Source organism: Thermobia domestica, chromosome 7 (assembly GCF_964235325.1).
Source record: "Thermobia domestica chromosome 7, izTheDome1.hap1.1, whole genome shotgun sequence".
Taxonomy (NCBI): domain Eukaryota; kingdom Metazoa; phylum Arthropoda; class Insecta; order Zygentoma; family Lepismatidae; genus Thermobia; species Thermobia domestica.
Window position 1 is genome coordinate 278,889,474 of NC_137460.1, and position 144,179 is coordinate 279,033,652.

At 35.0% G+C, this 144,179-nt stretch overlaps 1 protein-coding gene across 3 annotated transcripts; it reads left to right on the top strand.

Annotated features, from left to right (window-relative positions):
• The first annotated feature begins 19,297 nt into the window (after window positions 1-19,297).
• LOC145690956 (uncharacterized) lies at window positions 19,298-86,181 on the top strand. 3 transcript variants are annotated; one of them, XM_081766425.1, is made up of 2 exons: window positions 19,298-19,788; window positions 82,475-86,181. In XM_081766425.1, the coding sequence occupies exons 1-2, from the start codon at window positions 19,427-19,429 to the stop codon at window positions 82,545-82,547; spliced, it is 435 nt and encodes a 144-aa protein (XP_081622551.1). In that variant the 5' UTR covers window positions 19,298-19,426; the 3' UTR covers window positions 82,548-86,181. The 3 variants fall into 3 exon arrangements, with proteins under 3 accessions (XP_081622551.1, XP_081622550.1, XP_081622549.1); XM_081766424.1 differs by lacking the exon at window positions 82,475-86,181 and adding an exon at window positions 51,811-54,855; XM_081766423.1 differs by lacking the exon at window positions 19,298-19,788 and adding an exon at window positions 56,776-61,330.
• Window positions 86,182-144,179: the final 57,998 nt, after the last annotated feature.

The following is a 144,179-nucleotide window of genomic DNA, read 5'->3' on the forward strand; positions in this document are numbered from 1 at the left end:
AAACTTTTTATCGAACTAGACTTTTAAAATTTTCGAACTAGAAATTGAAACAAGTTTTAGAAAAATCCTAAGAAATGTTTCTCCAGGAATCGAACTCAGGTCTTTCAAACCAAAGATGTGTATCCTAACCGCTTAGCTATGAATGAATTCGGTTTTAATCGTGCTTGGTGGGTTTCGAACCATGGTTCTTGAAAAGGATACACTTATACTTTAAGAAAATAAATCTGACAGTGTAACGCTTCCGTTCGTGGATTAAAATAAAATGCTGATAGACTTCTTTGTGTGACGACATAGAAGTACATATGATTGAAAAAATGCAAACGTCAGCGAATCGCATTACTTTAGTTTTACTACGAACGTGTCAGCATGATTCATGGAAAAAAAGCAAACATTGACATTCTCGTATGGAATATGAGGAAAATGAAATGTCGTCACAGTTACGACAAGTAGTGACATGATCCTGACAGAAAGCATTTGGGATCAGAACTGTGATACTAGATGTTGTAACTATTGAGAAACGTGAATGACGTCACGATCGATTGTTACACATCGTTTTGGTTCGTGATTCATGACAAAAGCAGCGAGCGTTTTGATTGGTTCGTTGTGATGTCATTTTATAAATTTCCTCGTTTCTGATTGGCTGACGGTGACATCGTTTTCACAACGACCTAAATAAAAATCTAAATTTCATTTTTCAAAGCCTACATCGCTCTCAACTGTGAAGTGAAGAAGATCTGCTTTTTTAGAAGTGTCTTCATTTAAGCTTTACTGCACCGACTTTTTGTTCATTGAATTTGAGGTAAGTTCAGTGAGATTTTATTTGTCACCCAAGATTCGAAAATCATTTTTATTTTATATTTGTGGGGGTGGATCACTCATACACTGTTTTACTTTTAGTACGAAATATTTAGACTATGAAGAAATTAGTGGAATGGGAAAGTGGGAGTACGAATCAGGATCCCCACACATTAGAAGTAAGCACGATAAATGATATGTTTAGCGACCCTTCAGTGAACTCCCGTCGGGAATTGAACCATGGTCAAAGATGTGTGCGCTTAGTTTTGAAAAGAATACATTACAAAATTTCGAAAACTATGCCTGAGAATAATATGGTTCGATACCCTTTGAAACCATTAGCGTCCCTTCAGCTTAACGTGATATTCGAGCAACCGCCCGGGATTGAACCAAGGCCAGAGGTGTGTACGTCAATCATTTAGCTTAGTTTTGAAAAGAATGTATGATAATGCGTGAGAATATTAAATTTCAAAAAAGGCTTGACAGCGATCCGATGTGGGAAAGCAAACCCCACCGAGGATTGAACCAGGACCTTCCACGTTAGAAGCATGTACGCTAACCGCTTAAATAAAAAAGAGTGCATGAATATTTGGTTAAAAGATTTACGCTATACAGATTTTGTTTTGACAATTACGTATGTATAACGTTAATGGTTGGTGAATCTCTTCAACTTGCAAACGTATCATTTAAAGGTCGTTGTGAGTAGAAAAAATGCTTACGCGTACTTTATCACATCTCAGTACTGTTGAAACATTCATTCATGCATTCTTTTTTTTATCACTATAGAATGGTAGGTCAGTTACATGCTGATGTAATGGTCTCGATTTTGACAGCAATAAAACACACATTTCAGTAACATAATTATTTTTTAAAAAACTTTGATTTCTAGTACATGTGCTTTCATAATGAGATTCTGAACGTCACCGCCAGGAATCAAACTCAGGACCTTTACATGAATTGCTTAGTTAATTATTTATCATGAATGTTATGATTTCCCGAACTAAGCGGTTAGCATACGTACCTTTGGCGTGGGAGACCAGGGTTCGATTCCCGGCGGGGAGCTCATGTGGTTCGGATTCCACGTTAATCAGTAGGTCCACGTCTCATATAGCCTCGCTGCTGAAAGGGACGCTAAACTAAAAAATCAAAAAATCAACTCAAATTCACGCTGCTCAATTCCTTTTTTCCCATTACATATTTGTTTTACCGTACCTGTTTGTTTGTTTTCATTTTTTAATCATGGTCCAATCGGGTTTTACTGTTCGCAATGAAATCACTCGTCATTATAGACGATTTATGTACGTTTATGTATTATGAGGTGTGCACGTCAACCATTTAGCTTAGTTTTGAAAAGAATGTATGATAACGCGTGAGAATATTAAATTACAGAAAAGGCTTGACATGCCCCGACGTGGAAAGCAAACCCACCGAGGCTTGAACCAGGACCTTCCACGTCCGAACCATGTACGCTAACCGCTTAGTCACAATAATAATAAAAAAAATACGCTATACAGATTTTGTTTCGACAATTACGTATGTGTATCGTTAATGTTTGATGAGTCTCTTCAACTTGCAAATGCATCATTTAAAGGTCGTTGTGAGTAGAAAAAATGCTTACGCGTGCTTTCTAACATCTCAGCACTGATGAAACATTCATTCATTTCATGCATTCTTTTTATCACTATAGAATGGTAGGTCAGTTACATGCTGATGTAATGCTCTCGAGTTTGACAGCAATAAAACACTCATTTCAGTAACATAATTATTTAAAAAAAAAAACTTTGATTTCTAGTACACGTGCTTTCATAATGAGATTCTGAACGTCACCGCCAGGGAATCAAACTCAGGACCTTTACATGAATTGCTTAGTTAAGAATTTATCATGAATGCTATGATTTTCTGTTTATCAGGTGATTAAGATTTTTCTTTCTTCTTTTCTTTTGTAGTAAATTCACGCTGCTCAATTCCTTTTTTCCCCACATTACATATTTGTTTTACCGTACCTGTTTGTTTGTTTTCTCCTTTTCTAACCATGGCCGAATCGGGTTTTATTGTTCACAATGAAATCACTCGTCATTATAGACGATTTAACATTGAGGGCAGAATGCTCGAAGTTCAATTCAACGCACCGCCCGTAGGAACCGATATCATACAGTATGTGCATAATAGTTTCCAAGCAATGCTAGACCATTTGTTAGCCAATGTCGACGATGAGGCGATGGTTGGTTTATCGGTAATATCACCACGGAATACCAATAAACCATTTTGGGTGAGTTTTCGCCAAGCACGAAAGTTGACACTGGAAACGATGTGGGCCTCCTTTGAAAGAGTGTTACAAAATAACAATGCATTTCTCCTGCACGAGCCATTCACGGTTCATTTCCATCGTGTGGATATTCCAAGAGGATACGGATATGGAGATCGTTTAGCACAAGGAGTACTTCAAAATGAAGAATTGTTACGTTGCAAGCGAGGGATTGTACGTGTAAAAAATCAAGATTCAAGGTGTTTGGCGTACGCCCTTGTTATTGCTATTGGCCTGAAAAAATACAAGAATGTAGATGTGAAACGACATAGACAATATCAAGATCAATCAAAATGTGTTGTGGACGATGAAGTGAATGCATTATGTGCAAATGCAGGAGTGAATTTGGATCATGGTGCCAGTGTAAATGAAATTCGACAATTCCAGGCATACCTCAAAGAATATAAAATTACAGTGTATACCAGTTTCACAGGCCGTGACATCATGTACGAGGGGCCCAACGACGAAAATCGCACTCCCATAAATTTGATTTGTTTGGCTGGCCATTTTGACATCATTCAATCCTTAACTACTTGTTTTGCAACCAAGTTCTACTGTGAAGCGTGTCATAAAAAATACAGTGAACGTAACAGACATGTGAAAAATTGTCCTGTAACATGCTCCAAATGTCTACAGAGACCTCTATGCGACAAGAACCAAACGCCTGTATTATGCAACGACTGCAATCGGCAATTTTATGGGGAACGATGTTTTAACAATCATCGTAATATTGTATATCATCGTGGGGAACCTGTATGCAAAATGGTGAAGCAATGTACTAAATGCTACAGAGTTTATTCTTTTGTGCATACTGGACAACGACTTCATGATTGTAATGAGATCTTTTGCAATGTTTGTAAGAAGATTGTTCCGGGATCCCATCAATGTTTTATGCTTCCTGATCGACAATGCTTGAAACCTGGTGTTCCTTCACTCATGCACGCAAAGAAAGCCTTGTTGATATTCTATGATATAGAATCTATGCAGGACACGAATATTGGTGATAATACGTATGTACACATTCCAAATTTATTGGTTGCACAACAAGTATGTTATGTATGTGTTGAAAACAATAATATCCAGCAGTCTTGCAGTACGTGTGGTCAGCGCCAGCATATTTTCCAAGGAGAGGATCCAGTTTATGATTTTCTCCAGTACTTGCGGGAACGTCGTCCCAATATAAATAGGATTTTCTGCCTCGCGCACAACGCTAAGGGATACGATGGACATTTTATCCTAAAGACCATGGTCGAACAATGCCAATGGAGACCTGACGTCATATTAAATGGGACCAAGATACTGAGTTTAACGTTGAATAATCTGACGTTCATTGACTCGTTGAACTTCCTACCTATGGCATTAAGTAAATTGTCAAAAGCGTTCAATTTACCCGCAACCAAAGGCTACTTCCCGCATTTCTTCAACACCAAGGAGAATCAATCGTATATTGGACCACTTCCAGAAACAAAGTATTATGGTGCAGATGAAATGGCCGTCGAAGACAGAAACAAGTTCATGCAGTGGTACAACGATCATCGTAATGACACGTTTGATTTCCAGAAAGAAATTCTCAAGTATTGTATTCAAGATGTCAATGTACTGCGACAAGCATGCGTTTCGTTTATGACGTCATTTGAAACAGAAACCAAAGTGAATCCCTTCTTGGAGACGATCACGATTGCCAGTGCTTCCAATTTAGTATTTCGCCGGAATTTCCTTAAACCCAACACCATTGGAATTCTACCGGCACATGGCTATCGATGGAGAAGTACCCAATCGATCGCTGCAATGCAATGGCTGGCCTACATTGAAAAAACCGAAGAAAAACAAATCTTACATGCGGCCCGACAAAAAGAAGTGTTTATTGCGGGATTCCATGTTGATGGTTACTACCAAGATCCTGAGACGTTAGAGGAGCACGTCTACGAGCATGCCGGCTGCTTTTACCACGGGTGTAAAGTATGTTTTACTACAGGCCGTAATCAGCCCATCTACAGCAATCCAGAAGACACCATGGAATTCCGTTATGAACGAACGCAAAGAAAAAATGCAAGACTGCGTGAATTGGGGTACATTGTACATGAAATGTGGGAGTGCGAATTTAATCAGTTCTTAAAACAAAATCCTGCAATGGCGACGTATCTGAAGAATCACCCGTACATGAACCGCAGACCATTAAATCCAAGAGATAGTTTTTTTGGAGGAAGGACCAATTGCGTGAAATTGTACCACCAAGTCGACGAAAAAGCGGGGGAAGTAATAAAATATTTCGATATTGTCTCGCTTTATCCTTACATCAATAAGTGTGCTAAATACCCTGTAGGCCATCCACGAATTTATCTACAGGGTGATGAAAATATACCACCAATAAATAAAGTCAATGGTCTAATCAAAATGTCGATATTACCAAGTCGCCATCTTTATCATGGTCTCCTGCCTTACCGATGTAACAAGAAACTACTCTTTCCACTGTGTGCTGCGTGTGCCGAAGAAATGAACCCAGACCCTACAGCAACGTGTACACACAACGATCAGGAGCGGTGCCTCACTGGAACATGGGTATCATATGAAATCCAGAAAGCAATAGAATTAGGATATCAACCAGTGGAAATTTTTGAAATTTGGGATTATGACATTGAACAATATGATCCCATCACGAAAACAGGTGGCTTGTTCACGGAATATATCAATACATTTTTAAAATCAAAAATGGAAGCGTCTGGCTGGCCTAGTTCCTGTGTCAGCGAAGAAGACAAATCAAAATTCATACAAACCGTCCTGGAGCGTGAAGGTATTGCATTGGATCCGTCCAAAATTGAAAATAATCCTGCACGAAGAAGTTTATCTAAGCTTTGTGTTAATGCTCTTTGGGGAAAACTTTCGCAAAGATCAAACTTTAGCCAGACCACAATTATTGATCGGCCGGAAGAATTTTATGAAAAACTCACTTCCCCCGACATTAAACTCCATCAAATTGTACCCATCAATGATACGATGTTGTATGCGTTCTGGGAGTACAATGAACATGTGCCTGTTCAAAACCGAAACACCAATGTCGTGTTAGGTGCATTTACAACATGTCAGGCACGTCTGGAACTGTACAAGTACCTGGAAATGTTGCAGGAACGTGTTTTATATTTCGACACGGATTCTGTAATATTTACGAAGCCCGGGGAGCCAACCATTGAACCTTCTACGTACTTGGGATGCTTATCGAATGAGATGGAGTCTTACGGACCACGAGCATACATCAAGACATTTGTCAGTGGAGGACCAAAAAATTACAGCCTAGAAATATACAATCCGGATACCAACGTCACCAGTTACATATGCAAAATTAGAGGATTTACATTAAATTACAATGCAGGACAGCAATTAAATTTCAACACGCTAAAAGAAATGATTACAAATCAATGCCGTGGACAAGTCACCATCACTATCCCCCATAAGATATGCAGGACCAAAGACCATACCATCGTCACACGCAAAGAAGAAAAAATGTACAGTATCCAGTACACAAAACGTCGATTTAAAGAATTCAATTGTTATGATACGGTTCCGTACGGGTACGTTAAAAAACAGAAGATGGAACTGGAAAAAGAAGATGAAGAAGAAAAAACTGTAAATACCGAATAAGGCCGCCATTTCTTTTTTCCTTTTCCTTTTTTTCTCCTTAACCACAAAGCAGCAACACCAAGAAGAAAATGAAGTACCCACAAGAGTTTATAAACCATCAACACAACCATCAGTGGAAGAAATGCAGTCATCTCGTACCCAAGGGGGAACCTTGACCATAAAGGTGCAACAGCTAGAAAAATGCAGTACCCAGAAAAAGTTCGTAAACATCCATCAGTGGATGAAATGGTGTTATCTCGTACCCGAGGAGGAAGATGAGCCTGAACAGATCCATCATTTACGAGTAAGTTTTATTTCTCTCTTATCAATATTGACTCATTTTTATTGTTTCAGAAAAAAAAAATTCTTAAATTAATCCGTCGTTTCTTCTTTTTCTTTACAGGATACGTCTACAACATTCGAAGATGATGACACGTCCAACATATTCATTAAACTAGATCCTGTATTTATTATGTTAATAAACTTGTATGAGAAGAGCACATACCTTTCGTTAAAATACAACAAGTTGAAAAAAAAATATGTTTTATTATTTCTTGAAACCCTGAACACTTGTTTTCAAATAAATGGTAATCTTGAAAATTTAAGGTGGAAAATATATCCAAGATTTGGTTTACATGATTTTGTTCGAAAAAATAATTAAAGAATTTTTTAGTGTCCAAAATTTGGTTTTTAATTTAGTTCGAAAAAAAATTTGGATTTGAAAACTTTCAAATGTGGTTTACAACTTTAGTACGAAACTTGTTTTAAAAATTGGTTCGAAATTTTTTGTTTAAATTTTTAGTTCGAAAAAATTTTGATTTGAAAATTTAGTTCGAAAGTTTTTAGTTTAAAATATTTTTCGAAAAATTTTAAATTTTTTTAGTTCGAATTTTTTTGGGTTCGAAAATTTTTTAAATTCCTTTTAGTTCGAAAATTTTTTGATTTGAAAATTTAGTTCGAAAGTTTTTAGTTTAAATTTTTTAGTTCGAATTTTTTTTGAAATTTTTGTTTCAAAATTTTTAGTTCGAAATTTTTTTTGTTTGAAAATTTTTGTTTAAAATTTTTTAGTTACAAATTTTTTTAGTTCGAAAAATTTTTAGTTTAAAATTTCTTGCACTCTGCGGAACCGTTTCGAAAAGAATCGGAGCAGTTTAGGTAAAAAAAAATCTGGCAACACTGTTTCCATTAATGAAGCGCTTACTGAGCAATAAATCGCTTAAACTCACAACAATGTGCTATAAGAAATCTACAAGCGACACCCCTCTTTCACCATTGTTACTTCCAGAGACATATGCAACTAATTCAAGGACAGGATCTCCATCAAGGTAAGAAAGCTGGTAATCATCTTATCTGCCAAAGAGAACGATAATATTTAATGTAAACTTCAGTACAATATCATGATACCAAAAAAGGGTTATTTAAGGAGGAGGTTGAACCCTTCATGTGAACTTTAAGGATAACCATAAAAGGGAACAAAATTCTAAAATACAGGTCTAGGGTGATCACCGACATATCGCTCTATATTTCACTCATGGGGTGTGTGGTGAGTCTAAGATCATATGACCTCTGTCGGCCAATCAGAATCGAGGTACCAAAACACTCATCTTACTCGTAAAAAGGGAACGAATTTCAAAAGTCACAGGGCTTAAGATCACGTGACCTCTATCAACCAATCAGCATTGGGGTACCAAAAGGATTCATCTTACCCGTAAAAGGGAACGAATTTCAAATATCGCAGGGTCTAAAATCACGTGACAGCTATCAACCAATCATAAACACTCATCTTACCCGTAAAAGGGAACAAATTTCAAAAATCCCGGTCATAAAAGAGAATGAGGGATTTCCCCACAGGGTGACTCATGACGTCATACCACGTGACCTAAAAAATTTGAATTTCCCGCGTGGGCGGGGCCTAACGTCACGTGACCTCTCTCAGCCAATCAGAATCGAGAAAATTTTTGCTGACTCGGCTCAATATAACGGGACCACTACTACTGATATTACTACCGCCACTTTATATCAAGTTAGGACTTATGAAAAACTTTGTCAAAGCCATGGACACATCTGGTGAAGGTTTCAAGTATTTGCGAGATAAGTTCCCTAACCTGAGTGATGCTAAGATTTCAGCGGGAGTGTGTATTGGTCCCCAAATTAGGAAATTAATGCTTGATGATAGCTTTAACAGCATGTTAAACAGTGCTGAGCTAGCTGCCTGGACAGCATTTAAGTGTGTTGTGCGCAACTTTCTGGGTAATAACAAAGCTGAGAGTTACACAGAAATCGTACAGGACATGATACAGAAATACAAAGAGTTGGGTTGTAGGATGTCTTTAAAAATCCACTTTTTGCACTCCCTCCTCAGCTTCTTTCCTGCTAACCTAGGTGCTCTCAGCGACGAACAGGGGAAAGATTCCACCAAGATATAATGGCAATGGAGAAAAGGTACCAGGGACGATGGGATCCTTCAATGATGGGGGACTATTGTTGGGGTCTTGTTAGAGAATGCAACATTTCTTACAAAAGAACTAAGTAGTGTACGTTTTTGTAACCCAATGGAAGTTTCATATATTGTGATAGTTTTGATTGTCTTTTCATGACCTTTTGGTACATTTGTATTATTGTTTATTGTAAATTGTCACACTTGTAAATTATATTGTATTATATTTTATATATGTGTTTGTGGTAATAAAGCAAAACGTTTTACCTCAACTTAAGAGATCTGAAAGCATTACTATAAGGTGCAATAAACAGTACACACAGTATACAACAAACATATTTATTTCTCTAGAAAGAATAAAGCGATTATTACGAAACTTGGAGGGTTTGTTAAATATGAATCAAAGTATACTTAGGTATAATTTCTATGTTAGTACATGCAAGGGGACAAGATCTTGGGGTGTAAAATAAACGAAAAGGGAAATTTTTGAGGGATTTTCCCGAAAATCCCTCTGTTACGGGAAAATCGTATGTGATGGAGAAAAACCGAGTGCATATTCGAATTCAGCGCAAAAAGTTCCTTTAAGAACAGGTATTTCCTTTTATGTAACAAAACCTTTGTTAACTAGTGTTATTGCAGCTTACATAGTACAACTGTGGGATATCCACTGACAGGTTTGTATCTTTTCTTGGTACATAAAACAGTAATTTCCACTAAAAATCCATTTGATGTAATACCACTCTTTTCAACTTCTCTATCTATTTCCGCTTCCATTCAGCTTCTGAACTAGGCATAGCTGAAAATGCAATAGAAAAGACAAGTGTTACATATCTGACATGTCCTAATTTCATAATCTTAAAGTAAACTTTGTTGTGACTTACATATTTTCGTTTGAGTAAGCATGTTTTCTACCAAGGAAGCGTGACAGAGTAGTAGCGTGCTAGATTTGGCTCGGTAGGTTGCGGGTTTAAAACATATAGCTGGCAATCCTGACGGAGGTGTTCCTCATTCACACCAGGCAAATGCCGAGATGATATACTTTCAATAGATCTGAACGAATCCTTTCCCACATGCCCACCTCCGTCCTATACCGGCCTGAGCTATAGATGCCTAAAGGCAATAAATACCAATTTACAAGCATGTTTCCAAAATAACGAAAGAGTACGAGAAAACCAATAATAATATTAAAAGTAGCTGAAGCTACAAACTTCCGAACCACATATGCCGGCATTGTTCCAGAGACAGTAGATACTTCCTGTCACGTTTTTAAAACTTCTTTCTAGATCACATTGATTCATATTGTTTAACTTTTCATTCATTTGTTACATTTATAGTCGTCAAGTACATTTTACACCCATACTTCATAATGTTGCTTTTATCCTCCTTATCTTTTATTCTCTTACACTAAACATGGCACTTAATACATTAATTGAGTTGTCAATTCACTATTTATTCGTCTTTCTGCAGTTAGCTACTATTGGCAATGTAGTAACATTGCAACAAAATGTGACTTACACGACAGGGAAAAAAATGTGACTTACACGACATATTATATTTTGTATTTGAAAGAGTTACACGTATTATTTCAGGACTTTCTGCATGGCTTTTTATTACCATCTGTCTAAATGACGAAAATTTAGAATAACAGCTTTTTTGTTTAATTATGTATATAAACACATAAACTTATTTATGTTTTCCTGTGACTTACACGACAGCTTACTTGAATAAATCAATTATTATAATTTTCTTGCTATTATTAAATTATGTGCAAAACAATGTCACTGATGTAAACACAAACATTACCTTAATAAATACCATACGCGATCTTCACTTACCTACAGGAATTAGCAGGAAAAAACTTTGTGATAAAAAATTCAAACGTAGGTACGATATTCTGCGACATGAAAGTGGCCATATTTTACCTCCTGCAGAGCCATCTACAAATCAATGTTGGTATCATTTTGTTCATGTATGAAAAATTCAGCATTCTTAAAAAAATATTTTAATACTTATGTAGACCAAGGTGAAACTTCAAATTTTTCCTTGGTAGTGTCACTTACCGCGGAATTGACCTAGAATGAAGGAAGGGGAAGGAAATGGAAGTACTCCGAGTAAACCTACACACACGTTTTCGTCCACCACAAAATCCACTTAATGCTAACTAGGATCGAAGAAGGGAGCCCACGTAACAGAGAGTTATTAGTATATTAGAAAACAATTTAAAATGGTAATTACCCTTCCTCCCCCTCCAAATAACGTCCCTGACTACCAAATTCATAAAATACTACTTTCATTTAGGTTCTTTCCTACTTTAAAAAGAGAAAGAACTTAGAAAGAACACGAAAGGAAAAGTGTGGCGACAAGAAACCTAACAATTATCCATTTCCCTTCTACGAATACGCCCCAACGCTGAGTTTGGGGACATAGTCCATCACCTATAGCAGATGCGGGAAAATTATCTTGTTCACATTTCTCTTAGTTATTGAACTATTAAGCTGCTTGTTTCGGAGATCTGGTGTTAGTGCCTTAGGAATTCAGTTTTCTTATTGTTGTTCCATTGCTGTATATTTTTGTGTGTGAATGGGCGTGTGGTACTCTCTATGTTAATGTTAAATTTAAGTGGAATTTTCTTATTGTTTTTGTTTTGTAAGTGTTATTTCTTATTGTTTTGAGTGCGTTCTATATAGAGCAAGTGTACATTTAAAAAATGCCTGGTTGCGCGGTCGCCGCTTGTGCTCCGTACAGTAGGAAAACAAAAGGTACAAATATAGTGTATCATTCATTTCCGAAAGACCCTCTTTTACAAAACAAAACAAAACAAAACAAAACAAAAAAAAACGTGGATTTTGAAGTGTGGAAGGAAGGACCATTTCAATGTTTTAACTTCCACTGTGTGCTCCCAACATTTCCAACCTAATGATTACGTTCGTGATCTGCGAGCAGAACTACTTAACCTTCCTCCTAAGAAAGTTCTGAAACCAGATGCTGTACCAAATGTAAATATACCAGGTGTTATGTCATCTAACCCTTTGGGGATCTTATGGTACATTTTGTACCATACGCGTTTTTCATAGTACATTGCGTTATTTCTCTTCTATTTGAGCTTTTTCGTCCGGTTTTTTTTTCAAGTCCAGAGACATTGTAGAAGACATTACGTATGGTCTCAGACCGTCCTGCGTCCCGACATGGTAGGTGATGACGTCATAATCTTAAAATCTATTTTTCCCTTTTTAAGCCTATGTTAATTATTTATTGGCGGGCTTATTTTTGAACGTAGAAGACTGAAATTTTGCACAAACATTCAGTCCGCCGAGTAGTATTTACCATATTTTTTGTTCCGATGTCAGTGTTAAAACAGGGAGGGACCAGAGGGGCAAAGGGGTAAAAAAGGGATATTTTTACCCCAAAAATCCCGTTTGTCGTCATTTTCCCGCCTCACATACATGATAGGACCCCGTGATCATACCGTCTGAAAAGCCGTTACATTCTGAAGAGAATGACTGTCGAATTATTATTCTAGGGTAATTAGGGATGTCTCAGGGATTTTTTGAAAAATATACTTCTATATAGGGAAAAATGGGGCATTGTCGGTATACATATTTTTTGGCGGGCTTATTTTTGAACATAGAAGATTGAAATTTTGCACAAACATTCAGTCCACCGAGTAGTATTTACCAGATTTTTTGTTCCGATGTCAGTGTTAAAACAGGGGGGTAACCAGAGGGGAAAAGGTTAAAAAAGGGATATTTTTACCCCAAAAATTCCAGTTTTTCGTCATTTTCCCGCCTCACGTACACGATAGCACCACGTGAGTCATACCGTCTGAAAGGCCGTTCCATTCTGAAGAGAACGACGGTCGAATTATTATTCTAGGGCAATTAGGGCCGTTTCAGTGAATTTTTATCCAAATATACTTCTGTATAGGGTAAAAGTGGGGCATGGTAGGGAAATTTTTTCTGGCGGGCCTATTTTTCCACGTAGAAGATTGAAACTTTGCACAAACATACAGTCCCCCGAGTAGTATTTACCAGAAGTTTTTTTCTGATTTCTGCGTAAAAACAGGGGGGGGGGTTCAGAGGGGGCAAAAGTTGAAAAAAGGGAATTTTTCCCAAAAATCCCTTTTTGCAGGAATTTCCCGCCTTAGATACATGATGGAGACATGTGAATGGTACCGCCTAAAAGACAGTTCTATTCTGAAAAGAATGATTGGCGGATTATAGTCCTAGGGTAATTAGGGATGTCTCAGGAATTTTTTTCCCTGAGATCATAGTGTTTTATGGTGATTTGGGGCATTGTGGGAATTTTTGATAAAAATTCTCCCGCCCTTACTATTCAAGATAGAAACTTGAAATTTGGCACACGCATTCAGTATACCAAGTACTATTTATCAGAGTTTTTTTAGATGGCTACGGTCACACAGGGGGGTCCAAGGGGGGGGGCAAAGTTCGAGAAAAAATTTTCCCTCTGAAATTTTCACTTTGACATTTTTTGCCGCTTCTGGTGTATGGTATGAGCATGCAAGTGGTACCATTTGAAAGCCAGCTTTATTCTGAAGAGAATGAAGTATGAACCATGATCCTAGGATAAATAGTGACGATGCAGTAGCTGCTTGACTGAAAGTCTCAAAAATAGCCCAAAAAGCCAAGAGCTCCTGAGGGCTAATACTACCAGTTCGGATTTACTTCAAATTCACACCGCAAATATCAGAAAGATAACAGACAGAACTGATAGGTCTCATGCCAGAGATGTTAGAAAGAGAGCAATTAAAACTCTAAATAATTTATCTCCCAAGAAGAGAAAAATATACCAGTGTACGTCTACAGAAAATGACTTCGTCTCTGAAGAAGTTAAAACTCTTACAAACCAAGTAAAACAATTGCAGGAGAAAAATCAAAGATTAAATGAACAGTTTTCAAATCTGAAACTAAAAACTAAGTGCCTTTCTAAGAAACTTACAGCCGTACAACAAAATCTTAATAAGCGTTCCCAAAATGCAAAAAAGAAAGTTGAATCTGAGGTACACCGAATTTTAGGGACTGTTTTCTCCGAAAATCAAATCAAATGCTTAGTGAATGGCAGGAAAAGAACTAAGTGGAGCACAGAAGATATATGTAGAGCGATTACGCTGCGTGCTATTAGCAAAAGGCGTTATTTATTCTTAAGGAGTAAGTTGGGGATTCCATTACCTGGAATTTCTACTTTAACCCGGGAAAGCCCATACTTACTACGAAGTGGGTATTGAATAATTTTCTTGTTTTTTGCACTCTTTATAGACACTAAATTGAGATTATCAAGAAAATAATTCCATACGTGTACCCAATGAGGAGAAATAAATGTGCCCCTGTAGGGGACACTTGGCATTAGAAATACAATGGGCATATATTGAAACGACTATTGACTTAAAAGATACAGGTTTTATTGTAAATAAAATATAAATGAATACAAATATCACTTATACAGAATAACTATACAAATGCAAAATATTAAATACGGATATTCTTGTTATAACATTTCAATACGCTGCCCAAAAGCAAGGTAAAACAATAGCATTACAGAACGCAAATTACAATAGGGACCATCAATGTTTATTTTTGACTGTGAAAGTCATAACAACGAACGTGTAACCCAATCTGACAGTTTTCACATATGATTCTTGTGTGTTTGTGGCACAAACCACACCTCTTTTGTGCGCACTTCTGTTGTATCCTACATGGTCCTTAGGGTCAGAGTTGAGGCGAACACCATTCGGAGCTCGTTGACACTAATGGTGCACTAGAAGTGACACTCTTCATAGGTGGTTTCCCATAAATACCGCAGTAAATTTGAACAATCGTTCTACGAAATTGACAATAAGTGAGTTTTTAACATTGGCCGCATTGTTTTAGCATTAGCCATGCATTATGAGAGTGGAATCCACACCAAAAGCGAAGAGAGGGAACCATCATTTCTTTCCTTGGAGAGCAATTCGCATTGAGTTTACATTTTCATCGAATCTGTCGACTCCCCCTATACATATTTATTGTATTTTTGAATAAGAGATGGGCTGTCCACAGAGATTTTTGTTCTCCTTCCGGCAACAACACCAATCTTATCTACTTTCTGAATCGGCAGTACACTATGACAGTTAGACACTACACTCACAATACTATTATCATGCCATTTCACTAAAACCATATCACTTTTTGCTGCGAAAGAGAACGAACCTCTCTTCTCCTTCTTCAGTGCCTCTGCCCCTTGCAACGGTTATTTATGGATACGGTTCTCTCGTACTATACCAGTCTATCTATTGCCATTCGCTGACAAAGTTTCAATAAGTGGCAATGTTGTGAAAAAGTTATCAAAATAAAAATTGTAAGCTCCAAGGCCTTGCGGTAACCAACACTCCATATCCAAAACAACACTTGGACCTAGACCAAGATCTCTTGATATGGTAGCTTGCTATACTGAGCTCCCTGATAGGGTTCAAAAGCAATCAAATGACCTGTTCGGGTGGCAGCAACCAGAGTTCATAGTCAAATTTCAGTGGATTTCTACAATTTCGTGAAACTTGAGGCTGAAAAGAAAATTAGCTTCACGTAAATTATCACACAAAGCACAACCTACTTACACATAAAATACGTAATCAAACAGATTGGGCTAGGGAGATTTCATTAGGTTTGATTTGGTTATGTAAACTTCAACAATACAATGCAATTTTTATAATTGTTGTTTAATCTTTTACTTTACTTACAACAATCATTATCATTGTTATGTAGTGGTTAGATAAATTCATCTTGAAAACCTTTCTGCAGACAAGAACCGTTCTCGAAAGCCTTTTTCGCCTTTGAGGAAAACTGGATTTAAATCAAACTTAGTATATAATAAGCAAAGTTTCATGTATCTATTTTGTATACAGTGTCAGAAATATACGCCATAATGTATTCAAACTATGTTATCAAAATCGGAAATTATACAAAGATACATATTAAGTACGTACAATGCCCAGTGTCCCCTACAGGGGACACCTTCTCCTTTTTGCAAAATTATAAGTACTTTTATTCATTTGTGATCAAACCTTACATTTTATATGTAAATATGAATATTTCAAGATAATAAATCAAGAGTTTAAAAGAATATAGTTACCTGTTTCCTTTCTTGGCAGCCATTTTCATACAGTGAAGCGTCCAAACAGCCACTCAGGCCAGGACTAGCTCGGGAGAGTAATGCTCCCGGAAGCAGAAACGAGAAACACAGTTCTGATTGGTTGGCGTTATTCACTTCTTGCCACGTTGCATTCAAATAGCAGACAACAAACGCTTGCTGTTGTCGGCCTCAGTGCAGCCTTCCCTGCTGGTCTAGTGGCTAGCACGTGCGCCTTTGGTGTACGGGGTCCCGGGTTCGATTCCCGGTGGGAGAGCCTTTGTGATTTTAACTGTCCTCGATATTTCTGTGTTCGTGTCCCTGTCGCTCTAATTGGAGAAAGCAAGTTGAAAATGAGTAAAATTAGTAATAAATAGGAAAAAAAGTGGGCTAGCGCTATATGCTAGTAATAAAATCCTCTTTTGGCGCAAGTTCAAACCCCGCCCGAGGAAAGATTTTTTATTTTATTTTATTTTCTTTTACATTTTTAGAACACTTATTAAATTAAAATAATATGAAAATAATACTTAAAAAAGTGATTTATTTATTTTTATGTAGATAAGTAGTTGTAGTACTTATGTCCTTGTACTCAATGATATAGAGTCGTTTTGTTCCCCTTGTACTTCATGATATAAATTTTGTGACCAACTTAAAACAACTGGCTAGGATAGCGCGTAAAACAGCTGTCTAGAGTAGCGCGCGGAAAAACGTACTTCCGGGAGTATTACTCTCCCGAGCGGGTCGTCTCAGGCCGCAGAATGCGTAATTTTGTACTTCCTATCTCCGCCGCTAGGTGGATCTGAAATCGCACAGTAGTGCCAGGTGATCTTCAGACTAGATACTTTCAAAAACTCCAAACATAACCGAAATATTTCTTTCACGTGAAAAATAGGAGACATTTAAACTGCTGTCCCCTGTAGGGGACACCGGGCTTTCCCGGGTTAAAGAAATTGATTTCCCGTTCATTTCGTTGTCTGGTACCAGCACAATGTCCGAAAAAAAAACATTGTAAAAAGACTAACCTCGAAAATAAGTGAAAAGTATCCTGATGTGAATGAACAGTTAATTAAGATATATGTAAGAACTAGGATGTTCATTCGCATAAAATACATAAATAAAAGAAATAAAATTCTAAAATCAACAAGTGCCCCAAAAATAAAATCTCGACAATGACATCCTTCAGCCACAGTGAGGCCTACAACAAACAACTAAGCAGAGAAAGGTACGTAGAATTATTGTTTAAAATTATTTATTATTGTTTATTTCCTGTGCAAACCTTGTCTTGCGTTGCTTCTGGCTGTGCGCTTCTCTTGTCTGCTCCTCGAGACTTTCTCGTCAGCCTAGCTACTCCTATAGTGACATCATGTCACCAGCCAATCAGTGTCCCGTTTCTGATATAACCCAACCTTATTCATTCCAGTAACCTTGCTTGCAGTGTGACCACTGTTAGTACTTTCGTACTAGATGTAGCACTTTACCTATATTTTAGTGTTCTAGTACGTTCACCAACAAATCTAGTACTTTTCTCCTCTTCTTTTCTCTTAAATACATTTGAGAGATAAAAACAAATATCATGAAAATTTGGCAATGTACAACTTCACTGTTTCTGTTAACATTTTCTGCATATCTTTTTCAACAGTGGTATTTACGAGAGCTGAAGCGTTGTCCAGTCGCCTCCTTAACTAATAAATGAAATGAATGAAATGAAATTTTTGAGTTTTACGTCCCACGGTCATGCCGGTTAGGCTAAAGGAGACGGTGTTTATGAGAAATGAATGAAATGGTGGAATCAAGAAAATGGCGGAGAACCCCGAGAAAACACACGTATACGGTGTTTGTCCACCACAAAGTTCACTAAACTAATAAATAATCACACAGTAAACAGTATTACATATTTGCTTATCCGTTTAAACAGTAGACTATTAATGAATTAAAATTCGATTTTCTCAGTAAGACCATTTTATGATTTTTGTTTTCTCTCGACATCCCCTATATTTGTCATACTTGCGTTACTATAGTGGTTTTACAGTGAGTTCTAGTACGACAATTAAGCAGGATTTCCACCAGGATTGTTAGTTTGGGGGTGTAAAATCAAAACTCGGAGTGTGTACGTGGTTTGCACGGTTTGTATCAAATTTTGACTAAAAACTAAGTTGGGGTTCTTGCAAGAATGTGGGGGGGAATTCTCCTACCCACAAGAAGCGTAAAGTGTCATAAATAGGGTGAAACGGGAGCAGATAAAATTTTAGCACTTTTCCCTGAGATCTAGTACTTTTTTCTGCATTGGTTAGTGCGAAATATTTTACTAGGTGGTCACACTGCTTGTTTGTTATGCTTACTACAAACAAACAAGCGTCGTGGCTAAGGAAATAAGCTAGTTGTCAGATGACAGGAAATTTCCCGCTAAATGGGAAATTCTTAGCATTGGCGGGTATTCGGAAAATTCTGGTTGAAAATAGGAAATTCTGTCAACTTTTCTTCCTTTTCAAGCGTTTTTGTAGGTAAACAGAACGAGAACAGGAAGAGAGGTTTATAAATTGAAGCAAATGGAACTGATAGTTAATAACGCCAATACCCGTTTTCTGCGGGAAGAAAGAAGGTTGGGAGGGTTTATGGCCCGTTGCTTACTATTTTGTTATGGCCAGTCATTCACGGAATTTTAGGGTGAAGTGAGGCTAAGGAGGGAAGAATATAATGCTTGGAAGTACCTAGCACACTCTACCACACACACACACACACACAAACGTATATTTATTTCTATAGGCTACCAAATAAACCACAGATAGGAAATAAAAGGATGGTAGTATAATAGATTTCTCGTCGCACAGGAAAATATGTACTTCTGATTGATTGTTCAGAGTTATTTGATTTTTATTTGAAGTTATTAATATAATGATTAATTAATTAAGATTAATTAATTAATTAATGACATTTTTCTTGCCGGGAAATTTTGCAAGCGATCGGGAAATTTGAGGGCTTTGAGCGGGAAATCTGTTCTTCTGAATCTGACAACACTGTAAAGCAACTGCAGAAGAAGATTGGAAATATGAAGTTGCTTTGTGAACGTTCTTATAAATCATTTCATTAACACTGGCAACATAAAATATAAGGGGAGTGTAAGAACAGTGTTGAATCTTATTATATTTCAATTCACAATGGCTGGTGAGGCGTCTGTTAAGTTGGAATTCATGTGCAAAGAAGAAATAGCTTATGACTTACCTCAGGAAGATCCATTCCAATGGGAAGGGTCGACATTCGAACTGATGACAGAGAACAAAGAGTTAATATTATCTACAACGGAAGGAGAGGAAACAATGGACAAGGATACAGCTATGTGTTCTTTGGATGTGAAACTAAACGTTGACAGGGTGAAATCAGAATTAGCAGTAGAAGATCCTGCATTTGAAAGTAATATAGAAACGCTAAGAAGAATAGTGGTTCAGAAGACTTGCGCGTCGTATTCTAAAGACTCCCAACAATTAACAACAAAAAGTTTAAATTCAGTTCGGCCAGAAAGGTAATGTTAAATTTTACATGTACTAATTGGCTTAGATTGATAATACAGTTACATGCGTTCGGAAACTTTGTTGGTTAAAAGCAATGCTTCACGAGAATTTTTTTTTTTTGGTATGGGAGATATCTCGAACGTAACTTAGTAGCCTACAATTTGGAAATAGCATGGCACACAAAGACTAGCTGTATACCAAATAAAAATAATAATAAGATCGATACCACTCATACAAATCTTATGTAGTTCATATCTTGATAAAATAATTTGTTTATTGTTGATTACAAATTTCTCACTAATTGTTGCACACATTTAAAATATGGTTGCTCGACGATATTGTTTTATTTATATACAGACTTATGTAAAATAACAAATCGTGAGAATGGTAATTATTTTATAATTTTCCAAATTTAAACGTGGAATGTATTATATTGGAACAAAAATTATGGACATTTGTGTTTTTACTTAGGATTTAGCTCGAATGGGTCTAGCCTTATTTTTCCGAAGGGCTTCGAAAGACTAAAGCAAAATACAAGATAAAGAATTTTTACTTTGACTCAAACATTGACTTCAACCGATTTATTTATTTATTTATTTATTTATTTCATTTTCCGCCGTAAGAACTTAGCGTTCATGGCTTCGTCAAGAGATACAGTTACTATTACAAGTTATAATAATAATAATTGCAAGAGATACGCTACAATTAGTATTACAATTATTAAAAAAATAATATATAATAATACAATATATAAAGTAATAATATAAAATATATACGTAACAATAAAACAAACTAAGTGTACTTTTAGAGAAAATCTGATCCGGTTCCCGGAGCAGTTTAGTAATCATTCCTAAACTGCTCCCGGAACCGGATCAGATGAATCGATTACAATTACTAACACAGTGAAAGTAATGTACGATGTTAAGAATTATACTATAAGTACAAGGGCCACAATGTTACTAAACATCAATTCAGGTGAAGCGGTGACTATGAATTTTGAGATCTAAATGGAGGGCTACCGCCCTCCAAACCACCCGCTCAAGTACCATAAAAACATCCAAAATAATAATAAATAATCACACCACTACTATAAAGCAAAGATAAGAAGGGAAAATTAAAAAAAAAACACTCGTCTCTAATCATAAATCAGTGCATGACAAAGAAAAAAAATTACATCTCAACAAGACAATGGGACAAGCAGCTGCAAACCAAATACTTTGCCTAATACTCAAATGCAAAACAAATCAAGAATAAAAGTAATATGAATTAAAAAAGAAAACATTCACCATTTCGCCATAGGAGAACACTCATGAATAATGAACTCATAACTACTGATTCCACACGCGAAAAAATAAGATACCAAGAACATATGCGCAATAATCAACATTACTGAAAAATGTTCCTTACCGCACACACGTCGTTTTATTAAACCGAGCACACTTGCTATTATTACAAACAAGAAAAACCAATAAAGGTCCACTTTTACCATACGTCGAAAATATCTTCAGCTTTAGACCACAACCATGATAGGTTTTCTCTAACTCAATTCAACCAATTCAATTACGCGTTTCCCGCATGCCGCAAAGAGCAGCACACACATACATGCACAAAGAACATGTGACATCACACTAACAAACTACCATATGACTACAGAGATACCTAGTGGGAAAAATATGAACTAAGACGTCACACCAAAAGCAGTAACAGTTCCAACAAGTGACTCACGCACAAACAGTTCCGGGAAGTCACTGAACCTATAAGAACCGATTAAAGTCACAGTTGGAGTCAAAGTAAAGACTTGCCAGAATATTTTAACCAACAGTGGATTTTCATTAATTGTAGAGGTCTGTACATCAATCCATTTCATAGCTGCACTCATTTCTTTCAAGGAAGTCGACTTTTTACATTCCCAGGAATCATTTCTGAAGTATGGACCTCCATTTCTCAATGTAGGGTCACTTTAGAGGCTTAGTGAACGTACATGATATATGAATTATTGTAAAAACAACGCTAACCAGCATGTGCTAGATGGCCGGTAAAAAGAAGTTTGCTATGCAGATTAGAGATAACGCAAAATTCTGTATTTAGGATAACTTATATGTCTTCATACTTAATTTCGCTTACAGTGGTTACTAGCTACCGTAACAAGGGGTTTCTTTGCACATGGAGCATTACTTCCCACAAGATATGAAAAGAGTTTCACAATCCTCTGTCGGTAAAACCATGAACTGTAAACACGAAGTTTCAACTACCCTGTACGATAGAGCATGTAACTGTATTTTGGCGTTTATGTTGGTGGTCAACATCAGTTCTAATTACCGGGAGGGTTTGTTGTCGTACTGGTATGGAAAGCAGTCACTGTAAAGACCGCCAAATTTTAAAATAATTTCTGTCAATGTTAAGTCAGTTTCGTAGAATACTAGTGTGCATAATGGGACTGTGATGTAATTGTTCAAATTGAAATGTGAAACGTTTCATAGGTGGGGTCTTTTGCACAACATAGAAAAAAGTATGTTGAATATACGTTCCTGTGCAACGTTTTTCCTTCAGTATTTAAACATTTTACTTTCTACAGAAAACTGCATGCATTTTATTAATATTGATATTAAAATGATGGTACCGGTATCAGTACTTACTTTGAATTATCGATATTTGTAAACAAAATTATGTATTTTCTGGTATCGATTCAGGAACCACATTCTAATAGTTTAGCATGTCCTACAAAAGTGCCAACTCACGAACAGAAAAATTGATCCTCGTGAACTGATTTGATTTGGTTATTCCTTTTGTCCAAGGTTATCATTCGAACCGTAATCACTGGAAGATTTACGGGGTTTGTAACTTTCACGCTGAAGCCCACCCAAAATAGCATGATTTTTTTTTAAGGCAAGTACTTAATTAGACTCAAACAGTGACTTTAATCGGTTCAGTCACTTCCTTGAACTGTTTCTGCCTGAGTGACTTGTTGGAACTGTTCGTGCCTTTTGTGTGACGTCCTTTTTGAAAAATTGGTGGTAGTTCATATTTTTCTCACTAGGTGTCTACAGTCATATGGTAGTTTTATTACTGTGACGTCACATGTTCTGTCTGATTGTATGTGTGGAATGGAGTGAGCGGGTAATTGAATTTTCGTTTCATGGCGACGATCGAGGTAGCAAGTGCGATTGAGAAACCGTAATGAATTTAATACAAGAATTGGAACTTGTCGTTTTTAAATAAGTTTGTATTAGATTCGGATTTTATATCATACCGCTTTTCAGCACAGTATGGTTTAAGTGAGTTAGAGAAAACCTGTCATGGTTGTGGTCGAAAACTGAAGATATTTCCGACGTATGGTAAAAGTGGGCGTTCATTGGTTAGTCTTGTTTGTAATAATAACAAGTGGACTCGCTTTAATAAATCGACTTATGTGCGGAAAGGAACATTTTTCGGTAATGTGAAGTTGAGTATTGCGCATGTGTTTTTGCTGTCTTATTGTTTCGTGAATCATCAATTATGGGTTCATTACTCATGAGTGTTCTGGTATGGCGAAACGGTGAGTGCTTTCCAATTTTAATGGATATTATTTTTATTCTTGATTTGCTTTGGATTTGGGTATTTGGCAAAATATTTGTTTTGCTGTTGGTGGTTCCATTATCTTGGTGAGATGTAATTTATTTTTCCTCGTCATGCTGCACTGATTTATAATTAGTGATGAGTATTTTTTTTAATTTTTTCCTTACGTTAGCTTTATAGTACTGGTTTGACTAAATATTGTTTTTTGGGATGTTTTTATGGTACTTGATTGCGGGCATGAGGGAGCAGTAGCCCCAATTTAGATACCAATAATGATAGTCACCGTTTCACTTGGATTGATTAGGTATAGTGTTTAGTAAAATTTTGGCCCTTGTACTTATAGCATAATTCTTAACATTCTACATTACTTTGACTCGGACCGTAACTGTAACTGATTCGTCTGATCCGGTTCCGGGAGCAGTTTAGGAATGATTCGTAAACTGCTCCGGTAACCGGATCAGATGAATCGGATGCAGTTACTGTTTGACTGAAAATAATGATTTGCCTAAAATTATATTGTTAGTGATTCCTACATGTATAAGCTGCAAGCCCACTTCCAAAGTCTAGTGATTTTTTTTAAAGAAACAGTCTTTTAGAATCACGACCCTGTCAAACTACTTTTATGGATACGCCACTTCTCATAATTTATTTTCTAACAAGAAATTCATTCCGGCGTGTAGGTAAATAAGAAATTTACCTAAATTTAAAACACACGAGGCTCCAGTGATAATAATTTCCTATTTAAGCGTCATTTTGGACCGTTGCAAAGTAGCCGCGAGTAGAGGCTGAAACGTCTTCTCCCAGTTTTACGTTTTTTATGATTTTAAAACGTTACACATTTCATTTTCAACGTTACACTACTGCCTCAAAGTCCCACTATACATGGTAGTATTCTACGAAACTAATTTAACTTTGATGCAAATTCTTATAGATGATATATTTCAAATTTTATCAGCGTTTAACGTGATTGCTTTCAATACCTCTACAAGAAAAGACTCTCCCGGTAATTGGAACTGCAGTTAACTGCCAACATTATACCCAAAATACAGTTACATGTAATATCTTACGGTGGCAGTTGAAACTTCCTCTTTACTACTCTTGGTATTCCCGACAGGAAAATGTGAAACTCTTGAAATTTTGTGCAAAGTAACACCGTCTATGTGTACTTCAAAGTAGTTTTATGCAAGACATCATAGTTTTAAATAGGCAGTAGGTTATTTGGTTAACCTTAACTGGGGAAGAGGAAGTGCTAAGAAGATGTTAATAATTTACTCTTTCTCTCTCTCCGTCATCACGTTAGGAGTATAAAGCTCGATTCGTATACTAATTTATAACAGCAAGTTAATATACACTTATAACTAACATTATGAAGAAGAGTACTATAGATGTGAAAGACCCCAAAATATTGGGAAGAGTAGAGATGAGAAAATGATCAAATAGGGCCGGTATCAGTATCGAATCCATACTCTTCGGGCGCAGAAGGTATTGTTCATTGGTATTTATTTTGCTTCATTTTTAAAATAATAGTTATTATTATAATTATGATAAGGAATTGCAAATGTACCTGGAATAGACATGAAAGGCGCAAGAATGTGTTTTTTTTTATTCATTCTCATCACTTTCTTATTTCAAAATTCTTTGTATATCCATTTTTTCCTGAAGCTAATGCTATTTCGCCTGGCATCTGGTAAAATAGACGTTTGTACAGTATTATAATAAGAATTTTCACCTAATACCGAGCAAAAATTGGTATTATGTATCATTTGTTTAATATACAAAAAATATAACCGAAAAATATACATTAATAATCATAATCTAATGAGTAATCGAGGACAATACATAATGATTCCAATGATGTATAAAAATATTTATAACGATCTTTAAAACATCACCACTCGAAATCGAAAATGGCATCAATAATCACTACAGTTTGGAAACACGTCACAAATAAATAAAAAAGTAAAAAATTGTTTGTGATTCATATCTAGGCCCATTCGTTCTGTAACATCCTCGAAAATTATAAGTCATTTCGGTTGTCTTTTAAATGGTGTTATTTCAAATTATAGCCCGTATGGTGAAAAGCTGAACGCTCGCCATTAATACATCCAAATTCAAAGCATGTTAAAACGATTGGGCATATTTCTATAGTTCTTACCTAGGATATTCTTATCCTTTCCTGGGTTGCAGAAAATAACTAACTATTTCACTCATCAGATAGCGATAACGTGATCTGAAGTGAAACTCTTTCACCTCAGTTCTTCAGAGGGCGTAAATGAAAGGTAAAATTTATACTAGGTAAAGAATAGGAGAAATGGATAATTTTAGTTTCTGTTATCTACGGACATACTTGTATCTTTTATATTGTATCATGTAGCAACAAATGCGTTTCCCTCAGTTATTACGGATAAGACAACTTAAAATTATATCTTTTGAGTTGAAAAGCGGAAAAACTGTTGTTACCTACCACAAGTTTGATAATATTTCAAGAACAAGGATTGGAAATATTTTCCTAACTTGTTTCGTATTTGTACACTTTACTTGCAACTATTCTCAAACAACTTTACAGAACAAATCATTTATTTCTTTTCATTTTTAGTAGTTAAGTTTAACAAATTAGGAGTTTGTGCTTTCTACAATTTAGAAATTTGTAAAAATATCCCTAGCTGGAAACTACAAAGAAAGTTTCAATTCGTTCTATTTCAAGGGCTTTCCAATTCAAATTTTTGTTTGCGCTGCTCTCAGCGTATCGTAGAAGTATATATTTGGCATCTTGCTATTCCTTGTAGAAGAGGCAACTAACCCTTGTTTATTTTCTTTTAATGAAGAAGGAAGTATTAATGTCTGTACTGGCAAACAATGAAGGAAATTTTGATCGTAGCATTAACCTTGTTTCAAACTTGGTGATCAGAACGGCTCCTACTCTGCGGATGGTATAATTTGAGATCATTTCATTTCTTTTAGGCGAGTGAAATGAATTGAAATCTTATTTGAGAATATAAAGGAATGTAAGAATATCCCAAGTACAAACCGTAAAAAAGTTTCCCGACCATTCTATTTGAAACAAGTTTCGAATTTAACAGCTATTGCCAGTTATTTTGGTTCTCACTGCAGAGATTGTAATTTGAGATCACGTCTTTCTTATTAGGTGAGCGAAATGAATTTTGTTACTCTGCTTTTAGATTTTAGACAGAAGTGAGAATGGCCATAGATACAAGTCCCGCAGGATTTTGTATTTTTTATTTAAAAAAACCTTTGGAATAGAAGATTAAGAATAAATTTATCAATACAAAATAACTATGCAAAGTATCTTTTTTTTACAAAATAGAATCTTAATATCTTAAAAAAAAATTGCGCCCGACGTCGGTTTCTTCTTCTTGGGTTTCCTTTAAAGGGGTATGGTCATTATAACTACAAATCGATTTCTAAGTAACGTTAGTTTCAATTTTTGTTATGGGGCAGTAGCATTTTGTCAGATAATTTTCTCGTTGTACCTTCGAAAACGGTATTTTATAAAGGATTTTCGTTCTTCTGTATAGAACTCCTGTGGGCTGACATCATCAATATTATTCAAAATTCATTTCAGAGCGACGTTCAGTCAAATTTCATTGTGGGTTAATGAGATTTACTCATAAAATGCCAATGGAGCGTTATTTATTTGTTTATAAATTAGCTCTGTACTGTCCAGATTAAGAATATTATCATAAATACGATATTATTAAGTACATCCCGCCTTTCGAACAAAATTTCTTAGTAGCATAGAAAACTACACCGTCTAAGCTCGATTTCATTCTTGAATGCAAGTTTCCATTAGGAAAGTATGACAATGGCTATGAATCCAAGGTTTTATGAGAGAAAGATATAAACTCCTTTAAGGAAAACTATTGTCCACTTTTATTATATTTTTTAGACGGGGGAATATATTATATGATCCAGTCGAAAGTGCAGGAACGTGAGAGTACAAGGAACCAAGACTGATGAGAAGGATATGGAGCTAATGTTTTATAGTTTACTTGTGTATCAGTTTTTTGATATATTTTGTGTTTCCGTATATTTCTTTTTTGTTTGTTTGTTTAATTTGCACCTTTTCTCAGTTTTAAATATTTTTTTCGCACTATTTTCAATTGAATTCCTCCAAGATATGAGTTTTGTATCATTTTGTCAGCACTTGTGTGTATTGATAGCTTTTCCCGTACTTCATACTGTCTTTTTGGACAGGTCCATATTTTTGCACTTGATGCTTCTAACGCTGAGCTATTCCATATAGAATCAGGAAGGTCGCGAGTTAAGCCTTAAAAATTAATTTTAGGTTTTATGTTTCAAATGAAATTGACGTTTGTTCGATTAGCAATTGCTGATTACTCAAAGCTCATAGGATACACGCTTGGGTATCGCTTTCAAGCTTATACATTACCCTTTACAAGAATTTCCATTATCAAACCTGGATTTCTTTAATTTGTGCTATTGTTTTCTTTTAAGGTTATAGCCTGCATTCTCCCTTTTTTTTTTCGACTATTTACAGTCTTATCTAGGGCACTTGCCTTTTGCCTTTTTCTTCCTTGTAATGTTCTATTTCAGTTGCCTCTCTTTTATGGATAGTTATAACTCAGTAGGTTACGATTATCCATTTTAAATGTTGCATCGTCTCGGAAGTTTAAACTCAATCCCTTTCTCCTTCGTTTCCTTCTATTCTTTAAAATAATTTCTATATTTAAAAATTACTGTAGTAGGGTATACCTTACAAAAATAAAAATCCTAAAAGAGCTGGGAGTGAATCAAAAAACTACTTTCTCTTCTTGTCTTCAGTTAAATATAATGTTACTATTTGGATGAATCCTTCGCGATTAATTCTCATTAGTATTTTCTTAAAATCGATACTATAAAGCGCGAGTAAAATTTAATTAAAACAAGGAGAAACTGCTGGCAATCAACAGGGATATCATCTGAAAGTTTGTTGTTCTTGGCTTTCTTTTCATTCTTCCGAATGTCATTTTGGTATGGTTTGTTTCTCTTTTCAATATGGTCTATTGCTGTAGAACATCTGGAATTACAAACATGTATTATAACGAACATTAACAAAGGGAAGTTATGATAGTTAACTTTGGTTTCAGACAGCTTAATTACAATTGATGCACTGCTACTATATATATATATATATATATATATATATATATATATATATATATATAATGTGGCAGTGCATCATATATATATAGCATTTAACTTTTATTACTTTGATCTGGTTACATGACAAGAAGCAAGGACATTTTTACCTTATATCAGAAATCTTTTCAATTCTGCATTATCATGACATAATTCATTAATTAAGACATCTTTATTCACTTTATTTGGTATACCTATTTCACACTGTATTAACTCAAACGATTCAAAGTTGTCTTGCCCGAGGTTCGCCCTTGATCTTTATTTAATAATATTGAGTTTCAAAAACGCTCGTTTACCATTTTTTTTTTACTTGTGTAAGAGGGATAGTAAGGAGGAACTTGTACATTTTAAAGATGTATGTGTAACATAAGGCATACATGTGATATTCATATATAATTTTTAATTCACACGTGAGGCAAGACTTGCAAGCTTACTTTGATTTCCTACATCCCTGGTACAATATCACCATGCTTCCTCTTCATACTCACTAATTATATATTCAATATCATATTCACTCACATCTTGCGATGACTTGGATTAAATATCTGCATAAAATTTTAGTTCTTCGATAGTTTTCCCATTGTCTATGCCACAGATTTTGTTCATTGCGTTTGAGGGTAGTTCGTCTTTTAAATCAGAAATCCGCCTTGGATCGAACCACACCAAGTCGTGGAAAAGTTTTTCGTGTTTCGAAACCCGGTTAGTCACACTTTGAATGATTTTGTTAAGGACATCTCTGAAATCACACAGTCTGAAACTTTTCTCTTCTGTATTCCCTGATTTCGTAACATGCCAATTCAGATCATGCAACGATATTATATATTTGTGAATTACTTCCATTTTCCTTGTAGCTATTTTGGGCAAAAGTGCACATCTGTTGTTAAGAACAAGAAAAAAAAATATATAGAATATATGTTAATTTTTGATAGATAATCTGTAATTGTGGTTACAGTATAACACAGAATTTTTGTTTCGGTTTGCTATGGCAACTGGTAATTATTAATGGAGATTACAGAATAAAAAGTAGTTGTGGTGAATGTGATGTGTCTAATTTGAAAGTTATGCAATCACTAGTTATTGCAAATATAAGTATAAATTAAAGGTGCCTGATAGTGGTGACTTATCTTAGTACTCGAGCTGGGCTAATGTGACGAAAAATACGTTAAATTTAATTATAACGTTACAATAGAACGATTACATTCAATGGAAAGAAAAGTTTTACACTATCTCAGGGAAAGGTAGGCACGTTTTATATGATATCATAGCAAAACGCATCCCCCTCCTGTTTTCCTAGGCACCTACCTCTACAACCTTCCGCTACGCGCGACACCCAATCTCTTACCTCCTTGTGGCTTACAACGACATTCTTTTTGCTATACCAGTGTTACCTTATTGTCAACACCTGGTGTGAGATGACCCATAAGGAAATTCTGCATGATCAACATTTCAGTTTCAAACTGGAGCGCATTATACAACAACGGATGCAACATACATATTTTCAATGTTGTATCCAAGCAGTGTGAGAATCGTCAAGGTAATTTAAATGAAATTTTTGTTACTTGTTTATGGTAATGAACAATTTGCTAAACAATTAATTTATATTTTAACTGAGTATGACGAGAAAAGTCACGAAATATCAAAACAGTATGCGAGGTGGCAATAATATCATGATATGGCAGAACATGATTCGGGTACTACTTTCCTAGTGTAATCATTAGCAAAACGAACTCACATCTGTGGAACTATTTCCAAACAAGCAAATGAAGTGAAATGAATAGTATATACCCAGTCAGGAATGTCCAGAGAACAGTAACTGTATTCGCATCAATAGTAATTGTATTTAAGCGCAGAACTCAACTTTAGCAAACTTGAAACCAGAAACTTAATGAAACGACATAATAATCTTACCTTTCTCCAGCCGCTATTATTTTTTGACCTTGAATTTACAATAAAACCATTGCCTTCACGAATATTAGAAACACACAAATCTTGAGAGATAAGGTTGGTAAATACTCTTTACATCTCTTATACAGTACAGCTTCTATACAGTATTCATACAGTATACGGTATAGCTTCTACACAGTATTCATCTTAGCTGCTTCTTCCAAAACAAAACGCAGCGAAATGATAGCTCTTCCATAATAAGTTACTAGGTTTGGAAACACATCTGCTCGAAAGACAGGTACCGTAGTGAGTCATCAAAATTGCCACAGGACCATTTTATAACTTTTACGTTTGTAAAGAAAAGTTTAATCGAATATTTCTGATTCAGGCCTACACATCCGGGATAACAATTTTACCAACTTGAAATGTGCAAAATATAGCTAGAGGAACAAATATTTAAACATGTACAAATTTTATCCTGAAATTAAATTGAAAAGTTGAATGTAATACAACTCAAAGATAGAGTAGTCACATAGATTGATTATTTTATCCATGGGGGTTCAAACTTCAGGAAAACGATCATATGGCATTTCACTATATTTGACCCAAAATCCGTTGCTTGTAGGAAGCGCAAACCGTTGACCGCTAGGTTAGTCCGACGTTGATTTCTTCCGGCGTTTGTTTTACCATGCAGTAACATGTTTAATCATATTCAGTATTTAATCTTCTAGTATAAGAATTACAGAAACCATGACCTGTAAACATTTCCTTCGTTTCTTTGTTTAATTCTCTTTTCCCTTTCCTTGTTTTAATTCCCGGTATATTTTATTCCAATTTGTTCTTTTATGGTTAAGTTTTACCATGATATGCATTTCTATTTGATGATTGCGTTTAGCTACATACTCGGAATTTTTTTCAATATGTCTTAACTGTTCACTTATTTCTCTTTAATCCAATTTTTTATTACTTGTTCTAGTCAGCTAACCACTAACATTTAAGAAGACTGGCGTTCTAAGAATTAGTAGCTCCTTCCTCAGTTGAATGGTTTCAGTTTATGTCTGATAGCTGGACACCGAACATGGCAACACGCATGCCTCGAGATATGACAGTAATTAATCTAATTGGAGCAAGAAAGAAGGAATATTTTGCCATCACTTAGAGACGCACTAGATAGATTTGGTAAATTGCATTCACGTTGACTTCTAAGAGATGAAATTTAATGCAAACAAAATGAATATAATAATATGCATCATGCTGAGACAGAGAAAGCATAGACAGAACAACAAAATTTTAACTCTTAAGCATAGAAAGTCTGCATTTCCCTCCTGTCCATCTTTCTGTTTTTGTTTTTTCTTTTTCTTTTAAGGAATAGACTGCTTTTAGTTTCAATAATGAACATAATTTACAATGCTCAATTCCCTGAAAAACAAACTGTAGTTTCATTCTGCGAATCGAACGGAGAATATTTAGAATGAGTCTAAGTACGTGCACAATCTAAGGCATATTTTCAAATCAGCTATAAAACTCCACACTGCCATATAGTTGCCCCCAGTTGCATTTCAATTTTTAATTTTATTTATGGCTTTTAGATATTTATGGGTTAACATCTGGCTTCAGAAAAAAAAAAAAAAAACATTGCATGTGTAGATCAAGGTAGGCAAAAGTTAATTCACAATCTTCAGAACTTACTGTTGCGTCTACATATATGTAGGATTAATTGAGGATTTCCATTGAGAAAAGCTAAAATATTCAAGCTAGAAGCACTTTGAACGTGGTATTGGCGTACAATGTTGTGTATATCATGGACCGAAAGAAAAAGAAATGAACAAGGACTAAGGGACGCTAATGAAGGACCACAGATCATGAAAATAATAGGAAAAAGAAGAAACACCGTGCTTTGCCATCTTATTCGGCACTCCAATTGGATCACCATGCTGATAGCGGGAAATCCAATACGAATACCAAGAAGAAGAAGACCAGGGACACAATATATAGGGAGTTACGAAGAAGAGACGTTATCAAGTTTTAAAACTGATCTCCCAAGGTAGAGGAGAGTTTCCAAATTTCCATGTTGCCCACCTACCTATGGTTGGGGTGAACAGGAAGGAATCGAGAATTTAAAGAGTTGTCGCGCCCACGAACGGTCTCAAGGGGCACTTGACCTTCGTGGTCGACTGGTAGGATTTTCAGTGTTAGGAAATTGTAAAAGCACCGCTTCTATCATTTGCATTCAAAGTACAACGAATAGTTTGTTCACGCTCCCAAGTAAGCTCTGGTAGAATTCAAAATATTGATTTTATATGCACGAGCGCTTAACTAATTTATGGGCGTACTAACAAGGTGTGAAGACACCGACAGAGAACGATAGCCAAGAGCAACAAGTATTTATATACCGCCAGATGATAAATATCGCACAAGAATAATTCACATCAGGGCCACCATCTATATTGGCCAGGGTTCGAATCTCATTGTAGCTACCAAATTATGTCTGTGACGCGGGGTATCGCATGTCACCGGCCGCCACCAATTATGTCTTGGTGGTGGGGGTTGTTATTAGCACAATAATAATAATTAAGAGCAAAAGGTAGCCTTGAAAAAGGCTGTTTATATTGGGACTTTATATTAGTCCGTACCAAAGGCGAGCTCTGCAGCTCGGATGGGAAATGATTTAATAGCATACAATTTCAATAACAACCGAGTCAGGGCGCAAAGGCGCGGATGTCCATCTCAAGCAAATAGGCTATCGAATGACCACTCGTCAAGGGCACAGCTTCAGGGTCCCACAGGAATACAGATAACAAAAGCATGGCGCTTTCGTCAGAATGAGGACGAGGGGTAGTCAGTACGCAAGAGACTTAATGATTACGAGTATTCACATATGTGAGTGAGTAGGCTTCAGCGAGTTGGAGTACCACTGCTATCAGCCAGTTTAGAATACTTAAAAAATTATAATATCAAAACATATTATATCGTTATAATTAAACACGAGATTACCGCTCGAATTAAAAGAGATCTTGGAAATCAAATGTAATTAACAATTTACCAAACGAGAGGAGCGATTAGGATTCGCTCTGTCAACATTCACACAAACGATATTAAAACAACTAAAAGGTTCGAAAGTAATTTTGTAACTACTTGGGAGGTGATCCCCTTTACAGTTAAGCGACTTGATGGAAAAGAAATGCAAATGACAGATACATGAAAATATTAAATAAACAGTGGTAATCCACCTGAGGTCCGTGGTCCTACCTCCAGGCACTCGAAGTCGAGATGGGAAGACTCTGGGGTTACCTCGACGTTGCTGTAGCCACTTCGTACACACCACGTAGCACAATCACTTAAAAACACTCAAGAACACTATTGCGATAATTTTACTCAATTGTACTTTGAGCAGCTGAAATACAAGAGCAGGATAGACGGAGGATGGTCAGGACTTCGTGTAAGCCGATGTCGTCACTGAGCTTCGTACAGGACTAGAAGTCTTCGGAAAATTGGAACTTCGCACAGGCTGGTCTTCTCCTGGATTTGTGATGGAATAAAGGTGAGTCGAATGGTAGAACGCAGTTCCCAATTAGAACTATGTCTCAGAGGATTTCATTCCACAGGTCATCTGCTTTCTCCAGTAGACTACAACATTGGCACGTCGATGTTAAGGCGTTAGTAGAATTCTTAAGAAAGATTATGAAACGTTCACCAAAAGGAAGTATTGAGAAAGTTTAAATGACGTAAACGACGCAAGTTCGAGTTATAAAGAGTTTTATTGGCTGGCTCGAGTAAGTCTGTGGACTTGATACAAGAGAAGTGACTTCTTACATGAGGTCTTCTAGGAATACGTAAATCAGCGTTAGCGTAGGTTAACTACTATTGCATTAGGAAGCGTTCAGGAGCACAAAAATTTAGAGCTAATGCGAGATCTTAGAGATCCGTGCAGAGCCAGTTCTCAGATTAGATAGACAGAAACTCACAATGAGACAAGTGGTACTGTCCACTTGAAGTGAACACTTAGGAATGGATTGGCGATAATACACACTGCTCGTCTCAGATAATGAATCTTAATGAAGCAACCGTAGCGAAAGAGTACCGTTCATACGCCGTATGATGGAACTAAAAGTCACTGCCGACATAACAAAGTAGCACAGGTCGGTGAAGGATGTAACAAAGTTTCTCCCGACCGAAAAACGGGTTAGAATAACAGTGTCTAGTGTTGTAAAAAACGGTTTTTTGTGTGAAGTTTTTTTTCAATAAAAAGCATCGTTCTTTTTCATGTTTTTTTTTAAATGTCTGTTTTTGTTCTGGCAACTACTACTTATTGATTTATGTTGCAGATTATTGAAATAATCAACAGAACCTGAGTCGAAGCCCTCGTAACTTACAAATCGTTTGTTTCTTTGTACTTATGCGAGCAAAATTGTGTGATTATTTCTTTCGGACCCAGGTCATTTTTGGCGTTTTCCTAAATTTTCAGTTTGTGATTTATTGCTCAAAAATCATTCATTCGATTGGCATGGTTAAGGCCTTATTTTTTAGAAAATGGATGTGCCTATTTTTTTTGGTGTAAGTTGCATTGCAGTGTTGCCAACAGGTGGGAAATTATTGAGGGAAACCTATTGGTGAAAATTTTAAAAAGTCCCTAATCGAATTTCAAAATTTTTTGTATCTAGCACCACTGCTGCTATATGGGTTCAGGTCACCTAAAAAAAGTCTTTGGTGTGTTGACAAGGTAGAGTGAAATCCTGAAGTCGCTGGCTTCCATTCAAAGAGAAAGAAAAATTCTCTGTCATCATAAGATGAAATTTTTACACTTTTTACGCCTCAGAAGCAAAAATCAAGAGATATGCCGGGGCTACAGCTTCTTTTATTATCCTATTGAAACTTTTTATGGCGCGTTGTGTAGGAAAAGAAGAAGCTTTCAGATAGTGGTTCGTTTGTTTCAATGTAGCCAGCAAGAGGGTAATAATAGAGGGGGAACGGGAAATTTTCCGAATTTTTCTCCTAATGTCGGGAATTAATTGTTTTGGCTAAAAACACTCCCATCAGACAGACAAAAACTATCTGAAAATAAACCTTACTACTCCAAGAATATATCCTACAAGTATCACTGCGATGTCTAACAAAGTAAGCATGAAATTAAATATATATATATATATATATCAATCTACCTCAGAAATTCACCATTTTCTTACCATTTCCAGAACATGGTTTATTGTAAACCTCAACTGTACTTCCCCTAATTATTCTAGTGAAACTTTTTATGGAACGCTGTGTAGGCTAAAAACGAGGCTTTTAGACACTGGTAGTTTTTTGAGTGTAGCCAACAAGAGGGAAATAATAGAAACAAAAAGGGATTTTTTTCCAAAATTTGCCCTAAAATCTGGAATTAAAATTTTCTGTAGCTGGCAACAATGTTATGAGATACACACACACACACAAACTATCTTAAAATAAGATTTGGTATTCCTCTAATATATCCTACAAGTATTGTGACGATATCTAATAAAGTAAGCATGTCAATAAAAAATCTCATTCTACCTTTAAAAAATCACAGTTATCTTTCAAATTAGAGAACAAGGTCTATTGTACTTCCCCTAATTATCCTATTGAAACTTTCTATAGTGCGTTGTGTAGGGCAAAGACGAGACTTCCAGATACTGGTACGTTTGTTCCGATGTAGCCAACAGGAGGGAAATAATAGAGAAAACAGATAATTTTCACAAAATTTTCCCCTAAAATCTGGAATTAAAATTTTCTGTAGCTGGTAACACTGCTACCAGATAGACGCAAGCTATCTTAAATTAAACATTGGTACACCACTAATATAACCTACAAGTATTATGGCGATATTTAAGGAACAAACCTTCTAATTATCAAAAATATATTACGGTAAACATAAAAGTAGGGAAAAACTAGAAAAGTCAAGGGTTAGAAGCTAAATACGGATTTTTCGTGCGCCCCTAATTACCCCATTGTAACGATCTGTACTTGCGTTTGTTAAGTTAGAATAAGTGTTCGATTGGCGTAAGTTGGCTTGCACTCAGACGTATAGGTACGGATCTATAAACAAAAATTTCGAATTTTTTGCCTAAATTCAGTACATTATATATTTCCTAATTGGCAACACTGTGCACAGGCCCATCCAATTGATGTCAGCAGTTAGGCATCCATCCGACGTGTCTACCTGGCAAGTCTACAAGGAGGTCTTTCTACAACGAAGGAAGCTACAAGGGAAAAAGAAGTAAAGGAAATTCGAAAATTCGCGAATTTTTGACTGGGCTGAAATTTGAAAAGAAAATTCGACCCCGAGAAGAAAAATAAATTAATATGATAAACTATGGTCCAACCATATTTGGCAAAAATAATATCTCGATATCTTAATTAGTGTCCACACAGAAGCGGATTAAAAAAGTGACACACCCGTATGTGTCACTTTGACCATCTGGTTCCAAAAAGGTTATTGTACATTTGATTACATTTTTCTTTACTAATAACTCGTTGTAGTAGTTATAGTCTCGACTAATAATAATATCGTTCTTGTAAACAAGCACTTTATAGGAAAATTTTCTTTTCTTTTTACATATTAGTTCCAATATTGTTGTTGAGAAATGCAGGGTGTTTCAAAATGAATATCGAGGTTTTAAGTCCTCGTAGTACTTATTACATTTTACATACAATTATAAGCAATGCATCAAGTAAAAGAGCACCTCAAACAGCATTTGCTACAAGTGTTCGATATGAGAGTCATTCGTCACACGGCATACATCTAGTCCAGCGTTTCCCAACCGGTGTGCCGGGAAGAAATCGAAACAAAATTATTAATTCTATAGCAATCAAGTTGCAAGACATAGAGAAAAAGGTATATTTGTATTTTACATTACTACTATGAATCTAAAATTTTAAGTTTCATACTGTTACTTTTCTGTATAACATTTTTAATTTTCTGTAGAACACTGTTCTGTACATTTCTAATTTTGAAAAAAAGTATTTGTTATCATTGTTATGACCATTATTGCTTCTTTATTGTTGCAGACTATTTCGTAACTTGAAATTTTAAAATATTATTCAATCCTTCCGGCAAAGTAAACATACATACGAATTACCTACATTTGTGTTTTAAAAGTAAAAGAGATTTGTTTGTTCGTTCGCTATTTAGTGATCCTACTTATTAATGAAAGGTTGGATACAGTTTTCGAAAAAGAAAGTGTATTTTTAACAACTTGAGTCCTATATCTGATTGCAATTGTTTTCTATTTTTAAATTAAAATGAAAAATAAACATGATGTTTTACTACGGGGAAACACCAGTGATCGAGCTTTCTTCTCCGTGAGAAGGATGTCAGTAATCAGAAAAAATACTACAGTATTTTATATTTTCAAATAATAATAACAATAATAATAATATGTGTGCCGAGAGAACTCAAGCTACCCTGAAGTGTGCCGGAAGTGAAAAAGGTTGGGAAACGCTGATCTAGTCGATAGGCGAGAAAGGCCCATAAACTTTCTGCCATATGGCACAAAACACATTCAATTTAAGGGAGTCCCGTTTCAACTACCATCTCCTGAGGATTTGCTGACGGCCAGATGCAATCATTATGAGTGTTCTCATTAGCTCTTAGGTGAAATGTCGATTTATCACTGAAGACGACACGATCCAGAAAATCTTCATTGTTATGCAGCAATATTTCACTTGCGAAATTGGGACGTAAACCGTAGTCTGTAGGCTTTAGACCTGTATCAACTGCAAACGATAAGGACTAGGGATGCGCACGAGACGAGTCCACACAGAATTTTCCTGACAAAATTCAAGTCGAGATACCGCTCTTCCAATAGAGAAATATACATTTTTCGAGTCCAGACATCACATTTACAGCGCATTTTCGAGGCGAAGCGGCCACAAATCTTGTCTCGTGCGCAGTGGTGTAATGCTAGAATTTTTGGTAGGAATACGCTCGATCGTTTTCAAAAGTATAGCGTATACGCAAAACTACTTGGTGTATACACACCTCAATATATGCTCCTTCTTTCGTAAATTTAAGGTGAGCATACGCTTGGCTATAAAAAGTTTAGGTGCGTATACGTCGTATACTCTTGTACACACTCCATTACGTCCCTGCTCGTGCGCGTCCCTAATAAGGATGTAGTTGCAAGCGTCTCCTTACTATTCTTCACACAGACGGTTGCACTGTACAGATTCAGTCTTTATTAAAACACAAAAGCTTTCTGCTCTCTAGTCTCCATTTTTGCTGCTTGCTCTTCTAACGGCAGACAGAAGAAACAATGCATGTACATGCGTGCGTACAAAACTGTTTGAGTTGCTGTTTCATTTAACATAATATTTATAATTGTAAATTAATTGTGAAAAATACTACAAGGTTTCAAAACCCTAATATTAATTTTGAAACACTCTGCATTACGTGAAATTGTGTCATCCTATATTCATGTTTTGTATATACATATCATCAGGGCCAGCCCTAGACAATTTGTCGCCCCGTGCAATGGCATAATTTGGCGCCTCTCCCTTTCTCCAGAAAGAACAAATCTTAAAATTTATGATTTTCAGTATGCTACTCTAGCATGAACAACAAAGGGGAGGGTAAGTGCAGTTGCACTCAGAAAGGCTTAAATACTTGCTAAAAATGAAATCCCGTTGTGTCTGTTTTTTTTCTTTAAATATTAATCTATTATGTTAGTGAAAGATAAAGCAAACACACCTGCAGAGGAAAGACGGTAATCCTTTTTATAGAATTCAATATCGAACTTCAGTCTCAATGTATCAGTTTGCAATTCCAGAGCAACTAACTCTTTTATCTTTATTTCTTGATTTTTATTGTGCATCTGTTAACATTTCTTTAAAAATTTGTTTCTATTTTCAATGATAAGGAACTTGTTTCTGACAAAAACAAGACTAGTTGTCATATCAAAATTGTGATAACTTACTAAATGCAATAGATATTCACTGCTATTCGATAATTGAATTTTTGCATTTGTCAACAATCAAGCAATTTGTGCTCGGATTTATTCGACCATTTGCTTTAGGATTGTCCATGTGATCTTAAACTAATGCAACCTAAACGTAATTTATGAATGTAGTATTCAAATAGGTCAGCTTAGTAAATGTAACTACCATCATCATGAAGTCTGTTTCCGACAAGAAATATTTAATTTAAATAATATACTTAAGACAGATTTTGCCAAACCCTCCAAATTTACCGCTCCGTGCAAATGCACGTGTTGCATATATGGTAGAGCCGATTTTGCTACTTGACAAATTATTTATATATGATATTTAGAAAAATACTATTAGGCAAATTAGTATTAGTTTTTACCTTTAGACAAGTTATTTTAATTTTATACTGTTCGTGATATTATTTTCATACTTATTAAAGACCTGCTTTCACGAAAAAACAAAATTTCATTTCTACTTTTATTTCTTAGTTGATATTCATGAAAACTGTTGAAGCCCGAATTGTTAATAGGCATGGTATTCATGTAAATTGTAAAATATTTGTAGCATATCAGTATCTAGCGTTTAATTTATGTTGCATTTTACGGTGATTACACCTACATAAGAATATTTCACACTTAAATAGACGTAAGATGCATTAGAAATGACTATATGAAAAAAACGAGAGGCAATTTTTTTCTAAAAAAAACGTACATTTCTAAAAAATACGAACGTTTTTTTTTTCTATTTCCAACACTAACAATGTCAATGTTCCGGCGTAAGTTCTAAGTTAGACTCTGGACGGTAGATCCATGTCTTGAAGTATGATGGTATTTCCCCGAAGGGGGCAACGAGCACGTAGCTCGAGCCTCTTCGTAAAACTATGTTAGAACTCCCCCGAAGAAGACAACGAGCACGGAGCTCGTGCCTCTTCGAAAAGCTATATCGGAATCCCCCAAAGGGGGCAACGAGCGCGAAGCTCGTGCCTCCTCGAAAAACTATGTTGGAATCCCCCCAAAACAGAGATGTACTCACTTTTTGTTTGCCTTTCTCATTTTCACACGGCACCAGGGTGGGGACGTGTAAATACAGGGGTAAGCCAGGGTGTTACCTGATTGAATTTTTAATTATTTACGAAATGAATTTGAGTTTCTGCGGCTGCGCAAGCAGGCGGAGGGCGTATCCTAAAAGTTTCCTTTACATGGGAAAATTTCTTTATACAAAACCCTGATAACCTTAGGAGGTTGACATTTGACCTCATGTGTACAAAGAGTCACGTCTGGTTACAGAAAGTACAATTTACTAAGACAGGTTAAATTATACCATGACTCGAGAGAGACATTATATTTCCAATAAAATTTAAAGAGTTTAAAAGTTCAAACTTTACAAGTGTGCTGTAAAAATAATAACTTAAGCACTATGACAATTTGTATTACGAAAACGTCCAAAAACAGAGTGAGTGATCAAATTTAAATTTGAACACTTGTGGTTGTGTTGCGAGGAAATGGGACTTTGTGTCAGAGTTATCGAATATATTGCTGGCTAGTAAAATAACCTTTTTAACCTTTGAGTTAACTAAATTAAATTCAGATTATTCCTGTCATTTCTATTTATTTAAGGTAGTGAGAACCAAAAGTAAGAATATGTTACTTTTCCCCTAAAAGAAAAAAATTATCTTCTCAGACGAGAAAGGTTATAGTTTAACTGCCTCTAGAAGCAGACAGTCAGCTTGGTGAAAGCGGATGGGGTAGACACAATATTTCATCCAAAAAAATAAAGGCAGCTGAAAGGAAGTGAATCAGCGCGAAGGGAATGCCCAACACCTTTCTGTTCTATTGCTTTTTCCGGTTTTAAGATTTTAAGAAAATAAGATTGTATACGCAATTAGCAAAGATAATTGTAGTTAATTGTTTATTTAATTGTGGAGTGTGGCAAAAATTTTGGCGCCAATTGACATGGCGCTTCCGGCACTACAGAGTGATTTCGCAAATTTACTGTATTCACACTAGTTCTTTAAGAATGATTAGAAAGTTGATTTCATAAACCAACGAAGCCTGTCCTACCTCGTGCAGTGGTGTACCCACCAATAATCCATGCGGGAATGACGTTTCTTAGCTTTGTTATGTAATGTTTGGGCAGCGTAAATAAAACTTCGAAAATAATATTTGCAAGCTCTCGCATGAATATGTCGGAACTAGGTCGTGTTTTTGAAATACCCGCGCTCAAGTATCTGCTGGTACAAGTTATATACTCTCAAAACATGATTTTGTTAATAATAATTTGTTTTCTACATTTCTTGTAGATATCTTGAATTTTACTGGCCAGTGGTTAGTGGAGGCTAGTGTTGATCAAATATCTTTACACTACTATTTCTTTCTTTTGACCGCGTGGGTTCCTGTCGCCATGAAATCTTGTTTTTTGTTGTTGTTAGAATCTTGTAAATATAATCGAAACCTTCACATTGATTTTCGCTTTTTACCCAAAAGTTTACACATCCTCTCTCTCTCTGTCACTTGTTTATTGCGTTTATCTCATCTTTGCTACGGCAAATCACGATTTCTTCTGTACATACGTTTTGTCGTAAAGCGAAGTTGGGGAGAACGGTAGACAAAACATACATACCTTAAAAATGGAAAAGTGAACAAATGATCAAATTAAGATCAAATATTAACAACACTAAAATTATCTTGCGGCGCAAATCAGAAAACCTGGTTAAACTGTACAGAAAATGTCATAATACTGAATGTATTTCATAAAAATTAAAAGAACATCAAAAGGTTACAAATGAAAAAGTAAATTTTATTGTATATATCTTTGGCCGTTTTAACCCCTTTTATTTCCCCATTTAACTTATTTTATTTTCTTTTAATACTGTATGTGTGGCACAATTGATAAATTAAGATTTCACTTACAATAATCTTCGGCCGGTCAACTCTTTCAGGGACGTTGCAGTTGTAAAGATCTCAAGCGTTCCACGTCGGATAATCCCAAGGGTCCGCTGGAGTCCTCTGCTGATAGTAATAAGCGATCGTCCAAGCCGGCACAATTATTTCTTCCTCTTCAATGATTTGGAGACAGAGTTCGTCACACAAAACTGAGATTACAAACGAATGTTAGGGTGCTAACACATATGTACTAGTCACTTCATTGCTGATTTCTGGACAATATTAGAAATAATATTTTACACGGAGGCGTATTGAAATATAGTACATCACACAATCACTAAGAATAAACTAAAAATATTGGTTCTCACGTATGCAAACTGCGATTTTGCTTGCGAAGGTCAATCTGTACAATTGGAGCACTCATAATACTATAACGTGTGTTCACTTTATAACAATGCACCCCACTTGGCTAACTGCAGACATGTAAAATTTAATTTCAATCGATTCAGCTGTTTCTGTAACTAACACCAGATTACGTTGATGACAAATTTTTTGTACTGAGATAAAGTATGCAGATTGTTCGTCTTTTCTCTCTTGAATGTTTATTTCCGAAAACTCTGCTACACGCAATACTTTTTTAAAAGTAAAAAAGCTAGTGTGCCAGCTGTCCTTTCTCTAACAAGAGAGACCACTCAGATTATAATATTTGACGTACAATTTTAATCCTCTTCCCGTCTTTATGATACCCATTTGAATGAACGTAACGTAATAAAATGCCACTTAAATGAACACGCTCTACGTCAGAACCATCGTATCTAGCCAGTAGAATTTTATATTTATCAGACTTTCATACTAGAAGCACAAGATAATTTCTTGCTCTCCATACCCAGTCACAATTCTGATTCATACTCAAAATCCTTCACAGTAAGTACTACACGCCTCTGGAACAGTCTACCTCAATTAATACACAACGTTTTCACAGTTGCCAAACTTAAAAAAATCTGTAATTTCCCTTCTCTTAAGTAAAGATAAAGATACTGGTAGCTCATGAGTCATCTTCGTTAAATATGAACACATAACCAATTGGTAACCTATTTTAATTTGTACAGCTTATATGCATAGTTCTGGTACCGCTACATGCAATATGCAATTTCAGTTTCTCCATGTTATTTTGTTCCCTATATTGTATATTATTTTCAATTTTTATTTTTGAAGTGTTTAACTATTTTTTTTATTTAAGTAGTATATTCCTTTTTTATGTGGTTCAATACTTTTCTTTTGTAATTGTTAATATTTTCTACATATTGGTGCTTTTTTTAAAAAAAGAGCGTATGCACGTGGTTAAGTTCTCGGAGAAGGCTGCAGAGCCCTAACTTCGCCAAGTAAAAGAAGTCATAAATAAATATTAAATTATATATTTCAAACAGTTCAGCTCCCTGTATTTTATAATGTGCTGCATAACGTATTTCTTCAGTTTTTCGGTATTCAGAGTGTAGCATTTATCTTCGCACGCCCTTTTTACTTTTAACGTAAAAAAAATAATGGCTCGAGTGTGTGACGATCCTAATAACACTCCAGAGGTATTGTTTGCAAAAATCCTGTAACAGCACGGTTCCAAACCTAGTATATATATATTTTTATTTCTGCGAATAGCATTACAACAGGTTATGATAAATTCTATGTTCAGAGCACAAACATAAAGCCACTAGTAATAATCTAAGAGTAACGAAGGTGGTAATGGTTGTCCATATTAACTTAATGTGAAATTCTGGAATCGTTATATCATGTATTTCAAAAGAGTACATAAAGATTACAAGAAATTGAAAACTCTATGCTTCTCAAAAGTATATATTTTATTAGAATGTATCAGATGTAACTACGTAGCTACATATCAATATACGCAAATTTTACTATCTCAAGGTATCAGACAATAGAAAAACGCAACAAAAAATTGGTATCCTTTATTTTTGTGTAAAATTTGAGAAGTTTTTATATCGCCCCTTTGTTTCTTTGTAATCATAGTGACAGATTCTTTTAGCTGCAATTGCAAAAATCTCTTCTGATTTTTAAATTTTCTGACACAAAAAGTAATGATATATAAAAAATGTTAGTGACAACAGGCCTCTACTTTCACTTATAATAATGAAATATTGATTCCACATAGCACAATATAAGTATTTTTGTATGTACCTAAGTTAACTCTGATATCGTATGTATCATGGCGGACATAAGTCTTTGACCAGGTAATGGCGACTGCTTTGAAACAAATGCAGAGTATGAGAATTCAATCTGTTCTATATGTTGTTTGGTGTGAAGAAAATACATACTTCTGGTTCAAGATCGCAGTGCGTCATGGTGATGGTGGGTAGCAGTAGGTCGCATGCTGTTGACCGACGATCGACTGACCCACCGACTCAATGACTAACTCCAATTGTGGCACTTTTCAGAATATCCGTACTGATTTTGGAAAAGTTCCAAACGATATGTAATGGTTACATTGTAGGCTAAAGTATTGCTAGTCAGTTGATTCATTTTTGAATGCAATTACGATTCGCCATGACTTTTTCTACATACTGTTTTTGTGAAAAAACGTTAAAGAGCAATAGAAAATACAACTGCTTTTGATTCGGATTGGTTTGGGTTAACAGCATGAAAATGAAATCGCTTAATGTCCAACGATTATATCTGTTAGGTTAAGGAAGACTATGACTGAAGCAAGTGAATTATGATGTACGAATTGGTGGAATGAGGAATTGGGAGTGTCCCGAGAAATTCCGGGAGCACTATGTTGCCCGTCTCAACCTTACTTGCCCTGGGAACGAATCAGGCACCCCACCAATCAGATTGTCTAGTAGGATGGGTCACACTTTCGATTCCCGATGGGAAAGCCTTTGAAATATAAAAAGCCGTCAATGTATCTGTGTTGGTGTCCCTGTCGTTCAAGGTTATTGAAATTACCTGTAAAACTAGAATAACCGAATATAATAGAGATAAGTTACAGAGATATTTTCCGTCTTTTTAAAATTTAATCTTGAATTCTTTGGACTGCGCTATTATATAATTACCTAAATGAGTGATTCATGGTTAATAAAACATTGGAATCGTAAACGTTTGGAGTTTCGTATATATACGAGTGATTCTTGACTCTTACTTAAAAAAGTGGGTAGTGGCCTGAGCATTCGTTTTGTCTGTTAAGGTCCGCGGTTCGATCCTCCGAGGATATTCAGAGAAAATTTAGAATTTTCATATTTCTGATGTATAATAAAATGAAGAAATGTCAATTTCTCTCGTTCTTACAAGTTAGAGTTGAAACGACTTCCTTCAAAAAATAATTACATGATTTCATAGTCTACAATCTCGATTTCTACTGTCTGAAAACTTCGCTTGTTTCGCAAACAATTCATTAATACAAATGGGGCATTCTTCAGGTCTAGAACTATGCATATAAGCTGTACAAATTGACATAGGTTACCTATTGGTTGTGTGTTGATAAGTGGGTTATTAATAATGTCGTAAAACGAAGATGACTCATGAGCTACCAGTATCTTTATCTTTACTTAAGAGAAGGGATTTTACAGATTTTTTTAAATTTGGCAACTGTGAAAACGTTGTGTATTAATTGAGGTAGACTGTTCCAGAGGCGTGTAGTACTTACTGTGAAGGATTTTGAGTATGAATCAGAATTGTGACTGGGTATGGAGAGCAAGAAATTATCTTGTGCTTCTAGTATGAAAGCCTGATAAATATAAAATTCTACTGGCTAGATACGATGGTTCTGACGCAGAGCGTGTTCATTTAAGTGGCATTTTATTACGTTACGTTCATTCAAATGGGTATCATAAAGACGGGAAGAGGATTAAAATTGTACGTCAAATATTATAATCTGAGTGGTCTCTCTTGTTAGAGAAAGGACAGCTGGCACACTAGCTTTTTTACTTTTAAGAAAGTATTGCGTGCAGCAGAGTTTTCGGAAATAAACATTCAAGAGAGAGAAGACGAACAATCTGCATACTATACTCAGTACAAAAAATTTGACATCAACCTAATCTGGTATTAGCTCCAGAAATGGCTGAAGCGTTTGAAATTAAATTTTACATGTCTGAAATTAGCCAGTCATGTATCTCATTTAGAAAACTTTTTATCTTTTCTTATGTTACTGTCACTAGAGTGAAGATCCTACGAGTAAGGGAACAGATTTAAATTTAAAGCTAAAAGTTGTAAGTGGATTATGCTTAGGAGGTGTTTTTACGCTATACAAGTGAGCAAGTGATCCACGACTTACGAGATGAAAATAGGCATTTTCCGCAGATTTCATAATACATAAATTTACCATGTGATATAAAATTAATGTGAATCTACAGAACTTCACCACGCATTGCCTGATGCACTCAAGTGATCACAATTTTGCCAGCATAGAAAGTATTATAGAAAAACTACGTTTTCAATGGAATATTGTGAAATTAAACTGTAAACTTCAAATCACTTAGAAAGTATTATAGAAAAACTACGTTTTCAATGGAATATTGTGAAATTAAACTGTAAACTTCAAATCAACTTATATACTTTTTTATATGCTTTAACAAGTGCTACGTCAAAAACAGCAAAAATGCTTGTATTATACGACCTAAAAAAATATTTACCGCTATATGCAATATGCAATCTAAGTTTCTCCATGTTATTTTGCTTCCTATATTGTATATTATTTTCAATTTTTGTTTTGGAAGTGTTTAACTATTTTTTCTTAAGTAGTATATTCCTTTTTTATGTGGTTCAATACTTTTCTTTTGTAATTGTTAATATTTTATACATATTGGTGCTTTTTTTTAAAAAAAAAGAATGTATGCACGTGGTTGAGTGCTTGGAGAAGGCTGCAGAGCCTTAACTTCGCCAAGTAAAAGAAGTCATAAACATATAAATAAATAAATATTAAATTATATATTTCAAACAGTTCAGCTCCTTGTATTTTATAATGTGATGCATAACATATTTCTTCAGTTTTTCGGTATTCAGTGTGTAGCATTTATCTTCGCACGCCCTTTTCACTTTTAACGTAAAAAAAGCAATAATGACTCGAGTGTGTGACGATGCTAATACAACTCGAGGGATATTGTTTACAAAAATCCTGTAATAGCAGGATTCCAAACCTAGTATATATATATATATATATTGATTTCTGCGAATAGCATTACAACAGGTTGTGATAAATTCTATGTTCAGAGCACAAACATAAAAGCACTAGTAATAATCTAAGAGTAACGAAGGTGGTAATGGTTGTCCATATTAACTTAACGTGAAATTCTGGAATCATTATATCATGCATTTCAAATAAGTACATAAAGATTACAGGAAATTGAAACCTCTATGCTTCTCAAAAGTATATATTTTATTAGAATGTATCAGATGTAACTACGTAGCTACATATCAATATACGCAAATTTTACTATCTCAAGGTATCAGACTATAGAAAAACGCAACAATAAATTGGTATACTTAATGAAACCACGTATCTTGTGTAAAATTTTAGAAGTTGTTATATCGCCCCTTTGTTTCTTTGTAATCATAGTGACAGATTCTTTTAGCTGCAGTTGCACAAATCTCTTCTGATTTTTAAATTTTTTGACACAAAAAGTAATGATATATAAAATATGTTAGTGACAACGGGCCTCTACTGTCATTTATAATAATGAAATGTTTATTCCACATAGCACAATATAAGTATTTTTGTATGTACCTGAGTTAACTCTGATAACGTATGTATCATGACGGACATAAATCTTTGACCAGGTAATGGCGAATGCTTTGAAACAAATGCAGAGTATGAGAATTAAATCTGTTCTATATGTAATTTCGCGTGCAAAAAATACATACTTCTGGTTCATGATCGCAGTGGGTCATGGTGGTGGTGGGTCGCAGTAGGTCGCGTGCTGTTGACCGACGATCGACTGACCCACCAAGTCAATGACTAACTCCAATTGTGGCACTTTTCAGAATATCCGTACAGATTTTGGAAAAATTCCAAACGATATGTAATGGTTACATTGTACGCTAAAGTATTGCTAGTCTGTTGTTTCATTTTTGAATGCAAGTACGATGCGCCATGACTTTTTCTACATACTGTTTTTGTGAAAAAACGTTAAAGAGCAATAGAAAATACAACTGCTTTTGATTCGGATTGGTTTGGGTTAACAGCATGAAAATGAAATCGCTTAATGTCCAACGATTATATCTGTTAGGTTAAGGAAGACTATGACTGAAGCAAGTGAATTATGATGTACGAATTGATGGAATGAGGAATTGGGAGTGTCCCGAGAAATTCCCCGAGCACTATGTTGCCCGTCTCAATCTTACTTGCCCTGGGAACGAATCAGGCACCCCACCAATCAGATTGTCTAGTAGGAGGGGTCACACTTTCGATTCCCGATGGGAAAGCCTTTGAAATATAAAAAGCCGTCGATGTATCTGTGTTGGTGTCCCTGTCGTTCAAGGTTATTGAAATTACCTGTAAAACTAGAATAACCGAATATAATAGAGATAAGTTACAGAGATATTTTCCGTCTTTTTAAAATTTAATCTTGAATTCTCTGGACTGCACTATTTTATCATGACCAAAATCAGTAACTCATAGTTAATAAAACACTGGAATCGTAAGCGTTTGGAATTTCGTTTATAGACGAGTGATTCTTGACTCTTACTTAAAAGAGCGTGTAGTGGCTTAAGCATTCGCTTCGTGTGTTAGGGGTCCGCGGTTCGATCCTCCGAGGATATTCAGAAAAAAATTATAATTTAGAATTTTCATATTTCTGATGTATAATAAAATGAAAAAATACCAATTTCTCTCGTTCTTACAAGTTAGAGTTGAAACGACTTCCTTCAAAAAGTAATTACATGATTTCATAGTCTACAATCTCGATTTCTCCTGTCTGAAAACTTCGCTTGTTTCGCAATCAATTCATTAATACAAACGGGTCCTTCTTCAGGCCTAGTATGAGTCATAAATTTGCCTGAAACGTTATTGTGTAATTGTTACTAAGTGTTCTTCCACTGTTACTAGAAATAATAATAGTGCTTTCGTTCGGCATATTCAACAAGTTCCATATATTCGTTGAAAAAAAATTGATTGATAATAACTATTCTTTTTTGTATATTTTGAGAATATATCAATTTAACGCATACATAGTCCAATGTCTTTTATCCAAAGAAGGGGTGTTACTTCGAAAGGGTATTGTGATGAAGACAAATCCTACTTAGCTTCTTTTAAGGCATCCGAATTTTCCATTTTCACATTAGGGGCGCAGTAGTTCAGTGGTAGAGCGTTTACCTCCGGTGCTTAGGGTCCCAGCTCGCTCCCTGTGGACTTTGTGATGGACAAACACCGTGTTCGTCGGTTTTCTCGGGGTTCTCCCGTTTCCTCCCACTTTCTTCATTCCACTCATCTCTTATCAACACCATCTCCTTTAGCCTAACCGGCATAATCGTGGGATGTAAAACTTAAAAATTTCATTTCATTTCATTTTTCGGTTTTCACATTATCCAGAAGCTGACACATTTTTCCTATCTTTCCTTTGCAAAGTATCTCTCATAACTCAATTCATCCTTATATAGGGTCCAAAGAATTTATTTTCAATTCCGTAACTTCAGTATGTTTATTTGCATTGCAGTAGGACGTAATATTGAGGTCTCAAATATTCAGTAATAATAATAATAATAATAATAATAATAATAATATAGATAAATTCCGTAGGAAGACACATTGTATCAAAGCCTGTAAAATCACCCGTAGCGTAAGCCAGAAGTTACAAAATAGTCGGGATTGGAGAAAAGTGTCAGGACCAACAGGACATACCCTCTCCATATGTTGCTACAACGAGCTAAATGTTATAACGGAAAGTTCCCCTACAACTAGCTAAATGTTATAACGGAATATTTCGAGGCAAATTTCGCGTAGAAAGTAGGGTTTCTGAACTCTCAAGAGCCGTAAGAAAATTTGTTTTCAAGAAATGGTTATGCCGGCTAAACTACAGAAGACGTCAATGATGAGAATGAAAGAAATATTGGAATAAAGGAAGTGAGAGGAGGCAAAACACGGAGAAAACCTGTGAACACGTTTGTTCAACACAATGCCCACTAGGCGGTAGCTGGGTGCAACAGGTTGTACCATTAAATTTACAACACTTCAGTAATAATAATAATAATAATGCTATTAAACGTTTTAAAGTTGCCGTAAAATTTGGCAAAACCTATTTAAACGTAGGGGAATCGGGGAAGGGGTTCCGTACCTTCATGGGGCACCTCTACAGCTACTCAAATTTAAACGTAAGCTTTCCGCTAATATTTCGTGTAGAAAATATTCTACGGTACGTTTTCACGAAAATAACTGTAATAAAAGGAACTGAATACAATTGAACACTAAAGATTGTAATAAACTAACTTGTGGAGTTTGCAGATATAATTATAAAAGCTTTGCTACAAAAATATATACACAGACCATAATTCAGTGAGCTCTGAAATACAAAGTAACAAAATAATGTATAAGATTCAGTCTACAGAGCAATTGTTGGTTAAAGAGTGGCATACACTATTTCGAGAATCGAGATAAGACGAGAAATGTTTACGACACTTTTCGTCTCGTCTCGATTCTCATTTCCAAAGCATGACGATAGTGTGGGTTAACCTTGTCCCGTCTAGCATTAAAATGTTATGTCTCATCCCGATTTTGTTTGGTTTGTTTTAGAATCGAGATGATGAAATCGTCTTTTCATAGGCAACATTAAACAAAACCGAAGTATTTTTTCCCCTAATATCACGTTTCTGCTTGTAATGGTATGACCTGAGCGATAATAAGTTTTTAATTTTTACGCTTCGAGATAATTGTTAGTAGTATTAGTCCTGAAAATTGGATAGTTCAAGTGTTGAAACAACGAGTATTCAAATATTTGAATGTAATAAAGCGTGTGTTATCGCCGATCAATCGCCATCAAAATTCCTAAAGTAAAAGAAAAAAAAAATTGCTCGACGTGCATTCGATCGAAGAACTTCCAGATTACTGGTCAAGCGCCTAGGCCACTGAACCACGATCACTATGCTGTAAATGATTCGGCTTTAGTCTGGTTGCGTTAAATTTCTCTGCCTCAGCTTGGAAAGTTGTATGTTTTTTTTTCTTCGTTTCAAAAAGCCTTTCTTGTTCCTCTTATGATGATATAAGTGAATGATATTCGGTACAGTTTATATTAATAAGTTAAGTAGTTGTTCTTAGACCTTTGGATCGCAAGTTTGTTCTTTCTCCACCCGAAACTACAGATAAGACATTTAATTCTCATACTGTGCATTTGTTTCAATGCAGCCGCCATTACCTGGTCAAAGACTTATGACCACCACGATATAAATAATGGTTCAATTTGATATAGTGAAACAAACTACAGCCTCTTATTTTGAGAATAGAGAAATATGGAGACATCTGTGTGGTACTCCATTTCATTATTCTACAATATTTCATGTAATAAAACGTATTAAGCTTAATTTTATCATGAAATATATCACGTATGATTACATTTTATTGTTGCTACTTAATCATCATCTTCATTCACTTTTCCTTATTTGTTGAATTTCTTACAGGCGCGATAACGTTCTAGCTTTCCACGGTGAAGAAGATGCGTTTATTACATTAAAGAATGCCATTTCTCATTCTTATGAGGAATCTAAAAATTTTAGGCAAAATTACACTTTGTCTAGCGGTAAGTTAGTTCATACAGGTGAGAAATCCCACATCTGCGGAGTATGTGGAATGGAATTTAGAGGATATTCATGTTTTTGTCCACACAGGAGAAAAATGTTACACATGCCAAGAGTGTTGTAAGGCATTTAAATATCGTACAAGTTTGGCTGCGCACATGTTAATTCACACAAAAGGAAAACAACACACATGCCAAGAGTGTGGTAGGGGATTTAATCGACCCTCACGTTTGGCTACACACATGTTAATCCACACAGGAGAAAAGGCTCACACATGCCAAGAGTGTGGTAAGGCATTTAATCGACGTTCAACTCTGACTACACACATGTTATTCCACACAGGAGAAAAACCTCACACGTCCGAAGAGTGCGGTAAGGGATTTAGTGTACGTTCACATTTGGTTAGACATATGTCAGTCCACACAGGAGAAAAACACTACACATGCCAAGAGTGTGGTAAGGCATTTAAATATCGTTCAAGTTTGGTTACACACATGTTATTCCACTCAGGAGAAAGAGCTCACATGTGCCAAGAGTGTGGTAAGGCATTTCATCTACGTTCAACTTTAACTATACACATGTTAATTCACACAGGAGAAAAAGCTCACATGTGCCAAGACTGTGGTAAGGTATTTAGTCAACGTTCATCTTTAGCTACACACATGTTAATTCACACAGGAGTTAAAGATCACACATGCCAAGAGTGTGGTAAAGCATTTAATGGACGTCAAAGTTTGGTTAAACACATGGTAATCCACACAGGAGAAAAGGCTTACACGTGCCAGGAGTGTGGTGAGTCATTTAGTCAGCGTTCAAGTTTGCCTAGACACATGGCGATCCACACTGGAGAAAAATCTCACATGTGCCAAGAGTGTGGTAAGGCATTTAATCGAAGTTCAAGTTTGACAAAACACATGTTAATCCACACAAAAGCAAAGCATCACACATGACAAGAGTGCGGTTAGGCATTTAATCAACGTTCAAATTTGGGTACACACATGTTAGTTCATACAGGTGAAAAATCTCACACGCAGAAAGATCCTGGAATGCAATTTATTCAGGATTCATATGCGCTGAGCCACACAGGACCCAAACCTCACACGTGATAGATGTGGAAAAGGATATTGTCTACGCTCAAACCTAGCATGGCATTTACTCATGGTTCACATATAGCAAATTGCATGTCAAAGCACACTGTTCAATAACCAAACACCAAGCAAAGGGTGCTCCATAAGATATAGTTTGAAATAAGTTTTGGCAAGACACGTAACTAGACATAGCATATAGAAAATAATTTGATGCAGTCACAATTTGTTAAGTCAGTGTTTGGAAGAAATGTTAAGTGCACGATAAATATCCTGCTAAAAAGGCTTAATTGGGAATTAAATGTTAAAGGTAGCAGACCACATTAAACCCCTGAAATGTCCTACCTGCACTTTGTAATGGAATGTGAGTTTTGGAAGACAAGTTGTCAAGTCCGTATTTTGGGGGCATATGTTACGGCAAATTGGTTCCGCATCTACTCTACGAATGGCGCTCCTGCTTTGCCGCCACACGGATTGCTGCATAGTGAAAAGATGACTGGCGCCCAGGAAAATTCGAGTGACGATTTCACAAGTGACACCAATAATGAGGGTGCACCCTCCTCGTCAGCTACAAGTGAAGATCCAGCGTAAAAACATGTTCCATGTCTATTCCAAAACTAAGACTTTCTGGATTATCTGCGTTTTGGCTGCATCTTGCTGGTCGATACATGGTTGCACATTTTCGTTTTCACCGCATATATTTATATTTCCTGTTTCCAGGAAATTCTTTTATTCTCATTGACAGAAACTTTGGACAAATTGAAGAAAAGAAGCGATGAAAAAAATCAAGTCCGTCCCTTCCAAATCGGTTAAACTAATCGGACAAACCTTAGGTTAAAATCGTATTAAGGTTGTATGTGTTTAAAAGTAACTCACTAATAATAGGGAACATGATTGCACTCCAGTTGCTGACGTCTTTGATTTCAAAGCGACATTAACGGAACTCTTATCAGAAGTGTTAATGACTTTACCGGAATTCGTCCTCTATGTTCGGAAAGAGGGTGTGTACCAAAAGTTCGTCACACAGTATATTCTATTCTTTCTCGCTCACAATCGTTTCTGAAGCTCGGGATGATGATGTAAAGTGAATGTGCATGTGGGTTGTTAAAAATAAAGTTCGTGCTTATGTTTCGTATTTATCACTTATTCTTTATTGTGTACTCAGAAGTTGTTGAGTATACTCGCCAACTTTTCACTCGTTTTATAAGAAAAGTTGTTAAATCAGGTTTTAAGAATTATTCAAAAACGTTCTGTTTTCGTTATAAGTATCTGGTACTGTAAGACAATGTCACACCTGGCGAAACGCACCAGCATACAAAATTTTAGATCACTGTATTAATATGTCGGTATTTCAACACATTTCTATAAAACTTAAAGCGCGATCCTGTAAAATCTGGCAATAATGAGTTAGCAACTTCTAATTCTAGTACGACATTTCATTCGCGTTCAAGCTTGGCAAGACAAAATTTTAATATACACAAGTGGAAAACTTCACACATACGACGAGTGTGGAAATGTATTTGGTCTATGTTCAAGTTTGGCAGGACATTTTAATACACAGATGAAACTCTCACACACATAACAACACACAGGTGAAAAGAAGATTTATATAGAGCTCACGTTTTACAATGTACATGTTAAAACACACAGGAGAAAACTTATTTAATACTAAGGAACAAACTAAAGCGTTCCAAGTGCGCAGAAACAACTTAATTAAATGATAAAGTTCTTCTCGGGCAATCAGCCAGGTGAAAACTGGTGACTAGGCAAACGTTTCCAGAGCTGTCATCGTTCTCGTCATCAGGGCAATTATGTAGAGATCAGCGGATATAAGTAATATATACTCTGGGCTGGAGAAAATGCTGGTTCCTGATTGGCTGAAAATGCTGGTTCCTGATTGGCTGGTTCAATCTGAAAAACTGGAGCTGTGATTGGCTGGCTATGTTCCGTAGTCCGTGGTATTGATTGGCTGAGGGTTATCTGAATGTTTGTGTGTCGTTTTCTTTGCTGTGGTAATGATGACCGGGTTCCACAGGGGGCTGAGTTGAAATCCAGTGTCTCTATTAACGTTGTTCGGTTCATGAACTATGGCAAGAGATTCGGCTAGTACCCTGATCCAGTAACTGGTGCTCTTGGTAATGATGGATGTGTCCTTAAATAAAAATTTATGGCCTTCTGATAAACTGTGTTCAGCAAAACCTGATTTTTCTGGATGGAATAATCTAATGTAATTTTCATGTTCTCTGCAACGTTGTTCAATGGTGCGTCCTGTTTGTCCTATATAAGCCTTTCCGCATTCACAGGGTATACGATACACGCCTGGTGTCTTTAAGCCCAAGTCATCTTTGATCGGGCGAAGTAAGTTCCTGATTTTTGGTGGCGGCTTGTGTATGGTCTTAATGTTGTGTTTTTTCAGAATCCGGGAGATCTTTCCAGAAAGTTGTTCAGTTTATGGTAAAACTGCTATACTCAATGGTTCTTCCTTTTCTTCTTTGGATTTCCTCTGTTCAGAAAAGGTCCTTTTCAGGGCCAAACTGATATCATGCTTCTTGTAATTATTCTGGAGTAGCGTCTTCTTGAGATGATCCAGTTCCCGAGGGAGGGATTCTTCGTCTGAGATGTCTTTCGCTCTATGTGCTAGTGTGCTGATGACGGTGTTTCGCTGTGACTTATGATGAAAACTGTTGCCATTGAGATAGAGGTCAGTGTGGGTAGGTTTCCTGTAGACGCTATGGCCGAGACTACCATCGGGCTTCCGGCGGATGAGAATGTCCAAGAATGGCAAGCATCCGTCCTTTTCAATCTCCATTGTGAACTTGATATTACTATGTTGTTTATTAAGAAATTCGAGGAACAAATGCAGTGTCTTCTCCCCGTGAGGCCAGATGACAAACGTATCATCTACGAATCTATAAAAACATGACGGCTTGAAAGGTGTCAGTTCTAATGCTTTTTGCTCAAAACCTTCCATAAAGAAATTCGCAACTGCTGGTGAAAGTGGTGATCCCATGGCGACTCCATCCGTTTGTTCATAGTACTGTCCATCATATAGAAAGTATGTTGAAGTTAAGGTGATTCTGAATAACTCCACAATTTCCGGTGTGAAGTGTTCACTAAGTAGGAGTAACGTATCTTGAACTGGAACCTTGGTGAAAAATGAAACCACATCGAAGCTGACTAGAAGGTCTCCTGGAGCTGTGCGTATTGTTTTTAGTGTATTCACGAAAAAACACAACATTACGACCATACACAAGCCAAAAATCAGGAACTTACTTCGCCCAATCAAAGATGACTTGGGCTTAAAGACACCAGGCGTGTATCGTATACCCTGTGAATGCGGAAAGGCTTATATAGGACAAACAGGACGCACCATTGAATAACGTTGCAGAGAAAATGAAAATTACATTAGATTATTCCATCCAGAAAAATCAGGTTTAGCTGAACACAGTTTATCAGAGGCCATAAAGTTTTATTTAAGGACACATCCATCATTACCAAGAGCACCAGTTACTGGATCAAGGTACTAGCCGAATCTCTCGCCGTAGTTCATGAACCGAACAACGTTAATAGAGACACTGGATTTCAACTCAGCCCCCTGTGGAACCTGGTCATCAGTACCACAGCAAAGAAAACGACACACAAACATTCAGATAACCCTCAGCCAATCAATAGCACGGACTACGGAACATAGCCAGCCAATCACAGCTCCAGTTTTTCAGATTGAACCAGCCAATCAGGAACAAGCATTTTCAGCCAATCAGGAACCAGCATTTTCTCCAGCCCAGAGTATATATTACTTATATCCGCTGATCCCTACGTAATTGCTCTGATGACGAGAACGATGACAACTCTCGAAACGTTGGCCTATTCACCAGTTTTCACCTGGCTGATTGCCCGAGAAGAACTTTATCATATACGCCGCCAGGAAAGCTACAAATCTAACTTAATTAAAGTTTATATTTCTCAACAGATGTATTAATACAGATGGGAAGGAACTATTCGTATCAAGACTATGAAGAATGGTATATTCGAAGATCAATTTTGGGGAAACATGCTATCTCATACACGTAAAAGATGCCTGTGCATAATTGTGAAAAGCGTTTACATGAAGTCCATATTTTGTTAGTGGAAAGACATTGTAAGATATGTGAAACTAGTTACTGAAAAATCATGTTTGTTCATAAAAAGTTATATTCAAGGTACACACGTGATAAAATATACGAATGCTAAGCATCTTAGCTGTCAAAAGTGCGATTTAATTCGTTCAATATCTCCTATAAATCTCACGTACTGCCAATTCACGTTTCCGCTCGCGACGGCGGCAATTCGGCCGTGATCGATTATTCACATTTTTCAGCATTGTGCATCATGCAAACTGTATGTTTGGAGCATTTAGGTTTAGTAAATTAAAACAAATCATTGTTGACCAAAAGTATACGTTTAAATTAAATTACCACACAGCTAAATATGAGTGAACACACTGAAAAAAACACGAAAGAACAGAATCTAACCTAATCAATATCCACGTCACTGAGCTTGTGATAATGCTGATATTTATTGCAGAGAGCACTAATGATTGAGTACTTTTTGCAAATATGTTTTTCCGCAATATGTAGACTCAAGGAGGGTTCAAAGTTAATCAACATCCACGTCACTGCCTTCTTTCTGTCATTGCTGGCATGTATTGCATGTAGCGATAATTGTTGACTGTTTTTTGAACACGTTTTTTCCACAATTATTACATTCCAGGCGAGTTCTGTTGTTTTCCCTTGACCTGCAGATGTAACAAATATCTCAAGTTGGTTAGACTTGTTCATCATCGCTAGTTTGTTTTCTGTATTGTCCCAAGCACACCAGCATTTTTTTTTTTTTTTTTTTTGATAAGTTGATATTTTAGGAGGAGCTTTCAGGTTTTCATTTATTAGTTCTAATGTTAACTCGTACAGATATGTTCTTCTTCTATTATTTTTGATATTAAGGCAGTTAAAAATGAAACAGCGGCCGCAAAATAATGAAACTTTTATTTACATTTTTATGTAAATGCGAAAGAAAAAAAATCACGTTTTGGCTCGCTCTGTAGGCAGATTGGCTGTCCACCCTTCACTACCAACTTTGGGATTTTACTGAATAGGAAGTAATGTCTTTTATAATTTTCTCGCAGAGGATTGATATGTTTCAGAGTAGCAAGATATTGCTGTTAACTTATACATGGTATAATGTAAAATGATTCGGAAGTTTTGGGCAACCAGTGTATGTATAGGAATGTTGTATTTATTGAACTTTTGCAAAAAAAAATATAATTAGTCGTTTACTCAATTTTAGGTAGATCGCAAATTTTGCGTTAAGTTACTTGAAATGATGATTTTAGTGTATTTAGATGAAAATATATGGTTATATATCTATATTGGACAATATTCATATATTTAGCCCAAAATCTAATGTTATTTCAGAAAATATTGTCATATCCGGTCGTTTTGAATCCTTTCCAGTTTATTTTCATGGATACTTTTGGCTTAGGAGATCTTCAAAAGAAATCAAAATTTTTATTTAAAAAACTCTCCTAAATTTTACATTTGTAAAGCCAGCCATAATAGCTTCTTGAAGCATCTCTTTGTTTAATCTAAATCATCTATGATCGGATCTTCCGCAATCACAGTTATGGTTGAGATTTTCGGCTTTCTTTCATCTCGAGAGATAAACCTACCATCATATAGTTACCTCAGAATAATCCTCCAATTAGGGATCTTCTTCCCATTGTCTTTGTCTTTTATCGGAAGCAGTGGTAAGAGGTGGACGTAAAGTTATCTTTGTAGCCATAAAACGTGGAAAACATAAATTTTAAAGTAACTACACAATAGTTGAAGCTTGCCATGTCTGTGGACAAAATATGAATGCAGTGAGTTGGTTGCTATGCTCAATGGACTATAAAGTTGTGACAGTGAGAGCAAACTAATACTTCAGAGCGTGTGTGACTGACGTAAGCCATCTTGGTGAAGCCTCGTTGTCCGGAGTCCAAGCAGCGGCCAGAAAATGCTATTTTTGGGATCACCTGGGACCTACTGAGCCGAGTAGGGATGAAAAATATTTTCTTCGAGAAGTCTGGCAAGGACTGACAGACCAGGAAGTAAACATCTGTTTCTTGTATATGGAAGATTTCAACAAGTAAGTGTGGTAGAAGGTAAATCCAAATTATTATTGTTTTGGGCGAACTAAACCTGGTAAATCTTATCGTTGGAGGGAAGATGCATTATTTTGGTGTTGTGATGTTTAACAAAATGTGCTAACTTTGCGTCGTTTTTCCCTAAGTTACATAGTATATAAAAACGAGATGTGACAGGAACAGCTCGTTCAATGGGAGGGTTTACGTTCTTTAAGTTTCAGTGTTCACGATTGTCATAAACAGTCCATGAAATGTGTGTAGTTTTCGAGTACATATATTCTTCCCAAAATTATATTTTAGATGTGTAAACCTCGAAATTTTCCGTACTGCTAGATACTACAATGCAAATCCATTCTCTGCTTTTCGGCTCACCTTTACTTTAGATTGGGTACAATGAGACAAATGTTTACGAAAAGTTTCGGCTCACATTGATGACAAGAGTGCCACGTACGGCTATTGATAATGGGAGAAGTTCATCAACGGTGAAATATTCGCTTTGTATTTTGAATTCGCATAACTAGTAAACAAAGCTCAGATTTTAAGAACATATATGGATATTTCTTTTTAATTAGAGAGAATTTAAAAAGAATTTAAAACTAAACGATAGGCGTTCTATACGTCCTTAGTAAAGACTGCATGCAATATACTACAATATATGTCTGAGAGAAGTGATTTTTATATGTGTTAGGTTAAGTATACATTTTATTTGAATTTCCTAATGTGTATTTTCTCTGTATCTCAAAAATTTTGTTGTGAAAGGTAAATGTGGATAGGCCTAAGCTTATACAAAGAGGTCACCCTACGGGTATAAATCCTCTGTGCTGGCCCCACTTGCACAACATCGACCAGAGAGAAATACGAAAGAAAAAAGTCTAGTATATAGCACACAGACACGACTAGTAATACATGTACGTAGTATAGAGTTTATGTGATTAGTCTGTTTCCTTGTAGCAAATGTGATAATATACAAGTGTTTCACAGTCGACAGAAATTGAATACAGGTAAAAGTTACTCACGAGATGTGAAGAGATAATGTGATTCTATTCAATTTTGTATGCACACTTACCCATTAGGCTGTGTTAAAGTTTTCATTCACATTTCCAACTACTGCGACTTCTTTTTAATTATTTTTTTGTTTGTTTAGTTTCTTGTCATACAGAAAATTAGTGTAAATAAAAGGTACGAGCCGAAACAAAATCTTTTCTTTTCCAGTGCAAAGCTCATTATTCAGAATTATGTAGTAAATTAAATTCAGTGGTATTTGTTAGTATGTAGTATACAGAGTTTTGAAAAGCAGTACGTGAACAGTGTGACAAAATCAAAGTTTAGTATTTGAAAACATACGAAATTGATTTCACTTAGTGTGACTGGGGTACAAATAACAGATCTCACAGAAAATTCACTTCGTTAAGATCAACTAAATTCATTTTAGGCATTCAGTGTACAAAATTCAATTCCGTTGCGCTATTCAGAATTCAGTTTGAGATTTTTTTCTTTCTTTATCTGGGTTAGTAAATACAAACATTCAGATCTCCGAAGTACTCATTGTCAGTTTCACTCTTGGGTCAGTGTCTTGTATCGGTTAGATTGTGATTTGCAACCTATCTCGCGATGGGGGGCAGATGATGAACTGCAGATCTGGATACTGGACTGTGAGTGAGAATGAAGGATGCTTGGATATCTTCACATTTAAGTCAATTTGAGTTCGATTTTCCGGAGATGATTGGTTTGGTGGATAAGTCAGTGAGTGTTAACAGCTTACCCGTCTGGGCCCGGTGGGTTCGCGGTCACCAGTAAGTGATACATTCACGCAACCATAGTCTTAAGGAAAGTGAACACCATGCAGGAAAACACATCATCATTTTTATTTATATTTTTATTTTTATGATTTTTTTAATTATAAAATTGCTTTAGGATGATACAGAACTTTCTAATCCACATTTACAACTGGCAGAGAAACGGGCTGTTTTCCAAGAACAGGGAAGACAGGTTTTCCTGAAACATCTATTAAAAATGAGCGAAAGTGGAAAAGAAATAATAGATGATATCGAACGAAGGGAGGTCTAGCTTATATTGTCCTGGCCGGAGAGAAAATAAGAGTATCTCATTCTCATAATAGATAAATGAGATATAGTGGACGAGTAAACGGATTGAACAGGTAAGTACGTTGATTATGTAGTTGAAAATTTATTACAAAAGAATTCATTCAAATTTTCTGTTCTTCTCTCAACTTGTGCACCTGATACACCATTGTACCTTACAAGAGGTATGCTAGAAGTTTTAAACCTAGATCTGATAAAATACATAAATTGTTTAGTGTTCTTGATGCTGGTGTCTGATTTTTTAGAAATATAGTCTAGATATTTGCTGCATCTCAATAGATTTTCTATATTAAGTCCTACATCAGATATTCGTTTTAAGATATGTATTCATTTGGAAATGCACACCACAGTTTCCAAAGCTTTTTTTTTAATTTCGTAATGGGTGGTGATTCTGTTCGCCGTGCCTTGTTGGAAATTTCATTGTTTTTACTATTTTGAACAGTACAAAGTATTTATTGCTGCATTAAGAACATGAGCAAAAGAAACCAGTGCCTCATCTATTGTTCCATCTAGTAAAAGTGTCCACTGTAACACCTGTTGTACTTCAAAAATTTTACCCAAAGGGACCTTCCTTTAGTCAGGTACAAAGTTCCTTTTTGAGTTGCATTGCTGGCTTCTGGGGTTGGGAGTAGTGGTGGGCAGTGGGAATATTCCTGGTGGGAAGCAATTTAGAAAATGGGAATATTTCCTAGCCTATAAATTCCCGGGAAGGAATTTATTTCCATTTCTTTACTTTATCTTCTAAATTATAAGATCCATATGACTAATTACTTTATTTTAATATACTATGATTTACTTCTAGGTTTTAGAGAATTTGGAGGTTAAAAAATTTAAAGTTCTTTGACTGTAGTTTATAAAACTAATAATACGATTTTTTAAGTTCCATTTCCATTTTTTCAAAGTACGGTAATTGTTTAATGTTGGGGGCCCAAAACTAGCAAAAAGTAGGATGATTTCTGGAAGAAATGATTTGATAGTGGTGCTCAAGTAGTCAAGAAGTATCGAACACATTTTTTTAGGACAGTATGGAATTTGTACAAACCGTACAGCTAAGTAGAAGTGATTTATGTCAGAAAAGAGAGTGAATTGTTGGTAACGAAGATAGAAAACAACGTGCCCTGCGGGGCTCTAACCCGCCTTCACTGGCTAACGTTCGCTCGGCAATGCTATCTGAATTTAATGCTGGTAACGTAATTTAACGTATGAAATCTTAAACAACCCCATCGGAATAGAATATCGCAAAAAAGTAAGTGCAAAATCTGGCCCCCAAAGCTAAACAATAGCCAAAAGTAGCAAGGTACTAATTTACAAACAATGAAAAGGATCCATTTTGTAAAGTAATCTAGAATTATGTAGAAATAGAGATGAACTGCTATTAATATACCCTAAACCACCGTTAGTACTAGACGTCGGTCTGTCTTCTCTCTCTGACTCAAATTTCTGTAGAGGTACTCGGACTTCTTTTACATGTGAATTAACCCATGAAATTCGAGAAATGGGCAGGAAGAAAGGTCATGTATGGCAATGTTACATGCAAAATTATAAAGATAGGAAAGTATCTTGCAAATATTGTGAATATACATATTTATGCAAACGTTGATAAAATGGTGGGACATATGTCTTCTGGCAGTTACCCAACCTAGTTTGTTATAACATTTAAAAATTTAATATGTTTATAATATCAGTAGTAGAGTCAAGTTTAGAAAATCCAGTTACATGTATATTTAAACTTTTTAGCGGTTTAAAAGTATGTGGGCTTACTATACCATTTTTGAAACACATTTACTTTCATAGAACATATTGTAAATAAATATCCATTTATGCGTACTCTCTAAATATAATAAAATAATAATAAATTAACATAACATCGTTCAGAATATACATTTTAAAGACTCCTCTTAGGACAACAGTAATAATATACTGTGATATAAAAACGAATTTAACTTTGAAATTATAATATAGTAATAGAAAGCAATTTTCTTTGTGATTGTACATAAATTCCCGGAAAATTCCCATTTTGGGGAATATTCCCGAAAAATATCTTCCCGGGAATTTACCCATCATTACATATAAACATATTGAGTAATAACGCCTCATCAATGGCGATATATTTGGTCAAAAACCTCCGAAATTTAAATTTTTGGTAATTTTTTACCCATGAAATGGAACGACATAGACTCCCAGTACTACTAGAGGTACATACTATGGTTCTAGGCTACCATGCCCAATTTTTAGATTTGGCAATTTCCAAAATTTAAGAGGGATGATCCTATGTACCCCTGCCAAAGTTTAGGGGTAGGCCAAGGTACCCCTGCCAAAATCTAGAGGGCGTGTTCCTAAGTACCCCTAGGTCATTGACTCCGGGACAGGGACCATGGGTCCTGAGGCAGGGACCCAGGGCCAAAAGTGTCAGGTAACCCCTTACTACTACTACTGTTATTATTATTACGTATTATTGATAATTTTGAAATATTAGAATCACGTGTTTATGAGGATTCGTGTTTTACCCCTTCCGAAAAGAAAACCTAAATACGTGCCTGCACTGAGTGAAAGACGTATGAGTCATGGTGTAGACTGGCGTGCTAGGCGATAGAGTCCAGAGCATCAAAAACAGACTAACAAGGAGAAGGCACACTTTGGTAAGTGAACTTCAGGGACATTTTGTGCGAGGTGGTAGTGCACATTTGAAGAGTTAATATTACAAACTGAGAGAGCGCAATGGCAAAAATTACGGAGAAAAACCGTCTTTAAGTTTTGTACCCCCCGCATATATCGTACGACACGCAAACTTATCGAGTGACGGCGTGGCAGAGTCAGAAGAACCAGCGACTGAAGTGCAGAGGTTCCCGGGTTCGATTCTCGTTTGAGTCAAACCTTTTTTTCTTGTTTTTGCTTCAACCAATAAAGTAACTATAAGTAAAATATTAATTTAACATGTTTATAATGAATAAAACAGAAATTTTCAATCACTTCTAAATTCTTTTGATGTTTCATGTTAACTAATAAGAAAATTTAATATCTTCCGTAAGTATTATTGTTACTGCAGTCGTTGTGTAAAAAATGTTCTTGAAGCTTCGTGTCTACATCTGTTGACAGTGTGAGAAATACAACGGGAATGAGGGGGAAATCTGCTTTGGCTATAGCAACATCCAGTATTAGCAATAAGGATTTTCCCCCTTAACTCCTTTGTAAATCGCACACTATCAACAGATGTAGACACGAAGCCTCAAAAACATTTATTACATAAGGACTGTCGTCAAGGGCGCCGATCATGGGAGGCTGGAAGGCCCGTCGCCCCATGTTCATTTGAGCCCCATGTGTTTTTATGAATATGTACGTATTTTTACATGTATTGTTGTAGGTATTTTTTATGAATGCCCGCCCCCAAAATTTACAGAGAAATCAGCGCCGTTAACTGTCGTAACCATAACTCGTGATATCAGTATATTTACGGAATAGATAAATTTTCTTGCTAGTTAACATGGAACATTGAAAGATTTTACAAGTGATTTTAAAATCTCTTTTGTTTTAGTCATTATAAACAAACATATAGTGAATAAATATTTTGCTAATAGTTACAAATGCCTAATTTATTGCCTGAAGCAAAAAATAAAAAAAAAATTTTTGACTCAAACGAGAATCGAACTCGGGACCCTTCTCACTTGAGTCGCTGTTTTTTCTCACTTTTTTAATTTTTTTTATTTCATATGAATGTTAATAGTACATTGGATAACACAACAAATCAGGAAAAGCAAATCACTATAGAGAGAAAAATTAAAATACTACATTATTGTTGGACAAGCAAGATGCGTAAGAAATTTGCAAACTATTTTGTCTCTGTTTGAAGAGTTGCATTAAACAAATGCAATCTGCGACTTTGTAAGTACCAAATAAAATCCAAATATGACAACTTGGTAGGATATTGTAACATACAGTACATATAATGTCCATTCAACCAATTAATCGCATTTAGTTTGGTCTGCGTGTACCAGTGATAGTCTGGAAATCGTAAGATGGAGGGAGAGAATGTAGATGGTGGCTGTCGACAAACAAGTCCCAGCATCCGACACAAGGCATTTCAAATTTGTCAGTGGAAATACAGGACGTGATGCGATGTAGTAAAGTATCAAGCTGACCACATAAAGAACACTCCTCTTTCACTACACGATGAATAGCAAATGACTTCTAATTTGTAGGCAATAAGTCATAAATAAGGCAATACCATGCACTTCTAACAACTGTGAGACACTCTGAATTACAGTTTTTCCATATACGTGGCCAATTGTACTGCGGAAATCTTTTGTACACTATTGGACTAGTACCCGCATGAACTGGTTTCATTAACAGCGAATATAGTTGTTTGGAAGACAAATCACTGGGATTATCTTGAATACCGTTGTAAGCCCAGTATTGAATAAAAGTACACACATAATCTGGGATCAATTTATAAAAACGAATTAAAGGCGAATTATTCGCAAATATATTTTTCTGCCCAAAAGTGGAACTACAGATACGTATGAGTCCTTTGGTCCATGTAATAGCGGTAAGTTGTTCTCATATACAGTGACATTTTTTCTAATATTCACTAAATTGAATCCCCCCGCAGAACATGGAAGATACAGAGTATTTCTATGAATTCGAAAGAACATGTTTGACCACATAAAGAATCTTTTTTTTTTTTTTTTTTTTTTGCATACAGTTCTGGTAACGGGTATATGTGTGCGACATATCGAAGTTCAGAGTAAATATACATATTCAGGAACCAAGTTTTCTGCAGTAAGTTCAGTCGACGATACTTATGTTATTTAGTTAATAAGCAAATCTGCTGTACGATTGGATCCCATATTAAGTTGTAAGAGCACCGTAAATCACAAGAGAAAGGTATTCCCAATATTTTAACACTATCGGCTATAGTATAAGTATCCATTAAAGGAAAATAGCCCAGGTGGGCAGCCACATAATAGAACATAACCGTTGATTTCATATAATTAATGTTAGCTCCTTCACATTTTGGTAGTCGCGTAAACAGCCTTGGAGATAACAAAATTGCTTCGGTGTCGTGCCCATTAAACTCACATCGTTGGCAAAAGTTTGCACATTGAGTACTTGAAAGTCATGTAACTGAGGTTCATGGAGTAGCATCAGTTTTCGTAGTAAAACGTCTACAGCAAGACAATATAATCCCATAGATAACGGAGATCCTTGTTGTATGCCACAATTGATATCGAGAGGGAATGTGAGATGCCCATTTATTTGAACCTTTGCTGTAGCATGTGTATACATTGACTGTACAATCTGGACATATGAATGAGGAAAGCCATATGCACGAAGGACCGCAAATAAGTAGTCATGAGATAGACAATCAAAAGCCTGTTTAAAATCAACGGATAAGAGAAAAGCAGGATTCTGTTTAAACTTATAGTATGCTGAGAGATCGCGAATTTTACTAAGCGCTGCAAAAACATTATACTTCGGATTTAATGCGGCTTGGTAGTCACTAATAAGCAAAGAGTAGATCGCTTTAAGGCGATTATCAAGAACTTTTTGGAATATTTTGATATCTGTGTTAAGTAGCGTGATGGGACGATAATCGTGAATAGTAACTGCTTTCCCTTTCTTTGGAATTAGTATTATTATTCCTGAATTATCGTGTATGTTACGTTGAGGGAGCATTTCATCATATAATTCGCATAAAATATGATGTAAAATCCCCAATATTGCTTGTAAAGTTCATAAGGGATGTCATTAGGCCCTGCGCATTTTCAATCTTCGCAAGTTTGAAGCAAATAATAAATCTTCTTTCTCTATAGTTGACATAAGGGTATTACATAAATGTGCAGGTACTTGAGGGAGCGACACTTGGAAATATTCACTAATAGTCCGCTGATCCTTGGTAATTGTTCCATACATGTCGCTAAAATGATTAAAAATAGTCTGGTGAATATGATGAGTGTCTGTGAAAAGCTTACCATCTTCTGTCTGAAGATAATTCACATATTGAGAAAGTCGTTGTTTTTGGTGACGCACATAATGGTAAAGGGACGGTTGATCATTGGGAATAACATCATTTGTGTCCATTGTGCCATAATATTTCTGAAGTAATTGTGATTGTACACTAGGAATGCGTGCTTTAATATGATTGATCTGTTGACGATTGGTAAGGCTACTAGGATGATTTCAGAAGTCATTTAAAACACGACAATAATATTCCAGTGTATTGTGTGTATCCTGCTTTCCTTCACGACCTTTAGACCTGAAAAAACACCTATTTTCGGTTTAACATAATGATTCCACCATTGGATGATATTTGAAAAATATTTCCTTTGATGATGTCAAACGCATATGGAAGTCTGTGCGCACATCATTATGTTGTAAAAGGGTAGTATTTAATTTTCAAAAGCATTATCCGTATGGTGGTCTTATATACTTCTGAAATTTTATAGTACAATAAAGGACAGCATGATCACTGAACGGTGGAACAAGAATATCAATTTCGATGACCTTATACATCTGTGTATCCGTGGTATACAACCTATCGAGCCTGGACATCATTTCCGAATTTTTGTACGTGAATTTAAAAAACTGCCAATGAAATTACCATACATCTCGAAGCGATAAAGATTTAACAAAATTCTGAAATGCTATGCTAGGACGGAAGTGAGAAGTCGTGTCCCGTCGTTGTTCCAACGGGTTTATGTCACCACCCACAAGAACGAAACTAGAATCTGCCAGTAATAGGGACAATATGTCTTCATTATAAAAACGTTCACGTTCAGCACGTTTGTTATTGCCTGATGGACCATACAGATTAAACACATAGATGCCATCAGTGTAACCACGTCCCGATGGAATTCTTTTCACCTGAGAGTAGTCAATACCTTCTTTCACTACGATTGCAGTTCCATGGGCATTGGTGCTTACATTTACAATCGCACTGTATGTGGGAAGAAAACTGAAGTCAGAAAAACTGACTTCTTGTAGTAAAATGTATTCAAAATTATATTGTTGAATAAATAGTTTAAGGTTCTGCTTATAACGGTCAGACTTTATACCATTTATATTTAAAGAACAAAATTGTCTTGCATTTGTGTGAAGGAAAGGGGGAGAGTCTGACATCACAGCAGGATTGAACTGAGGAAAGTCATATCGGATGTAAACTTCGGTAGAACAATCATAATTGACATTATCGAAACATAATTCCCTCCAAATCGACATAACAGAAAAATCAATAATAGTAAATACAAGATAGAAAACAACACTGGTTCACAGAAATGCATTCCATGTTTGTAAACAAAAGGATGGGAGCAAAACACCTCTAACAGACACGCACAAAAATGGGAGGGAAACACTCGAAAGCTGGTTAGGTAACAGACTGCTTCGTTGCTTGGACGTGTTGTGTATCGCCTGACGAAGTCTCGTTGTTTTCCAAACTGGGTTCAACGTCGCTATTCTGAGTCAATGACTCGATTTCACTTCCACTGTCTGTAACTGTACTGCTGTCCTTGGACAACACTTTCCTCTTTTTCCTTAAAGAACGTCTAGGTAGTTGAAAAGAACTCAGCTTCGATTGTTTCTCGGAACGAGGGGAGATATCATTAATATCAAGGGAAGCCGAAGTAGATTTTTGATTCTTCGTATGTTGGAGTGACATGGCATATGTATTTTCACTAAGTGATAAGGCAGCCTTCGGTTCAATATCTGATATATGCACTAAACGGTCTGGGTTCGAAGCCGGCAACAGAGGTTCTGGGGCAGTTTCTTCACATGACGGCGGTTTGAGAGCAGGAAAGGACATAAGTCTTTGACCAGATAATGGCGACTGCTTTGAAACAAATGCAGAGTGTAAGAATTAAGTCTGCCATGTCTGTAGTTTCGTGTGCAGAAGATACATACTTCTGGGTCATTATCGCAGTGGGTCATGGTGAGTGGTGAGTTGTAGTGGGTCGCGTGCTGTTGACCCAGTATTGACTGTCCCACCGACTCAATGACCAACTCCAGCTGTGGCACTTTCCAGAATATCCGTACAGATTTTGAAAAAGTTCTAAAGGATATGTAATTGTTACATTTTAGGTTAAGGTATTGCTAGTCTGCTGTTTTATTTTTGAATGGAATTACGATTCGCCATGACTTTTTCTACATATTGTTTTTGTGAGAAAACCTTAATGAGCAATAGAAAATACAACTGTTTTTCGATTCGGATTGGTCTGGGTTAACAGCTTGAAAACGAAATCACCCAATGTCCAACGCTTATGCCTGTTAGCCTAAGGAAAACTATGATTGAAGCAGGTGATGATGGATTAATTGGTGTAATGAGGAATTGCGAGTGTCCCGAGAAAACCCACGACCACTATTTTGTCCGTCTCAACCTTACTTGCCTTGGAAACGAAGCAGGCACCCCACCCATCTGATTGATTAGTAGGCGGGGTCTCACTTTCGATTCTCGATGGAGAACCTTTGAAATATACGATGCCCTTGGTGTATCCCTGCCCTTCCAGGTTATTGAAATTACCTGTAGAATGAGAATAACCGAATAGAATAGAGACAAATTTCAGAGATGCTTTCAGTCATTTTAAAATTTAATCTTGAATTCTCTGGACTGCACTATTTTATCATGACCAAAATCAGTGATTCATGGTTAATAAAACATTGCATTTGTAAACGTTTGCATTTCCTACATAGACGAGTGATTCTTCACACTTACTTAAAAGAGCATTATTATGGTAGTGGCTTGAGTATTCGCTTTGTGTATTAGGGATCCGCGATTCGATTCTCCGTGGATATTCAGAAAAGAAATTATAATTTAGAATGATCATATTTCTGATTTGTAATAAAATGTAGAATTGTCGATTTCTCTCGTTCTTACAAACTAAAGTTGAAACGACTTCCTTCACAGGGAAAAAGTAATTACATGACGTCACATTCTACAATCTCGATTTCTACTGTCTGAAAAAATCGCTTGTTTCGCAAACGATTCATGAATAGAAACGGGTCATTTTTCAGGCCTAGTTTGAGTCATAAATTTTCCTGGAACGTCATTGTGTAATTGTTACTAAGTGGTCTTGCACTCTTACTAGAAATAATAATAATATTTTCTTTCGGCACTTGCAAGAAGTTCCGTATATTCCTTCAAGAAAAATTGATAAATTAAAATTATTCCTTTTTATATATTTTGATAATATATCAATATTGCGCATACGTAATCCAATGTCTAGTATTGTAATAACCTAACTTCTGGGCCAAAGCTCTGGCCAACCCATTTTGGAAATATCTTTTACCAGCACAGATTGAGTAGGGTGAGATTGAGCAGGTTGCTTTGCGCATAGGCTTTTATGCCATTTAAAATCATAAAAAACTTACATCTAAAACTGCATTACAGTAAACATAATTATATTTTTACTCTATCGCATAATGTTCTCCTCATTGTATATAACTTCTAGACCATTTTTTGAGTGTCTATAACTTTCAGCACACCCGTTATCGCAAGGCTTTGATCAGAACATAAGATAGCGTGAAGTATTTAATAATTAGAATGCTAAAGTGCTTTGAGGTTAAAGCTAAATACTGTACATTGGTCTACAACTAACTAACTAACTAACTCTATGGCCTATGAAACCCGGAGGTTCAATGCCGCGTTCACGAAAGCTCTCCACTGACTTCTATCCTTAGCCAATTGGATCCAGTTTCTACTTTGCATTCCTATCTCTGCGAGATCCATCTTGATATTGTCCTCCCATCTGCGCCTAGGTCTTCCTAATGGTCGTTTTCCGATTGGTCTTCCAGTCAAGACTTTAAAAGCGTTTCTACTTTCTTCCATTCTAGCTACATGACCCGCCCACCTATGCCTTCTAGACTTGACGACCCTAACAATGTTGGGTAAACCATATAACTTTTGTAGTTCCTCATTATGAAGTTTCCGCCATTCCCCATACGCGTTCCTCTTGGGTCCGAATATTCGTCTAAGGATCTTGTTCTCAAATACCTTCAGTCTATGTTCTTCCCTCAGAGTAAGTGACCATGTTTCGGAGCCATACAAAACAACAGGCATAATTATCATTTTGTATATTTTAAGCTTCAATTTCCTCGACATTTTCTTCAACAAGTTTTTGGTCTGTATGTGATGTATTATATAAATTGAATAGTCTTTATCATACTTTAGAAGTAAATGCAAAGAAAACTAAATACATGGAAGTGCGTCGGGACCGGAATACAGCAAATTATGGATGCGTTAAAATATTAAATAATACTTTTGATAAAGTGGATAGTTTCAAATATCTAGGAATAATATTAACGGAGGAAAATCATATTCACGGAGAATTTAAATGTCGACTAAACGCAGGGAATTCGTGATACTATTCGGTTCAAAATCTCTTGTCGTCGCGAATGCTGTCGAGGAAATTGAAACTTAAAATATACAAAACGATAATATTGCATGCTGTTCTGTATGGCTGCGAAACACGATCGCTTACTCTGAGGGAAGAACATAGCCTGAAAGTATTTGAGAACAAGATCCTGAGACGAATAATCGGACCCAAGAGGAACGAGAATGGGGAATGGCGGAAACTTCATAACGAGGAACTACATAATTTATATGGTTTACCCAACATTGTGAGGGTTGTCAAGTCGAGGAGGCTTAGATGGGCGGGTCATGCAGCTAGAATGGAAGAAAGTAGAAACGCTTTCAAAGTCTTGACTGGAAGACCAATCGGAAAACGACCATTAGGAAGACCTAGGCGCAGATGGGAGGACAATATTAAGATCTATCTCGCAGAGATAGGAATGCAAATTAGAAACTGGATCCAATTGGCTAACGATAGAAGTCAGTGGAGAGCTTTTGTGAACGCGGCATTGAACCTCCGGGTTTCATAGGCCATAGAGAGAGAGAGAGAGAGTCTTTGTCATTCACATAGACATTTATAGAAATATTAAGTAATTTTTCGACTTTTGGAATATCGCTTAGTTTTACAGGAAAATGAATATTTTTTAGTATGGATTCTAAGTTTGACAATAGTTCATCATCTTTTGGTACTCGTTCAGGATGTGAATTTGTAGGATATAAGGCACTGTATAATGAGTATAAGAAGCATTTTCCGTCTTAATTTTTACATTAATTACTGCCTTTTTGTTTGAATCTGTTTAGGTAATTCTATGTATGATGATCCTCTGTATGGTATATATTTAACGATTGCTAGTTCAAAAAAGTTAATGTTTATAAGAGCCCAGCCAGAACTTCAAGCTTGAAACTCATCCATTCTTGTTCTTAATGCTTGTTTCATATTAGTTAGTGGTTCCTTTACATTGGTTGATTGATATATTACTCGGTTTTCAGTATTAAAATAAAACTCTTGCATTTCTTTTCCTTTCTTATATTTAGAACAAACATAGATTAATTTTCAATGAGCCATGTTTTTGTAAGCTGAGTTGAATTATTAATTTTCAATGAGCCATGTTTTTGTAAGCTGAGTTGTATTCTTCTTAATATAGCTTTAGATGTTGTTTTAATATTATGTTCTATTGGATCTTCTGGTTTGTATTGTGTTGTGAATCTCCATGTTTCTAATTTTGATTTAAATGTAGTATTTTGACGATTTACATCGATTGGTATTGATTCAGATTTGATTTTTGGTTCTTCAAATACTTTTTTTTTAAATGGAAACAGTTTTAAAGCTCTCTTCCTACCTAATCTCTTAGGTTTTGGTTTTTCCAATATGCCTTTTTTTAATGGGAAAGTTTTCCTAAACTTTAATCTGTTTTGCTCACCTTCATATTCTTTAATACGGTCTATGAGTTCTGTTTTTCCTTAATCGGGAATAACTTTTGGTCCCCTTTCCTTTACATAAGTTTTTTTTTTTAATTCCACTACTGTGCGCTTAATTAAATTCATAATTACTCTCTTGTTTTTATTATACAAAAAATAATTTTTAATCATTTTCGTTATTTAATACAACAGCTAATATTCATGTGACGTAGGAAATCTCGATGTCTATTAGCATATTGTATTAGAACATTGCTTTTATGGGAATAACCCATGAATGTTACTAACGATCTAATGAAAACTAATTCATTTTTGTTATTATTTTTTCAAATCTACCTCATCATGTTCATCACTATCATTTGTAGGCTCAAGTTCTTTGTCAGTATCATTTGTGGGGTAAAGTTTTTTGTCGCTATCCCAATTTGATTCTGGTGTATATCTTTCTAATACTCCATCCTCTTTTTCTTTTAATAGCATTTCTTGTTCTTTTAATATTTGTTTTTCTAGTAGTACTGTTATGAGTTGAAGATCTTGATGAATAAGGTTAAGTTTATTCTGTATCCATTCATACTGCTTATCCATATTTATTAAATACAGAAATGAACAAAAATGAATACCTACTTTCTTATTATTATAAAAAAAGGAGGTTATGGAAAGGAAAACTATCCCCCAACTTAAGCAATAATGTAGAGAGAACGGAGTACATGGTTATTCAAAGCTTAGAAAAGCAGAAATAATAGCCTTAATCAACGAGCACAGAAATAAGTCTCTAGGAACAACTGCTGCAAATTCACAACAACCAAGTAAACAAGATAAAACAATGATGAATAAAGATGAGCTTATAAAAGACACGATTCAAAGGTTAAACCCTGAGCATATTGTAAACTACTTTCAGAATCCGATTTGTAGAAATATAGTTATAAATGAACTTAGTAGTCGAAAATTCAAAGAATGGAAACAAAGTTTAGAAATAAAGAACTTACCCGATAACTTTCTACATATCTTCAAAAACAAGATACACTTGTGTTGAGTTACATCAACCCATAAACTGTCACTTTCTTTTATAGAACGTTATGAAGAACACATCAATTGGGTCAGATTATCAAACAGGAGAGACTTAGTTAGATACGAAAACATTATTAATAAGTATAGTGATAAACTTTTCTGAGACAAATTGTGTGAACGAAGGTATGGTTCATGTTGTTATCATCATTTAAAACCAGATTTCGTACGAAACCATAAAGAACATACAAGACGACATATTCATTGGGAAGACTACACGTATAAATACGGTCAACAAATGAGTGAAGATTATGTTAATGAATTTAAAGAAAAAGTTGATTGGCTCGTGTTTGGTGAAGAAAATAACTGGGGAAATATTCGCAAAAACAAGCTATTGAGGTTTGCACACAATTCCAAGAATACTTACTTTGGAGCATACTCTCTTGCAGAACAGATTTGCTTATACTTACATTCCTAAAGACCTTTAAAGACAAACTCTGTTGGGATATAGTTTCTAAAAATTGTCGCATCTCAGGAAAAGAACTAACAGCCTTCTTGAGAGAATTTGATTCTATTATCGATTTGAACGATATTACACCACTGCTAGATGAAGCACATGTGAGAAACAACAAAATAAAGTTTACTGGTCAAATGTTTGTTTACACGATAAAAGCGAAAAATTCGTTCTCGAGTTCGAAAGCAAAGATTTAGAGTAAAAACAGCATAATACGCACTTGTTGCGATAGGAAGTTCTCAGAAAACTTTCTAATGAAAATCACACGTAAGATCGATATGTTTAAATTGTTAAGAGTAAATAAGCATGTCACGAGTCCCTCAGAAACAAACTAATGCTACTCTTAACAGGTTTACAGTTAATAGAGAACTCAGAAGAATGCTCAATATGCAAAGAAACAAAAACTGAATTATGCAAAATGACGTGTAAGCTTGTGTTCTGTGTTGAATATATGCTTACCTATCTAAGAATTAATAACACTTGTCCTTTCTGTAGAACAGTTATTATACTTAACAACAATAACAACAACAACAATGAATATCCTGAAGAAAATCCTGATTTTGATAATCCGTTTTTTTTTCTGTGGAAGATTGGAAATATCAACATCGAATATTGATGTTAAGTTTTTTTGAAATGATAGTCATAAAAGTTATATCGAAAGTTTTTACATAGGACTAGATGTTAACCGATAATAGAAACAATCAATTTTTTTAATTTCTTTAACCAAATCTTCTTCTGATAGGGACGTCCAAAACTCATTACCCTTACCTTTACGAATATCTAATTTTTTTGCACTAGGTTGAATAACTTAATACTGTTAGGACCTCGAAACTTTTCGTATATTATCTCATGATCTGGATATTTTTCTTCTGCCTCATTAAGAGGCTTATATAGACTTCTCTTTTGGCATCTGATAGCATAATAAGGGAAAGGATAGGGCAAGTTTGTTCTTCTTGTATATGATTAGGCAATTATCTTTTGAATCTTCGTCTGTATATGGTGCTGCTATTTTTTTAAGCCCTTGTTCTTAAGACAACTTTTCCGTCTTTATTTCTATTCCTTGCATTCGTGTTTGGAGTAATTCGTTGTTAACTTTATATTGCTTAAAGTCTTGGATGAAATAGTCTTCGATAATATCATAACACTTATTGTAAAAATCTTTAGATAACAAAAAGGCAACAGCTAGAAATATTTCTTGTGTACATAAGTTCCACATATGATTAAGGTTGCTTCTTTGTCTCCTTTTATTAGGTATGTGGAAGAGCAATTCCTATAATTAGAGGAGTTGGTTAATTCTAGCTCATAGTATCTTATTAACTCTTATGACTTTATTTTTTAACCAATTATCAAACCTCTTACCACCATCTTGACACAACTTAGTAGCAATGAAGTATCTTGTACTCTTATCCACAATCAATTTAAAATCTCCAAAAATAGCATACCAATAAATGTCTTTAATCTGTTCGTAACAAATAACGTTTAAACTATCCATAGTACTCGTATTTATTGTTTAGAAAATATTTTTTAACATTATTTCGTAACCAGCTAGTTTTACTGTATAAGGTGAGTTTTTGAAGTGGCCCGAATTCGGTCCACTTAGTTTGTTATTGTAATATTCTAATATTCTAAAATTGCACACAATTTAGTAGCATTGAAGTAACCTGTGTTCTTATCTATAATCAGTTTAAAATCACCAAAGATACCATACCAATATCTTTAGTTTGTTCGTAACATATCTCATTCAAACTTTGATCCATACTAACCTATTATGGTTATTATTCTATAAAAATAATATTTAAATTTATACTACAACATTACTTTTATCTATCCAGCTATTATGTGAATCATCAAATACTAACCATTTTACTTATGCTTTGTCACCTTTCTTTCTCAACACCTGCACTAAGTATTCATCTTTATGTTTCGTCTTTAATAGTTCTGGTTCGTAAAATCTACCTTGCACATCCTCTTTTTCTAAAGCTTTAATTCTATACGTAGGTGCATTAGATGGTATAACTTCGCTAATAACAAATACTTCTGTTGACCAATTAGGTGTATATCCTTTTTCAAATAACCCTTTCGATTTCCTATTTGCTTATTTTTTTTATTCACTTCTATAGGCTTTAAACCAATGGTTCTATGCATAGAATTATTATACTTGTTAACTAGTGTTGGTTATATTTCTATCCATTTATAATCTCCTTGTGTTGTAAATTTTTCCACATGTTTTGTTTAAGAGTTCTATTGAATCTCTCACCAACAGAAGCTTTCTTACCCCTATAGGTTGAGTAATGATTAATCTTATTTTCCTCCATCACCTTCTTAAATTTTTTATTGTAAAACTCTTTGCCTTGATCAGTTTGTAAGTTACTAGGTTTTCCCGTTCTTAATATGGATTCAAATGCTTGTGTAACATTTTTTCCGCTCTTATCTTTAACAGGAACTGCAAAAGCATATTTCGAAAACACATCTATAATCGTTAGCAAATACTTATAGCCTTTGTTTAACTTGGAGATACCTTTTAACATGCCACTATGCATTTCCAAGAGATCTGCTAGCCATAAATCATCTATACCTTTAACAATAACATTTAACCTAAGATAATTCTTTCCGGAACGTTTGTGAATTTTTTTCTATAATGTCTTCTCTAATACCTTTACCTTGTTCTAGTCAATCTTTCTTTTTAACGAATTACGATTTAGTAACACCACATAATGAACCAATACCTTTCTTACTATATCTTCCATTCTGTTTTTTTCAATTCTAATAGTGTTTTTCTTCCTATCTGTTGATTTCTTACACTTAACACAATACATCCTGTTTATTATATAGAAATTTAAAATTCATCATTACCTAATACTACCCTCCTAACATTATCATTATCACTTGATTCGTTTTCGTATTCATCTTCATCCTCTTTTTCTACATACATAATAAGCATTAACGATTTGCCTTGTTTCAAATCAGAATTTTTGGATGGTCTAATGTTTAACTGATCATTTATATTAAAATGTAATGGAAAACTTTCCAATAGAATGTCACTTAAAAATGTGTCTATAAGTTATGAATTTAAACTTGATTCTGTATGCATTAACTACTTCTATAAAGAAATTTGTAGGCAGCAGCTAAATTATATACAAAAATGCCTGGTTTCTCAACATCATCTTTTGCCAATCGACATCGTAATTCTACAGTTTCTTTTTGTGTAAACTCTTCGTTTGCTTATTCAAGCTGCTCTAATGTTACAAGATCTTGTTTATCGATAGCATTAGATACATTAACCAATCTTTTATTCTGAAAATCAACCCAGCATGTATAATTTGACATAAAAACTTCTTTTTTATTTTTAATATTAGATGTAAGTTTCAGATGTAAATATTTTATGATTTTAAATGTCATTAAAGCCTATGCGCAAAGCACCCTGCCTAATCTCACCCTACTCAATCTGTGCTGGTCAAAGATATTTCCAAAATGGGTTGGCCTAGAGTTTGGCCCAGGAGTTAGGTTATTACACTACTGTCCTTTACCCAAAGAAAAGGTGTTACTTCGAAAGGGTGTTGTGATTAAGACACATCCTACTTAGGTTCTGTTCGATTTTCACATTATCCAGTAGCTGACACCTTTTTCCTATCTTTTTTTTTGCATAGTATCTCATAACTCAATTTATCCTTATATAGGGTTAAAAGAATTTATTTTCATTTCCGTATCTTCAGTATGTTTATTTACATTGCTGTAGGACGTAATATTGAGGTCTCAAATATTCAATAATAATAATAATAATAATAATAATAATAATAATATAGGTAACAATTTCCGTATGAGGACACAGTGTATTAAAATCTGTAAAATCGACCGTAGCGTTAGCCAGAAGTTACAAAATAGTCGGGATTAGAGAGAAGTGTCAGGATGAACAGGACATACCCTCACAAACGTCCCTACAACTAGCTAAACGTTATAACGGAAATTTTCCCTAGTACTAGTTAAATGTTATAACGGAAAGTTTCGAGGCAAATTTCGTTTAGAAAGTATGAATTCTGAACTCACAAGAGCCGTAAGAAAATTTGTTTTTAAGTAGTGGTTATGCCGGCTAAGCTACAGAACACGTCGATGATGAGAATGAAAGAAATATTGAAATAAAGAAAGTAGGAGGAAGCAGAACACAGAGGAAACCTATGCACACGTTGTTTGTTCAGCACAATGCATACTACGCGGGAGCTAGGTGGGACAGGTTGTACCATTAAATTTACAACACTTCAATAATAATAATAATAATAATAATAATAATAGCAATGGTATTAAAAGTTTATAGTTGCACTAAAATTCGGCAAAACTTACTTAATCGTAGGGGTTTCGAGGAAGGGGTACAGCTACTCTAATTTAAACGAAAGCTTTCTGCTAATATTTCGTGTAGAAAATATTCTACTTTACGTTTCCAGGAAAATAATTGTAATAGAAAGACCTGAATATAATTGAACACTAAAGCTTGTAATAAACTAACGTGTGGAGTTCGCAGATGTAATTATAAAAGCCTTGCTACAAAAATATATACCCAGACCATAAATCAGTGAGCTCTGAAGTACAAACTAACAAAATAATATATAAGATTCAGTCTACATAGAAATTGTTGCTTAAAGAGTGGCATATACTATTTCTAGAATCGAGATAAGACGAGAAATGTTTACGATACTTTTCGTCTCGTCTCGATTCTCATCTCCAAAGCATGACGATACAGTGAATTAGCCTTGTCCCGTCTGGAATTAAAATGTTAAGTCTCATCCCGATTTTGTTTTGTTTGTTTTTAGAATCGAGATGAGAAATTCGTCTTTTCATGGGCAACGTTACACAAAACCATTTTTTTTTTATTTCTGCTTGTAATGGTATGACCTGAGCGATAATAAATTTTTAAATATTTTTCCGGATAATATTTATTATCACTAGTATTATTCCTGAAAATTTGATAGTTGAAGTGTTGAAACAAACGAGTATTTATTTATTTATTTATTTATTTATTTATTTATTTATGTATTTATGACTTCTTTTGCGTGGCAAAGTTAAGGATCTGCAGCCTTCTTCGAGCACTTAACCACGTGCATACATTATATATATTTAAAAAACACACCATTATATAGAAAATATTAACAATTACAAAAGAAAAGTATTGAACCACATAAGAAAACAATATACTACTTAATTTAAAAAATGGTTAAGCACTTCAAAAAACAAAAATTGAAAAATAATATTCAATAGGGGAATCAAAAATAACATGGAGAAACCAAAAATTGCATATTGCATATAGCAGTACTAGAGGTATGAATAAGCTGTACAAATTAACATAGGTTACCTATTGGTTGTGTGTTCATAAGTGGGTTATTAATAATCTGGTAAAACGAAGATGCCTCATGTGTTACCAGTGTCCTTATCTTTACTTAAGAGAAGAGAATATACCGATTTTTTTTTTTAATTTGGCGACTGTGGAAACGTTGTGTATTAATTGAAGTAAACTGTTCCAGAGGCGTGTAATACTTACTGTGAACGATTTTGAGTATGAATCAGAATTGTGACTGCGGATGGAGAGCAAGAAATTTTCTTGTGATCTTGTGCTTCTAGTATGAAAATCTCATAAATATAAAAATCTACGGGCTAGATACGATGGTTCTGACGTAGTAAGTATTTTGTACAATAGGGTAAGATTATGTAAATTTCTTCTTCCGACTAACGTCAGCCATGACAGTTTTTTTTATAAAAAGATGTGAGATGTTCCCTGTAAGTTATTTTGAAAATAAATCCATTGCAGGCATTTTGCACTCTTTGCAAGCGCTTTGATTGATTTTCTGTTAGATCAGAATAGACTGAGTCGTAATAGTCAAGATGTAGGAACACCAGCCCCTTGACAAGGTTGATCTTCAAAGATATTGGTAAGAAAATTCATAGTGAATTTACGTATGTAGGGCACCAAATGCTCTCTTACAAACTCCATTTTTTTGATCTGACCATTAGAAATTTTGATTTATGACTCCGCAATTTTTGGCAGCTGTAGAGAATGGAATAACAGTATTGGACAATATTATATTTGGGAGCTGATAGATATTAATAGAAGAAAGAATTCTTGGGGAGCCAATTAAGATGCACTGCGATTTTGTTGCATTTAATTTTAACCCATGAGCCGTAGACCAGTCGCTGATTTTGTTTAACTCAGTATTTATTTTGTCAATCGCATTATTAATATCTTGTTGGGGAAAAGAAGCATATAACTGAAAATCATCAGCGTTAATATGGTATTTACAATAGGTGAGAGATTTAGGGAGATCATTAATGTAAAGGGCAAAGAGAAGGGGACCTAGTACGCTACCCTGCGGCACTCCACTGTTGATACAATGCCATGTCGATATGTGATCCTGATTGATAACTACTCTTTGTTTACGTTCGTGAAGGTAAGAATGAAACCATTTAACCACGGATTCAGAAAAATTAAACAATAATGATAATTTCTGAACTAATATGTCAAAATCAAAGGTTTGAAATGCCTTACTATAGTCAAGTAGAGTAAGGAGCGTCAGGTTTCTTTTATAAATAGCCAACCTTATATCCTCCGTTATGTTTACTAGTACAGTGCATGTGCTATTATTACTTCGAAAACCAGATTGAAATGTATCCAATAAATTATTTGTTGTTAAGTATTCCTGAATTTGATCATTTACAATATATTCAAAAAATTTTGAAAGCTCGGGAAGGACACTGATAGGACGATAGTCTGCAATATTATCAGCGTTGTTCTTTTTTGGAAGTGGGGGGACCTTAGCGAGTTTCAATACTGTGGGAAAAGTCTCTGTTTCAAGAGAGTAATTAAAAATGTCAGTGATGGGATTAAGTACATGCAGTAGGATTTTCCTGATCATGGTTATTGAAATATCATCTGTACCAATGGCTTTACATTTAATTCTTTGGATCGCTTTTAATACATGTGCTGTACGTGAGAAGACGAGAACAGAGAGTTAGTTTCCGAAGCTACAATATTATTCATTGTTTGCAGTTTCATGGAGGCTGGTACCATACAGGTTTGACAGAAAAAAGTGTTCAATTCATCTGGCGTATAGTTAACAGCATTCTTGGCTATGTTTCTCCCAACACCTAATACTTTAGCCTTTTCCAAAGAACTGCTCCATTATTTTGGAATTCAAGTATTTAATTGGCAAAGCGCCGTTTTGCCTTCCTTACTTCTTGAGTGCAACGGTTTCTTAACATCCTATTATTTTGAATTTCGTATTAGGATATTGTGCTATCATTGGAAGGATCACTATTTTTAACATGTCTCCTGTATGCTCGATAAGCTTTATCTCTCCGCGCCATTAACGAAGTAATTCATTGGTTTAGCATGGTGATGGGTGTTGCGAAACACGTTTCTTAACTACAGGGGCGTGTCTATCATAGAAATCTATTATTAAAAAATTATTAAAGAAGTATTCAAATATTTGAATGTAATAAAGCGTGTGTTATCGCTGGTCAACCGCCATCAACATTCCTAAAGTAAAAAAAAAAAATGCTCGACGTGTATTCGATCGAAAAAGTTCCAGATTACTCGCCAATCGCCTAGACCACTGAACTACAATCACTACTCTGTAAATGATTCGTACTGTTCGTTTTAATTCTCGTACTGTGCATTTGTTTCAAAGCAGCCACGGTCAAAGACTTATGACAGCCACGGTATAAACGATGGCTCAATTTGATATATTGAAACAAACTACAGCCTCTTATTTTGAGAATAGAAAGATATGGAAACTACTCAGTGTTACTCCATTTCACATTTGTACAATATTTCATGTAATAAAAAAATTGAGTGTAATTTTATCATGAAATAAAGAGAATGATTATTTTTTTGTTGCTACTTAATCATTATCTCCATTCACATTTCCTTATTTGTTGAATTTGTTACAGGCGCGATAACGTATTACCATTCCACGGAGAAGACGACTCGTGTATTACTTTAAAGGAAACCATTTCTCATTGACATGAGGAATCTCATACTTCGATGCAGTTTGGCAAGGGGTTTCATCCATCACTTTTGTCAAGGCATATTCTAGCTCAGGAGAGTCAAAAGCGTAATACCTACCGAAAGAATGAAAAACACTTTAGTCAAAGTACAACTTTGTCAAGCAATAACTTAGTGCACACAGGTCAAAAATCCCACAAATGCGGAGTATGTGGAATGGAATTTAGTGTATGTTCATGTTTGGCAACGCACATGTTAAATCGTACAGGAGCAAGGTTACACACATGCCAAGAGTGTGGTAAGGCATTTACTCGACGTTCATATTTGGCTAGACACATATTAATCCACACAGGAGATAAACCTCATGCGTGCCAAGAGTGTGGTGAGGGATTTAAACGACGTTCTGATTTGGCTACACACACGTTAATCCACGCAGGAGAAAAACCTCACACGTGCAAAGAGTGTGGTAAGGCATTTACTGCAAGTTCAGGTTGGGCTTCACACCTGTCGATTCACACAGGAGAAAAACCTCACACGTGCCAAGAGTGTGGTAAGTCATTTACTCGATGTTCATATTTGGCTAGACACATGTTATTCCACACAGGAGAAAAACCTCACGCGTGCCAAGAGTGTTGTCAGGGATTTAGAAATCGTGCTCATTTGGCTACACACAAGTTAATCCACACAGGAGAAAAGCCACACACGTGCCAAGAGTGTGATAGAGCATTTACTGCACGTTCAGGTTTGGCTAGACACACGCTAATCCACACAGGAGAAAAACCTCACACGTGCCAAGAGTGTGGTAAGGCATTTAATCAACGTTCCCATTTGTCTTCACACCTATCGATTCACACAGGAGAAAAACCTCACACGTGCCAAGAGTGTGGTAAGTCATTTACTCGACGTTCATATTTGGCTAGACACATGTTATTCCACACAGGAGAAAAACCTCACGCGTGCCAAAAGTGTGGTCAGGGATTTAAACATCGTGATCATTTGGCTACACACAAGTTAATCCACACAGGTGAAAAGCCACACACGTGCCAAGAGTGTGATAGGGCATTTACTGCACGTTCAGGTTTGGCTAGACACATGTTAATCCACGCAGGAGAAAGATGCTACACATGCCACGAGTGTGGTAAGGGATTTATTCATCGTTCAGCTTTAGTTAATCACGTGTTAATCCACACAGGAGAAAAAGCACACACGTGCCAAGAGTGTGGTAAGGGATTTAGTGCACGTCCAGATTTGGCTACACATATGTTAATCCACACAGAAGAAAAACCTCACACGTGCGAAGAGTGTGGTAGGGGATTTAATTTACGTTCACGTTTGGCTAGACACATGTTAATCCACGCAGGAAAAAGATGCTACACATGCAACGAGTGTGGTAAGGGATTTAATCATCGTTCATCTTTGGTTAGACACGTGTTTATCCACATACGAGAAAAACCACACACGTGCCAAGAGTGTGGTAAGGGATTTAGTACACGTTCAGATTTTGCTATACACATGTTAATCCACACAGGAGAAAAACCTTACACATGCAAAGAGTGTGGTAAGTCATTTAATCGACATTCCACTTTGGCTTCACACATGTCAATCCACACAGTAGTAAAGCATCACACGTCCCAAGACATGACATAATTTCAGCTGCTATTTTTACGCGCGTTATGAAAATCGTACAATGCCAAGTCGAGTGCTTGAGTAGAATGTTCGACAAAGGAATATCATTTGTTCGATGTTATCCCATGTTTACTGTAGTTTCATATGTAAGCCCAAGATATATTCACGAAAATGAAGAATTTTGTCACCTTGTGACAACATTTGGAAATGATTCATGGCATGTTTCAACTAAAATTGAGTACTGTTCGTATATGCTCTGCAGAAACACCAGACGAAATTTGTTTTGGATAGACTTACTTGGGCTCAAATACTTTTACACTCACCTACGAGATCATTCTGTGCTGTGCTGCCCTATTTATTTTAATACTACAAACAATGCGCCCCTGTGGTCTTGCGGTCGTTTATCTATGTAGAGAATTGGTTGAGAAAAGGCATTCCACTCTTCCTTACCAATACTTTCAGACACGTTTCAATTACCACTAAACAGCATATTCCAGCAACTAACTAATATTCATACCACAGTCCGTAAAATTGATTATAATGCATTGTATATTTAGATAGTATAGTTTAAACGTGGTTTTGTTCACTGCACTTTTGACCAGCATTCTTCTCTACATCACACTCGTGACATTCATTGTTCTTAACCCTACAGTGGTAACGTGAAAGAAAATTTCATGAATGGTAACACTTTGCTTCCTGGACCCAGGACAGTACAAGAAATTCTTCCTGACGAAAATACCACCTCATAGCTTGGTATTAACAAGGATCAAGGCATGGAATATTGCTGAGGTATTTGGTGTTTGTTTAGAACACATTAACCGAATTTCAAAATATTCGAAAGAAAATCCAATCATATTGCTCCTCGAACACCACGAAAACTTCGTAAACATCATTGTGGTAGAGAATGCTTACCAAAATAGCGTGTAATGAACATTTTAACCCGCATTGCAGTCAAACTGCATCTGGTGGATGTTTCGCTTTATGGACCTCTGAAGACCCATTACAATCGTGTGTGCAATGACTGGCAGATTAATAACCAAGGAGAAACTATTTCTCCTCATTCTATTGATGAGTATATAGGACGGGTATATGCTATGACACAATAGAATATCATATCTCGATTTAAAAAGACTGTAATATACCCTTTCAACAGTGCTTCTTTTACAGAAGACTAATTTCTGATATCTTTAGTAAATGACCGTCCAAATCCCTCGTTGAACAGAAACGCACCGTTTCACCAGCAAAATCTATAGGCAACCTTACCACACAGAATGTTGCTGTCATATCTGAGGGTATGGACCATGGTTCATCAGAGCTTCTGCCTCAAAGCTCGCTTATATTAGCTATCCAAGAAACTACATATGTTATATTTTGCAGCAATATCTTCCACTGCGTTAGTATTCACTCAGAATATCCGTCCTTATCCGAAGGCTGCCTACCCCTCTTAATAAAACCAACCGTGAGAAAAAGAGGAGTGGTCGAACAAGAATACTAACAGCAACTCCAGGAAAGATGAAACCAAAGAAGAAGGCTTTGCACAGCAAAAGCGAAAGAGATGTCGGTATTAGAATTCATTTACAACAAGTAATAGGAAGGTTGATACGAACTCAGAGTACTCAATCGAAGACAGTATTTTCTCTCAAGAACAGTGGGTTGATATATCCTTTAGTAGTTCTGTTCGTGATGTAGGTCTATCAATGAACGAAATAGGATGGGAAAATACTAATGTCAATGTTGAAAACAGTAATATTATACTTCTTAAATTTTACATCAATAATGCGTACAGTTTCTGCCAGGTTTTCCAGACCAATTACTAATGGTTGAGATCACTCAATGGTAATGGTTACTTCTTCTTTTCAAATTAAATAATATGTTTCAGAGTAACTTCCGAATTTTTTTCATGAAATGAGTAGTGTGTTTTCTTGGAATGTAAATAATTATAAAGTGGAAGTTATTATGTATATTGTTGAAATTATTAATATGTCAGGCGATGTAATTGTAAACTTAATAAAAAAAATAAGAAATATCTCAACTCTGCGCTGCACAGCATTATTAGTTTGATAGAGATTATTATTATTATTATTATTATAGTTCGATGTGTCCAATTCTGCTCTGAGTTTATGGGAGTAGGTGATGGTGATGATGAACGACAAAGTAGACTGAAGAACGTGAGATAAATCGGTTTCGGGACAAACCTGAGAAGTCACACGGATAGGATGTTTATCTAGCTAAATGCCCACTTAACAAGAGCTAGGATCCAAACAGGAATCTTACATATCAGAACTGATCGGTCTACTACTGAGCCACTTCGAGAACCGGAAACATTCATGTTGGAAATGAACGTAATCCTTTCTACTCCATATCTTATCCCGAATTGCATCCAAAGCACCGAGAATTATCAAAAACCCTAAAGAAAATACGCATACTTCATATTATGTGAAATCAAATGTACATTCTAATTATCCATATTCTTCTCCACGTCCACATTTCAAAAGCCTGCAATCTTTTATCGTCCCTTTTGCTTAAGTCCATGTTTCTGCCCCATTGAGACAAAATGTATAAAGCAATCTAAACATCTGAAAAGAAAACAGGTTCGCAATTATAGTATCGGTGTCTAAACGTATGAACAAGTACTATGACTATGGGGGGCTATCTAGAAGCAAATGTGATTAAGAGGTTTGGATAGTTTATCTATTAATGTTTACAGCGTTGAATATTAATGAAAAACGCAAGTGCAACTCTGCAAAAATTGAGTCACACACAACATATTACAGTAATGCTTAAACACAGTCAGTGATGCCCACGAGACAAGATTTGAGAATGTCTCGTCTCAAAAAAGTTTCGAAGTTTTGTCTCGTCTCGAAAACCGTATATATTTTCTATTGAAATAGATCTATCTCGTCTCGAATCTTGTAACGAAAATTCTGTATCATCTCGTGCGTATCACTAAGTATAGTGTGTGAAGTAACAAAAAATCAAAATCACGAACCTTGATCCTTCAATAAATCCCAAGTTTTAATTAATCTTTAGTCTAATTTTTGAATAGATTTTACAAATGTTAAAATAACTTATTCGTATGTTTAGTTTGGACCCTCGAAAGCTTTGGATCCCTTCCGAAATAAGTTCCTGCACACGTGACTGATTATTAGATATTCATGATTGTATATACATAGTTGGACTTCCGTTTTTCTTCAGTTTCATCCCTTAGTAATTATAATAGTTCAATATGAACGACTCGATTATGTTATATACAGAAACAGTATCGTCAATATTGTATACGCTTAGTTAACTATCTACTCACTGTATTTCGCGATTCATCGCCATATTTAATCTCGCTCTATTAATAGAAAAACTCCAATTTAATCTTTTCAGGTGGCTAAAGCGCGTAGCTCTATGGTAGATTCATAATAATTAGAGACTTGCTTTTCGAACTGACTGAAAATCTTACCTGGTGAGGGATAACGCGCTCTTTAGTGTCCGAATTCTCGTTTATATTCGCGAGATCAGACTAGTTAAAATTGTTTGCGGTGTTACCTCTTACGAGAAAACCTATCCAAGTAAAACTCTGACTTCGAGTCGAGACTATGGCTGTTAGATACCTTGTCCCAAAAGAAAATAACACGAAAAGGGATATCCTCGATCTCAACCATTGCGGAGATAAAACGTGAAAAGTTAAATATTGAGCTCCATACTATATATTACAAATTCGGATTCCGGGTCAAATTTTTCGGGAACGGTCCCGTAAGGAAACGTAGCCAATAACTTTCAAATTAGTGTTGGGAGCCCAGCACCTTTTGAATGAAAAATTTGTGTCACCGGGGCACTCGCAGGGTCCCATGCGAAGTCCAACTCAAAATTTGCTAATCGAACCTGGGGTCAAGTAGCATACTGTATAAGAGCTATTGTTAAATAAAATAAGATAGAGCAAATCTCAACTCTCTACGATAACGCTGTGCAAACGGGCAAGTGGTCAAAATGTCAATACAACCTACATCAGAAAATCTATGGCCAAGCTTCTAAACCCGTTAAGTTGCGACTATAACAAAACAGAAAAACAAGTTTAAAAGTGCAAGGTATTGAAGTCAAACAAATTGCTGCAGTCTCTCACAGAGTTGCACAACGGACCATATCCTGGTATAAGTGTGACTTCGAATGACCAATGGACCACAGAATGACAATGGCCATTGGATTTCGTGTCCTAGAAGAGAATGGTAACATTGTTAGCCGCAACCGTCGTGGAGGGTGAGAAGGACAAAAGCCAACGGTATATGCGTCGCACATCGGGACCCCAAATTCACAGATTCCACCGTGGAATTTCTATTGGAAGTTTGGAGAAACCTGGAATAATGGTGCAGAAATAAAATATATCGGAGGATGCTTTTGAGAGAATGACTCTGCAGAAATTTCCTTTACTTCAATACCTTGCACTTTTAAACTTGTTTTTCTGTTTTGTTATTGTCGCAACTTAACGGATTTAGAAGCTTGGCCATAGATTTTCTGATGTAGGTTGCATTGACATTTTGACCACTTGCCCGTTTGCACAGGGTTATCGTAGAGAGTTGAGATTTGCTCTATCTTGTTTTATTTACATGTTAGGAGAATACATTGGGTGAGAGTGTTTAACTCATGAATAGTCTGCACCTTCGTTGAGTCTTGAAGTGCGTAGGTCTATATAGGTTTGCATTGAAATGAGTATTAATACACAATATCTGTTGAATATTTCGGAGGCTTGCGGACAGGTTTGCAGTGCATTTCACGGAGTTCGATATTGTAAGGATCCCAGCGAACTCCTGAGCCTTCCACACTGTACACCGTAAGTTAAATTCGTGCTTAATTAAAAACTATTTGTTTAAATTTAACACTGTTAACCGTTGTCACCTGTGCACTACGGGCAACAATCCGCTAGTACTTCTTCAGTTTTGTCCTTTGTTTTAGCGCCATAAATGTTTTTGTTCATAAATTTCTTTGTCTATGATTTTGCATATACGTAACGTGGGCATTAGATTTTGACTTCTACTTCATATGCATCTAATTACAAACACACGTATAGAATGAACACAGTAAACTTGGAATATATAGTTTGTGTACAGAAAATCATACACGAGGCGCTGCACGGGAGAGCAGTGTGCATATTTTTGGCAGTCGACTTCCTAAGAAATTTATAATAATAATAATAATAATAATAATAATAATAATAATAATAAACCGAAAACGAAACAGTTATTTACATAATTTATTTATTTAAGTATGTAAGTGCAGTGTACTTAAGTTTTCTCTCTCTCTCTTTGAAGGCAACAACCTTTAGGGTACCAAGACGTAGAAAAGGACTTTTGGCACTCACGACTATAGGGTGGTGTGTGTTTGGCACATCGGCTAATCTTGTTGTTAGTCCCATTTTTTAAACCGGATGAGTTATTCACGGTAGAATATACAAGAAAATATACTTTTCTTTTACTTTTAAAGTAAATAAATACACTCATTCCCTCAATGTGATACTTGTTTGTTTAACTGTATACAGATAGCTGATCCGTGGAAGAATCGTTGATAATAATAAATAAAATAAACTCGACAAATATTCTTGTAAATAATAAGTAAAAGTTTGCGTTACACTTCATTTTGCTGGGCACGCCAATGTGCCGTGTTATCCGGTTGTGGCACACTGGAATATAGGGTATGGCTTTCTATTTTTCCCAGCTATTTTAACTGCTTCAATTGAAATGAATCTATAATAATAAGAGAGTGAATTTAGTCTTTTTATCCTTCGATTTGAAAGTAAGGTCCACTAGAATTGTATATATAAAAATAATAATACTCAGAATTCTATACAGTAGATTGTTTTATTCGAAATGACATATTCCCTGCAACTGTTTGAGTTGGAATTATTTGAAATCAAATCTTTAAATTTTACGACCTACGGTTATACCGGCTAGGCTAAAGGACACGGTGTCGATGAGAAATGAATGAAATGGTGGAATGAAGAAAGTGGAAGAAAACGGGAGAACCCCGAGAAAACCCTTCTTCATGGTGCTTCTCCACCACAAAATTCACTTGGTGCGAGCTAGGGTCGAACCAAGAATCCCATGCACCAAAGATGAACGCTTTATCACTGAGCCACCGCGGCCCCTCTGAAATTATTTATAGGAGAGATGACTACTTTATGAAAACTTGATATCGAACACATTTGTTTAAAAATACCAGCTTTTTGTGAAATATTGCTTAATATTCAAGAAAACCTAAGTCAATAATAATAATAATAATAATAATAATAATAATAATAATAATTTGAAAACTCTCTGGACCTAGTGCATTGGCACAATTCCAAGAATTAAAAAGAATTTGTTTCCTTCTCGTGTAAGTGCACAAGGACTTGATCACTGTTGCTTTCAATATACGAAGAAATTGTCCAACTGTCAAATGAGATGCTACATAAAATGCCCTATGCAACATAATGTAGTATAGAGCCATCATTTCAGGTTGTCTAAAGAACACTTTCGTTTTAGCAAGAAAAGATGAAAATAGGAAGTAGTCAGTTTTAACCTAGTAGAAAGTTTGCAGATTTAAGGGAAAATGCACAGAGTTGTTGGATATTAAATGTAGTTCGGATTGATGGAGTAAGACATCGTAAGTAGTTTATTGTTTGATATATACTGGAAGTGACCAAGCCAATACTTATGGAAATATCGAAAGAGATACGTTAATGGTGTTAGTTTCAAACTATTGTAGAAATGAAAAATTTAAGGAAATCTCTAAAACTCTGAAATCACAGATCCACATTCACTGACTGCTAAGTAAAACTGCTAAATCTGACTAAAGCCAAAGAAAAAGTCTTAATGACCTTTGTTACAGTTTCAGACATATCATTCTCATATCAAAAGTTCGATAGAAGTAAATTATGAATAAAGGTGAATTTAGGTTTGGAATACCAACAAATGATTTTGCTACATGTAAATTTTGGGAAAACTTTTTATAAGGCTTTAGATTTTGTTTATTGGTTTGTTTGTTTATTAGCTTCCTCATGCCGTAAACGTCGCCAATACCTAGTGGCTCACTTGACGGTAAACGGCGATTGTCGATATAGCGACGCGTCGAAGGATTGCCGCTAGTGTGCCAAGAGTGGCAGGGATTCGTCGAGTCGAAGGAAATATCGGAGGTATTGAAGTTACCACCACATAACAGCGAGAACTTCATTTTGATCCGCGCTCCTTTCATTTGTCACGGAGAATGGCAAAGGGACAAACACGAACTATCGCCAGTCACGTGCATGCGGTTATTATTATATAATATTTTCCCTGACGAATTGTTATTATAAGGACAACACTTGAGCTCCGGGGGTCAAGAGTAACTCGTGCTTTTGCATCATAAAGTGAAAAATCTTGAGATGGGTGCGTATAATCGTATGAATTTGGTTGGCAACTGTCACCGATCACTAGCAAGTGAATATGGGAGAACTATGAAAAAAGTAAATAGAAGCTTGTCATTTTGTTATAAAATTACATGACGAGTGCATTTCATCTGATTCCAAACAGTTATTGTCAAATACACACGGTTAAAGGAGCATTCTGATTAGAAATATTGAAACGACTTCAACGATATCACTCTACAAGCTGTCTTCGTAATCGCCTCCGTGGCGAATTCGGAAAAACACGCAACTAGTAACCCTAAGGCTGGTGTTTCATGCCGAGCTCAGGGCACTTCTTTTACTTTTTTAAAAGTGTTTTAGACTCACCTTGATGCAAAGAAATTACGCATATAGGCGATTTAACGTACTTTAGGGGAATAATTTTGTGGTTCGTTGGCGTTCCGTCGCTTCTCTGCCGGTAGTGGTATAATTTTCAAAACGGAAGTGGGACCAAATTTTGGCTGCGGGACCGCCAATTATTGTAGACGTGTCGCTAGTTGCTTATCGGTGGTCCACCGACGCTTACGGCATGGGGTTGTCCCCTCACAAGTGAGACAGATTGCAATCGACCAAAATTGTTTTGGAAAAATGGGAAACATCTTCCGACTTCGACTTCCGAATGATTCGTTTAGGATCAACTCGAATCAAGGCCGCGCCACGGGAAGGTAGAACAAGTGAGGCAATCGCTCCAAGCACTACGCTCTTGAGCCTCCGTCTCATTGAAGACTTAGACTCTTCAGGGAAAGTAACAAGTTTATTACTTTATTACTAATACTCATGATTTTGATTTTGAGTATTAGATTCATAAAAACAGCAAATTGTCAGGAAATAATAATCCACGAAAAACAAATTACATAAACATTGTAGTCACTGCATTTTAATGTTGAAATACTTATGCAACGATGGTATGATGTACGCTTTCTCTAGCAAATTGTTTCATTACAGGAAATTAAAATCAGAATTCAATTAATGTCCGATTGAAAAGAATTGGCAGAATTCGTTGTAAGTAAATTTGTAAGATGTTTGTGAACACAAGACACTCTTGTCGGGTATGTTAGAATTGCCAGGAATTGTGAGTCGAAGCATTCCAAGCATTGCCAGTCGTCGACCACAATGAGGAAACCATTGCGTTTCCTAGACAAGAGCACACGCCTCTGACGTCATGCAGAAGCGGCAGATTCCAGGTCACAGGAAGTTCAACAAAAACGAGAGGACCAGAGGTCACTGGAGCAGTTGGACAGTCGAGATCAGATCAGTCAGGAGTGATCAGTCGAGATCAGTCGGAGACGGAGATTTGGAAAAACGGAACAACGACTACAAGTCGGAGATTGACGTTAAAACTTCTAACTAGTAGAATGTCTAGAAACAGCTTTATTTAACTTAAGCGAGTTAACGTTTCGCTAAGACGAACTCTGAAAGTTTATCATACGTTACGGAGGAGATATTATTATGCTGACCGTTCGCAAAACTTCGGCGTAATCAAATCATATCGCAGCCCGTTCTTAGTTCGAACCTCCGTTCCATCCTTTGGAGTGACCGCCAGCGAGATACCATCCAGCCTGTGGTTTGACGATCGAAAGGAGATTTTGGTGTACCAGCATTTGCAGGAGCAGCAGAACAGAACACCAAGAGGTATGTGCTACATTCTAAACATTAGTCGAAGGCTCAATGTTTGGTATGCAGTGTTATAACTGACAATTTCTAATTACCCGAATTCATACACGACACCTTACACGTACTTACACAAAGTAATGAAAATACAACAGTAATTCAATTATCTAAATCTGGAGTTGTTATTTAATTACAGAAATCCCCATAATAACATGAACCGAAATATTATCTCTCGCTTAGTTGTACATCATATTCCCACTCATTTCAGATAGTGAGTGGGAGGTAACTTCTCTGTGTTCACTCAAAACATCCCCAAGATTAGAAACGAACCAGGGAGGTTCACAAATTGTAATGTATTCTTGGAGTCAAAGTATTTTGCATAAAACATCGTTTTGTAAGATATGTATACGATTGTATACTATTAATTTCGAAAATTGTACTCATAATATAATTTCCCATCATGGATTTGAAAAACCAAAGTTCGAAGAAAGAAAGATCTCCGATCCACATATCTCTTCATGTTTGATATGGAAGTCTCATCTTCATTATTGACTCTTAATCTATTTTAGTCCTACGCAACGCGAATCAATGGGATGGCTCTAAGTGAAAACATTCATTTAAATGGTTAAGTAATCAGGAAATTCATGCTGTTATTTCACGAAACACAATAGATCTTGAGGAAAAAACAATTTTGCTTATCAGGAGGAGGGAGTAAATCATTTGCTTACGTTTGCTTAACTAGGAAGAAGGCAAGGGCACCGATCCTGGGGGCCGGGCGCACCAAAGCTCATGTAGGCCCCCTTTGTATTTATGAATATACAATATTTGGCATAATTTGAGTACAATTTATCTTAAAATCCTCATATATATCTTCTGCATTTGAATATCCCCCACCAAATTTACAGAGAAATCGGCGTCCTTGGAAAAAGGTCTAGTGAAATAAATAAATAATGTTATAACGTAATACTTGAAAGTAGAGTACATATGTAGGTTCTAGGACACTTTTCCCTCTCCACCCCCTGACTACCAAAAATTATGAAGCCGCCACTGACTTTAACACAGAGGGATAACCCAAAGTGAGATTGAATATGCTTTTATGACATTTAAAATCATAAAAACTTGCATCTAAAATATTACAATGGAATCCCACACAAAATATATTTATTGCATCTTAATCTCCAGTTTATAAGCTTTCATTTGACACTTGAATCATGAAAATCCGTTAGTAATTAGCTTTAAAAACTCAATAAGAAGGAATACATACAACTTCGGAACAGGTGATATGTCACTGATTCATTTGAACGATTCCAGTACCAGCGCAGGACTGTCTAATCCCATTCTCTTTCCTTGTTCTCATATCAACATACATATATATGCATTAGCCTCTTCCTTCAACAGAGCTTCTAGCTAGCAGTGGACAGAGGGAGCTGTACAATGACGTAGTCTCCTTTGGGGAGAAAACGTAATACATGACGTCATTGAATCAGTGACGTAGTCTCCTTCGGGGAGAAAACGTAATACAATCCTTTAGAGAGAGCATGAGTATAGAAGCGGTAAATTCAAAATATATAACAATAAGATTATCTATATCTTGGTTACTATTGAATATTTTGGCAATCTGATTGCATTTTTGGATAGCCCATATATGTATTGCGGGTTGCATACTTATAGGGGCAAGTGTTGCGGATTGCGTAACTTCTGAAATTTCAGGGGCAAAAACGAAAAATGCTTATACCATCCTTATTTGTTAACCGATTTTCAAAATTCAAACGGCAAATGAATACCAATAATATAACCATTTTTTTAAAATGCATAAATGGTTGCATAACCCACAGGATATTTTCCCGTTTTTCAATATCTCTACAAAATTTCAACAAATCGAAAAAATAAAAATACTACCATAATCACAATGAATTCTAAGACTTTTTTAAGAATAACATTTCCCCGAAAACTCAAAAATAAACCCGTAAAAAATTCCCGAAATTTCGAATTGGCTATAACTTCATCAAATATTAACCGATTTTCAAAATTCAAACGGTAATCAATAGACAATTTAATTTCCTATCTATCCTGTGTTCTGTATACCCAAAAGTCATAGTTTTTTATAGTCTGATACTATAAAAACACTTATACACTTAAAACATACTTAAAATTACAAGTTCGGATACTGATAATGAAATATTCTGTTAACCTATAAAAAACAATGACTTCTTAAACTCTGTCCACTGATCATAATTCAAGCTGACTAGACAGCCGTTAATATCAAAAACTACTTGAACTTCGGTTTGCACATTTTTCACAATTACATTGAAATTATTAGTAAGAATGAACTTCTTTTGGGGATCCATTTCTAACCACTCCATTTTTTACTTCTGGCGACATATTTTTGTTCATTTTTATTATTTTTTGGATTCACATACAGAACTCAACAGTTGGATAGTTATCTTTTAGACCAGTGTATTTGATTTTTATTCCATCTTTAACGATCTCGTGAATCATTTTATCTGTTATGTGTTTTGTAAATCTAGGTGGAAGAAAGACCTTGAACTCCTCACACTCAACTAAAATGCTCTTTCCAAACTTAGTTTTAATCTTTTCCATTTTCACAATCTTCTATTCTGTATTTAATTCTAATTCTCTTAATCCAACAACTTGTTTCTGCTCAACACTTCCAAGTTTATTTAAAAGTTCAATATGACTCGCCATCGTATTTATTATATAGAAAATAAACTCTTCAATTTTTATCTTCACCAAAATATTTTACTCATTTTTATCGATTTCGTTTAATGGAAAAACTTCCATAAAACAATGCCAACATACATGTAACTATCTAAAACTCCTCTACAACTTTCTCATTCTTAGGGTCATATGTAAAGTTCTTTCGTCCAATTAAAATCGCATAGCATATAGTATCAGCAACCACAGCTTCTGCAAAGTCTTCTACAATCTTTATGTTTGTTCTCTCATTTACCGATACATTCTTCCTCTTACTACAATTAATCACATACATTGGTCTGTTGTCTATAAACTCTTTAGGATCATAGTACATTTCGGTATTGCCACATGTTATTCTCTTAAATGCAGTATAATCTTCGTACATCTTAAAATAATCCTTGTTAGCAATATCTAAGTTTCTTGATTCTTTTGGAAATACCTCATTCCTCCCATTCTTAAGATAGATATTCTTTACCTTACAATGATCAAACTTACTTGCATCTGCTGTTTGTTTACACTTCTATCAGTTTGGAACATTACAACTACGAAATCAGGCATATCAAATTGTCTAGAATTAAATTGAGTAGTAACATCAAACTCCAAGAAAGAACCTGCAACAGTTTTTTTACTAATTAAATTGATATGTATGGAATGAAAACATGATTTTAGGTTCTTTAAGAATATTCAACTTTAACTTGTTTTCATAATTAGATACGTATTCAACAATAGGCATTCTTATCTACATACTTTTTATTGTTATTTTTCCATCATGAGGAGCTGCTCCTGATCCAGCCCATTTGTACAAGACATCGTTATTGTTGTTAGCTTTTGTAAATGTTATTCTCAATCCACCTTTCCACATAACCTCTTTATAATTACTTAAAAAGCCTGGAATTAATCTTAATCAATACAAAACGCTAAAGTCCTTTCTTAGACCAAGTTTATCATCTGTTTCAAATCCTGCTTGTTTTAGATATTTAATTTCTGGTTTGGAAATCTTTAATGTTCCGATAGCTGTAGATGTTATTCCAGGTAGTTCAATCTTATCTATAACAACTCCATGCTCTCTAACCTCAACCAAGTGTTCCTCCAACTAATGCACCAACAACTTCAAAAGTCATATGGCAATCTGCTTTGTGTGGATGTATAAAGCCATCGCCCACATCGAAATCAAACTCAATATCTTTGTTAGCTTCATTCAAATTATTAAATGTTCTTGTGTTAGCTTTAAAATTCTGTAACTCGTAACTCTCAACACTATCCATTTATTATAAAGAAAATCTTGAAACAACGCTTTGATGGGATATACCCATAAAAGAATCATACATAATAACATTTAAAAACTTATAACCTCCATCCCAACTTAACCTTAGCATTCATAGCAGTACCAACTCCAAAAGCAGCTAATTGTTCACCAATTGATGCATCGCTGCTAAACGCTCTTTTCCAAGCTTTAGTTTCTAGTTCCTTATATGCAATATGTCTTGACTCTGTATCTTTATTGTCTCTGTAGTATATAACGTGTTCTTTACAAGCCTCATCTAATGGGTTAATACCTTTTCACCTCTTTCTAATCTTTCTTGTAGCTTAGTTCCCGGACCACAGTACGAAATCCTGGAATATGTAATTCAAATGGGAGTTTATTAATCAAATCATTTACTAATCCTTTCCCAAGCTTCTCATCATTCCAGAATCGTGGTGGTAATGTATTTAGGATCTTAATCAAATACCCTATTCCTTTTGGATCATTAGGAATAAACTGTAAAAGCTTATTATTAATCATACTCACTATACCTACTTTCTCATTGTAAAAGTTATTATTGCCAGCCTTTTCTTCTCCATCTATAACTATTAGCCGATCAATTAACTTTCCCACATCATCCATCCATATATATTCTTTAGGTATCTCTGTATATTGTTTGATTCCTTCGCCAGTACTTTTAGGTGTCGTGCTCTTTTTAGGAGTTGGAGGTAAAGTTGGTTTAATATAATTATCCCAAATAGGCTTGATAATATTAATGTATTTAGAACCTCTACTAGATGCTACCTTTTTATCTCGATTATATTTTTGGAAGGCAGCATCTGATTCTATTATTATTTCTTTGTACTGTTCAAAATCATCATCATCATAATCTTCAATGGTTTTATTAGTATTCGTCGTTAACAATTCCCATAGACCTTCTGTTCCTTTATAAGTTTTACCATTAATTATCAAATCATCACCATTCACTTTAACTTCCAAATTTCCTATCTTACTTATTATTTTTCCATTTTCTTCTACAGTTCTTATTCCAAACACAGTATCATTTCTTTTACTATAATATTTCGTTGCAATCTTACCAAATGACTGTGCTGTTGTTAAAGGTTCTACTCCTTCCACTTTGTCTTTAATTTGTTTTCTCATTTGTTTTATTTCTTCCGTTATAGGCGTACCACTACTACTTGGAAAACTATCATATCTTTTTAGGTGTTTCTAGTAGACTACGATATATTGAAGCCGTCTTAGGTGCAACTGGAACAAGTTCAGTTATTAGATTTTTATTTTGTTCTGCTACTTCTTTGATCTCACTTCCCAAGTTTTGAATAGCATCAATTACAGGTTGTTCTTGTGTCTTAAATTTATCGTATATACCTGCTCTTTCTTTCTTCCAAGATTTGAACCCCTTTATCAAGAACTCCTTTAACTTGATATTCTTATTAATTTCTTTCTCATCCATTTATTGTATAGAAAACGAACAAACGTCAATAAACGTGAAAGAACGTCAATAAACGTGAAAAAACGCCAATAAACGTCAAAGAACGTCAAACGTTAAAACGTAAAACGTGAAAAAACATCAAACGTTTAAGAAGTGTTTTATCTTGTTCCTATACTTACCATTGTTTATATTCCTTGTCATATCAATTACTATAAAACTATAATCTTCTTGCCAACATTTTGAACATATCTCTAAATTTATCATAAGACATATCTCCTCCAACAAACTCATTATACACATGTTTAAGATTAGTATCATCTTGCCTGAACATACATAGGAAGTTAACGTTATCTCTTATAAGCTGTTTAGGTACTTTTGAATATGTTTGTGCAAAATTGAAACAGTCTAAATGTCTATGCCTACTTCTTGTAAAGTAATTTCTAACAGTATCTTGATCCTCCAAAATGTAATCGTCAAACACAACAGAGTATTTTTCACATTCATCAATAGGTACAATAGAATCATTACCGCTTAAGAACGTTGCTATTTGCTTCTTAAACTTTAATTCTGCCTTTTCAAATCGATCTTTTAACTGCTCATACTTTGGCTGATTCATGCTTTTAGAATATATGTAGAAGTAATTATTGTTTAACCAATCTGGCTGTAATAAGAAGTTAAATAACAAAAAAGTTTTACCACACGCCGACGGACCCACTATAACACAACGAATATCATCAGGTATAAGTTCTCCATTTCTTTTCTTAGCTGTTGTTTCTTTTAGAATCTCTTTTACATCCCAATTAATAGTTTTCTTACTCATTTATTATAGAGAAAATCGTCTCTTTTATGATTAGAGAGTACAGACCCGGTTCGTTGATGAAGGTTGTGTGAGGTTGTTCATTTGGAAGAGTGTCCGGATTACGGACGCTTTCTGAACTGGTCGGGATTCAGGCCACTTCGAAGTTTGTTGTAGTAATCTAGGACGCCATTTGTAGCCTCCAGGTCTTCAAATCTACTCTGAAACTTTGGCCTTACGTTGTCTTTAAGGACTTGACTTGTATTTACATAGCCTATCTTATATCTTTAAGTTGTTCTCTGATCTTAAGCAACGTATCTTTTATATATTCGCTATCCATTTCGCCATTTAATGGTATTATCATCTCTAACTGTTCTTTAAATGAGTTAATACAAGTGACAATGGTTGTATATTCGTCTTTTCTTTTGCTTATGTTTAACTTAGAAGACAAACCTGTTATTATAGCACTTCCAGTTGCAAGAGACCTTGTTAATATCGAGTAAATTGTTACAGGTATAAAAATATTAATAAACCCAGTTGTTGCAGAAAGTATAACCGACAACGTGATCAAAGTGTAGTATGCATATTTAACAATTCGCAGTTTTCTCTTTTTCTTCTTTAAATTGTATTCTAACTTTCGAATGACATCTTCTATTAGCTTGATTACTTTCTCTCTTGGAATATCTCTAGGTAAATCAAACTCATTCATTTATTATATAATAAATGGTTAAGGTATTTAAGCTAACGAGTGATACTTCTGTTTTAAAGAAGAAACTCCATTACGAATTAGACAACAAGAGCAACTATTTAAGTATAGGACTAGTTGGGTTTTACAGTACATATCTAACTCCAAACATAACAACAAAAAAAAAACAGTTTCTCATATGGTGATAGACAAGTTTTTATACCAGAAGGGCAATACAGCTTAAACAGTCTTAATGAATATTTAAAATCTCAATCCATCAACATAACATTATCAGAAGATCATTTAAGAAATAGAGTTAAAATGGAAACTGATAGTTATGATGTTACAATTGGGAGTATAGGCACTGTCCTCGGGTTTTTAATGTTTTTGAAGTTTTAGAAAAGAACAAAACACACATTGGAAGTAAGTTGCCAAAGTTTCATCCGTTTGATACTATAAATGTTCACTGTAATATAGCAGATGGCATGTTTGTTAAAGATACAGAGTACACACATAGAGAAACAGGAATTATAGCATCATTCAAAACAGATGCTGAGTTCAAACATAGTATTATTTACGAGCCTACTTATCCATTATTTTACCCTATATCCAAAGACAAGGTTGACAATTTTGAGATAAGGGTAACAGATGAGAATGATTCCTTAATTGATTTTGGTGGAGCAACAACAATTGTATTTTTACAAACTAAGATTTTCTCTTAAATAAATAGGAAGATGTGTTCTATTAAAGGTTGTATGTTTAGTGTTCCTTACAGTGAACTAAAGGATTTAAATATTGATCATGTATTAACAAAGAAACAACTTAACGACAAATCTAAGAAAATTAAAGAAGGTAAAGGAATGGATTTAACTTTAACTACTGCACAAATGAAAAAGATTAAGAAAGAGCATATGGGTGGTTTTATCTTTACAATTCCAGCCATTTTAGCAGCTTTAGGAGAAGTTGGCTCATTAGCAGGTGGTGCAGCAGCGATTACTAAAACTGTATTGGATGCTAAGAAGAATAAACAAGAACTTGAAGAACAAAAAAGACACAATATGGCTATGGAAGAAAAGCAGGGGGCAGGTAAACCGAAGAAGTCAAAAAACTAAAACCATTGACCAACTTCGATATAGAGAGGTTGGCTAAAGAACTAAACATAAAACGATTTAGAGGTGTATTTATGAGTGATGAACTTCCACAAAAACCATATGTAAATGAGTGTGGTGTAGTTAACCTTGATAAATTAGAAAACATTGGTAATCATTGGATATGCTATTGGAAAGATAACAACATAAAGTACGTGTTCGATTCTTATGGTGGTGTTCCACCTAAACAGCTGGTACAATATCTTGGTACCGAAAACTTATTTTACAATGACGAACGAATACAAGACTTTAATTCAGTTATATGTGGTCATCTTTGTGTTGAGGTTTTAAATCTTCTAAATCAAGGGCATTCTTTTAGTGATGATATGTATATGATTAAAAATGATTAAGTGCTTTTATGGTTTACATCCATAAAAGTTTTGTCGTTATCATGATTAAGAGCGACGACTACCGCAACGGGTTCATGAACGCAACTAAACTAAGTAAAGATGGGGAAAAGGATCTATTTAACTGGAAAAAATTACAAGATGCGAAGGAAACAGTTGAAACGTTTACAAGACTTTTAGGCCCTTCACATGTGAAGGGCCAAGGATTAGAGTTCTTTAACAAATCAAAAGGCACAAACAAGCTTGATCTTCTTATCTCAGACACATACTATATACCATCTTCTAAAACAAGGGTATTCTTTTAGCGATTTATGTATATGATTAAAAATGATTAAGCGCTTTTATGGTTTTATATCCATAAAAGTTTTGCTTTAAGATAAATATGGAAGCTATACACAATTGATTTTTAGATTATTTTGAGAAGCATGAGGATGAGCTAGATGCGCTAGATAGATATAATTTTTATCAGTATTTTGAGTATGTTAGCGAGATAGACTTAAAAGATAAAAACAACGTATATGATGTTATTGATTTATGGAAAATGCTAATACCATAATTTTTGTACATGGAAGAAGAGCTGGAAAAGTTACGTCCAATAATTAGCTTAAAGGACTTGTTGTCAAATTATAGCTCTAGACCATTAGAATGCAGTAATTGTGGTAGTAAGTCATTAACAAAAGGTATGAGTAGATACATTTGTGATGATTGTTCTGTAGAGAGTGGTTGGGTTTACAGTACTTGTGAAGTAACGAAAGCTGCTTGCGTACGAAAACCATGGTATGATACTATAAAAAGATTTAAGTTACAGTTATCTCGTTTGCAAGCTTTACAGGATAGAATTATTCCCGAAGAGGTGCTCAAGGTGTTACATGATGAACTTAGAGATATACCAAAAAACTTAATATCAACAAAAGATGTTCTAAAAGTAATAAAGAAAAACAAATACACAAAATATTATGATGATGTCTATTTAATACACTATCACCTTACCGATCAAAAACCATTAAAATTACAACATATGGAGGAAACACTTATAAATGAGTTCGAAAACTTTCACGAGGTCTTTAGGGAGCTGTACCCGGAAAGAGCATTGTTTATTAACTTAAAATGTGTATTGTACCATCTGTTGAAAAAGCACGATGCTCATGTTGATATTGATTTTAAACACTCACCTAGACAAATAGAGATGTTAAAGAAATGTTTTGAAAAACTAGGATGGACATTTTCTGTATAATAAATGAGTATGGATATATTCGGTAATGTTAAAGATAGGAAAGGTGATGTTGATATTAGTGAAGAAAAATTAAAATTATTGGAGAACTTAAATGATGTTGTTAGCGTAAGTCAACTTAGATCGATAGAAGCCCAATTAGAGAACGATAGAAAACGATTTGAAAATGCATTAGAAACGTTACAAGACACATACGTCAAGAAAGAAGATATTGAAAAGATTAGGATGGATACTACTAAATTGGTTATGCAGAAAGAAACCATGCCTCTACTATATCGATTAAGAGCTAAAAACGTTAAGGAGCCAATCTTTAGAATATTTAATCTCTCTAATGGTTAAAAATTTCTCTATAATGGGAAAATAATGCACATGGAATTAAGTTTGGATAAATACTTTCTAGATATATATTTGGGTGATACTTTGATTAAAGAGATACCTTTTAGCTTTAACAAGAACGATATAATTGCGATTAAACCAACTAAAAATTCAGCTATGGAAGAAGGGCAATTATTGTTTGTTGTAATGTACATAGAAAGAGAGCTTTCCTAAGGACGTTTGCTATATAATAAATATGGATATCTTTGGTAATGTAAAAATGACATCAGAGTTAGAATATACAGTTGTGAGAAAAGATATTGCCATGTTAAAAGAAGAGCTTAACTTCATCAAACGGAGTCATGTTATAGAACTTCCAAGTCGATTGATATCAAAAAATGTTGAAAATCCGTTCTTTTTAATACATAATCTATCTACCGCATACAAATTTCTTTATAAAGGTAGGGTAATGTATATAGAATCATCTTATAATACGTATTTTTTGATATATATTTAAATGGTTCTCTAGTTGAAACTTTTCCATTACACTTTAATATAAATGATCTATTACCAGTTAGACCATCTAAAGATTCTGATCTGAATCATGGTAAATTACTATTGCTTCTTATGCATGAAGAAAGAGAAGACGAAGATAGTGATGATGATGGTGAGAATGTTGATAGCATAATATTAAACAGCGATAGTTATTGATTTTCTATATAATAAACAGGATGTATTGTGTTAAGTGTAAGAAATCGACAGATACGAACAAAGATACCATTAGAATTGAACAAACAAAGAATGGAAGATATCTAAAGAAAGGTATTTGTTCTGTATGTGGTGTTACTAAAACTCAATTAGTTAAAGAGCCTGATTGACTAGAAGAAGGTAAAGCTGTTAGAGAAGACATTATAGAAGAAATTCACAAACCATCTAGAAAAAATTTTGACAGATTAAGTGTAGTTATAAAAGGTATCGATGATCTTTGGCAAGCTGATCTTGTAGAAATGGATAGTGGAGTATTAAAAGGTGTTTCCAAATTAAATAAAGTTTATAAGTATTTGCTAACGGTTATAGATGTGTTCTCTAAATATGCGTTTGCTGTTCCTGTTAAAGATAAGAGTGGTAAGAATGTTACAGAAGCATTCGAATCCATATTAAGAACAAGAAAACCTAGTAACTTACAAACTGATCAAGGTAAAGAGTTTTACAATAAAGAATTTCAGAAGTTAATGGATGAAAATAAGATTAATCACTACTCAACCTATAGTTGCAAGAAAGCTTCTGTTGTTGAAAGATTCAATAGAACACTTAAACAGAACATGTGGAAAAGGTTCACAACACAAGGGAATTACAAATGGATAGAGATATTACCAACACTAGTTAAAGAGTATAATTATCAAATTCATAGAACAATTGGTTTAAAGCCTATAGAAGTTAATAAGAAGAATGAGCGAACAATATTGGAGAAAGTGTATCAAAAAGAATATAAGTGTGTTAAACCCAAATACAAGTTAGGTGATCATGTTCGTATAAGTAAATCGAAAGGGTTATTTGAGAAGGGATATACGCCTAATTGGTCAACAGAAGTATTTGTTATTAGTGAAGTTATTCCATCCAATCCACCTACATATAGAATTAAAGATTTAGAAGAAGAGGATGTGCAAGGTAGATTTTACGAACCGGAACTATTAAAGACGAAACATAAAGATGAATACTTGGTGGAAAAGGTGTTAAGAATGAAAGGTGACAAAGTATATGTTAAATGGTTAGGGTTTGATGATTCACATAATAGTTTGGTAGATAAGAGTAATGTTGTAGTGTAAATATAAATGTTGTCTTTTATGGAATAATAGCCATAAAAGGATAGTTTAAATGAGATACGGGTAAGGAAACGATAACCCTCATAGCATATATTTCCGGGGACGGTATTCCGACTATAGAAATTATAAAAAAAGGCGATGGGGACGATTCTACCAACCGCTCTATATACACAATCAAAATATGGAGAAAGGCTTGATCATTGGTTAGAAAATAAACGATCTAAGAGACGAGTTGAATATTATGAGAAAAAGCATGGCTCCCGGTATACCGGTGACCATCATCAGCTATTTTGGAACTCCGAATACAGAGGGGCTAAAAATTTTCTGAAATTTAGAGACCAAGAAACAACATCAATCATCTCAGGAACATATGTCTACAGGAAAATATTTCTTGCTATTGCTTTTTGAATTTCACAAGACTTCTATGACAAATGCTATGACTACAAGAAAATTCGAAGTCGCCGGGATTCCGGCCACTTCAAAAACTCATCTTACACAGTAAAATTAGCTGGTAACGAAAATGAAGTTAAAAATAAAGATTTTCTATATAATAAATATGAGTACTATGAATAGTTCATTTAGTTTAAACGATATTTGCTACGAACAGATTAAAGATGATTACTGGTATGGTTTGTTTGGTGACTTTAGACTGATTATAGATAAGAAGGCTGATTACTTCAATGCTACTAAACTGTGTCAAGATGGAGAAAAGAGGTTTGATCATTGGTTAAGGAACAAAGAATCGAAGGAATTGATAAAAAATTAGAAGAAAAGTATCAGTCTAAAAAATATATTACTTGATTTTAGGAGGAAGACGAAAAATAATCAGGGGTACATATGTTCATCCAGACTTGTTCCAAGAAATAAGAAGATAGTCTCAATTGAAAAAAGATAATGATAAGTCAGGTTTTGTTTATATAGCAACTACCAAACAGCACCAAGAGAAGAATATATATAAAGTGGGTTCTACAAAAAACCTTGAACAACGCCTAGGTCAGTTTAATGAGTTTAGACTTGACTTTGAATTATTTTATTATGAAGAAACGTATAAGACAAATGATGCTAAAAAGTTAGAGTCAGTTGTGCATAAACAATTAGATGATTTTAAATATAAAAGTGAATTTTTCAAGTGCGAATTCAACACGATCAAAGAAGTTATAGAAGAAATTCAAGATGATGAAGTAATCGAAAAATTAAAAGGATTGGAGTTAGAAGATGACTTTAAGATTAGTAAGAAGTAAGAAACTACTTGAACATTATGATAAAAATTAGCCGGCTTACATCCAAGCCAGCAGAACTCAACGTATTATATAGAGCCAAAAGGTACAAACAGTGATCAAAGATTTTCTATATAATAAATATGAGCACTAAGGATAATTCTCTTAGTTTAAACGATATTTGCTACGAACAGATTAAAGGCAATTATTGGTATGGTATTTTTGGTGATTTCAAGTTGATTATAGATAAGAGTACAGGATATTTCAATGCTACTAAGTTGTGTCAAAATGGGGGAAAACAATTTAAACATTGGACAAGGTTAGATAAATCAAAAGATCTCCTGCGATATTACAAGGAATTAGGTGGGCCAGATCTGCACCACCAAAACCCAATTTACATAGTTGAGTCAAAAGGAACAAATAAACAAGATCTATTAGTATCAGGAACATATGTAAGAAAAGAATTAATATTGAGTATCTCGTTTTGGATTTCAAATGAGTTTTATGATAAGTGTTACAATATAATCGAAGATTACTTCACACAAGACTTCAAACAGATTCATGAAGACCAAAAAGAGTTGCAAAGAAGAGTAGAGGAGATAGAACAAACAATGGAGCAATTACGATTGTACAATCAAGAACTAGAAAGCAAAGTTGATTATCTTATAACAGTTGCAGCACCATATACAGAAGATCAAGGAAAGATACACAGGCTACTTATTATCAAGAAGAACCTTAGTAAAGAACAACTTGAAAATATACTCCTTTACTATGACGAAGAAGAACAAGACCAAAAAGAAAAAATAGAACAATATAAGTATTGGGTTGGAAGAGTACAAACACGCAATTACGAAAATAAAATTAAACAACTCAAACTTAAATACCCAAGTATGAGTACTGTGCTTAACATTGATGATCCTAACTCTATAAACTTATACAACAGAGCTAAAGAAAGATATGATGATAGAATAACTTGGCACGGCTCGCATATGAACACAGATTTAAGTGATATAGATCTTGTTGACAGGTTTATTCAGTTAAGAGACATTTAAGTATAAAAACGAGAAACTAAATATGCTATTGTTTTTATGGGTTAACCCATCAAAGTACAATTTAAGTGTTAAACAAAACCATCTGCTGCAACAGCGAATGCTACATTCAACATATCACCTAAATCGGGATTATTATGATATTTTCTTATTATAGCTCTCATATCCACAAAATATTTATATGCATATATAAACTCTACAGAGAGGTCTTGATAAATTGAAATGTTATGCCAATGAACTCTGTTTTCGAACTCTGCAATAAATCCTTCTGTTAAATTTTGAGACATTGAAATCATTTCCCAATCTACTTTGTCAGCGTAATCTCTTATAAGGTTTTCTGATAATTGATGAGTTGCAGATATGCACCACCAAGAAACTTAATCTGCATGTTCTCGTATAAAGGCTTCAGAGAGTTCGTTTTTATAAGATATAGCATTAAAATCAACTTTATCTATAAACTCATTAATAAATTCTTCAGATAGCTTTTGATTATACGATACTTCTTTCCAATCAACTCTATCTGCAAATTCTCTTATAAAGTCTTCTGTTAAGTCTTGGCTTCCTGAAATAATCTCCCAATCAACTTTATCAGCTAATTCTCTTATAAACTCTTCCGATAACTTTTTCCATAAACATATTTCACTCAAATTAACTTTCAGCAGATATTTGCGTATGAAATCTTCTGTAATGTGATCATAGTTATATTCCCCCTCATAATGATCATAGCCTATAGATAACCATTGTTCATCAGTCAGTGAATCTAATATTTCATCAGACAAATTCATAACGTTTGCATAGAGAATGGTTTGTATGAGAAATGAGTTGTTTTCTTTACTGGCCTTCTTGAACAAATGATCTAACATACCTATGGACACGCTAAAATTTATTTTGTCTTCATCATTATAACCACCAATATCTAAATATTTACATACACAATCAAATATAGGTTTGTAAGATAATATATCCTTAGCACTGGTCATGTTTGTTTTTATTCTTAGATTTTTTATATTTATTTCATTTTTTCTTGGTTTTCTATATAACAAATATGGAAGCACATTTTGATTTATTACATGATAGACTTAAGCTAATTCATCATGATCTTAAACTCTTAGCAACACTACTAGAGAAGCAAATACTGTTGAAGGAAAAAGAATTATTAATAATGCAACAAAAAACATCTGATTTGAGTAGTGATGATGAATATAAATATGGTAGTGATGATTATGATGATGATGAGTAAGTTACAAAAATGATTTAATTTTAATATGTGTATATGTGACTTTGATGAGGTATTCTCATCAAAGCCGTGTTCTAATACAGCGCGTAATATGTAGACAATGGCAGGAGTGTACAATGTTAAGCGTTGAATTAGGATATATGGAATTAAAAATAGCACGAAAATGAACTGAAATAATCCGGTGAAGATAAAAATTGAGTTATAGCAAGATTTTCTATATAATAAATAGGATGAATAATTATAATACATTTACCGTAGTAGAGTTAAGACGACAATGTAAAGAGAGGGGAATCAGAAGATATTCCCGATTAAGAAAAGTAGAACTGATAGACCTTCTTAAACAATATGATGATGAACAAAGCAGAAGACAGATTAGAAATATATTCCCATTTAAGCAAGAAATAATTGAAGAACCGAAACCAGCACGTATACCAATTAAGATAGAATTAGAAGAAACAGCATTCAAGAAGCGTTTACAAACCATTAAAGTTGAAAAGACAGGAGGATATAAAGACCCAATAAAATTTTTAGATACAAGTGGAAGAGTTGCTATTAACAAAATCAAAGAGGAATTAAAATTTCACCCTGTTAAAGTTAACCTTGTTTTCATTTGTGACTATATTAAAGATAAAGAAATACAAGAGCGCAATTTCAAAACATCAAACGAGAGAATATTAGAATCAACTGAGTTAAGTGAATATATATATCATGCAAAACAAAAACTTCGTAGAGAAATGGAAGAGTTTGAAGGTAGAGAATCAGGATGGACATTACACCAAATTAAATACTTACAAATCAGATTAAACAAATATGTACCATTAAGAGCTTCTTCATATATTGAACTTCCTAAACCAATTAAAGATAAGAAAGCAGTGATTAATGTTAAAAATAAAGACAATAAATGTTTTTTGTATTCTATTGCAAGTTGCTTAAAACCTGTTGAAATACATCCTGAAAGACCTTCACATTATAAACAGCTTGTTAATGAATTGCAAAAGAAGTATTGTGATAACATTGAATTTCCTGTACAATTAAAAGATATTCCAAAATTTGAAAGAAGAAGAAATATCTCCATCAATGTTTACAGCTATGACAAGAACTATAATGTATATCCACTTCAAATCACAAAAAAAATAAGCAGGAAACTCATGTCAATTTATTATATGTAAAAGATGAAAAAAACAATCATTTTTGTTGGATAAAAAAACTATCACGATTAATAAGAAGTCAAGTGACAAAACATGAGGAAAAACTATACTTCTGCGACAGATGTTTATCAAGACACTTTCGAAATGAGAAACAGTTGCAAAACCATGAGCTATATTGTAAAGAGCATGAGGCTGTTAGAATAGAACTTCCTAAACCATACGACAATCAAATAAAGTTTCAAAACTATAATCGATCATTAAGAGTTCCATTTACGATAATGGCTGACTTCGAATGTATCTTATGTAAGTTAAAAATAGAGCATAATTGTAGTAAAACAGTAAAATATCAAAAGCATGAACCAATGAGTTTTTGTTACTATGTCAAATATTCAAATGGGGACTATAAAGCTCCTGTTAGTTATATAGGTCCAGATGCTGCGAAAGTATTTATTGAAATGTTACAAAAGAAGCAATAGAAATTATGGAAATATATAATAGGGTAGTTGATATGATCCCGCTTAGTGAGAAGGAAATAGAAGCTTATAACAGTTCGGATACTTGTTATATATGTGAGAAAAACTTGAATGACTTACCACCAGCTGTTGAGAAAAAAATAAATATATTAAAGGAGAAAATACAGTTCTATAAGGATAGAGATGATATGAGTGAAAAAATAAAAGAATGGAAGCATGACTTAAAAAAGTGTTTGTATAAGATAAATAAAAATAAAGCAAAAGTAAGAGATCGTGATCATTTAACTGGAAAGTTTAGAGGTGCAGCTCACAGTTATTGCAATTTAAACTATAAAAATCCAAACTTTGTTCCTGTATTTCTTCACAACTTAACTGGTTATGATACGCATTTCTTTATTAAGGAGTTAGCTTATGATACACAGAAAATTAAACTGATCGCTAATAATGAGGAAAGGTACATAACATATGAAAAATATGTAAAAGCAGGATCAGAAAAAGATGGAATAAATTTAAGATTTGTTGATTCATTTAGATTTATGCCAAAGAGTTTAGCAGAGCTAACAAAGAATTTAAAGCCAGACCAATTTCGAGAAACATTAAAGTTTTTCCCGATTGATAAACTTGATTTAGTTAATTCTAAAGGTGATTACCCATTTGATTATGTTGATTCATTTGAAAAATTGAAAGAACCTGTTCTATTATCTCCAGACAAATTTACAAACAGATGAACAGGAGAAAAAATGAGTCCTGAACGTCATAAGCTTCATGTGCGAGTTTGTAAAGAATTCAATCTAGAGTTATTGGAGGACTTAACTGAACATTATAACAAAACAGATGTCCTTCAATTAACAGATATATTTGAAAACTTTAGAGATGTGTGTTTAAAGGCATATGGATTAGATCCTGCTTTGTATTATACAGCACCAGGTCTATCGTGGGGTGCAATGTTAAAGATGACTAAAATTAACTTAGAAATGTTGACTGATTATGATAAAATACTAATGCTAGAAAAGGGTATACGAGGAGGAATCTTACAATGCAGTAAACGATATGTAAAAGCTAACAACAAATATATGCAAGATTATAATAAGGATGAGTGTTCAACATACCTAGCATATCTAGACGCAAACAACTTATATGGATGGGCTATGAGTCAATACATGCCTTAAAAAGACTTTAAGTGGGTTAAACCTTACATAGATATAATGAACAATACAGATGATTCAGAAACTGGCTACATATTAGAAGTAGATTTAGAATATCCGAAGTATTTACACAACAAACACTCTGATTTACCATTAGCTCCAGAAAACATGTGTCCACCAGAATCAAAACAATCGAAACTACTAACAACATTTTATAATAAGGACAGATATATACTTCACTATAGGAACTTAAAACTATATATGTCGCTTGGAATGAAATTAAAGAAAGTGCATAGAGTATTAGAATTCAAACAATCAGACTGGTTAAAGAAATACATTGATTTAAATACAAATATGAGAACGCAAGCTAAAAACAAGTTTGAAGAAGATTTTTATAAGCTCATGAATAACTCGGTATTCGGAAAAACAATGGAAAATATTCGAAAGAGGCAACCTATACAATTAGAATGTGATCCTGAAAGAGTAGAAAAATTAATTGCAAAACCTAATTTTGATTACAGAAAAATATTTACAGAGAATTTGTGTGCTATACATATGAAAAAAGAACGATTAACATTTAATAAGCCAATATATGTTGGTATGAGTGTGTTAGAACTATCGAAGCTATTAATGTATGATTTTCACTATAACACGATGAAGCCGAAATATGGAAACAATATAGATTTATGTTATATGAATACCGATAGCTTTATATATGAGATTGAGACTGATGACTTTTATAAGGATATAGCAGAAATAGTTGACCAGTTTGATACGAGTGAATACGGGGAAAATAACATATATGGACTGCCACTAATAAACAAAAAAGTAATAGGTAAGATGAAAGATGAGAATAAGGGTAAAATAATGACGGAGTTTATTGAATTGAGATCAAAGATGTATGCTTATAGAGTAGAAAATAAAGAAGAGAAAAAAGCTAAAGGAGTAACTAAATGTGTAGTTGCCAGGGAGTTGCAGTTTGGTGATTATAAAGAAAGCTTATTTAAAATGTTAAAACGTATAAAGACATAAACCTCATTAGGAGCTATAAGCACGATATATATAGCATAACCGTTCATAAGCTAGCATTAGATTCTTCAGATGATAAGAGATATATATTACGAGATGGGGTAAATACATTAGCTTGGGGTCATTATAAGATAGAAAAGAAGTAGATGTAAGTTAGTTATAAGTTTTAGATGTAAGTTTTTATGATTTAAATGTCATAAAAGCATATTCAATCTCACTTTGGGTTATCCCTCTGTGTTAAAGTCAGGGGTGGGTTCATAATTTTTTGGCAGTTAGGGGTGGAGGGGGAAAAGTGTCCTAGAACCTACATATGTACTCTACTCTTGAATAACTCTATCTAATGGTGGAAAGTAAATTAGTATTCAACACTTCTTTCAATTTTAAGCATTTCAAAGATTCTCGTAATTTAGTATCGTCCCGGATTTGCATTTCTGAAGTACGAGAACTCTATCTATATCTTAACGTGGGAATCGGTTTCGGACCATGCACTTATGCCGCTTTGCCACAAGATGCACATAGGAGTTTTTTCTTTCGATTTCCTTAGGAATATTACGAATGGTATGACTTTTAAAACCATGTTTAAAAAATAATACACGCCGACACAATAAGATGATAATCTGATACTAGGAAATATATTGAATTGTTTTTAATTTGTTCTCACGCCACTAAAGCAGTACTTATGCTTTTTTATTCCAGCCTTTTAATATAAGCATTTCCCACTATTGTCTGTTCTAGGACAATACAATTCTAGTTCATTTATATGCTAGCTTTAGAAATACAGTAGGCTTTCGCTTATCCGACATAAACAGGCAGGCAGAACGCTGGATAATATGGATGTGTTAAGAGAAGACCTATTAAAAATAAAACTTATGATATAATTTTACATATTACGCCTCTAATAATAATGTTTCATAACAAAAAACTGCAGTCCACTGAATCAGGGATGTATCCAGCGTGAGGGCCTGAGGGCTGGCTCCTCTGAAATTCAAGCACTTTTTAATAAACTTGTTTCTACCCTTTTGAGGTTCTTTTATATCAGTTTACTAGTAGTCAGTGTCCAAACTTTGGGCAATGTGCTGTTGTCTTGTTATAATTCTAAGAAGATACCATAATGCCATTATACCAGGTGGAATTAACCCGTAAGTACTATTGACCGTCTCTCAGACCGCTGCTGCTTTTCGTATCAATATATTTTCTACAGTCTCACTACTACAAGTGGATCCTTTCGTCTACATTCCTGTCTAGCATATGGTTACGTAGTGTGAAGTTCGTGTTATAATTGATCCCCTGTGCTCGGCGCTGGAGGGGTTGGACGGTCTCACAGACGTACTATAGTAGTTACGTGAGTATTTTGCTGTTCAGTTGTCTTTTGTTATCTACTGATTATTATCAGTATTGAGTCTTACCGTGTGGCACGTCTTACACCACACATCAAATAATGACCCAGAGACTAGAAAATCTGAAATTATCATATTTTATAACATGAGTAAAGGCGGAGTGGATACTCTAGACAAAAAATGTACAGATTACACATCAAGTCGTCAAACAAGACGATAGCCATTGACAATTTTCTTTTTTCTGGTGGATGTTGAGTGTGGTGTCAATGTGTATGCCTTGCCTCAAGTCTATGCTAAGTCCGAAGTGATGACAAGACTTGATTTCATGAAAAGGTTGGCAAAAGGACATGTTAGGCCTCACATAGAACGTAGAATATTCATTGGACATCTGCCATGAGAGCTGAGTTTTTCAATCAAGAGCATACTATAACTTGAAAGTGAGTTTCCCACCATCGCGCACAAGGAGTGGAAGAGGAGAACATAGTCCGCTCTACACTAAGTTGTAACCGCAAAGCAATGATATTCGTGTCAGCGGTGTAGGGTACCGATTTCCATGTAGTGAAGAATAAAAAGATGTAAGTGCCTACTTGAAGAAAGTGCATGCAATCAGAACAGTTAGTGCGGTACTTTCTTTACCGGCAAAACGAATTTTCTTTACTCTCGCGATCATATAAAAGCTAAAGATAGGTGTTATTCATTACCTTTTTACTACAAAAAATATAACAGTACAACTGTAACTGTGCTTTCTTGTAAGTTTTGAAAAGCTAATATTCCATATTTTTCCTCCGTTTTTACTGTATTTTTTATTCTCAGTGCATCTATAAGAAGAGCGTATTTTAAATTAGTGTTATTTTTACTACATAGAAACGAAGAAAAAATTGAATATTTCAACAATTACAATTTTAGAATAACAATGAAAACATTGTTGCAAATTTTAACTATATTCTTTTTCTCATTACTTTAAAAATATAAAACTTTTTCTACATCGTGAAATTACTGTTTTATTTTTCTATAAGCAACTAAGATATGTAGGATAGCATTATAAGAAAATATGCAATAAAACTACTATTCAGAAAATGTAAAACAACAATGCGGTCTGACAGATTATGTGATTATTTTCGTCAATAGTACTTAAGGGTTAAAGAATAGTTTCAAATAGGATTAACACTTCGTTTCCGTTCTATTTTTAACTTTAGTATATTAGAACGATACACTCAATGTCTTCTTGCTATTTTTGTTATGTGATATACGTAATAGACAGTTTTCTTTAGTTACATTTCTCTCGAAAATATATTTCATTTTGTTTGTGCTTAATGCAGTTTCCAAAGTAAACCGGTTTATAAATGAAAAGTAGGAAAAAGTTTAAGAGAAGTACAGAACTGTTGCAATATTATTATTATTATTATTATTATTATTATTATTATTATTATTATTATTATTATTATTGATATTTTTAAAACATTAGAATTACGTGCTTACGAGGATTCGTGTTAGGCCCCCTCCGAATCGAAAACCTGGATACGTGTCTGCACAGCATGATAGACGTATGAGTCAAGGTGTAGACAGACGCGATAGGCGATAGACTCCAGAGCATGAAAAATAGATTAAGACCACAACTGGCAGTTCTTCTTGCCGATTGGTGCTATCTGCAATGATATATTGGATCATACAGTATGTGGAACAAAGGATGGTCGGATAAGCGAGACCATGGTGTATTGGTGTTTAACGCACCTAAACTTGTAAAATGTTTGTATAAACAATTATCTTTCACTCTTTAGCTAAATTTGTGGGTACGATCGCAGACCTTGCCTCATAAAGTATAGTTTTATAAAGAAAAAAACTTTTTTTTTTACCTAAAAGCTAAAGAGAAGCCAACTTCAATAATTTTGTTTTCTTTTTTTAATAATGGCAAACTAGTCCATTTCATCACGAGAAATCAGGTTTGGTACTAAGATGTCTTCTTCTGTCCGTATATATCCTTCACACTTTGTTGGAGACAACATTGTTCTCTTCCCAAGAAAACAGGATGAGAGAAGCTATACAACAGCATGAACTGAAAACAATAGCTATTATCAATAGTACTCTAATCCTTGATAAATACGTCATTACAGCAAAATATCAATAAGTTGACCTTATTATATTGCTTCGGTTCTTATTAACATGAAAATTATAATATTTTGTAAAAAAAAAGAAAAGAATGGGATAGGATGGGATTCGTTGGTAAGATAACTACGAGTCCGCCACTCTATCCACCTAACCGCGGAGGCAACGCTGTGTTTGCTCTTTTTTCTTAAGAAATAATCTTCATAACCATGGTTCGTATCGCTTCGAACCGTAAGATAAGAGTTTTTCTGTTTAATTCTATATTTTCGTACGACATCTTAGTTACAGAATCTAATTTATATTTGGCAGGCAATCTACACACTAGGTTTTAACCAATAAATGCAACATTTTACTCCACTATCCAGTTTCTTGATCCAACTCCTTGACTCCCCTACTGAATTCCCTCCGCAAATGTGCTCTGCTACTGAAAAAATCCCTAGAAAGCATCGCTGCCAGTATACACAAAACCGAGCATAATTTTTTTGCTTATATTTTTATTATTTTATTATACTTTTTGAATATATCTCGTTAGATGGATTGCTTTCAATTATCTCCACATAGTAATTAGTGAATTTTACCCATAAAATGGAATATATGCGAAAAAACGTGAGTTGCAGTATACGCGCAATTTTTATTTCGCATGGGAGTACGTCCGTCTGTCTGTCAACAGCAAAACGGCAAAAGCTGTCGACAAGCCGTTTTCAAGGATCGATTCAGCGTTCAAAACATATAGACCAACGGCCAAGGGGGTGATAACTCTCCCCCCTAGGGAACTTTTGCCACTGTATTAGGAATGTTCCTTAGTGTCCTTAGAATCGAAAAATAGTTGTTAGTCAACATATAATTGTAACACCTGGGTCCCTTAACCCTTTAGCACCCGTGTATGTATACAGACATCGATGGGACCTCTCTAAACAACCGTAGATCAGACCGTTAGGGCAACACTGGAACACGTTATACCTCAATCGATTTATACGACTGTAGGCTTTCAGTTTACGTAATAAAATTGACATTTCTGTGTACAAAGGAAAACTAATGGAGGGATATTTAACAAAGTTTCCCCTAAAAACGTCCCTTCTTGCCATTCTTTTAGTTACTACGTGGCAACACTGAAAACTACGTAAACAATAAAATGCATTTATGGATCTCATTTCATGCTTAACTTACGCTGAAAATTTCATCTTGATCCAACAAATAGCAGCAGAGGAAAGTTTTCACAAAGTTCATAACAATAGATATTCACGGAAGTACGAGTATTACTTTGTGTCAATATTCTGACCGTCGGTGCCACACTGGAACAAGTTATACCTCGATCGATTTGGAAGAGTGTAGGCTCTCAGTGTACGTAACCAACGAGACATTTCTGCTTACAAAAATTAAATAATGGAGGGATATTTAAGCAAATTTCCCTTAAAAAGTCCCTTCTCGCGATTCTTTTAGTTATTACGTGGCAACATTGCAAATTGGGGAATAAAAATGTATTTAGGTATTCTGTTTTATGTTCAACTTAAACTGAAAATTTCGTCTTCCTCCATCAAATAGCAGCAGAGGACATATGTATTTTATATTCTTCACAGGGTTCATAATAATGGATTTTCATGGAAGTATGAGTATGACTTTGTGTCAATGTACAGTTATTACGTGGCAACACTGCAAACTGCGTGAATAATAAAATGTAATTATGTGTTCTATTTTATGTTCAACTGAAACTGAAACTTTTGTCTTGATTCATCAAACAGCAGCAGAGGAAATATGTATTTTAAAGTCTTTACAATTTTCGTAATAATTGATTTTCATTTAGGTATGAGTATGACTTTGTGTCAATGTTCCGTTTTATTTTTCTATAGAAAACAAGTGATACAAATTATTCTATTCTATTTTCTCATTAGTTGTATTACGACATACCCCAGTACCGAGAAATCCCCCAGGAAGGTTTAATGGTTTGTTGGTTCGTGGTATAATAGAAAAAAATTTTAAAGCAATAATTTTACTGTTGTTCGATTACATTATGTTCCTTTCAAAATACTTGTTGTTCTGATATTCTACAATGAATACACTTCTAAACATGTCTGCTGGTATGTGAAGTTAGTAAACAGCTCTCGAACGTATTGCGTAGGACATGTATCCTTATTGCATGTGCACATATATAATCGCACTTAATATAGTATGCAATATGTAGTTTTTTAACTGCCGTAATATTAAATAATTTGTTATATTCTTTGTGTTCTTGTCTATCTGTAAGTTGATAATAGTAGAACATTCGCCCTGAAATCACGTGTTCTCAGTTATTCTGGAAAAGAATGACAAACAAAACGAAGCCAGTCCGACAGACGACAATTGCAACAAGAAAAAGGATTACTGTAATGAAAAATTGAAAATCCTGTGTAATACACTACGCATAAAACGAAACTGACACGAGGACGATAAATTTCATTAAAAAACCTTCCGTATGAACTTTCAGGTCAAAGTACTGCGGCAAGAGACTGACACTGCAAAGCTGCATCGCTCAACATCAAATTGCATCCAAATTCCTACAGAACACGACACAAACAAACATGGTCTATCCCTGGGACTACCAAAATTTAACAAAATTACCACGATTGCTAAGTCAGTCTGCTGAATCCTGTGTAGCGAAAAGTTGTACACTCTTAGTGGATAATTCACCATATTTATAGAGTACTGCTATACGGCAATATGTAGCAGACATCGTGTTTAACGAGGAGCAGTGCGTATTTGGCCAGAATTAGAGCTAAAATGGTAATGACGGAAAGAGAGAAAGGATGTTTCATGGGAAACTCTGTTGACATGTGTTACTAGAATAGTTGAATGTGTCATTAAAGAATCACCTATTCGATAGGAAGACGAATCATTAGTGTTACAGATTCAAGAAGTGGATATCATAGTAGAAGAAATGATGAACCGTAACTTGTACCAGATCGTCGAGCTGAAAGTGTTCATGGAAGAAACATTCCTAATGATAAATTCATTGAAGACGCAGTGCTAAGAGGGAGATCTCTTTATGCTATTCGAATGAAATCAATCAATGATGAACATGAAATCAGAGCAAATAAAATATACACCTGCGTTTCAAAGAAGCTGAGCAACATTTTCAGAAACACAAACTTTATTGTGAAACTACTTTGTTAAAGAAACCTGCATTCTATGTTTAATTGTAAATTTGGTGATTCTGTGGAAACTGAAATTATTTAAATTTTTCTTCAACAGAAATCATGTGAGGCATGCACGTACGCAGGAAGGGTAACTGTCCCTGGTTCGATTCCACGCCATGTGAATTTGTGATGATCAACATTACGTTTTTGTATTTTTTCTGGGTTTTCCTATTTCCTTTCATATTCTTATTTCACGATGTCATTGAAAACCATTCACTATCATGGATTATCGATCCTTTTTAACTTCTACAGGGCATACAGTAATCATGGTTCATAAAACTAGGAATTTAATTTTCTACAATAGAATCTACAATATAAGTGAAAAATAAAAAGCCGAAACGAAAGTGTATAACTATTCCCACGCTTTTTTCCCTCAGAATTTGTTTCGAGATTACCGAAGCGATACCGAAAGAATATCAAGAATAATATTCTGAACGAGACGCTTTTCGACTCGAGACGAGACTAAAACCGCTGTTGTTTTGACTTGTCTTGTTTTGTTTTCATCCCTTGCTATTTAAATTCGCCTACTCGCTAGTCTTATTATTTTAAAAACAGTTGGAATGTAGGAAAATATTATTGTAAAATATCGTCTAGAATGTATGCTAATATGTGTAACTAATAATCATAGTCGTAGCTATGGGGTGTGCTGAATGTGCCTTTACACAGACACAAATAAAATGGTTTGAACCTATTATCTTCAAAGGTCGTGTAAACTAAAACACTTTTTTGTAATTCGTCAATTTATTATTTGTTATTTTATTATTTGTAATACATTTAAAATCCAATAAAATTAGCACGTGGAAATGTTATGGTAAGATACGGTCGAGCTTAATTACCTTTGGACAAATCCATTGAAAAAGTTATTTTAATTTCTTAGGCGCACACGCATATGAAAAGTTATGTTTTGTCTTTGATACACCCGTATGAAAGATCTTGGTTTAATTACCTTTGGTAGACCCGTATAAAAATTCTGCTTCAATTAACTCTGCGGACACCCAAATAAAACTTTCCGGCTACTCCTATGTAATAATGTAATTTATTAGAAGTTTCAGTACATACAAAACAAAGCACTTCAATTGATTTTGCGCACCAGTATATCCGTATTCCACAACTCAGAAACTTCAACGTCAACGTCCATTTACCAGCAGTGTATCGTACTAATGTTTAGGTCTAATAACTCATACTTTTACTTCATGTGTCTACACACAAAACTCATTTACGGCTAGTGATACGTTAGTTTGTGTGAGATCGAGCTATTATATATTAAAATATTAAATACCACATAAAACAAACTAACTTCGATGCACTATAGACGTTAAAGATTTGCAATTAAGATGTTTCTGGTTTGAATTCTGCGGTAAATCATCTCGAGTTCTATTTTCTGGTTTTACGTGGTTCCACAAGGACTATTTAGGGACCTTAAATACATAGCCACCAGAAGAAGCAACTTTCCTCCACATACTGAATACTTAATATATAACATATCAACATATTTCCCTTTTCTTGCATTAATATATGCATCGCGGGTGCTTTATTTGAACCTGCCGTAGAACATCATATTGCTGTTATTATGTTTCATTACAGTTTAGCGTGATCCTTTTCAATACTGAGATCACATCAGATAAGATCTACATAAAGAGGGATCCGAATCATTACTCAAGATTCTATCTAAGTCAAGTGCTCTCACGAGAATCGAAACTGGAACGATGTAGAAACATAAGCGCTAGGGACTTGACCTATGTACCACCGTCTTACTGTATTCAGAATGAAAAGACATACGTGATCTTAATAAATATTTAGTATTAAATTTTCTATATTTGTTTTGGTTTACCAAAACTCCTTTATATATTTACCATATCTGTCTGTGTGTGTGTGTGTTTGTGTGCTCGGGAAACAAAATTATCAAGAACTTTTTGATGGATCATCACCAAATTTGGTCAAAATATAAAGGGTCAAAAATTAGGAGTTCGTTTTTTTATTGTAGCCATCTACTCAAACCGGAAGTGGTTTAAATAATCTATTTTCGGTTTGATCATTGATCACCATAGATAAAAAATAGTAATATATAACGAAATGCGGTTGTCTGCAATGGATTAAGCGTCCTAAGAACATATTTTGTCTTCATCCTTAACTCTTTACTGAAATAGTAAGTGGTTCAAATTAATTATAACTTCCGTCTTCAATAAATTTTCATCTATATAGAACAAAAACTGTTAAAGGTAGATGAAATTCTTTTTCTGCAATCGATGGCTTTCATTTCCTCCGTTAATCTTCAATTGAAACCAGAAGTCACGAAAATTAACCTCTTCCGGTTTAAATAGTGATCTTCATAGAACAGGAGAATGATAACAGTTAGCGAGAAGCAGTTTTTACATTCAGTTTAGAGTTCTTAAAATACCTATCATATTCTGCCTTTTGATTTTGCATATTGGAACTGTGCATGAGGTGCGCAATCAATATTAATCTAAAAAAAAGTAGTTTGATTTTGTGGTTACAGTTTCACATCGCTCGGATGACAGTACGATTTGTAGCTAGTGTCTATATAAGGAAAGGCGGGAACATGAAATTCCCTGTGTATAGATCGGCGGGAATCGTGTCGGATCTAGGCTCACTTTTTCGGACTTCGAAAAACAAACTAGGTTGTTTATCTTCGCGACCACTGATTCACCCTCGCGGTCGACCTAGCTTTCCCCCTTACAAAAAAGTTTTGTAAGTAACAAACGTTCTGTGTCTGACATATGACTGCCTAGTGTTCAGTGTGGCTTCGTGGATGAGTGAGTAGAGTCGTTGCTTAGTAATCAGACGGTCCCTGGTTCGAGTCCTGCTCAGAGCAGTCCAATTTTTTCATTATTTGTTTCCTATATCAGAAGATGTTTCTCCCCCTCCGTAATCATCTGATGCTCTAAACTGAGTGCTTCACTTGAATTTAACAATTGGTAGTGGGATGCTCTCAGGTTTGGGTGAGCTTTTACATGTCTACTTCCCAAATCAAAATTTTCGACAAAATATGGAAGCTATCTGATAATTTTGTCTCAAATTCTAAATTTGCGCATGTGACTACCTCTCTTTCATCATATTTGCATCTCTCGTTTTCCAAGGTCATCAGCTATGACATAAGATGGCTTGGGAGCATAGATTGAAATCATAAATGTGCTATACCAATGGGCTCACTCTCACTAAGCATTTGATTAAATGTATGTGTTTTCACACTGATGGAGGGGAGTATCCGCTCTTCCTACCCTCCTGAAGTGACAGAATATTTATTCAGACTCTGCAAAGTCATTTCAGATCAAACGACAGAAAGAGTGTTCATTCCAACAGCAACAGGATTGGACTTCAATTTTTTGTTTCAATTTATCTTCACAAATAGAACAAATATCAAATGTTTGCCATAAGAAGTAGATTCGTTTTATTTGGAGAAATGATGCTGTAGACGATAGTGGGAACTTCGCCCAAATGTACGGGAATGTTCAGTGCTTGGTGTTAATGCCACCCGCCTTCTTTTAAAAGTTAATTCGGTTGCAATACTTCCCGGCAAATGCTTCGGACTCAACTGGTGGAGCACTTTAGCCGTACACCTCCATATGCCTGTACCATTTAGAATTGTCCCATGCTGTACCACATTCCATAATCAATTGGATATCTACGACTTGAGGAATAAAAATCAGGTTGGATAAGGCTATACTATAAACCTGAGAAAACATATTATTCCCTCTTAAAACCTATAATGAATTCGACATTCCGTTCTCGAGTTATGTCTGTTTCCGCATTTCTCCGACAAGTTTTCTATTGGCCATAAAGGTTTAGCAGGGTCCGGTGGTGGATCTCACCCTTGGGCCGGGAGATCTAGGCGCATAGTTTTTAGTGATAAAAACAATTTAAGGTATTATTTATATAGATTTTAAAGTGTATAGTAAACTCATGATATACCTATCATAGTCTGAGATCTGGTTGCCCCTCCCAAGTTTTTACCTACTAGATCCTTCTCCTTCAAGGACGTACGGGAAGAAGATAAATATGCTTGACAATTTATGTGCAATTTGTCATTATTGTAGAAGAATGTTTTGATGTTGTTGTTTTTTTTTTTTTTTTAGAAAATCTGACAAATTTAGTGTACATGAATATCGTCTGTCAGTGTACCGGATTAAGGATATAGCCTCGTTGTTTTGGCTTCACTGAAATATAACCAAAGACTTTTACGTTTTTAAAAATCAAATTCAACACTTCTCATGGCACAAAATCTTATACATAAGCCACCAGCATATTTTCTGCACATTTAAAGCAAACCAGGTCGAAATAGAACACAAAATGACAATGGAAAATGTCGCAGGTACACCTTGTCTCAAAAAGGTTGAGCGAATTCTTTATTGCTGTTTCGAGGCAAAAATTTTCTAAGTCCAACTTCGGGTATCTTCGGAAAAAAGTAAACCAGGTTCGAACATCGAAGCCAACCTTTGCAATCGGGAAAAAGTTCGCAGATGTGTTTTTCTTCTTTTAAATGTAATAAGACTTGTTATCAATTATATATATAAAAGCAACATTGATTGAAATACTTAACGATACAGTATTTCGAAATTTTGTATTAATGTCATTACATGCTTGTTTGTCATTTTGCTCTCCATACTTAAAAGAACATTTAGATACGTTAACGAATCTTTCCATATGTAAAAGAATGGTGAAAATTAGGACATAGAACATAATTATCGCCTGAGTACTAAAATAAAAGTCAAAGTAGTACAGAAACAGCGTTTCCAGTGGATACAAATGTCATAATTATCTTAAATACAGCTATATATGGCTAGAAGTATATTCCGACTAGCGCTTGTGTTAGCTCAGTGGTAAGCCGTTGCATTTCAAATTGCAGCGTTGTGAGTTCGATTCCCATCTGGGTGAATGCCATTTTTTATGAAATTCTATTTTCCGCAATGCATGAAAAATTATATAAAATAATTACATTAAAATACATCAGTTGTATATATATATAACATATAATCAATCCAGAACATAATGATTATTATGTTTAAAATATAACAGGTGTTCACAGTACGTTGGTATTCTATATCACTATATGTGAATATTAAATACAAATTAAGAAAATAATATCATCGCAAGAAATAAAGTAGTGTATTTATTTGGAGCTATTTGACATATAGAGGTTACTTCTCAACATTCGTATTACAATTTGTCATTGATGTTCTTGAAAAATTATCCGAGGCATTAAAAGAGGGTATAAACAGAGAATCCAAAGTCGGAACGCTCGCAAGAAATTCATGAACCCCATGAAGGTCACGTGAGCAGACTGGAATTGTTCTTATGAAGCATGCCACATAAGAAAGTCTTTACATAGATTTTCAACTCAATACGTGATGTATGCTGAAGTGGTGATGCAATATTAAAGTGGTGATGCTTTTGGTCGGTCTCTTTCACTTTCTCGCTCGCTCACTCTGTATTTATATATATAAAAGTGGATGTATGTGTGCGTTTCAACATAATTCTGATATGTCTAGAGCAATTTTAACCATATTTCTTACAATCTGGAAAAGAGTACTTTTGGGATACATATCAAAAATGCTAGAAAAGGATCGATATTAGTATCGAATCCATAGTTTCGTGGTCGCTTAGGTAAACAATTCTACTTTTAATTCAAGTCCAATTAAGCTCCCATTAGCACCCAGGGTGGTTACGTAGTGACATAAAAATATCAAAATCAACCAATATTAGAGTCGAATCGTTAGTTTTCAGTGCCGCTAACAGTGCCGCATTTCCCATTAGTCCAACTAGGCCCGTTTGAAGAGCGCAAAGTTTAAAATTTTAATTTTTTTTTCGTATGAAAAAGTGAAAAATCAAGAACAAATATACTATTTCATGAGCAATTCTCTTTTACTATCCTAATATATTTAATGATGGTGTGAGAAATCAAAAAATAATTCAGAACATGTTTCCCATTTATTTTTTGTTAGGCAGTTGTAGGTGTAGCATCTAGTCAGTGGTATTTAACTCCAATAAATTCACTAATTAAGCATATTCGAATTAAGTTTTATTTGTAAGTTAGGGATAAAGGGCCAGAGAAATATGTAGTTATTGGGTGCGCCGAGAGTAAAAGTGCGTGAGGACGCCGAGCTTCTAAATGCAGCACTGGTCGCTAAATTAATTAGTAGAAATTTTAATGCCGTTTAAGACCAAATTTAGTTCTAGTAGTGGCACTATCCGTTTGCTGTCCTATGAGGAATGAAAGGGGCTGACATCAAAATTATAAAAAAATGACCGACATTAGTGTCGAATCTATAACTTTGGAGGTTGCTTAGATAAAGAGTGGCACTCCGGATGCCATGTAATTTAAGCCCCCGTTAGCACCCTGAAGGAGTGTGTGAAATTTGTGACATGTAGAAGTAATTGAAAATGACCAATGTTAGTATTCAATCCATATCTTTCGTGGTCCCCAAGTTCATTGGGAGCAGTTCTGATGACCTTTAAGTTTAAGTTCAACTTCCAGTAGAAGTAAGATCCCCCAGCACATCTAATAAGGAGAGTCGAAGGGAGTAACATAAACAATGATTCAAAACGACCGATATTAGTGTAGAGTCCATAGTTTTGTTATCCCCGAGATAAATAGCAACAATTCTGAACGAACATGTCAGCTGGATTTTGAAGTTACAGGGGCAGAATCAATGGCATTGCTCGCACACCTCTAAGTATTTTAATGTTTCTGTATAAATGGATATTCCAGCGTATTTCTGGAATGTCTGGGACCACCTTTACCAAACTTGGAAGACATATTACTTTCAACCTAAGAAGAAAATATTGTAGTAGTATGAAGTGATGGAAGTTGGGAGATGTGACATATAAACATAATGTAAAACGACTGATCTGAGTGTTTTATCCATAATTTTCTCGGTCGTTGAGATGGATAGTGATGCCCCAAATGGAGTTTACATCCAAATTCATCTCCATCTTCACAGGATGATGGCCTGGGAGAGCTAAAAATAAAATATAAAAAAATTACTGAAATATTTGTCGAATTCATAGTTTTCGGAGTGAGAAAGCGTTTCTAATAACTTTGGAAGGTAATTTGTACCCACTTCAAGATGGGCTTTTTAATCATATCAATTTCTCATCTTAAGAAGAAATTACCATTTCAACTATGATATTAAGCCAACCTTCGCACTCAATGAAAAAAATGTGTGGATGTATGTTTCGTCTTTTAAATGAAATAAAACATGTTAAAATAAAAGATGAGATGGGTCAATGGGTCGGTTGGTAAGTGGGTGAAATGGGTCAAGATTTGTGAGTAAGTCAGTGGATCGTGGGTCAAAAGGACGTGACCTACTGCGAAATACCACTCACCGTGACTCACATTGACCCACCAGCTCACCACCCTTTTCGTCCAAAGAAGATTCGTTCAGAGACATTTAATCCAAATACATTTGGTCCAGGTACATTTGGTTCAAAGGACAATTCGTCCAAATGACATTTCGTCCAAAAGACAATTGGTCCAAAGGGCATTACGTCCAAAGGAAAATTTGTCCAAAGGACATTTCGTCCAAAATACAATTGGTCCAAAGGACATTTCGTCCAAAAGATAATTGGTCCAAAGGAATTTTGTTTCTATTAGAAGAGTAAAATTGATGTATATAACATTATGACTCAGTAGCTTCTTATTTCTAAAGGAAATTTGAAATAGAGATTTATTCCGCAATTTTCATTTCGATAGAACAAATATATTTATTTATTTATTTATTTATTTATTTATTTCCTCCAACAGAGAGATCTCTCCAATTAATGAAGGTGTACACAATTGATTATATTATTATATAATAATAATAAGTAAATCAAATTTATAAATGAAAATAGTAAAAATGAAAATATTAAGAATATTAAGATAGCAATAAGCAAATACAATATATAACTTTGTATAGGAACATTCCACAGATCAATGCATACATTTTATGAAGCACGAACTCATGCTCTCATTCTAGAAATAGGCATACTTACATAATACACACTAGCATATACATATACATACACCAATATTTATACATGCAAATATATATGGACGAACACACACACATATCTCGCACATTTCACATGCACACATTCATGTGCTCACCATTGATATTGTACATTACAACAACATGAAAATAGAAAATAATCAAATTTCATTACCGTAGTTAATATAGTAATATCATATTAATTACGTTTTCCATTTAACTTAATTTCACACAAATATCTGTTCAATAATTTTTTAAATATTTTTTCTTTCAAACTTAAGTCAATGTAATCGATACTCTCAGCTATATTATTATATAATGAACATAATCTTATTAAAGGTGAGTTGTTGTATGTGTTGGTTTTCGCAGTTGCATACCATAATAATTTCCTCGTTCTTAAAGTTCTTGATTTTATATTGAATTTGATATACTGCAAAAACTCACTGTTATTGAATTTACCATTTACTATTTTAAATAAACACATTTCTTGTAGAATAACTGATCTATCCGAAAAAGTTGAGTAATTAAATTCACCTAGTAGTCTGGAATACGAAATTTTATTAGTAATTGCAGATTGTCCAGTCTTCTTGTAGTATAGATACCTTAGAAACCTTTTCTGAATAGCTTCTAATTGATTGTTTTGAGTTACGTATTTCGTAGTCCAGATCACCAAGGCGTACTCCATCTTTGATCTTACAATACTTTTAAAAATAGTTCCTATAACATCAATGTTAGTAAACATTTTCGTTTTTCTTATTATAAATCCTAATTGCTTAGAAGCGTTATGTGTTAGCAACAATGTATGTTTATTAAAAGACATATCACAACTGAAAGTAATACCCAAATCTTTATATGTATATACACGTTCTAATACTTTGTTATCTATCTTATAGGGATTAATTTTAGTTAACCTTCTTTGCTTTGAAAACATCATGAATTTACACTTGTTAGTATTAAAATATAATTTATTTTCTATACTCCACTGATATATGTTATTTAGATCCTCATTCAGTTTTAATACATCCTGATTTTCCTGTATATCTTTGTATAATTTTAAATCGTCAGCATATAATAAACATTTGGAATATTTAACGTATGTTGGGAGGTCATTTATAAAATGTAGAAACAATAAGAGTCCTAAGTTTGAGCCCTGCGGGACACCGGAATTAATATTATAACTGAATGATCTTGTTGATTGAAGTATACATACTGTTTTCTATGATACAGGTAACATTTAAACAATTTTAGTAAATTTGATGAGAATCCAAACCTTGAGAGTTTTCTAAGTAGTATGTCATGATTAATTGTGTCAAATGCCTTTGCAAAATCAATATATATTGTGTCTACTCGTTTGCGATCATGAATAGCTTCATGAACGAATTGAGTGAAATTAAGCAAATTTGTTACCGTCGATCGTCCAGGGTAAAATCCATGCTGGTTTTCTCAAATATAGTTCTTTACATGGTTAAAAACACGATCATATAATATTTGTTCAAAAACTTTTACTGGTGCACAAATTATGGCTATCGGTCTATAATGTTCTATTTTACTCTTATCCCTATTTTTAAAGATTGGTGATACTTTAGTAATTTTCAAGATTTCAGGAAACGTTTGGGTTTTAAGTATTAAATTGAAAAGTATAGACAGTGGTTCTAGTAGTATTTCCGAGCATGTTTTTATCACATATGGAGGAATACCATCCGGTCCACATGCTTTTTTAGGTTTTAACTTCTTAATAGCTTTCCTATACTCTTCATTCGACACTCTATCAATTTCTAAACAGTTGCTTACCTCCATATGTTCTTCCTCAGGAGGGTTGTATGATGATATATTTTTATCATATACTGATTTAAAATAATTTGCAAAACCATCAACAATTAGTTTGTTTATGTTCAATGTATTACCGTTTAACGTCATACTACCACTTTCACTATTATTGTTCTTCTGTTTACATTTTATATATGACCAGAAAGATTTTACATCCTTTTTAACCTCAATTTCGCTTTCCCTAATATAGTGTTCATACGCCTTACGAATAATTTTCTTTGTATCCTTTCTTATCTCCTTATACATATGTTTATTATATTCTGAATATTTCGTGTGCTTCCTATAATGTTCTTTTAATTTTAACTTGTTTATTATATCTTTTGTAAACCATCACGGATATTTTCTCAGACTACATTTTCGTGTTTTAGGTACTGTATCAATGATTATTTTATTTATTATATCATAAAATGCGTTAGTTGCATCATCAATATTACTAAATTGTTTTAAAACCGACCAGTCAACTTCTCGAATTAATTGATATAGTTTTAAAAAATTAGCTTTCTGGAAGTTGAAAACAATTTTGTTTCATTTTTTAGTGGATAATTTTGCCCTTTAAACGGAATATTGATTTCTAGTGCAGGATGATGGTTATCTTCATTTATAATCGGCAATTCACTTCTTTGTACAACAATACCATTCGAAATATTACTAAACACTAAGTCTAAAGTTCTACAATAATAATTTTTTGCTAAGATATTCAGAAAAACACTAATGCCTGAAAACAAAACGGCCGAACAACAGGAATGAGGGAAAGGTTGCAGTGTGAAGTATGTTGCTGTAATAAGTGCTAACATGACATCTAAAATTTTCATGTTGTGAATGAAATAGTTCTAAAATAAGTACCGGTAACTAAAATTAATGGAGTTTAAATTTGAGTAAGTAAAATATTAGGCATTTAAACCTCTGTGTTAGAAAAAGTGAAAAATAATGTATCAAGTATATGAAGAAATACTGAGAATAGAAAAATACACATGTGTGAAACATATTCTTAGTGACCAAATACAATACTCTTAAACAGTCACATTCTTGGCTGCAACATTGAGAAACGTGATGGACAAATATAAGATGAAAGTTGGAACATTTCGTGTAGATTATACGTATCTTTTCAGGATAACTACAAGTCCTGTTTCTATTCGTACACTATTGATAGTGTGTAACTTCGGCAGACGTTTCTATATAATTAGTGAGTTGTATGACAAACTAGAATTGTTAACTTTTCTTGTATTTCAGTGTTACTCCTTATGAAAATACAGTATATACTTTGGCTTTCATATTGACTTTCCCGGTACAGTACAGTACATTTAAGATATCCATTGCAAAGTCTCAAACCAAATACAAGATTCTCATGATCATGCGGAGGCAATGTTGTCCTCAAATGAAAAGGGAGTTTGCTCTGCAAAGGGTTGTTTATTATTTCGGGTGGAGATGAATTCCTTAACCAACGAAGCTACAACTGTATTTTTGTAAAATTATTAATGAAAACAAAGAAAGGTAGCCATTTAGTTTTCAGCGTTTACGTTCTTCTGAATATCTCAGCATATATTTGTTCTATTGAAATGAAAATTGCGGAATAAATCTCTATTTCAAAATTTCCTTTAGAAATAAGAAGCTACTGACAAATAACACTTCTTTTCTTTCTAGAAAAGAAAAAAACTGTTGAGCGGACCGAGGTGTTGAGTGGCGGAAGGTGTGGACCGAAGCGAATGAAATTGTATTTAGATATTGATACGTAAAATAAGGCCTTTCGTGTTTCACAAGTGTCTCCATCCGATTTCTTCAAATTTGGCATATCAACAAAAAGCATAAACAATATAGTGTATTTTATAGCGTTTCAGGAGGCACCTTTAACCCTTACAATGTTTTTCCGCAAAAACAAAAACAAGTGTCGATTAATTTCCTGTTTGCTGTTGATGTGCAAAATTTGAAGCAAAACGGATAGGGACACTTGAGAAACAAGAAAGGCGTTATTTTACATAGGATCTCTAAAATATCTACCCATAATTTCATTTGCTTTGATCCATTACTTCCTGCGCTATTACGGTAATATTTACTTTTTTTCGGAGGAGGCTTAGGCCCCAACACTGTTTTTCCTCCCAAATTAAAACACGTTTCGTTTATTGTTTTGCGAATTGTCCCTATACGAAGTTTCGTTGCAGTTCTCCATACTCTTTAATAACTTCTGATGTATAATTATTTGCACTTTTGACATTTCGTAATCAACGGTTTAAAAGGTCCGTGATATACACAACCGCTTTTTTCAGGAAACTACCAAACCCAATTACCTCAATTTACGTCTACAATATCTGTGCACAGTTTCATTAAATTCTGTGCACTTCTTCTTGCCTTTTAGGCCTCAGATTTCAAAATTTTGAATGGGGGATTTTGCCCCTTAAAACCGTTCTTCCGCAGAAAATAAAAAACCCGTATTTGTTTATTTTTTGCGTATTGTCCCTTCTCAAAATTTCGTTGCAATTCTTCATGTCCTTTACACACATCTGACATAGTTATTAGCACTTTTGATATTTCGTGATCAAAGGTTTGGAGGGGCCCGTGCCCCACGTAACCATTTTTTCCAGGAAAATACGAAACATGTATTCCCTCATTTTACGTCTGCAATATCTGTGCACAATTTCGTTCACTTGCTCCACTTCTTCTTGCCTTTCTGGTGCCAACTTTCAAAATTTTGAGTGGGAATTTTGCAATCCTGAAACCATTTTTCTGCAGAAAGAAACATATATTCGTTTATTTTATGTGTAGTATCTACCTGCCAAATTTTATCAAAATTGGAGTGTTACACTTCGGAAGTATTACTCGTGAGTCATAATGTTATATGCATCACTTTTACTCTTCTAATAGAAACAAACCCCGGACCTCCAAGCGTTACCGGACCAAATGTTCTTTGGACGAAATTTGCTTTGAACTAAACATCCCTGGACGAAATGTCCCTTGGACCAATTGTCTTTTGGACGAAATGTCCTTTCGACCAAATGTCTTCTGGACGAAATGTCCTTTGGACCAATTCTCTTTTGAACGAAATGTCCTTTGGACCAATTCTCTTTTGGACGAAATATCCTTTGGACCAAATGTCTTTTGGATGAAAAGTTCTTTGGATCAATTGTGTTTTGGACGAAATGTCGCGGTCATCGAAATGTCAAATTACAAAGTCAAATGAAATGACATATGGTATATAATCAGGCCCCAATCCCAACTGGGAAGTTATCATAGACGTATCACTTTCATTATAACACATATCCTTAGGGGGGTCCGAATTTTTGCGAAAAATATAGTATCTTACAAACCGTTCAACTTAGAGAGCTGAAATTCAGGATATAGCTCTTTATTAAAAATAAACACAAGGTGTCCTGGCATTTTTTAAAATGTCATTTATGAACGGGGGAATTGTCTATTATTGGAAATTGGTAGTGGGTTGATTTGCAAAAATAATCAAAAACGATTTAGCTTTTTTTTAAGTTGATCTACTTTATCTTGATTTGAGGCTTTCAAATTTTATCATGTTTTCTACTGAAATGTATCTGTAAGCCAACAAAGAAATAATTATATATGATAAATTTAAATTCAACTTAATTTGCAAGATGAGAAACACTTTACCATTGTATATCCTAAAGGTCAGATCCACCGGTGTTGTAACTAAGCGGTGTTTGAGCGATTGACGGTAGGAACTCAAACTACGATAAGTGATAATATCACAGTCTTGTCTTATTTCAAGTGTAACCACTTTAGTCAATGGAGAGAAAGACGTGAATCATGGGTCAGAGTTGATGACGATGAGTTTTGGTGGGTTGGAGTTGGTCACAATGGTTCAGAGTGGTTCATAGTTGGTAGTGGGTCCATTCTGTATTCTACCATTAATTTCATAATTCATAATCACCCTGTCCTTTAGCTTAAAGGCACAATCGTGGAACGAAGAATTTAACATTAGTGATGTAGTAAACCCATAATGGGGAACTTCTTGTTTTACCTTGGTGCATTATACTTTTGCAATGGTAAGACAAATGTTTACCTCTTCTGGGTAGTTTCACAGTTTTACATTTCTAGAGGTGGTCACGAAGTTTTCAATGAAGCACTTATTACCATCTTGAACGCTCGCTATTTTGCACAAGTTAGCACAAAGACTCGAGACTCTTACCATTTTTTTAAAGTTTAGCAATAGTTTTAAATGACACACTACTTGATTCCTCTTGCCACTCTCAAATTTTGAGTTGCACCCCTCCGGAGACCCTCCGGGGAACCTTGGAGAAATCTTTTTCCTTGACACGGGGTACCTTTGAAATTATAAAATACGTGTTTGCCGGTTTTGACATCTGTTTTATCGTTTCAAACTTTTATTAGTGCCAACGGGCTTCGTGGATACCATGCTTCTTTATTCTCTTAGTTTTCAGATACAAGCCCCCAAGCCGTAAACGTCAGTGGACCACCGATGAGCAACTGGCAACCTTTTGCCAAAAGTTGGTGATCCCGTAGCTACGATCCGTGGTGGTCCCACTTCCGTTTTGAAAATTATACTACCAGCTTCAGAGACTCGACGAAAAACCAACAAAGCACAAAATACCTCCCCCAAAATATGTTAAATCGCCTATATGCCTTATTTGTTTATATTCAGGTCAGTGCAAAAAACACTAGGAAAAAAACAAGTATCCCGAGGTGGGCGAACTTTCAACCTTAAGTTTACTTGCCGCATATTCTTGTGACCTCGCCACGGAAACGATGAAGAAAATCTCGCTTGTAGAAGGATAAATTATTGAGGTCTTAATTTAGCCAATCAAACAAATCCCTCTATCTCGAGTTCTGTGAGATGGTACTGTGAACCGTTTCGAGATTTATTGTTTTCTGGTGGGGTACTATCTATGTGCAAAATTTGAGAAAATCGCCGACGCGCACCTTCGGAGCGTCTCCTCTTTAATGCAATGTTGCCCAGAGATGGTGCGGGCCAATGAAATCTTGATCCACATTATACTGTCCCACCACACATCGTGACCGACGGCCACCGTGACCAAAAATGACTAAGGACCCAACGAGACCCATTCACCCACCATGACCCACTCTAACCCACCACCAACTATAAACAACTCACAATCATTCTTATCAATTCCGACCTACTAAAATACATCGTCATTAACTTGATCCATGATCCACGCCATTCTCTCTACAAGAGATTACATTTGTAATAAACCGATTTTTACCAGTAGTTAGCTCCTCTAAAATCTCGCAGCCTGCATCTCAAAAACCAACTAGTAAGTCCTATTGCCATTGTTACAATTGGAAATATCAAAATCCAAAAGAGCCTGAACTTCTTTCTTCATTACAACCAAATGAAAAAAAGAAGAAAAATGGAGGTCTTGAAAGTAAAACGTAGACAAACTTACAGGTGTTCAGAATATGATATCTAGAAGGCACTTAGCAGAATGGGTCGGTGAGTCAATGGGTCAGTATGAGTCACGGTAAGTGGTGTTTTGCAGTGGGTCACGCCTTGTTGACCTACAATCCACTGACCCACTCACAAATCTTGACCCATTTGACCCACCGCCCCACTCAATCTCTGATTTAACATGTAGTATATAATTAAAAAGACGAAACATACATCTACACAATTTTTTCTAGAATTTCGAAGGCTAGCTTGATACATATACTAGTTGAGATGGTAATTTCTTCTTGGTTGAGGTGAGAAATTGATACGATTAAAAAGACCATCTTGAAGTGGGTACAAATTACACTTTGAAGTTATTAGAAACGCTTTCGCGACCCCAGAAAACTATTACTTCGACAAATATTTAAGTAAGTTTTTACATTTTATTAATCATATCTCCAAGCCCCTATTCTGTGAAGATGGGGATGAATTTGGATATAACGCCATTGAGTGCCTCACTACTCATCTCAACGACCCAGAAAACAATGGATAACACTCTACAATCAGTCGTTTTACACTATTTTTACATGTCACTCCTCCCAACTTCCATCCCTTGAGGTATCTGACTTCCACAATATTTTTTTTTTCTTAGATTGAAAGTAATATGTCTCCCATGTTAGGTAAAAGTTGCGCCAGACATTCTGGAGTTTCGATGGAATATACACGTATACATACATGAAAACATTGACAGCTGTGTGAGTAACGCTTTCGATGTTGCTCCTGTAAATTCAAAATCCAGGTGGCATAATCGCTCATTCCAAAACGTGACATTAAATACATTGTGTTTGTAATAACTCACGAACTCAAACTATGGATTTGACAATAATCTCAGTTACTTGAGGTATTTTGTTTTTCATCCTTTATCACCTGCCATGATTGTGGGTTTTGAATCGATTGAGTTGATTTTGAGTTTAACGTCCCGTTCAGCAGTGAGGCTATATGAGACGTAGACCTACTAATTAACGTAGAATCCGAACTACATGAGCTCTCGCTTGAGGGCCGAATCTGGTTATCCCACACCGGAACTTTACGATGAGAGTTAAATTTGGACTTTAACACTATCGGAGTTGTAATTATTAATATTTGCAACAACGAGAACTATGGATTCGACACTAATATCGATCACTTATACTTTATATATATCCCCCTTCCAACTGCCAGTAGCTTTCCCCGAGAGCACTCTTTTTTAGACTGTAATTACTACATGTAGAAAGTTTGTTTACATGATGGAACATACACACCCAATATATATGTCGGAGTCGGAGTTGGACCGGTCGGAGTTGGTCACCATGGTTCAGAGTGGTTCATAATTGGTGGTGGGTCCATTCTGTATTCTACCATTAATTTCATAATTCATAATCACCCTGTCCTTTAGCTAAAAGGCACAATCGTGGAACGAAGAATTTAACATTAGTGATGTAGTAAACCAATAATGGGGAACTTCTTGTTTTACCTTGGTGCATTATACTTTTGCAATGGTAAGACAAATGTTTACCTCTTCTGGGTAGTTTCACAGTTTTACATTTCTAGAGGTGGTCACGAAGTTTTCAATGAAGCACTTATTACCATCTTGAACGCTCGCTATTTTGCACAAGTTAGCACAAAGACTCGAGACTCTTACCATTTTTTTAAAGTTTAGCAATAGTTTTAAATGACACACTACTTGATTCCCCTTGCCACTTTCAAATTTTGAGTTGCACCCCTCCTGAGACCCTCCGGGGAACCTTGGAGGAAATCTTTTTCCTTGACACGGGGTACCTTTGAAATTATAAAATACGTGTTTGCCGGTTTTGACATCTGTTTTATCGTTTCAAATTTTTATTAGTGCCAACGGGCTTCGTGGATACCATGCTTCTTTATTCTCTTAGTTTTCAGATACAAGCCCCCATTCCGTAAGCGTCAGTGGACCACCGATGAGCAACTGGCAACCTTTTGCCAAAAGTTGGTGATCCCGTAGCTACGATCCGTGGTGGTCCCACTTCCGTTTTGAAAATTATACTACCAGCTTCAGAGACTCGACGAAAAGCCAAGTACCTCCCCCAAAATATGTTAAATCGTCTATATGCCTGATTCGTTTATATTCAGGTCAGTGTAAAAAACACTAGTGAAAAAAGAAGTATCCCGAGGTGGGCGAACTTTCAACCTTAAGTTTACTTGCCGCATATTCTTCTGACTTCGCCACGGAAACGATGAAGAAAATCTCGCTTGTAGAAGGATAAATTATTGAGGTCTTAATTTAGGCAATCAAACAAAACCCTCTATCTCGAGTTCTGTAAGATGGTATTGTGAACCGTTTCGAGATTTATTGCTTTCTGGTGGGGTACTATCTATGTGCAAAATTTGAGAAAATCGCCGACGCTCACCTTCGGAGCGTCTCCTCTTTAATGCAATGTTGCCCAGAGATGGTGCGGGTCAATGAAATCTTGATCCACATTATACTGACTCACCACACATCGTGACCGACGGCCACCGTGACCCAAAATGACTAAGGACCCAACGAGACCCATTCACCCACCATGACTAGTGATGGATAAATTCCCGGGAAGATATTTTTCGGGAATATTCCCTGGGAATATTCCCGGCAAGATTCCCAAAATTGGAGTTTATCCGGGAATTTATGTTCAATCAGAAAGAAAATTGCATTCTATTACTATATTATGATTTCAAAGGTGAATTAATTTTTATATCACAGCATATTATTACTTTTGTCCACAGAGTATTCTTTAAAATATATAATCTGAACGGTACTATGTTACTTTATTAACACTTTATTATATTTAGAGGGTACGCATAAATGTATATTTATTTACAATGTGTTCTATCAATTAATTATGTGTGAAAAATTAATACTTTTAAACCACTAAACAGTTTAAATTTATATGTAAGTGGATTTGCTCAACTTGAGTTTATTACTGATATTATAAACACATTAAATTTATAAATGTTATAAACAAATTAGATTGGGTAAATGCTAGAAGTTACATGTCTTATGAATTTATCAACATTTGTGCATACAGATTTATGTTCACAAAAGTTTCAAGATACTAACTTGTCTTTATATTTTAGCACGTAACGTTGCCAAACACGACTTTTCATTCTACTTATTTCTCGAAATTCCATACGTTAATTCACATGTAAAAGAAGTCCGGGTACCTCTTCAGAAATTCGAGTCAGAGAGAGGAGACAGAAAGAGGTCTATTACTAATGGTGGTTCAGGGTTTATTAATAGTACTTCATCTCTATTTCTACATAATTCTAAATTACTTTACAAAATGGTTCCTTTTCATCATTTGTAAATTAGTACTTTGCTAATTTTGGCTGTTCTTTAGCATTGGGAATCAGCTTTTGCACCTACTTTTTTTTTTTGCGATATCCTATTCCGATGCGGTTGTTTTATGGTTTCATACGTTAAATTACGTTACCAACATTAAATTCAGACAGCATTGCAGAGCGAGCGTTAGCGAATGAAGGCGGGTTAGAGCCCCGCATGGCACGTTGTTTTCTATCTTCTTTACCTTTAATTCACTTTCTTTTCTCACATAAATCACTTCTACTTACCTTTCCGTTTTGTATAAATCCCCTACTGCTCTAAACAAATTGTGTTCGATACTTTCTTGACTACTTGAACATCACTATCAACTCATTTCTTCCGTAAATCATTTTACTTTTTGCTAGTTTTGGCCTCCCAATACTAAACAATTATCTTACATTTTAGTACAAATGGAAATGGAACTTAAAAACTCATATTATTAGTTTTATAAAGTACCGTCAAATAATTTTAAATTTTTTATCCTCCAAATTCTTTAAAACCTAGAAGTAAATCATAATATATTAAAATAAAGTAATTAGTTATATGGTTCTTATAATTTTGAAGATAAAGTAGAGAAATGGAAATAAATTCCTTCCCGGGAATTTATAGGTCAGTGAAAAAAACCGGGAATATTACCATTTTTAAATTCCTTCCCACCGGGAATATTCCCAATGCACATCACTAACCATGACCCACTCTGACCCACCACCAACTATAAACAACTCTCAATCATTCTTACCAATTCCGACCTACTAAAATACATCGTCATTAACTTGATTCATGATCCACGCCATCCTCTTTACAAGAGGTTACATTTGTAATAAACCGATTTTTACCAGTAGTTAGCTCCTCTAAAATCTCACAGCCTGCATCTCAAAAACCAACTAGTAAGTCCTATTGCCATTGTTACAATTGGAAATATCAAAATCCAAAAGAGCCTGAACTTCTTTCTTTATTACAACCAAATGAAAAGAAGAAAAATGGAGGTCTTGAAAGTAAAACGTAGACAAACTTACAGGTGTTCAGAATATGATATCTAGAAGGCACTTAGCAGAATGGGTCGGTGAGTCAATGGGTCAGTATGAGTCACGGTAAGTGGTGTTTTGCAGTGGGTTACGCCTTGTTGACCTACAATCCACTGACCCACTCACAAATCTTGACCCATTTGACCCACCGCCCCACTCAATCTCTGATTTAACATGTAGTATATCATTTAAAAGATGAAACATACATCTACACAATTTTAAGTTTTTACATTTTATTAATCATATCTCCAAGCCCCTTATCCTGTGAAGATGGGGATGCATTTGGATATAACGTCATTGAGTGCCTCACTACTCATCTCAACGACCCAGAAAACAATGGATAACACTCTACAATCAGTCGTTTTACACTATTTTTACATGTCACTCCTCCCAACTTCCATCCCTTGAGGTATCTGACTTCCACAATATTTTTTTTTCTTAGATTGAAAGTAATATGTCTCCCATGTTAGGTAAAAGTTGCGCCAGACATTCTGGAGTTTCGATGGAATATACACGTATACTTACATCAAAACATTGAGAGCTGTGTGAGTAACGCTTTCGATGTTGCTCCTGTAAATTCAAAATCCAGGTGGCATAATCGCTCATTCCAAAAATTGACATTAAAAAACATTGTGTTTGTAATAACTCACGAACTCAAACTATGGATTTGACAATAATCTCAGTTACTTGAGGCATTTTATTTTTCATCCTTTATCGCCCGCCATGATTATGGGTTTTGAATCGATTGAGTTGATTTTGAGTTTAACGTCCCGTTCAGCAGTGAGGCTATATGAGACGTAGACCTACTAATTAACGTAGAATCCGAACTACATGAGCTCTCGCTTGAGGGCCGAATCTGGTTATCCCACACCGGAGCTTTACGATGAGAGTTATATTTGGACTTTAACGCTATCGGAGTTGTAATTATTAATATTTGCAACAACGCGAACTATGGATTCGACACTAATATCGAACGCATTTAATTTATGTATATCCCCCTTCCAACTGCCAATAGCTTACCCCGAGAGTACTCTTTTGTAGACTGTAAGTACTACATGTAGGAAGTTTATTTACATGATGGAACATACACACCCAATATATATATATATATATTGTTATGTGTTTTTTGTTATGTGTTATATTGTTATACACTTTCTTTTGCGTAATCGTATTTGATATCACTCCTCTACTCTCCACCCAGTATGTCAAGGTTGGTTCTGAGTCCAACTCCCTTTAAACCTCAGTATCGAAACGTCTTTGGCTTACTGGTTCGAAGATGATGAGAAAGTGCACTAAAAGTCTCAATAGTGGGGGGAGACTCGTATTTCAGTGGTAGAGCTTGTACTGGAAATCGAAACCCAGGTAACATATGAAGATTGTGAACTGAATCTAGATAGGGAGGGATAGCTTGACTAAATTAAAGAGACTATTTCCATTGTACGGTTTATTTATAAGAATAAAAAAATAAAAATGAAAATACAAAGAATCTCACAAATCGGTTACTTGGAACTACAACTTGAACTTATTATTACATACATCACATTTATGGGCACAACCCCTTCATTACCAAATGGGAGCTAGGAGGTTTTTATGCTAAGCCGCGATTTATTGAAAATAGTAAGTTTGATGATTTTTACTTGCAACTTGCATTGGCCCAAAGGGGAAGTGATAATTCTTGAAGGGGGAACTTGGTTTCATGTTGGAATTAAACTTTATATTAATCACTGACAAATCTCAAGGTGCTCATCCCGTATCGAGGGGGGACTTAGAAAAATAATCACATACCTGATTTTACGACGAGCGTCCGGGTCGAAGAGCGAAACACACTGGACGAATGCTGGAAAGAAAAATCAACCGAGCTGGGCGACGGGCCTCGCTTATAAAGCGACTTCGTCCCACGCATTTCTGCCAGTGATGACGTCGCTCGAGAGCTACGTCACGAGCCTCGACGAGCTTGGAAAAGCTTCTTCACGCGCATGCTCAATAGTGGCCAAGACTTCTAGTGTTTCTATGATTTTTCCCCATCACGCCGGGGCTGAAGTATCTATTTTACATTTACTACTACATTTTTATTTCACACATAGCTCCAAATACATAATGTTTTTTCATGTACTTATCGCTTCCGTGGTGTTAACTAAATTTACATCCGCGACCCGGCACTGTGATTTGAGTAAATCAAAGCCAGGGTCATACCACTATTACATGCGGGTGGGTTGGTGTCAATGAGGTCTCAGGTTGCTAATACAATCAAAGCCTCACCTGACTCCGTTCTCCCTTTTTCTCTTTTCTTTGCAACACACACAATTAGAAAAGCGCGGGCGTCTCGCCCTATAATTTGAGTCCGGCTTAGGACTTCGAGGCTTAACTGCGTAACAGTTATCCGCTGACCTCAGTAAAAGAAATAAATAAAAAAATGTCGAAAGTTATCTTCCTAATAAAATAACCAAATACGGAAACGGTTGTCCAAGGCAAGTTGCTGGAGTTTAAAGGGTTAATATAGAACGGGCCTTACGTAAGGCGCTAAGGAACTAAAAACAAACTTTCCTGAGAATTTGGAGATTATGAACGAATGATTTGCAAGAGAGCGGGATTGTAAGATTTCATGTGTTTTGACTATACTACATTTAAATGCTAGAACAGTTCCACTAACAAAATAGTAGATTAAAGAACCATGTTTAGTACGAAGCTTTATGAGTTGAAATTTGTTGGATGAAACCTTACAATCATGGTATCCTTCTAGCCTATAATTACTAAGAGGTTTCGTGTGAAATCAATCTAGTAGATTTTAATCTAGTAGCAGAATTAAGTACACTCAAAAACAAATAGCGTGAAGCGCTTTAAAGTTTGACTGAAATGAACAATAAAATTACAAGAGCAATATTCCTTGTTTATAGTATAAACCAAATGGGAAACACATAATGATATAGAATAGTACACTCGATCGTTTTTGCCTTATTTCTCTAAACCTTGCGGGGTTGTGCCTTACAATTTGTGAACAAAATTCATTATGTTGTTTCAATATACCATTTATTATTAATAAAGCATAGGCGATACTCTATTTTCCTATAAAACAAGAATCAAGTGAATGTTGAATATTTATGGCATATAAGGAAAAATATAACTTGGAAAGTATTTGAGTACAATGTTACGTATCCTGTAATATATTTCTTGTAATACAGAAGCGATTGCATACTAAATGCTTAAATCGTGTATGTAATATAACTTGAATAATGAGCAACTAACGATTAATACACAATGCTTAATAAATATTTTCAAGTGTGTCTATAAACATTTGATATTTAAAACTGAACCCAATTTTTGGCGAAGAATATAACTAACATTATTAGCTATTACTATCAATATTGGTTGCAATAAGTGTAATATATTACAATCTTACTGCATAACTCTGTCCTATACTAGTGATCAAAGCATATATATTTTTTATTAATTTCTACTCATTTCGGTTTTTTTTATTTGGTTCTTTCTCATCCTGTGTGGTATGCATCACGCCAGACACATTGACATTTACGTATACTGGCAAATTACAGAAATTACAAACTAATGAGCGCACTTTAGCGCACCTAGGGATGAAATACAAACAATTATGGATTTCCTTTCTATGAGAGGTTCTGTCAGCAAGAGGGAGACTGAATAGTTGAAGAATTTACCCTATGGTTAGTGTGTTAGTTTATGCCCTAATGGCCTACGGCAATAACGGATACAAATTATAATAATCAGGGATACAGTTACATTTACCATACTAGAGTACATGTTTTGAAGGGGACTGTACAAGGAAACGCTTTAAAGTTTCTTCGTAATCAGGGGCGATGTTTGGAGGGACTATAGGTTAGTATTGTTAGTATTCCTATTCTTATTATTATTAAAAGTAGTATTGGTACTAGCATTTGTATCTATATTGTTTTATATACAAACAAAAATAGAAAGGGATTTCTTTGTAAAAAAAAAAAAAAGGAAATTTACGAAGTAAAGTTACATCATGTTCCATCATGTTGGTGGTTCTTGTTGTTTTATAGGATAGATTTTAAACACAAAAGTTAACCACAACGAAAGCCATGGTTGAGCTAGAGGATTTTTTTAAACACCGGAAGTATGCTCCGTGCTTTCTTTTAATTCAACTAACCTTGACTGATAACAACCATATGTTTCCGTCTGTGGTGAACTTTTCTGTTTTAAACTGCAAACGCATAATCGTAAGTGATTTAGTTATTCAGAGAATAATTCTACATAGATACTATATACATGGATATATATATATACATCTTGTTGTTTAGCAACAGTTGAATGCAGATATGATTAATTTCAATGTGCAATGGATAATTTAATAAAATACTTCCTTGTTCTTTTTCCCTTTGGTTTTTGACAAAAGATAAATATACAGGGGTTCCAAAAATTACGGGTTTTAACGTAGTGGAATGAGAATGTGGAGAGTCGATTACTATACTCACATATAGGCTTCTTTAATTGTCTGAAACGAATCTTGTGCTTACATTCGATCAAATAATAGGAATTTAAATTATATATTCAGACAACAACTTTCAATGGTTTTGGTTCAATGGCCAGGGACCGTGGTTATTACAATGAAATTGAGTTATTTCATATATTGAGAAAGTTTTAAAGTCTCTTGACGCTTGCCTGTTTGGTTATTACAATCTTCTTATGATTTATCACAACGTCGATTGGAAAGAGTTTTTATTTATTTTGCTTTGAGTATTATCACTTGTCCAGATTCTGTGTTTGTACTGGTACAAGAAGAGTTTTTCACCTGTAAGCAATGAACTGATGTAGGTAAATGGGAGTTTGTCTGTAGATAAAAGAGATTTCTTTGTCACTGCAGAAGTTTATAAATTTTGTGGCACAGTTCTGTATCCGGATGGAAGTTCAGATTTTAGATAACTGTTGTCCACTAACAAAAAGTGATGGATCGAACAATAAAAATAATCGATTTCCATATCGTCCCTCTGGATAGAGATCTGCAATCAAAGAGACTATTAGACTACATTATCATTAATGGTTTACATAATAACCTTGGCTTATGCGGAGTGCTTGTTTATATAGGATGGTCCACTGTATCCTTCTCGTAATTGTTCATTATGTTTTTTTTAAATGGGGCTCACCACACATCAGTTTAGGAAAGATATAGTGATCAATGGAACCTGCAAAGGTTGCCAATATTGAAGCTATCTAAGGATGTGAAGCGAATAGGTAAATGTTTTTCATTCAGATGTCCTGAGTGTACTGTCCACACATCATCAGAGTCTAAGTATAGATACCTGTCTTAAATAATGTATGTGACTGTATTAATATCACTATGAGATTAAGAATCAATTTTGTACCATGAACAAATTAAACCGGAAGCCTGGAAGTAAGTGTATGTACGCTGACCACACATTATTGTTAGAATGTCTCTTGTGTTTGAGCTGTGATGGTGCGAAGATAAAGATAACACCATGGTAGAACAAGTCCTTCATAAGATGATTGATTTAACTAACTTGGTCTGTTTCTTCGTGAGTGGAATAATAATGATGGAGGAAAGTGGATTATCAAATATACTGTTCATTTACTGCAGTGATTAATGGGTGATGAATCATATGGTGAGTAAATCCAAGGTACTTTACAAGATGGGCAATACCTTGTCTGTTATTAAAACGTCGGAACATAATTGCCTTATTGACGTACATTTGCCGTATATTTTGTTTTCAGATGTAGTCAGGTTGAGGAATAGAGAGTTAAGAGGAAGTTTGAATTGAGTCAGCG

What these genes read in the sequence shown, in the direction of transcription:
- LOC145690956 (XM_081766423.1), top strand. Translation starts at nt 82,569, where the DNA reads ATGCAGTTTGGCAAGGGGTTTCATCCATCACTTTTGTCAAGGCATATT.